The 143,017-nt window shown below is 48.2% G+C and overlaps 4 protein-coding genes across 11 annotated transcripts in view; 2 read left to right on the top strand and 2 right to left on the bottom strand.

Annotated features, from left to right (window-relative positions):
- Nucleotides 1-1,450, top strand: part of MYMK (myomaker, myoblast fusion factor) — a 12,550-nt gene extending 11,100 nt beyond the window's left edge. Inside the window, exon 5 of the mRNA XM_030535311.1 lies at nt 620-1,450. Within this exon, the coding sequence (XP_030391171.1) occupies nt 620-922 (303 nt within the window). The 3' untranslated portion in view covers nt 923-1,450. The remainder of the gene's footprint in view (nt 1-619) is intronic.
- Nucleotides 1,451-79,886: 78,436 nt separating this feature from the next.
- On the top strand, nt 79,887-90,803 carry SLC2A6 (solute carrier family 2 member 6). 2 transcript variants are annotated; one of them, XM_030535310.1, is made up of 10 exons: nt 79,887-80,249; nt 82,171-82,333; nt 82,975-83,181; nt 84,075-84,174; nt 85,020-85,231; nt 85,643-85,795; nt 87,477-87,585; nt 87,859-88,041; nt 88,496-88,641; nt 90,027-90,198. In XM_030535310.1, exons 1-10 carry the CDS (start codon nt 80,149-80,151, stop codon nt 90,111-90,113), a joined length of 1,461 nt encoding a protein of 486 aa, XP_030391170.1. In that variant the 5' UTR covers nt 79,887-80,148; the 3' UTR covers nt 90,114-90,198. The 2 variants fall into 2 exon arrangements, with proteins under 2 accessions (XP_030391170.1, XP_030391169.1); XM_030535309.1 differs by having other exon boundaries at nt 79,888-80,249; nt 90,097-90,803.
- On the bottom strand, nt 85,182-110,470 carry CACFD1 (calcium channel flower domain containing 1). 7 transcript variants are annotated; one of them, XR_003996735.1, is made up of 6 exons: nt 110,111-110,470; nt 103,468-103,540; nt 102,319-102,444; nt 99,980-100,087; nt 97,510-98,177; nt 85,182-85,265 (listed from the first exon to the last, which is right to left on the bottom strand). XR_003996735.1 is itself a non-coding variant. In XM_030535313.1 (5 exons), exons 1-5 carry the CDS (start codon nt 110,232-110,234, stop codon nt 98,084-98,086), a joined length of 525 nt encoding a protein of 174 aa, XP_030391173.1. In that variant the 5' UTR covers nt 110,235-110,470; the 3' UTR covers nt 95,482-98,083. The 7 variants fall into 7 exon arrangements, 1 of the variants encoding a protein (XP_030391173.1); XR_003996737.1 differs by having other exon boundaries at nt 97,863-98,177; XR_003996739.1 differs by lacking the exon at nt 85,182-85,265 and adding an exon at nt 90,119-90,198 and having other exon boundaries at nt 97,863-98,177.
- Nucleotides 110,471-111,888: 1,418 nt separating this feature from the next.
- ADAMTS13 (ADAM metallopeptidase with thrombospondin type 1 motif 13) lies at nt 111,889-139,109 on the bottom strand. The gene is made up of 32 exons (XM_030536019.1): nt 138,718-139,109; nt 138,374-138,440; nt 137,058-137,341; nt 135,544-135,685; nt 134,838-134,977; nt 133,848-133,931; nt 133,585-133,709; nt 132,562-132,708; nt 130,824-130,958; nt 130,372-130,522; nt 129,555-129,659; nt 128,778-128,929; nt 128,068-128,131; nt 127,063-127,189; nt 126,792-126,940; nt 126,054-126,174; nt 125,227-125,307; nt 124,766-124,947; nt 123,194-123,329; nt 122,217-122,346; nt 121,949-122,128; nt 121,203-121,392; nt 119,887-120,001; nt 119,383-119,512; nt 119,086-119,265; nt 118,497-118,676; nt 117,493-117,697; nt 116,560-116,908; nt 115,633-115,779; nt 113,568-113,744; nt 113,075-113,259; nt 111,889-112,837 (listed from the first exon to the last, which is right to left on the bottom strand). The coding sequence occupies exons 1-32, from the start codon at nt 138,790-138,792 to the stop codon at nt 112,679-112,681; spliced, it is 4,794 nt and encodes a 1,597-aa protein (XP_030391879.1). The 5' UTR covers nt 138,793-139,109; the 3' UTR covers nt 111,889-112,678.
- Nucleotides 139,110-143,017: the final 3,908 nt, after the last annotated feature.

The following is a 143,017-nucleotide window of genomic DNA, read 5'->3' as shown; positions in this document are numbered from 1 at the left end:
ACACGGCACATCTCCAGAGCTTCCCACACAGGAGGCTCAAGCAGCAATAGCCAGCCAGAGCTCAGCAAAAGTGACACAAACAGTCCACCTCCCTTTTGTTTTCCCTTTCTGTGAGCATCCATGTGACTGGTCTTTACTGCATGAGTGGCCCTCAGAGTGCAACCTTTCAGCATGCACATCCAACCATCAGCAGAGAGCTAAAGGAAGTTCAGTGGCAGAGAACTCGTTTTAAATCTGGTTTCTGCGGCAGGCATTCACACCAGAAATCTGCTGATGGGTCTCATCCAAAGTCCACTGAAGTCAATGGAAAAAACTGCTGTTGACTTCAATGGATCAGGCCCTATAAGATCATTGCTCACCCAGTCAGGGAACAGAAATAATAGCATGTGATTTATTTGACCAATCGCAACTAAGCAGCACAGCTTGAATGTTCAAATAGCAAGCACTAAGCGAAGGAAAAAAAGGCTGAATGGGGTCACAGGGCGGAGAACCATGGGATTAAATCTGTCCTGGGTGTATGTGAAATATAGTAAAATTTCAGAGATGTGAAATCTTGAACCCATAGAGGACCCAAATCCTCCAGCAATGGAAACTCTCACTGACGGTCTCTTGGTTGCAGGAGTGGGATTACACCTACGTGCATAGCTTCTACCATTGTGCTTTGGCCATGTCCTTTGTCCTGTTGCTGCCCAAGGTGAACAAGAAGGCAGGAAATGCAGGAAACCCAGCCAAACTGGATTGCTCCACTCTCTGCTGCTGCGTGTGGATAACATTTCCCCTGCCTGGAGACTGGAGATTCTGTATTCAACAGACACTGTTCACCACCTTGAAGGACCGTACAAAGTTATGCAGCCTCGCTCTTATTCCAGTCGGGATCATGACCAGAAACAAGCTGCCAGCTGTGAAGCTTTTTTTCCTATGATGGAAAGAATTCCACTGCCACCCCCCACACCAAAATGCAGGTTGTTACAAATTTTTAATTTGCTGATTGAACAAAACTGGTCCTATTCAACTGAAAGGCCTTGTCTCTTGGCATCCTTCATACCAGAAGCTTCCATATGTCCATGTAGGCAGCTGATAACTTTCTCTATAACTGTGTGTATATTCCCCAAAGAGAAACTTTTGTCCAGCTTAGAGAAGTCCTGACTGGCAAGTGATCCTGTCTATTGGCTACTGAGTAAATCCAGCAGGTCTTTGCCTCCCCCAGAGAGTTTGGTGGGCCACATATCCCTATGAGGCATCACATTTCGTTTGCCTTTGGAAATGAGCGTTAATGTTGCACTTTGCAGACTTGCAAGTGTGAGTTTGCTAAGCCTGAGTGGGTTTTTGCTTTTTGTAACACTGAAATAACAGAGTCTGTATTTTTGCTAGAAATTTACTATTTTATTTACAGCTTCTCTTAACATTATGTTTAACATGTTGATTTTTGTAAGTATGGCCCAACTGAACCTTTAACACTGTGATTTGGGTACAGATATCAGAGCCTTAATGTCATTATTAGACATTTAGAGAGAGCCTCGAACGTACAGGGCACCTTACACAGATTGAGGAGACAGGATCCCTGCCCTTGAGAGCTTACAGCCTAAATAAGGAAAGACAAACAAGGAGAAGACAACTGTGCAGAAGGGGTGAGGGGAAGGTTTGTGAGGAATTGACTGAAGAGGAATGTGAAGGAGGAGAGGACGGAGACTGTCCCAGGTGTATAGAGCAGCATGACTATTGGCCCAAATGCCATGGCCCTGAATGACCGAGGAGGCTGGCTGAAAGCTGAGGCTATACACACTTAGCTGAGGGAGGATCTGAATCCAGCCTGCTGCTCTGCAGATCCTGCAGGGGTACTGGCAGAGCTGGGTGGGGGACATGGGTAGCCTAGCTTGGAACTCTGGTGCACAGAGCCTCAGGTATTTGTTCTCCGTCTACTCTCTCAGCTGGTCTCTGGAGCTCTTGCAAATACTGAGCAAACCCCCTATGCTTTGGCTTCGCTCAGACTCACTCCTCACTCAGCCAAACTGCTCGGCAAAGTCAATGGCAGTTTTGCCCAAGCGAATGAGAAGCTGAAGGATTTGGCTCCCGGCTGCATCCTCTCCTCTGCCAAATCCACTCCACCTCAGAGTGAGCGGCAACACTGGGCACTTTGTGCTTGCGAAACTGTTTGGCTCACACAACCACCAGGTGCGCTTGCACGAAGCTCATTAGTATGTAACGACATGGAAAATTAGAGGCACAGAAAGAAGCTCCTGGAAGGGCGGGGAAAAGCTGTAACCCTATAACATCCCATCGAATAGACTAATTTACTCTAGCAGAAGTGTATGATTAATTTAGACTGTCTGGGAGAAAAGCCAAGACTATATGTCATGGACAATTAGAGTAGTATTGATATACAGTAATGTCCATTGAAGGCCTGCTGTAAGCCTGGGTGCCTTGGGAACAGAACTCCATGGGGGTCATTCATCAGAGCAACCTCCTGCTTGCAGGGCGACAACCAAAAATGAATGTGCTTCCAATAAAACACGTATAAATGAAAAAGCACAACAGGCCCAGCCGCCACTGAGAGACTGGTGCTGCCAGGATACCGCCAATGCTACTGTTGGCTCCAGGTACACACAGACATCCCATAGTCTTGTGCCTACAGCAAGGTCACATGCAGGGCTAGATTTCCCAGCTTATCACTCAATCAGACACCTATACAAGTGGTTTTTTCAAAGAGATGAGCATGGTGGGTCCCCTGGTTGCCTCATGCTGTTGCAGACATGCTCACCAAGCATTCACATTTTGTCCCTTGCCAGCATGGTTTTTGAAGTGATCCTTTCCCATCTAGAGGTTGCTCGGAGTGCCCATTAGATGGCTCAGATGTCTTTGTTAGAGCACATGGAGGTCTCAAGGTTATTCGGGGGAGAGGAGGGCTCTTACCCACAGCACGCTATAAGCATTCCTGCCTAGCATCCAAAGGAGCATTCCGCAAAGGAACACTGCCCAGCCCTTAGGAATCTGTGTCCAATGCAAACTTCAATAGCCAATGAACAAACAGAAGACTGCACCCAAACAGAATATATTTCCCATGCATGAGGGACCACAGCCTCCTGCTTAGGAAACGGACGATCTTGTGGCTACGCTGCTGGATTGGAAAGCAGGTGCTCTGCGGTCTGCCACCAGCAAGTCACTCGGTCTCTCTCTGACTCAGCAAATCATCTGTAGAAGTGGGACAATAAGACTTCCCACCCCCCGTTCAGAGCCAGATACTGTCTCTTTACTCACCTGCTGCACCTGGTCCTAAACACAGATTGTGAGCTCTCTGAAGCACAGATTGCCATTATTTTGGCACCTAGCACAAAGAGGCCCTGAACTCTGACTGGGAACCCTAGATGCTTCTGCAGTATGAACAATCAGCGTCACCATAAGCATGAGCTCTGGGCAGAGCATCAGCTGTAGTTTAATTTGCTGGATTTATGAGCAGGCTGCAGAAAAATAATTTCAAAGTAACCATTTGCATGCATTTACCTTGCCCATTCTGCAATTGTGTTTTTTAAGGGGTGTGGGGAGGAAAACCTTTTACGGAATGCTTTAAAAAATGTATTTGTAGCACAAGGAAGTAGACTAGTTCCTACATAATTAAAGTTTTCTACTAAACATGTATTATGGACCCATTTGGACCAAACAGCACGTGCCTTCTACAGATCTCCATTTTCAAAAGTCACTAGTGATTTTTGGGATTTTTGAGACAGTTTAAAGAAGTCTGATTTTCCGGGGGCAGGTGCTCAGTATTTTCTGTACATCAGGCCCCTTTACATGGTCTCAAGTTAGGCCCCCAAAATCACTAGTCCCTTTCAAAAAAATGTAGGTCACATTTTTTAGAGGAAAAAAAACATATTACTGAGTCTATCTACTGGAGCCAATGAAAGAGTTCCAAATACAGACATTTATCACTTAAATACAGACACAGTACTCTTCTGAAGGTAGGCCTGAGGGGCCACCCTCTGCTAGGCGCTCTATATACATACAGTAAGAAACGGCCAATTACTTGGACGGAATGTGTGCAAAGCACTCTAATGTCCTTGCTAAGAGTTATTACATAAATGCAATGTATTATGATTCCTAAGTGCGAGGAAACAAATGGATCCATAAAAGCAGAGGATTCAAACATGCTTTCAAAATATCTTCTGTATTTAAAACAAACAAACAAGCAGTTTGGCAAACTCAGGGCAAATAAGCGAAAGCACGGCAGAGCTGCATGAACCGACCGACCTACGGCTCACACCTGCCCTGTATTTAGGTGTGATATAGCAAAAAGTTAACTGGTCTATTGCATACTAATAAAATACCAGGCAAGGGACATTTTCCCCCTTGTGCTGATGCAGCAGGGATCTGCACTGACTGTGCAAACCTCCAAAAAAAAAAAAGGGGGAAAAAAGCACTTACCCTAGCAACTGCTGTAATATATGGCAAGGGGGGCTCTGGAATAGCAACTGCCTCCTTAAAAGGGACACAGAAGAGTAGAAGGTTATAAAAAACCTGCCCCTTTATTCAAAACGATTAGGAGATAAATATTTAAAGAGGGTAAAGGAGATCAGGGGAAGATTTTCAAAAGAAATAAAGGACAGATAAGGAGTCCAGCTGCCATTGAAAATCAGTGGGAGCTGGGAGCCTTGAGTGAGACTTTCAATGGCATCAAGGTGACTTAGGAGCACAGTGAAAGTCAAGGACACCAGTGCTCCTAAATCACTTTGTTGCATCTGGAAATCACACCCTCACCCCACCTCCCATTTGTGCCTTTGGAAAGCTTCATGCAAACAGGCAAGCTCAGGGGCTGGACTAACCCTACGCCAGTTTAAAACACAAAAGAGGCAGAAGAGAATATCAAGGGTGGCACTGTGGAGAGAGTCAGCCAGGAACAATGAGCAGAAAGGGAAATTTACATTGACCATCCAGGGACATTTCCCAGCAGGGAGCTCTCAAAGAGTGTGGGATAATTCATCCCAGGGAAGGAGCAGATGTCCCACTGCTCCGGACATCGCAAACCACTCTGCACAAACTACTCTTCAATTCCATCTCTATCTGTTCCAGCCACCCACCCACCCTCCATGCTGCTCTTGCTAAAGGGGAAATGCTGTGAGGGGGACAGTGTGGGACCTTCTTGGCCTTAAAAGCAGCCCTCTACGTTGGCAGGACGGCGTGGGGGAAGCTGGCTCTGCTACTGCCCAGGCTGTCCCTGTTTTGCCGATGCACAGAGGACTTTGACAAACAAAACAAAACAAAAAAACATGGCAAAACATCCAGATGTCAGGGGCCTGAAGTCTGGGGCCGCAGTGAGAAAACCCCGCTGCCCGTCTTCAGAACGCACAGCAGGAGCATCCTTGGGGATCTCAACTGCTACAGCAGGGCCTGGGGCCTCAGCCAGTTTAAGCACAAGCATGGACATTTTCAAAAGAGCCCACTAATTCTGCATGTCTCCATTTTTGGATGCCCAACTGGAGACATCCTGGGGCCCGATTTTAATGGGTGCCTAGTCTGGTTAAAGCCAGTGGGAGCTCAGCACCTCCAAAAATCGGTCTCAATGTTGGACAGCCAAAAACTGAGGCAGCCGGAAGCAGAGGCTGCTTTCAAAAATATGGCTGCTGAGCTTTAAAACTAGGGGAGAGATTTTCACAGGCACAGATGGCAGCGAGGTGGCCCTGTCTGTTTCCTGGGGTCAGCAAGGTGCTCACCAGCCATTTCAGCCGTGGAGGATCTCCCCCAATGTCTCTGGGAGCTTCCCCTCCCCCCGGCCCACACAAGCAGCTGCTTTCTGTGATCCTTACCCAGCCAAATTCTGGTCTTGGTTATGCCAGTGAAACTCTACTGACAGTAGTGGAATTGCCCCAAGGTAGCCAAGAGAGCAGAATACGACCCCACTGATGTCAAGGGAGATGTGCCCATGCCAGGGCAGAGCTGGGACTGTAGGACTCAGCCATAAGGGCTTGATCCCAATCTCACTGAAATCAAGGCAAAACTCCCACTCGTTTAAATAGCGCAGGATCAGGCCCCACATACGTTGCTGACATGCAGTACAATACCCATGGTGCCATCCCCCTAACACGGGTGCCAATATTTCCTATAAACAGATAACAGAACAAAGCAAACCCACTCTCCCCTTTACCAAGCAAAGCCCAGGCTTTCTTATGAGAGGCACAATAGCCGAATTCTGTATCTCAGAGGCAGGATATCCCATGCAATACAAATGCAGAGAAATATTATAAACATTTACAGCAACGTAGACAAAACAGTCTCTTGTAACCTTTTAGCGCGGTGGAGAGCTTTGCCTGTAACAGTTCTTGAGCCTCTGCCAAAAATTCTTGCTGTTTTCATAAGAGTAGGTGTTTTTGTCTAAGGTGCAGTCTGAGTGCTGTGACCTTTGTCATGTCTGCTACTGAAATTTCCTGCCTCTCTGTTATTCTCCTCTTCAGTAAGACGATATGAAACCCAAAACTTTTATTGCCCCTTTTAAAGCGTCTTTATAGCTCCCCGTCTACTTCATATAGTGTCTTATTCTCCAACACTGGGATATTACTTATGGGATCTGTGCTTGGCGCTGCAAAAGGCATTTGGGTTTCACAGCCCAAACTGCCTGGGCTTTTTAAGGGGGGGAGCGGCTAAGAAAAAAGAAATGAGATGGGAGAGATTCTGCATTTTAATTTAATAGGGCTTCTGCGTCTGTGTACGGGGCACAGGCACCATGTGTGGCTGATACAGGGCAAGATTCTGCAAGCTTTACTCGTGCAGCGTTAGCTTCTCATTCGTGCAGACATGTACTGCTCCATATGTGGATGAGGTGCAGAGCCCGTCCAGGGATAAATAAGGTGCGGGGAGCGGCACCACCCTGTCTTTTAAATTGTGTAAAACCCACAGCCTGGCTCAGCGGAGTGATGGTTTTCAAGGGTTTCTCTTTTCCTATTTGCCGTTATCAGATGTGCAGCATGCCACTATCACGCCTCTCGGCTACTGCTCAGGTGCATGGAGGCACTACAGCTGGTGCATAATGCCACAACTTCTCTGCTGAGAGGTGCTTCTGGCAGGGAGCGTCTTTCCCTGTTATCTGCACTGCAGTAGAGTCTAGGAGCCCTAGTCCCAGACCAGGAACCCGCCATGCGAGGCGCTGGACAAACACAGATTCACACACACACCTCTGACACACAGAACAAACTAAAAGAACAGGAGTACTTGTGGCACCTTAGAGACTAACAAATTTACTTGAGCATAAGCTTTCGTGGGCTACAGCCCATTTCACCAGATGCATGCAGTGGAAAATACAGTAGGAAGATATATATTTACACAGAGAACATGAAACAATGGGTGTTACCATCCATACTCCAATGAGAGTGATCAGTTAAGGTGAGCTATAACCAGCAGGAAAGAAAAAAACTTTTGTAATGGTAATCAAAATGGTTCATTTGCAGCAGTTGACAAGAAGTTGCGAGGAACAGTAGGGGAGAGGAATAAACATGAGGAAATAGTTTTACTTCATGTAATGACCCATCCACTCCCAGTCTTTATTCAAGCCTAATTTAATGGTGTCTAGTTTGCAAATTAATTCCAATTCAGCAGACCTCGTTGGAGTCTGCTTCTGAATTTTTGTTGTTGTAATATTGCGACTTTTAAGTCTATAATCGAGTGACCAGGGAGATTGAAGTGTTCTCCGACTGGGTTTTAATGCTATATATGTTCGAGTGTATATGGTAACACCCATTGTTTCATGTTCTCTGTGTATATATATATATCTTTCTATTGTATTTTCCACTGCATGCATCCGATGAAGTGGGCTGTAGCCCACGAAAGCTTATGCTCAAATAAATTTGTTAGTTTCTAAGGTGCCACAAGTACTCCTGTTCTTTTTGCGGATACAGACTAACACAGCTGCTACTCTGAGAACAAACAAAGATGGCCACCTGCCCCACAGAATTTACAATCCAGTCGAGGCTCCACGGTCTCCACTGGTTTCTGCTTCCTTCCCAGCCATTGGTATTCGACTTACAAAGCTCTAGGGGCTGGAGCATCTACACAACACACGTCCCCACACTGAGGGCAGATGGAGCTCTGGAACAGACTGAGCTTCAGGAATGTGTAGGCTTCATTGCTCAGGGGCTTCATTGCTTTGCTTCTGGCCACCTCTGCTGACAAGTGAGAAGAGGCTATGGCCCTGTTCCCCCATGTCCTCTGTGCCTCCCTTTTGGAGTGGTTTGGCAGCCTGTCAGCGGTAGGAAGAGCAATCTCTACACTCTCCTGAACACAGGTGTGCAAGGCGAAGAAACCACCTCCCCTGCCAGGCACTTGAGCAGGGACTGAGCACAATCCAACTCGGTACAGCTTGGGTCCTGGCTCCTCAGGCCACGCAGAGGAGTTAGAGACACTCACCCACAGAATTAAATGGGACAGGCTCATGACAGGGCACGTCTTTCTACAACTTGTCACCGCCACTGGCCCCCCAAGAGACTGGATTCATTGACCTTCTGGGGGCACCGCAAAGCATTTTCCCCAAGAAGCTATCGAAGAGGGATGCAAGTTCATTTCCTGTATGGGGAGGCAGAGTTGGAGTCTCCGATGCAGTTTTTAAAGGGCTTTGTATTCATTACTGAATGCAGTTTCAGTCACACACTTGGAGCAGGAAATGCCCAGAACTCAGTTCAGCTGGGACGGAGACAGAACCTGAGAGGTCCCTTAGAACCAATCCTCCCAGCTGAGAGCGTCAGCTCAGCTCATACTATTGCCAGAGAAAAAAAAGTGTTCGATGTTATGTTTATCGGGCACAGCAGGTAGACATGGTGCTTTACTGTACATAGTGCGGTCAATAATTCTTAGCATCCAGGGCACCCTCCATTCTCCCATGCCTCACGCCACCCTTGTGATGGGACTATGCATTAGCTCCATTTTACAGGGTAATGTGCCCAGCACAATGGGGCTCTGGCCCCTAGGCGATCAGGGGCGGCTCCAGGCCCCAGCATGCCAAGCGCATGCTTGGAGCAGCATGCCGCGGGGGGCACTCTGCTGGTCGCTGGGAGGGCGACAGGCAGGCAGCCTTCAGCAGCATGCCTGCGGAGGGTCCACTGGTCCCACGGCTTCAGTGGACCTCCTGCAGGCACGCCTATGGGAGGTCCACCAGAGCCGCGGGACCAGCGACCAGCAGAGCGCCCCCCGCGGCATGACGCCGTGCTTGGGGCGGCGATACAAATAATAACACGTTTCACTTGTGCAGCACTGGTTCGTGGTGGATCTCAAAGCCCTTCACAAACTTCTGTCCACGTCATTAGCCACATTCTAAGGAGAGGGAAACTGATGCATAGGGATGGGGAGGGACTGGCCCCAAGCTTCAGATGAAGTCAGTGTCCGAGTGTGGATTGGAAGCCAGGAGTTCCTGGCCCCCAGACCTTTATGCAGAGCATGAGACCCCACCCTTCCCGGGCGATCAAAAGAAGTCTCTATCCTGAAGAGTTTAACTCTAAGAGCCTGAGCCTGATAGATGCTGGCCATTCTCAATATCCCCTTCAAATCCGTGCTCAGCACCTGGCAGGATCCAGCCTAATGGCCCAGCGAGCTACAGCACAGCCAGGGAGTGGCCAGCAGCCATTGGGAACAAAAGGGCCTTCAAAATGCTCTGAAGCTGGAGAGGGAGAGCATTTGGCAGAGAGGGACGGGGAGCCTGCTCCAAGCCCAGGGCTAGGCACCAGGAAAGAGAGGATTCCAGTTGGGAGTGGGAGAAGGAGACCGAGAGGCACTCAGGGGTAGAGATGTGGACAGCAGTTGGGAAGTGGGAGGGAAGGAGGGCTCAGCAGTGGCTGTGGAGCTTCAGAGTCAGTGGGAAGGTCCTGAGGACACAGCAACCCCCCTGGCCAGAGCCCAGTTCCCGCCCTAGATCAATTATTAGCCCATCCTCCATTATGTAAAATGGGTTCTCACTGCACAGGTTAGTGCAGTGACTGCCAATGCTCTGCGGTCACTGAGGCCACAAACTCAGGGGTGAGAGGTTTCATTTGGAAGAGCAATGAGGACCTGATCCCGCTCCCAGCGGGCAATGGGAGAGAGATCGCCCCTCCCCCACACCAGTTATCTTCCAAAGGTCCCTGTGGGTGCGTGAAGCAGGACTAGCCAGGTGAAGACATATAATCTCAGTCTCTGCTGCCAGATATATTGGGCACTCCATAAAATGTCTTATCAGCATGTGGGCTTTGAAAGATTGGCTTGGTTTTTTCCACACGTCATTTCCCACCCCTCTCTCTGTGCAACAGACACCCAGCCAAATCCACTGCATTATTTCACAGACAGCAGGGTCTATTTTTTTTCTAACTTTTTTTTTTTGGTAACCTCTAAACCACGGTATCCTCCAAGGTCCATCACTCTGAGCAGTGACATACAAGCTTGTAATGAACAGTGACAGAACAACACAAGGTTATGCATGGAACAGGACACTTGAGGAAAGGTTGCTCTCTCCAGTGCAAGGCTAGAGAAATCCTGCTTTTAATTCCCTCAAAATTCAAGCATGAATATGAGTCCTCAAGGAACTGAGCGACTGAGAGAAGCAGAGACAGCCAGGACACCGTGAGAAGCACCACAGGAGGGGCTCGCTCAGACCTCTGTCAGTACTCTCCAACTCCTGACACGTGGCCCTCCCTTCCAGGCCCCAGCCTCTGAGCTGCAGAAATCCCTCACACAATCCGGCATAGTTCCAACATGGAAAGAATAAGGAATGAGAGGAGACCACCAACCAAAGCTCACTTTCATGGGTAACCTGAGGGATCTGAACCTGTGTCTACTGAGGTGAAAGGGTGTTATCTGTGTGACTAGCCTCCGGAGACCCCAAATGGGATCAGGACCCCTTTGCACTGGGCACTGGACAAATGCACTGTAAGAGACAGTCCCCACCTCTGAGAGCTTAGAGTCTAAAGAGACAAGACAGACCAAAGGGGGAAGAGGAAACAGAAGCACAGAGAAACCAAACGATTTGCCCAAGGTCACCTAGCAGATCAGCGGCAGAGCCAGGAAATGTCCCAGACCTGTGCACTATGCACTAAACCGCACCACCTGCCCCACAAATCACTGAGCAGAACTACACACCCCTCTACTGTTGGAAACCCCAGGTAGGTGAACTAGTTTTCTCGTGCATTTCAGCCACGCTGCCCATCACTACTGGAAATCATGTATAATGGTGCCTGATTGTGCATTCCTGGTTCACCCAAGAGTCTTAGTGGCTTCAGTGGGAGTTTTGGGTGCATACAGCATGCAAGACTGGATTCACTATATATGGTGCAGCGATGCAGAAATAATAAAAGCTTTCAAATAGATGGTTTTAAGTATAAGAATAAAAGGTCCCACTATCTGTAAAAATACATGGAGCAGCGTAGGGGATGGATTTAGAACAGATGTTACTACATGGTTCTGAAAAGTGATACCTATCCAGTATTGGTATGCTAGTCTCTAATGCTGCCAGATCTAGCTACAGTGACATCCAGATAGGATTGAGTCTGATTTTGACATCAGGGTTTTTTTAAAAAAACACATGCAACAAACAGTAAAATTAAGAGGAAGCACAAAATGGGATGCAGGAGGCACATACCCTCTAGCAGTCAACGCCCTGTCCAAATGTTTATTGCCCTCTTGATATTGATCTAGATGAGATTACCAATTTCCCACAATTTGAGAGCATATGTGTAGCGTTCTGGAGTTTGGATTGAGAATTAGATATTGTGGCATACAGGTAGGCTGGTAATCTAATATCCAAAACATTTTATACATTCTGCAAGATTGGATCATCTTTATCCATTGGTAGCAATTCCCAGTAGCCTTTTAAATTTAATGTTGCATGAGTTGGATTGACTACAGAATTGGAATTCCAATGGAAGCACATATGATAATTCACTTAACAAGTTTGCCGAGGCTTCTAATTTTGTTATTGAACTGTGTAAACTGCCCGTAAATCTCAGTGACTGAGCCATTTATATCTAGTACCGTTTTTGAGCCGATCCTCAAAAATGGTACTAGATGTACCATGGGCCCTGTCAGTCCCCCTGAGTGTAAAAATCATGAGTCAGAATCAGGAAAAAAAAATCTTAAGATTGAGCTAAAAATCAGGAGATTTGTTTTAAAAGAATAGACAATAATCTTTCGGTCTGTTTTCTATTGCTTTGTAACTCCCCGTGTCCATTCCCAATGTGTGCGCGACACAGGTTGAAAATTCAACCTTCAATGCATATGAAATGTACATGTACAAAAATGCAGGCCCCAGCTCCCAGGGCCCTCTCTGCTGCCCAGCTCCCCGCTGGCAGGCTCCCATACCTCCCCAATCCACTAGCCTCTGCTCAACTTTGGGCAGGCTTCTCCCGCAAGGTCCTACAGCCATCCAACTGCTCTCGCCCCCAGGCCCTTGGCAGGTTCCAGCAGCTGCTCTCTGTCTGCAGCCTGAAAGGGAGGGCTTTCCCCTAGGCTCTCCCCTCCACTACCCGCAGTTGTACTGGGGGGTGAGGCCAGCGTTGCAGAGCTAAGGGAGGGGTCAACTCCCCTGTCCTGCACCTGCTCAAAAGCTCTGCCCTGCTCAGAGGCAACTTGGGGTGGCAGGCTGTGGCTGCTGGTATAACTGCCTGTGGTATGAGCAGCACAGCTGCTGACATCTCTGCCCAAATTCCCGGGGAGCCGAGCTTTTTCTCACGAGGTACCCACAACAGAGGCCCCAAATCACAACACTCGTGATAATATCAACATGGGCACAGATTTGCTGCTGTGTTTTTTTATCCCCTGCTGTGGTCCTTTATCTCAGAAGCTGAGTACGTTCATTGAGTACCCGCACCACATTCCCATGCTACCACCTTGGACACAGACCATCTTCCCGCACGGGGCTCCAAAAACAATCCAAAGAATCCCCACCAGTCAGGCATCCTACTCCGAGGGAAACCGATCTTCATGCACAGTATTAAAAACCAAACGAAAGTCAAAATACTACAAGTTGTTCCTTTAACAGCTACATTTTCTTCAAATTTTTTCCAGGAAGGAGGATCGAATCCATTCATAAAGCTAGCTGTAGTGATTAGCCCAGATGACTGCAACAATGGAGACTTTTCGAGAAGGAGGATGGTTCAGGAGTAAAGGCACCAGCCTGGATTTAGGAAACCCAGGTTCAATTCCCTGCTCGGCCCCAGATTTCCTGTGTGACCGTGGGCAAGTCACTTATACTTGCTGTACCACAGAGGTGTTATGCAGCTAAACACGTTAAAGATGGTGAGGTGCACAATTACCACAGCACACAAGTAGCAGAGCTTACTCGTTAGATTTTGATTAGAGCTACGTCCAAGCTGCAAAATCAAATTTGGAATCCTCTGCATTCAGGGGTGTTTATTTGACCTCATTTCTCATTTGGCCCATTACAGAGAAGCTAGAGCAGCTGCAAAATTCTGACCCAAATCCAGGTTCCATTCATTAAACCGACCCCATCCCTCTGGCTCACTCAGCCACCCTTCCCAAAACCAAATACTAGAATATTCAGATCCAGTGTCTTGGTTTAGGCACATCTCACAGAGATTCACTCATCAAGGAGTGCTTCATGCACTTCACAAAGATTATAGATCCAGCTCTACTGAAAGTCAGTGGTAAACCCCTTACTGACTACTATGGGGGCTGGATCAGATCATATGTGATCTGACCGACATCACTGAGCTAGGTGATTTTTTCTTTTTTAATCCTAGAATATTTTGTGAAACTGAAGCTTCATTTGGAGGCTAACAAGGTAACATGTCTGTATATTATATGCCATTAGAAACAGCCCCAAACCTATAACTAATCATCTTTATCTGAGACACATGCTTTTAATGCTAGGGGACGAATTGTGACCTAAAATTGTGCACATAATCTGAATTTCTTAAAAAGAGCGAATGTGTCTGGAAGCACCATACTCTAAGGAGCATTAGAAAAATGGGGGGAAAGTAAGTAACACTAAGAAAACCACAGACATGCTGCTTCTGGCACTGTATTAACCATATACCTCCTGTCCTTTTGCTACCTGGGTTTTTCTAATAGAGCAAACATTATTAAGAGGTTGTGAGTTTGATCATTAAATAAGAACTCATTTTGAAGGTAGACAGAAATGTTTTTGGGGAAATGTTAAATGCATACATGTTTGCATATCTTTATTGGTATTTTTATTTTCACAATAGTTCAGCTAATCCAATCTGAGCAAGAGCGAGGGCCCAGGTTATAGCCAAAGTATCGGGTAGCACCTTCACATCTGGAAGGGATTTTTGACAGACGTTCTCCCAGACTGTTACAGACAGTTTAAAAGCAAAATCTGATAAACAGCAAATGTTTTAACAAGTCAATAGGAAGCTGTGTTTGCTAGAACATGTTGATATACCCATTCTGGTGTTCCCATATTGCTAAACCCTTTCAAATTACTTACACACACACCATGCAGTGGGGATTTGCCTGGGCACTCATGGCTGGGGTTTAGGTCTCAATTCAGAATGAAAGTAAACAAAGAAGGACTTGCCCAAAGTTACTTTTCAACATCTGGCCAGTGGGCTGGATCTCTCTCCCCTGCTTGGTTAGGATCTATAATCTTCACTGCCTAGACATGTCAGCAGTTCATGATCAGCTCTCTCGAGCTGTATCTACACTAGAGATTTTGGGGAGTATAAATTCCCAGCTCCACTGGGGGAGAGTCTAGTTTAAACATGGCTGAGAGGTCTTTAGCGCCATCTCTCCTAACCCTGCTCGGAGCAGCTCTAGACAGCACAGCCATTAAAATGCTGGAACCTAATCTGCACTAGTTTCTACTAGTGCTACCACCACTAGTGATGCACCTGTAGAGAATTACAGGTCTGAAAAATAGTGCAGACAAGGTCTTAGACATAAAGCAGCACCCTCTCTCACCACTACCAGAGCCAGATAACAGTTCTATATTTTTCAGCATAGCCTGCACTCCTAGTGTCCTTTCCTGAGCCTCAGCAGTCACCGTCCTGGAAATAGCACTCTACTTGCTTTAGCAAGCTGAGACTGCCCCCCTCCATGTCCTAGCTTTCAATTCTACAACATCCCTCTGAGCCTTTTGCTATGCTGGCCTCCTAAAATCCTCTCTGCTCCAGGACTGATCTAGTTCACTGAGGAGATCATTACTTCTGGATTGTGGCTACAGATCAGTGACGGGCCTCAGGGTGGCTGTGGTCCTTTGTTGAAAAACCACACGCTCCTTAACAATGATCTTTTTTTTTTTTTTTCTGCTGGAGCTCCCAGGTTCTTTGCTGGCTACTTAGACTATATGTGGGTGTGGTTCATGAGTCAAACATTCCCTGTAAGACCAGCCCCCATACTGGGCTAATGAGGAGAAGGGGCACAGAGTAGTTGTTAAAGCAGGGGACAGGCAATCCACACTGAGCGGCTCCTTAGAGGTTTTTAAGGTCAGGCCTGACAAAGCCCTGGCTGGGATGATTTAACTGGGGTTGGTCTTGCTTTGAGCAGGGGGTTGGACTAGATGACCTCCTGAGGTCCCTTCCAACCCTGATATTCTATGATCCTGAACAAATGTCTTCATTTTTCTACATGAGTTCACCCATCTGTGAAGTGAGGACAAAAATAGCATCCTACCAGGTGCCTTTTGAAGCATAATTCCTGAATGTTTGTAAGGTTATTTGAGATCCTCTTTGGAAAGACACTACTAAGGGCAAAGTATCATTATGAAACAGGGGTCCCAGGTGCAGCTGATCCACACATAGAAAGTTCATGGGGGTGGGGGAGGGTCATAGCTAGGCTTCTGGTTACCATTATTATTTGTTAAGTGCTGAGAACATACTCAGATCTAGCTGTGTAAGACACAGAGAAAGACAGTTTTTGCCCCAGAGCTTAGGGTACAATTTGCATAGACGCCTAAGTGACTAAGAAGGTTAAGTCTCGTCTTCCAAAGTGTCTTAGCCCAAGTTTTGACTTACAACAAAACTTGGGCTAAGACATTTTGGAAGATGGGACTTAACCTGCTTAGTAAGCTGTCAGCTAGCATTTGTTCCTTTGAAAATCTACCACAGTCTATGAAACAGCCATCAGCCACTGCTGATCTAGGCTGGACTTGAAAAAGTAACCTGAAGAGGAAAGACTCTACACCCCATTAACAATCCTCCGAGCCCCTCACACGCAAACACCTTGTTTTAAAAAAGAAATGTACTTTAGCAAGCAAAATATTACCACACAGCAAGTCATGCCTCTTTGTGCATGCCTGACTTTAGGCATTTTCACCTCCACAAACAATACAACAGACTAAAGCTTGAAAGAAACATAACATAGACAGAGGAATCGGGGAGGGGAATCAGAATTGACCAGAAAAACCACCATCACCACATGACTCCTGCCTGTATTTCAAGATAATGTATGCAGCAGACCTGCCAAGTCCCACTCATTTGGAGCTAGACTCATGTTTGGGATTAATTTTAAGGCAGCTCTTAATGCATCTCAGTCTCACAAAGAAGAATTTGGCTGCCTTTGCCAAGGAAACCTTTAAAAAAAAAATCTCACTTGCCATTTTTCAACCTCTCACTCATTTAAAATTGTCATCACCTGGGAGCTGTGGGGCAGTCTGTTTAGACAACTGTTTTTCTGGTGCAGCATCACAGTCTATTTCCCAGTCAGTGAGCAAAAGTACATTGGTGCTTGGCTTGGTAGTTTTTGGAGAGAGGGTTTTCATTTCTTCATAAATACAGTGCCCCAGGATGTTGTCATCCAACTAGGCACAGATAAGCACAAGAACAGACAGCAGTTTTACCAGGCAGCTCACACTCTTCTCACAGTGTACCTTAACAAGGCTGGTTGAAAATTTTCCATCAATACATTTTTTTTATGGAAGATTGGGGATTCAACTAAATGAAATTTTTCTCAAAAAGTGCCTGCTTTTTTGTCCAAAAACCCCCCAAACACCTGAAAACTGAAATCTTTCATTTTGGATAGCTCACTGTGGTGTCTCATGGGTGTTGTAGTTTAATTTCCTCAAGTCTCTGTTCTCCTCTTTGGGAAAGGCTTCTTCCACAGACTACATCTCCCATAGTGCATCATGGTTACAGGTGCTCATGATGCAACCATCTCCCATCGCTATGAGAGAAAATCAGAGTGCACCATGGGAAATGTAGTCCAACCAGGAAGCATCACCTATCGAGGAAAATGTGAGCATGAGGCACTTGAGCTACAAGTCTCATGAGGAACGGTGGCAGCATTTCCAAAGGAAAATATTTCCATTGTTAGTCAAAATATATATCTGTTTTTGATTATTCATCAAAAAGTCTAAATTTCCCATGAAAAAAAGGCCATGTTTTGAACAACTCTAGCCTCAACCCTTCCCTGGAGGGAGGCATCAGTATATATAACAAGACAACTTGGTCTCTGTGCTTACTCAGTGCTTGGCCTCATTATCCAGACCATACACAAGGATGCTTCTTATAAGGACTGGTTTTGTGATGAAGATTTCTGTCCTTCAGAGCCTGGACTGAGAACCTCAAACCCATTCCTTTCAGTCACTGAACAGCCATCAGATTTTAAATCACTGTTGTCCTCAACCAGATTAGGCGGGGGAGGAGGCTCCACAGCCAGGCCCCTGAACCATAGTCACAACAAGAGGGAAGGTAGAGTTCCCCAGGAGAGATCTGAAAATCAAATGATATGCTTCAGAACTTGACAGATTCAATCTAACGATCACTTGGAAGTTTGGGGCAAAATCCTGGCCCCACTGAAGTCAATGGCAAAACTCCAATTTTGATTGCAATGGGACCAGGACTTTGCTTTTGATCAGGCTGCCAACCCTTCGGGTGTCTCACCTACTTCCCCTTGGAATAAACATGCTTCAGTGATTTCTCTCATGTGGGTATAGTTGAGACCTTCAGGTTGTGTATTTCCTTTCAATAGTCAAACATTATTTACTCTCCCCCTCACTACTGTGAAGATGAACAACTCAGAGAGGTTATATTCTGTAGCATCCAGTGTAATATAAATAAACCTCCCTCTATCTTGTTTCTTAGGCATCTGTTGTATCTTAATCACCCTGGAATCCTTAGCAATTCCATACCACACAAGTCAGAGGATCTCACATTGTGAAACTGTCTGCAATGTGTTCAGCTGCTGACTCACTGCATGGCGCCAGCCAGGTCAGTTGCTTTGTGGGTGCTGCTGTTTCATCATCTACTAAATGGAGATAATTCCCCATGTTTAAGATCTTTAAACAAAAGACTCTATAAAGGCAAGGTGTTGACTAGTATTTAGTGCCTCTTATCAAAGATCTCAGAGCACTAGAGGTAATTAGTGTAGTTTACAGCAAGGGAGATTTGGGTTAGATATTACGAAAAACTTTCTAATACAAGGATATTTAAGCTCCAGAACTGGTTACCTCGGGAGGTTGTGGAATCCATGTAGCTGCAGGTTTCTAAAAACAGGTTAGACCGACCCCTGTAAGAGATGTTCTAGATATACTTAATCCTGCCCCGGTGCAGGGGGATGGACTAAGATGACTTCTGGAGGTGCCTTCCAGCCCTACATTTCTATGATTCTAAGATGAACAGAGCGATCTGCAAATTTCCTTCTTTCTTGAGTTGCTTATCTCAGAAGCTGTGCTGCATTTTAAATGACTATTTTGGACCAATGAGTCATGGAAGAACCATCTAACACAGGCTTGGAATGACTGTTGCTTCTCTTTTTCATCTTCTGCTTTGGACCAAATTCTACTCTAAGTTGCACTCATCAATGCAATGTGACTTCATGGAAGTCAGTGGAGTCACTCCAGTCTGACACCTAGCCAACTTGAAATCAGCGGAGTTCATTTGGATTGGCACTGCAGTAAATGGGAGCAGCACTGAGCCTGTCTCATACAAACCATTGTCAGAAAAATCTGCAAGGTGTGTCAGAGATTCAGCTGCTCAGACCTTTAGAAACCAAAAAATGATGGCCAGATCCTGCTTGTTTTCTCCATGCAAAACATCGTTTAATTTCTGTGGAAATTTGAAGCGAGAAAGGTGATCAGAATTTGGTCCTTCGACTAGAAAAATTACAAGAACAAACTGCCTTGTGAGATTTCCATTAGTTCACACTTCCAGCGATGCCAGAAACTCTGCAAGGAAATCCTTCCTTGCAATAGTTTTGGTACTTTAGCTTCCAGCTCTGGATAGAACCAGGAAATGCCAGAGGTAGCCATGAAAACTAGAAAGACATTTGGATTTTCAGTTACGCAAATTTTCTGAAAAAGTCCCATTTTGGGTTTGGCTGTATTTTGGAGGATGAAGGTTCTAGACAGTTGATTTATTTTATCCAAATCAATTTGCCTAGCCCCCGAATAACTCCATTCCACTAGTGGAAGGTGGAGATTAATGGTGCCTATTGTGCAGTAGATGCTAGTTTCTACCCAAGCAGATCAGAGACAATGTTTGCTCCATCTCTGTTCAGGCTAAAGGAAAGATCATACACAAGATTATTTCAGGATGCCAGGATCTCTGCTTGGAGCATTTGGTTTACATTAATTATATCTGGACGGACAGACAGACAGAAAGAAATTTACACATAATTCTGATAATTGCCCAGCTACAAAATGAAGATTATAGATGTATGTCTTGTATCTTAACACTACTGCTCTAACCCACTTATGAAACACAGAACGATGTCTCAGCTTAGCAGAAGCATCCTATCAATATAAGCCAGTCTGCAGAGCAATTCAGCAGGCGATAATAAAGATGCACACAGAGTCCGTAATGTTTTCAAGGACGCTAATGGGAATCTTTCTTCGGGGTTTTTCCCTCCTTCCCCTTTTCTTATCAACACAAAGGTCTCAAGAAGTCCTGGGAAAAGATAAAACAAATACTATTCCTGACAGGATGGCAAATACTGGGAGTTGAGGAATCTGAGTAAAAGTCAATTGTAAAGCGAAAAATAAAGGTTGCAGGGGGAGAAGGTATGTGAATTCATTAAAAAAAAAAACCTCATTTCTTTGCAGTGAATGGAGTCACTGGAATGGTTCTTTGGTGCCCTTTCACTGTATGCATTTCAGATGCAGGTGAAGCAGCGATAGAACAATGAAGAGTACCAAAAGGTGGGGATGTTGTATACGGAAGGAACTGGGAGAAAGAACTCCTGGATTCTACTGCCGCCACATCACTTAACCTCGGTGCCTCCATTTGCTAATGAACTGAGATACAATGGTGATGGGCCACCTTATTAATCTACTAGGCAGCTGTGGTGCAACAGGGGTTCAGTCTGCTTTCCTTCAACCCTGCCAGACCATTGAACAAGGGGTCAGGCCTGGGATCTGATAGCAGGGCTCTCCATGTGGCCGTGAAGACCCCTTGTTCCAGCTAGGGCAACGCTTAATTTTTACAGTCAGCAGGAGAAATAAAGACCATTTTCTTTGCTCTACTCCACAAGAGAGTGGACCTGCACAGGAGTTAATGTCTAACACAATATCCAATAGGCATTCACTCACACCTGCTGAAGGCAGGAACTCTGGGGCACCAGCAGGGCTCCTGGGGGGGGAAAGTGGGGCAATTTGCCCCAGGCCCTGGGCCCCACAGGGGCCCCATGAGCCCTGGCCTGGTGGCGGTCCGGGTCTTCGGCAGCATTTTGGTGTCAGGGGGCCCTTCAGTGCTGCTGAAGACACAAAGCAACTGATGGGCACCCTCCTGCCCCCACCAAAATGCCCCGCGAGCCCTGGCCCAGTGGTGATCTGGGTCTTCGGCAGCATTTCAGCAGTGGGGAGCCCTTCAGTGCTGCCGAAGATGCAGAGCAACTGAAGGGCCCCCTGCCACCGAAATGCCGCTGAAGACCCGGACCGCCGCCGGGTGAGTACAAGTGCCATAGCTCCCCCACTTTGTCCCAGGCCCCCTGAATCCTCTGGGCGGCCCTAGGCACCAGGACCTCTTGGTCCCTGAGTTCAGAGGAGACCTTCCGCATCTGGCAATATGTATACACTGGCTGGTGCTCAGCTCCCTCTGGGTGAGAGCCAGCACAACAGGATGTGGGGAATTATAGACCAGTCAGCCTAACTTCAATACCTGGAAAGATATTGGAACAATTATTAAACGATCAGTTTGTAAGCACCTGGAGGATAATAGGGTTATAAGGAATAGCCAGCACGTATTTGTAAAGAATAAATTATGCCAAACCCACCTAATTTCCTTCTCTTGACACGATCACTGGCCTAGTGGATAGAGGAGAAGCAGTATATGGGATGTATCTTGATCTTAGTAAGGCTTTAAGGAAATGTGGCCTAAATGGAATTACTATAAGATGGGGCATAACTGGTGAAAGACGGCACTCAAAGGAGTAAGTATCAGTGGTTTGCTGTCAAACTCGGAGAGTGTATCTAGTAACATCCCACAGAGGTCAGTCTTGAGTCTAGTCCTATTCAATATTTTCATGAATGACTTGGATAATGGAGCGGAGAGTGCGCTTATCCAATTTGCGTATGACACCAAGCTGGGAGTAGTTGCAAGCGCTTTGAAGGACAGGGTTAGAATTCAAAACAACCTTAACAAATTGGAGGAATAAAGACAAGTGCAAAGTACTTCACTTACGATGGAAAAAATCAAATGCACAGCCACAAAATGGGGAATAACTGGCTAGGTGGTGGTGCTGCTGAGAAGGAGTGTGGGTGGGTATAGTGGGTCACAAATTGAACATGAGTCAATGTGACTCAGCTGCAAAAAAGGTTAATATTCTGGGGTGTATTAACAAGATTATATGCAAGACATGGAAATTGTCCTACTTTATTCAGCACTGATGAGGCCTCAGCTGGAAAACTGTGTCCAGTTCTGGGTGTCACACTTTAGAAAAGATTTAACAAATTGGAAAGAGTCCAGAGGAGAACAACCAAAATGATAAAGGTTTAGGAAAACTGACCGATAAGAAACAGTTAAAAAAACTGGACGTGTTTATTCTGGAGAAAAGAAGACTGGAGGGGGGACTTGACAACAGCCTCCAAATACGTTAAGTGCTGTTATAAAGAGAAGGATTATGTCCACTGAAGATAAAACAGGACGTAATAGGCTTAATATGCAGCAAGGGAGATAGAGATTAGATATTAGGAATTGAGCCTGTTTCTCAGAAGCTAAGACACCTTAGCATACTACCCTCCTCTTCCAAAACCCCAGCTACGGGCCCACTCTCCGGCCCTCAAACCCACCTGCACATCCTAATGATATTATTATGATTTATTATTAGCACTCCAGTATAACCTAACAGCCCCAGTCCCGCAGGATTCCACTGGACTAGGCCGTGTACACACACAGAACAAAAAAACTCAGAAGAGCTTGGATTTGTCTACACGAGGAAACTGACCAGCACAGCTGTGGTGGAAGAGCTCCCTATGTCAACACTATTCTGGAATAAAAAACACTTTATTCAGGAATAATTATTGTGCTTCCAAAACAGAGTAATTATTCGGGCATAAAATCACCCATAGTGGTTTGCAAAATAGCTTGTTCCTCAATAGCTCCACAGGTCAATTTCCCTGTGTAGACAAGCCCGCCATCTAAGCAAACTAGAGCTGCAGATAACAATGACTCAGGCCAGAACACTCTCCCCCTATATGCGAGATTCGCCATCCAAGAGCTTGTGAAACAAAGCTCTCCACGAGCTACTGCTTCCAGTTTGTTATTTCACAACACACTTCCATGCCCAAGGTAAAGTTGCAACAACACTGTCTCCTCTGCATGGGTCAAGGGCCTGGATGGGTCACATGCCAGAGCCTCAGCTGACCCATGTTAGAGGTGATTAATTTATCAGGCTTCTGGCACCAGCCACTGCCTGGGAGAAAAATAATATCCCAAATTCCATGCCGTCCCCACCCACCAGCTGTGTCTTGGGGCGAGGTGGGGCTGGGGAAATGAACATTCCAAATCAGCTCACAGAAGCTGCTTGACATCAGATGCTGATGACTAGGACAGGGCCAGACTCGGGGTGTCCGGTTATAGAAGTGACACTAGACCACGGCCTGTCATCTTGAGGACCCTGCAGGGAGAGTTCCTAACAAGGATATTACACAGGCTCTCTATGCAGGACCAGAGAAGGCTCTAACAGAGATATCGCTGGTCTCATTCATGAGCAAGTATATGACGCTTGAGCTGTCCACCTGCTTGGATGCCACCCACTCCACTAGCTCTTGTGCCCATTCATTTTATTTGCTCACGTTTACATGCTATGACCTATTATTAAATTGCAATTTATACAGTCGCTCGGCTGGTGAATCCAGCAGGTGTCAGGGCAAAGGAGCTCAGGAACCACAGTCCTCTCCTGTGATGGGCTGCAAAAAGCTTAACTGACACAGGGATGAGCCATGCAGCGACTGAACCACAGAATTATCGGTCGCCTGGGAATCTGTCTTCATTTTAAAATAAATAAATAAAAAATAATTGGAGATATACCAATCTCCTAGAACTGGAAGAGACCTTGAAAGGTCATTGAGTCCAGCCCCCTGCCTTCACTAGCAGGACCAATTTTTGCCCCAGATCCCTAAGTGGCCCCCTCAAGGATTGAATTCACAACCCTGGGTTTAGCAGGCCAATGCTCAAACCACTGAGCTATCCCTCCCCCCTTAAGACCTAATTAAAGGCACATTAATCTGTATAATTGGTGGCATCCACCAGGCCTTTTAAGTGACACTTTAACCAAGTCGTTCTAAATCAGTGGCAGGGTCGATGGGTAGAGATCAGGGACATGGAGAAGCTCTGCTACAGATTATAAATCAACTCCAAGTCCCTTACTAAGCCTGTGGCATGTGGTAGTGAGTTTGGAATACATCTCTCTCCACCCCCAGCCCCATCAAAGAGCTAAGCTAGGAACAAAGAGCACAATGATATCATTCAGATGCTGAAAAGCACTTGTACCATGGACAGCCAAAAAAAAAGGAGATTTTTCTTCCCCCTCTTCCCCTGCTGCCTTTCCCCCTGAATTTCAGTGACAGGCTGATAGCTCTGGCTGGAACCAGACATAGTGAGACAAGCTTTCCCTTGACAATGCCTAGCCAAAGTACGCTAATCCTGACCTGCAACACCCTTTGTTACTCCCATTCTCAGACCTCACAGGACTCTGCCAATGCACCTCAACCATTCTGAGCCCCAAAACATACCTCCACTTCTCCAGCCCTGGGCCTCTCCAGAGCTCAGATTGCCAGGCTTGGAGCTGTGGATGCGTAAGGCACTGAGAATGAGGATTCAAACTTAGGCCACCAGAGGTGACCGGTCAGCATATTAAAGCCATTGCACTAACAAGACTCCCCCTCCACCCCCCCAAAGAGATTCAAACTTCCCCATGACGTCAGACCATTTTTATAAGAAAGAAGCGAGGTGGGAAAGACAGCCTATTATTTATCCGAAAAGGTCACAACTGAGCTGGAATATGCAGAAGTTGGATGTGCGTCGTCTGGATGAGGCCCATGTCTCTTCAAAAGAGATTTTGCGATTCCTCTCATTTGCTTGCTGTGGCATTTTCATCACAGTAGTTCTCCTTATGCAATTACATAAAAAATAGCTAATGAAATCTCTATGACACAAAACATGAACGTTTATATTGGCCTCCCCGTGCCGTGGAGTTGATCTTGGCCCGGATGCCCAGACAGACATTCTGCATTCTTCAGAGATTAAGCATTGAAATGTTCAGGAGGAACCCAGCTGACTTCTCCCCACTGTAATCACTGCACTAATTCCAAACACATGGTAGCTGTCCGGGGAGAGGGGAATACATATATCATACACACACACACATTACATATCTATATACACACACAGGGATGGATAGATATATAATGAGCATGTATAGATATGCATATGCAAGAGGCCAAGCCAACTGCTTGGCAAAAAAACATTTTTGGTAGAAATAAGGTACTTAAGCAAAATTGTTAAGAAAATAGCAGGAATGATGAATAATGGTCTCGTTTGGATGGGGATCCAGACCTCTAGTAATGCTTGGAGCACCCCCAAGCCTGACCCCGGAGCGTTTTGATGATATCATCTCTCTATGTCGACAGAGCGCCTCTCCGTCACTTTCAGTTTTTCAACCCATGAAATGTCAGGCCCCAGTCAAAATAAACACACTCAAGAGGTTTTGGGCAATGAAAATCTGTTCCGTGTGTGTGTGAGGGGGGTGCCTTTTAAATTTTGTCTGTCTCCTGTTTTAAAAAAACAAAAAGATCTTATATATATATTAAAAAAAATAGGTGCTAAAACTGCCTTTGTTTTTGTTTACCTAGATGGTGAAGTCCAAAAAACTGACATATTAAGATTTATGGGAGAAATTCAGCTCTTGGGGGGAGGTGAGGATAGTCCAGTGGTTAAGGACATAGCCTACATGTGGATGAGCTGCATTCAGGTCCCTGCTCTGCCACAGATGTCCTGTGTTAGCCTCTCTGTACCTCAGTTCCCCATCTGTAAAATAGGGGTGATAGCCCTGCCCTGCCTCATAGGGGTATTGGATGGATAAAAAGACTGTGAGGTGCTCAACTAGTTTCGGGAATGGGGACCATATAAATTGTGTCTTCATACAATGCAGTAAACCTGTGGAATTTGTTGTCAGGGGATGCTGTGAAAGGCAAAACCATAACTGTATTCAAATGACAGTTAGATACATTCATGGAGGGTAGGTCCATCAATGGTGATTAGCCAATATGGTCAGGGATGAAATCCCATGCTCAGGGTCTCCCTAAGCCTCTGACTGCCAGATTCTGGGACTGATGATGGGATGGATCACTTGATGATTGCCTATTCTGTTCATTCTCTCTGAAGCATCTGGCATTGGAAGACAAGATACTGGGCTAGATGGACCATTGGTCTGACCCAGTATGGTCGTTGTTATGTTCTGAAGATGATTAGAGATAGATAGATAGATAGAATTAGCTTCAAGGTGCAAAGTGTTGCATTGACAGGGCCTGGGTCCAAAGGTCTCTGTTTATCCATGGAACACATACAGCACAGGCAACAGCAGTGTCCAAATCTTCCCCTGTCTCCTTCCATAACATTTCTAAGACCCAGCCTTTTCTTTCTGTCCACCCAGCTAAAATTCTCCTCTGGGCCCTTGTTGCCCCCCACATTAATCACTGCCACCCCCTTATAGAATCATAGACTACCAGGGTTGGAAGGGACCTAAGGAGGTTATCTAGTCCAATCCACTGCTCAAAGCAGAACCAATCCCCAGACAGATTTTTACCCCAGTTCCCTAAGTGGCTCCCTCAAGGATTGAACTCACAACCCTAGGTTTAGCAGGCCAATGCTCAAACTACTGAACTATACCTCCCCACCTCACTGAGCTTCCTCCAGTCCATGCAAAACAGAGCTGCTGTGATCAACTCCCTGGCTTCTCACTCTGATGATGTCACTCTCCTCTTTCCTACCAGATCAGGTTCAAGCTTCTTGTCTTCTTAAATCTCTGCCTCACTTCCTAGATCTCCATCCTGGCCTCTGAACCCCTACATCCATCAATCCACCAGTGGTACCAGCATCACTCCCACACTGGTCTGCTTTTGTCACAGCTGGCTGCTTGGTCTTCCAAACAACAGAGAAAAATTGCAGTAATCAAGGCTGCACATGACAAAGCTCTAGTAGATGGATCTTTGGGAAGAGCAAATGATTACTGCAAAAGTGCAACACCTGGTCTGCTGTCATTGACAAGTGACCAGGCCCTTCAAATCCTTGCACTCTCCTTACTTGGTGTTTGCTCAGGCAAACTGCCCTGCAAAGTCATTTAAAGAATGCTGAGATCCTTGGAGGAGAAGATACAAAGTGTTAATAAGAGTTGAGTTCATTTAAAATGTTAGCAATGGGAAAAGAAAAGAAAACCAAACCTTAGGTTTATCTACTAAGTACAGTGGCCTGCAGATCCTGGTTGACAGAAGCTGAACCTTCCCGTTCACTCTCAAATGAGGAGCAACCGAAGATCATTTTTCAAAGGACAAGCACACTTCAAGGTTGTTTCCTTGTACTCCCTCATCTGTCTGTATCCATCTGTGGTCTCTTGCCTTATACTTATATTGTAAGCTCCTCAGGGCACGGACTGTCTTTTAGCTCTGTGTTTTGTCAGTGCCTAGCACAATGGGGCCCTAGTCCATGAAATAAGAAGAACATAAAAACGGCTATTCTGGGTCAGAGCAAAGGTCCTTCTAGCCCAGTATCCTGTCTGCCAACAGTGGCCAATGCCAGATGACCCAGAGGGAGTGAACATAACAGGTAATGATCAAGTGATCCATCTGTCCCCCGTTCCCAGCTTCTGGCAAACAGAGGCTAGGGACACCATCCCTGCCCATCCTGGCTAATAGCCATTGATGGACCGATCCTCCATGAACTTAGCTAGTTCTTTTTTGAACCCTGTTATAGTCTTGGCCTTCAAAACATCCTTTGGCAAAGAGTTCCAAGGGTTGACTGTGCATTATATGAAGAAATACTTCCTTTTGTTTTTTTAAACCTGCTGCCTATTAAGGATGAGATTTTTCAGAAGCACTCAGCATTGGCCTAAGACTGTTCCCACTGACTTCAATGGCAGTTTTACTATTAATTTCAAAAGGAACGGCATTACACCAAAAGTGAGCACTTCTGAAAAACCCACTTTATAGTGTTGAGAAAGAAAGAAAGAAAGAAAGAAAGAAAGAAAGAAAGAAAGAAAGAAAGAAAGAAAGAAAGAAAGAAAGAAAAAGTCTGTTCCCCCCAGTGAAAACAGGCTTGGTGGTCCCTTCCTATTCCCTTCCTTGCACACAACAAAACCATCTTTGCAGAACTGGGCCATCTCTGTTCAGGAGAGGGGGCAGCACGTCAGGGTGGAGGTGCATTGGCAGAGCTGTGGGAGAGCCCAGGACTGGAGTACCAGAGAGGGGTCAGGACTGGGGTGCACTGGAAGAGCTTCATGCAGAGGTATGAACAGCACTTGTCCTCATTATGCCAGGGTCTAGTCAGTGCTATAAGGCCTTCTCTTGCTGGAGCACTAAAGACTGCTGATGAAAAGAGCTGGCTTGTATCCAGCTGGAGCCCTAAGACACCAATTTGGTTTAGTTAATTTCTTAACTGTTCCATTAAAGACCACTTTGAAATGAAAATGGTAAATTCTGCCTAGTCCCTAACTAACGGAATGCCATATGCAGCCAAGAGTCTCTCAGGACTCAGACTGAGAGTGTTTCTCCTACCTGTTAACATGCAACAAATACGAGTCCAGCTGAAGCCTCTTGTCCTCCCCTTCAAGATGCTGCATAATTCTGCCCTCCCCTCCTTTTCCGCTCTCATCCCTTCCCGCATCATTCCCCACCCCTTCCATTCTGCCATGGACGCAAGCCTTGCTAAGCCTTTCATCGGCTTCTCCAACGATCATCTCCATGCTACCCTGTATGCCCCTCACCGGACTAGTGTTCAAGGCTACTATTCTCCCTACTGCTGCCAGGACACCTACAAGAATTTAGCCAACAGATAAATGGGGTTTTGTGTCTTTTGCTCATTACACAACACACATACAATACAGGAACCAAACAGGCTTGGTGGGGTCCAAGTAGCACTGTTTACTGAATATACACAACCTGCCTGGCCTAGCTACATACACACTGCTGCTCTGGTTGGATTCTGGCAGCTTCTGAAACATACAACAGAGTAAGTGCCACTAGAGAGCTCACAAAGTATTCAAAGGGATGTGACTCTATTCCATGACACCAGAGGTCCCCAAACTATGGGGCACGTCCTCCTGGGGGGCGTGGAGGAATGTTCTGGGCAGGGCACGGAAAGCGCGGCACAGCCCCTATAGGGGGTGGGAGGGAGTGCCACCCAGCCCCTCCCCATCCCCAGCTCTGCTCCAGCCCCTGTCCCAGCCTCAGCCTCAGCACAGCTCAGTACCCAGATGCAGGCCTAGCTGCCAGCTCTCACCATGGCTGGCTGCAGCTCCGTTCCTGGCCCCAGCCCCACTCCCAGCCTCAGCCTCGGCCGCCTTACCCCTGTCCACGTCCCCCCTACCCCCCCGGAGTCACAACCCCAAAAAGGATTTCAGAATGTCTGTTTAAAGGTCTCAGTAACAATCAATGGGGGATTTCTGGGGGATGCAGCCAAAAAGAATATAGGGAGTAGAAAGAGCCCGTGGAGCAGCGATAACCCTTTATATAGATCCATAGATCCCAAGGCCAGAAGGGACCTCTGGGACCATCTAGCCTGACCTCCTGTATAACATAGGCCATAGACCTTCCCCCACATAATTCCTGGGGCAGAAATTTTAGAAACAAACCCAATCTTGATTTTAAAATGGTCAGTGATGGAGAATCCACCACGGTCCTTAGTAAATTATTCCTGTGGTTAATTACTCTTGCCGTCAAAACTTTACACCTCATTTCCAGTCTAGCTTCAACTTCCAGCTATTGGGTTGGATTATACCTTTCTCTGCTACATTGAAGAGCCCACTATTAAATATTGATAAGGAGCTTATCAACTGCAATCATGTCGCCCCTTAACCTTCTCTTTATTAAGCTATTTGACATTGCACTCAATAACATATAGCCAACGTCCATTAGTCACTAATTATGATCATTGTAAGGATGTGTTAGAGGCCTCAGTCCCATCACCATGATATTAAGGTGCCATTACTAAATTAAAAGCGCACACACTGCATTGCCCATAAACTGGCAATAAATACCACACTGTGTATGGTAAGCCCCCGGTCCCTCTGTAAACTAGCAGGTACATTGCCCCCAGGATATGCTGGTGCTACATCCATTCCGCTCCCTCAAACGCTCACGAGATCTTGGGTGCAAAAAGGAGCACGGTGTGATGGCGAGACAGCTGGCCATGGAAGCTGACAGTCTTGCTAGGACAGAGATGAGCACTCACATTGCTTTGTTTACCAGCCATTTCACACAGAGTTAAGTGCTTTTCTTTCCCCATCTTCAAACAGAAAAATATCAGGGAAACCATTGCTTAATAATAACTGCATGGTCACCCTTAAACAGGTGCCAGTTGAGTGACTAAGGCTGGAACTTGCAAAAGGGCTTAAGGGGTCTGGGTGGTGAACTCCCTTAGCATGCTTTGAAAACCCTACCCTAAATGTTACCTAAACATCTGCAGTATGCCTAAGGCATGTCCTATAGTAAGTACAGGGCATATGGCAAAGATTGGGATAGCTGCATCTATTTACACAAGCAGATCTTATGTTCAATATTTATATAACACTGGCAAGTTTTTTAATGCCAACCATGACGCATGGTATTTTTATAGAGCTTTTCAAAGTCACTTACCAAGGTGGTTACATTTTATTAATTATTATTATTAGAGACCAGCCCAGGCTAAAATCCCAGATCCAGACCCTGGAGGAAAACATTTCCAAAAGTTCAGGGACGTGAGATTTGGTTCTGAATCTGGTTCCCATAAAATTATAGATTGGGCAGCTGTAGAAATAGGTGAAAGCTGGGAACTCGGATCCGGGTCTATTTCAAGTTATTACTCCCATTGCTTTAAAGAGAGAGGAAGAGAGATAGAGGAGGATGAAGTGACTTGCCCAGGGAGTCAGTGGCAGAGGGCTAACTCTAAGCATTAGACAAGACTGTCCTGCCCCAAAAATTCACATCTTACAGCAAAGCATAGGCTGCAGTGAGTATAGTAGATGGCAGGAACGCTAAAAAACCACAGGTCACTATAAAATCAGCCTGAAACATCCTGCGGTGCCTTTAAAGGAAGACATGATTCAAGTGCAAAACCCACCAATGGACCAATCAGCACTGGGGGATACCCACAAAGAGGCTGTCTCTCATTAGGCGATCGTTACCTGCTGCAGGCACGGAAAGGCAAATGCTCAAAGCCACAAGATAACATTCGACTGAACCCCAAGCCCTCTCTCCTATCCTGGAGTAATAGGTTTCCCCTTGCTCTTTCTTCCCCCCAATCCCACTCCTCTTCGGTGCCCTCTCTTTAACGGTGGAACATTTTTAACATACTACAAACCATCCGCAAAACAAGATGTCAGCCCTATAATTGCTTCTGGCTTTGATTCCGTCAGGGCGCAGGCGGGTTCCAAGAATAATAAGGGAGAATGTTAAACAAACAGCAACCCATTTCTCATGTTGCAGCCAGCGTTCCAGCACAAGGGAAGCGCCCCTCGGCCATTTACAGGCGCTCTTGTGGTCTGTATTTATGATATGTCTGAAAAAGGCCGAGTTTTATCACCACTAGCAGAAGAAGGAGAAAGGGAAAAGAAAGAAGGAGGGGGGAGGAACTAGCCCCTTTGTCCACTTTCATTAAGAAAACATCCAAAAAAAATTTAATGTCACATTTTAGCAAGAAAAACAGCTGCTGTGGTACTTTAAGGCACAGAAATATTTTGGCCTAGGCTGCATGTTGTGGATATTGGCTGAGTCAAGGTTAGCTGTTAAAAGGCAGAAATTCTAGACCCATACGAAGAAACACAGCGTTCCTTTATATTCAGATAATATTTACTCACAGCCTTTTCTGTTGTTCTGTTTTCCTTTTGGGAGGCTGCCCAGCACCCCTGTTTGTTTACACAGCCATTGGCCTCGATGGTATTTTGGGTTGACTCTGCAGAGAGATGGATTTGTTTGAAGGTGGAGTGAGTAGGAAGAAATAATAAGGACCCAAGCCTGGAAGCCTTACTCACATGAGCAATCCCCTAGGAGCTTATGAGACTGCTTGTGCAAGTAAGCATGACTTGCATGTGCAGTGGTTACAGGATCAAGCAGTCAGACACCACAGCAGAGCTCTTTTATGTGGTATGAATAGAATAAGACATCAGGATCCTCTCTAACACCTTCTGGTGCATCTTGGGATTTTACAGTCTAATTCTCCTGTGCGTTCCACCCTCTCTCCAGTGTTGTTCAAAGGGGTCGGGGCAAGAACCAAGCTGGAGTTTAAACAGGGAGCGTCTGGCTCCGCATCTCCATCACCCCACAGGGGACAATTCAGTCTCGGTGTCAGGATGGTTTTTGTTGTTTGCTCTGTTTTTCCAGTAAATAGTGTCTCATTAGGATGGATCTCGGGAAGTGGGCAGAAACACAGTCTGCCGCAGGGCTGTGCCTACCACAGCAGGCAACGCCGCCCGTACCTATTCTGAGACACTGTTTGTTTGTTTGCTGGAGCAGAGCTGGCTGGGAGGATTTCCAACCCCAGCAACCACTCTCCAAACCAGACGTGCAGCTTATACCAGCCGAAAGGTTGAACAACCTCTGTATGTGCAAGGGCATCCAAAAGCTCTCACGGGCCTTTGAACAACCTGGGCTATGCAGGGCCACAATTTTAGTCGCTATTAAATCCCCTGGGGAAGGGGAAGAGGAGGCAGAGATATGGCTCCGCCCTCCATATATCATTGGCCAGCCGGGCTGGCTGCAAAGAAGTGGGATGCTGCAATTACTAAAGTGGGGATAGCAGTGAGCATTCTCCCCTCCAAACGGCACTGTGTGTCCTTGGGGCATGAACCCACTCAATGCTTCCACTGGGACAATGAAGTTACTCCTGCAGCATTCTGCTTCCTGCTTGGCTCGGTTACTTAGATTATAAGTGTCGTCCATTTACCCATTAGTGTTAAATGTTCCCCTCCGGACAAGAGCATGAGAGTCTATTACAGCCCCTGCTACAGAAGCTCAAGCTGTAGAAATTCCTGCCATTTGAACTGGGGACCTCCAGTGCTATCACCAGTATGTCAGTGAAGATAGCAGTCTTCTCAAAAACTCTCCAGGGCAGGGACTCTTCCTGTGTTCACACAAAGTCTAGCCCAAGAGTGCCCTAATATTGGTTGGTGCCTACAGGTACTACTGGAATACAAATGCTCATTCATAATAATTAGGTTGCCAAAGATCACTTTTCTTTAGCAATCATGGTATTTGCCCAAAGACACAGGCAAGGGAACAGTCCTGAGATACAGACAGTGCACGTGTACATGGTCAGGTGATGAGGCAGTAACATCTGTAATGGATGGTGTCCCTGGAAACATCTGTACTTTGAGCTGGGGAGGTAAATCCCAGCTCAAGGAGATGTAAGCAAGCTGCCCTGAGTACATCCCTACCATCTGTCACCAGTGCATGCTCAGGGTGGGTAACCCTCCCCCGCTACACTCCATTTTTAGTGCACTAGTTGTATCAGAGCTAGTGCAGGTATGTCTACTCAAGCTTGGAATTACACTTCCTGCTCAAAGTGTAAACATACCCCTAGTTATTGCAGAATTTAAGATGTTTTGTGTCATTTTTTGCAGTTACAAAAAGTAATTGATCCCTGAGTTTTTAATTAATTCTGTATCCACCTGACAATCTCCTTCCCTACAAGAGCATTGTGGTGGTCTCAGTTTGAACAATGAAACCCAGATTTGCACCTTGTCATCTTTTCTGGGCACAGCTGATTAATCACACCTGAAAAACAGGACTTGCAAATTCTCCCCATACATCTGTTCTCTTCGTGCCCCACACAAACTTTGCACTGTTCCTAGTTAGAGGTGGCTGGGGAACAAAACCAGGAAAAAAATAATAAATTCACCCCCCAAAAAATAAAAATACAAGTTTCCAAGTTGTTTCTCTTTCACAGGGTTCAAAACGGACACGTTTTCATTTATTAAAAAAATGTTATAAACAACAGTCTCCTTAAAACCCTAGTCGACATTTTTAGTTCACCAAAAACTGGGTTTTTCAACAAACAAAAAAATTTGGTAACGATCCAAAAAAACCTGCAAAAATTAAGAGAAAATCTTTGTACAAGTCAACATTCTTTCCAAAATTACTGAGTTTGTAAAAAGGCCATTTTTCAATGCAAAATTCTTTGCATTCAAAAAGATCTCTTCTGTGGACTCATTTCAAGGAGGAGACTAGCGAGAGGGCAGATGACTGAAGGGACTTGAATAAAGAAAACCTGCTACGTAGAAGATTTGGCATTTCAGAGGAACCCCAACACAGAGAAGCAGCACAAAGCCTTATCATCACTTAAGTCCCACTTGAGACCTCATGGCTTAAATGGGACTAAGTGATTGCTCTGGTACTCTGCACAGATTTCACCTACCGGTAATCAAATAGGGTGATATTCCACGTGGAGCAGAGTAACAAGGAAGTCCTTAACTGTACCATGTATTACCCTGCACATCTATAGTTACTTCCCTTCCTGGAGCTCAACGCACTTTTCAGGCTATGATTTTCACAATGCTCCAGGGACAGGGTTACTACCCCGCTTTCGAGAAGAGTAAGCTGAGACACAGTAGTTGAGTAACTCATCCAGTGAGTTGGAGGAATAGAATCCCAAAATCCTGACTCCCATTCCCTCAGCCTCGCCCACTAAATGCTTTGAAATGTGCAAAAGGTGACATCAGATTTAAATGACTCAGCTTACAGTGACACCACTCTGATGGAAAATAGGACAAAGGTTCCACTATATTTGTTTCAAAATGTAGCAACTCCCCAATGCACCTCCTCCAGAATTTTCCAAAAACAAAAACAACCAAAACCCAGATTTTTCCCTCCACATCCAGTGGAGCCATTTCTAAATGTTGTGTAAATACCCTCTTGTATCATACCAGTGTCAGACCAGAAGTCACTCTTTCAGACGGGTTGGGGAACACACCGGGTATATTTGAAGATCCATACTTCACTCTCCAGTCAATTGGGAGTCTTCCCTTTCATTCACCCAACCCCAACTACGTTCCATGTGCCGCAAAATGTGATCCCCCAAACACAGCTCCACATATTTTGCTAACCTCAGATGGTTGGATGAAAAAAAAAGAAGTCCAAGGTGGAACCGCAATGTTTATAAAATGGGTCACTGAATTATACATAAAAATATTTTCCTTGTGGATGCAATTACTTCCTGGACTTGTTATTCCACAGATGCTTAAATTCGCCTCAAGCAACTCCAATAAATGCTTTACAGTCTGCTAGATCAACAGTAGCGATGTTGGAGCGAATTGAATAGCACTGTTTCAAATTTGTCAGAAAACCACACAGTGTTTTCATGCGCACGTTTCAGAAACCCAAACAAAATTATTCTCAACCATCATACTGCCTTTTCTTACCCTTTTAATGTGTTTCACATTAGCTTCTCTAGACAAGCCAGGACACTGGGGGTCCAGGCGATTTGAGCAAGTGCTCTCGAAAAGTCATATCCTTCAGTGAGGAGAGATTTTTCAATCCCACCCCTTCTTTATTATAAAATCTGGTCTTTCTGTCTCACCTGAATTTTTCTGCCACATTTTGCAATGTCTGACTTGTCTTTATATTATACATACACATATGTGTATAGAGTCCAGTATAGGCAGCAGGACGTGTAGGAGACTTCATAAGGGAAATGAATTTGTGGAAGTGGTAGCAGGATGCATGAAAAATTAAACCAGGAATTCTTCCTTACCTGCCCTGTCAGCTTACAGGCAGGTGAGGGAGAGTTCAGAGTTCTATACTGTGATGTGAACCAGAGGCCAGCTATCCCTTGGATACAAAATGGGAAGTGCCAGATTAGTTTTGAAGGTGTATTAAAATAAAAGAGAAGCAAATACATTCATTCAATCAAATCTTTTCTTCTCATATTATACACTACAGGACTGTGCTTTATAGTAATAGCCCCAAATGCTGCAGTATCACTATTCTGGAAATGATTCTGGGACTGAATTATTCTCTCTTGCAGAAAACTCACAGACGGGGACTCAGGGAGGAAATCTACTTCTCATTCCTCTTTTTCTTTGTTATGCAATTAAGAGAGTACTACACAAGGCGTTCTCAATGCAATGAGGCTACTGGAGGATGAGTGCTCTTCTCATTGCTACATTGGTTCCTGATGAAATGCTGTACTGAAATACTTCGATTAATGTCATGAAAAGGCTATAACCGATATGGTTTTACTACAGATGGGCCTGCATCAGAACCCAAAACGGGATCTCCACGGTAACAGCGGGACGCTACAATGTCTCTCTGAGGCCTAGACATTTAGGAGGCAGCGTCTGAAATCCAGGCACTACAGCCCATTTCCAGTTATTAACAATTTGAGTTCTTGGTATTTCCTTATTCTTCTAGATTCTTCCCTATTCTTCTCGATTTTCAGCCCCCGGGCTACATCTGTGTGAGGGCAAAATGGCAGGCATGCCTGCCTGCTCCTGCACTTTGCCAAAGAAAACACCTGTGTAGGTACACAAGTGTGAGAATTTGCACCTGCAAAGCCTATTTGTCCAAGGGGCATTCGCAGGGGTAAGTTCTAACCCTTGTGGGAGAGCAGGTGTTAATACCTTCTAAGTGTGCACACAGACGTTTCCACCTACACCCATGTGTGTGGGTGTGCAGAGAGGGTCAGCTGAAAACTCAGTCCATAATCCAAGGCCATTGATCGAAAAGACAGGGCACCGGACTAGGAGTCCTATCTCTGACTCTGCCACTGACTTGCTGTGTGACTTGGGGCAAGTCACTTAACCTCTCTGAGTCTCAGAGGAGTTCTTGGGGAAAGGTCTTTTAACGGACCAAGGGCTTGTGCCCAGCCCTATGTAAGAACATAAGAACAGCCGTACTGGGTCAGAGCAAAGGTCCATCCAGCCCAGTATCCTGTCTCTGACAGTGGCCAATGCCAGGCGCCCCAGGGGGGAATGAACAGAACAGGGAATCATCAGGTGATCCATCCCCTGTTGCCCATTCCAAGCTTCTGGACAACAGAGGGTAGGGACACCATCCCTGCCCATCCTGACTAATAGCCATTGATGGACCGATCCTCCATGAACTTATCTAGTTCTTTTGTGTACCTAGCCCGATGAATGAATGGGCTCTGACTCAGGGCCCTCGTCTACGGAACCAACTGCCTCCTGGCGTTACACAGTCAGCTCTGTGTCTATTTTATAACCGCAGTCGAAAAGGTTCCTATTTAGTACAGCTTGCCTTGAATTAAAAGGCGACCTGAGACTGTTTTAATGGAGGGCACTATATAAATATATGGCATGGCAATGTTATGTCAATAAAACTAATGAATCCCCGCTCAGGAAATATTCAGGACCTATTCAAAGAGTGCCACAAGATTATCCTGTTAACAGGTCTCTAGCGGAGCAGAAATGTACAGGCCTCAATTTTTTTTTCCAAGTTGTATCCATGAGTTCTTCTGTTGGAAAGATAAATGGGTTAAAAGAGCTCATGCCAAAATGGACTTGTTACAAGCTCCCCATCCTCCTGCTTTGAGGACATGACTCTACCTCCTGTTCTCCCCCTTATATGGAAATCCCAGTTCATCTTTGCCTTTTTATAGAACAACAACAATTCTCTCTCTCCCCCCAGCTCTGGCAGCAGCAGCAGGCCAAAGAAGCTGAGAATTCAGACACTCCTCTTGCCCAAAGCAATGTCCTGCCCACAGCCCTGGGCTTGATACAAGGGCTTGTCCTTGTCCCTTCCCCAGAGCAGCAGCTGACTTGAGGAGTCACCGCTCATTGTGGCGCAAACATATTAGTGGGATGCCACAGCTGAGCGAGGGGCTGAAGTCCAAAGAGTAAAACCAACGGCCTAAAGGTACCCCCAAAGCTCGCCCATTAGGGCCTGGTCCAAAGACATTGATTGTCTTTCCATTGATTTCAACTGGCTTTGGACTAGCCCCTCGGTCACATCCTCCACCACACTCTCCAGCTATATGGAGACTTTTGGCCCATCTGCCCAGAAGGCGGACGAGTTAGGGCTGGATTCTGGCCGCAGCCCATCCCAGAAGGAACACAAGCTCAGAACCATATGTTTGCAATGAAATCCTCTCCATTCCTCCCTGCCCTTTTCTGCACACCCCACCAGCTACGAAACAGGGAGAGATGGGCTGCTTAAAAGGAAGAAGCTGACTTGTGCAGCATGAAATGTAACCTCTCTCGAGGGAAGGATAGAGCCCAGCGAGTGGGAAACCTTGGTGGACCAGCATAAACTGGTGCCCAGATACTGCAATGAGGTATGTATTAAAATTCCTTACCACTGGCAGAAAGCGGCAAAGGAGTATAACAGGGGGGAATTAGTGCAGCACAAAGGCCAAAATGGCCATCTCCTAACCAAGGAGAGACACTGCTCTGTAGCTTCCAGAATGGAAGAGTGGAAATCAGCGATGGACAAGATATACTTAGGTCCCTTCTAGTGCATCCCTTGCCAGGTCAAGATTGTCCTCTACAGTATATTTTATGGTGCTTTATCCAGGGCAATCTTAATTGATTCAAGCTACTGGGTTTCTCTCACTTGCCTCCTCTGGCAGCGTACTCTGCAACAGAGCTCACCGTTAGCACATTTCACCTGTTATTTCCTACTAATTAATTGGCATTACAGCAGCAGCTAGAGGCCTTGACTAAAATCAGAGCCCCATTGTGCTAAGAGCTGTATGTACACAGTGCAAGAAAATCCCTGCCCAGAAGAAGCTACAGCCTAAATAGACCAGACAGACAAACTGGATGCAAAAGACCCATTTTACAGGTGGCGAACTGAGAGATGGAGAGATTTAGGGCCTCGGACCCTAGCTCTGTTATTGTCCAGGGGTCACATGCCTTGTGCCAAGCACCAGAAAGGATCTCATTCAAGTTTGGGTCCCTGGGCTCAGGTTGCAGGGCTGCCTGCTGGATTTGGAAACAGTGATGTCATGGTGAGAAATTGAGCACAGCTCTTGCTGGCTCTGGAAGAGGGAAGATCCCTCTTGGACCGCCCCTAAAGCTGCTGTCTTTGGACTGCCAACGTCCCAGTTCTTTCTCAGCGCTTACACAATGGGTTGTAGTTCAGACCTGATAGAAGCAGGTGTAACTCTATGGAATTCAATATTGCTGCACCCAATTACATCAGGTCTGAATCTGACCCTACAAATCCAGCCACCTAATGGGGACAACTCTGCTGACTGGCTAAGCCCAATGACAGCTGAATTGCACCGGTCAGTCTGGACACACAGAATGGATCAAAGCAGGAACACCCATTGCTCCGAACTCCCCTGACCCTATCAGGTCTGAGGAGCTCTGAGCAAAAGAACAAGTGGTAAGGGACCAAGTTTTGCAATATTTGGTGAAGTTCTTAAATCCCCAGCTCCTGGAGTCAGTTATTACATGCAAAAGCTTTCAGACTTTTTTTAAAGTAAGTTTCTAGCCTCCCTGAGTGCGGAGAAAATCTTGAAAATGTGACCCCCTACAAGGCTCAAAAGCTAGAAGACAGAGAACCCCAAATGTATGGGTTGATAAAATCTCATGCTTCTTAAAGGCAATCTTGTGATTTTGGGGGCCCAGCTGACGATCTGTCGAACGCTTGGGAGCACACAGTGGGGGGGGGGGGCGGGAATTGGGGATTTCACACTGAGACAAGAAGCCAGCCCAGCAATTAGGCACCTACCTTGTCCCAGGCCCAGGTGACCACCTATTCTGGTTTCCTCAGGTTGAACTCAGTTTTGATGGGGCACCCTGCACCCATAAGGTAGGGTCTAGAGTCATTAGCTTTGGGGAGCAGCACAATGCAATCACAGCTACCATTGTGCTTTGCTTTTTTATTTTTTTAAGAATTACATGAGACGTTTGTCCCACTGAACACGTTTAAAGGTAGCAACACTCAGCGTCGTCCCAAAGAGGGTCACAGCTAAACCCTGTGAAGTGTCTGTAAAACAGAAACGGGCCAACACCACCAGCACGTCCCCCAGCCAGGCCCCAGAATGTTGTGTTACCAGTTTCCAAGCCAAATCCAGGCTGCCGCATCTTTGCAAATTCCAAACCAAGCCTGGTTTTGTCCAGGTCCATGGGCTGAAGGGAACGTGTGCCCCACATACCACGTGCTTAGGAATGTTCCAGGATGCCAAGCTAGGCCACCCTAGAAACGTTGGGCAGCAAGGGACCTCAAGAAGTCATCAAGTCCGTCCTCCCCCACACACACTGTGGCAGGATCTTTGACTGCCCTGGTAATTCATTTAGCAGCAGTGCCCTCTCTCCCTCCCCCTTCAAAATAATCCCCATACATATATTTTATTGCCACATAGATGTCTGCAATTTACCCTCTCCAACCATTCTCCTTTTCCCCCTGAGTGGAGTGAGGGATGCAGGACTGGCGGATGGTCACAAATGAGGATCAGCTAGCACCACTCCAGACAGGCAGCAGCAGCCTTTCCCCACACCTGTCAGCACCACTCAGCCCCAGAAGCCATCCAGGGCAGCACCTCCAAGACAAGATAGATCCACTCCTCAAAACCCAGCCGATCTCCCCTGTGCCTTAGTGCTTGGACAGGGGTGGGCAGGGGAAACCTAGGTAGCATCAGTCAGCGCAGAACAGCAACGTGAACTAATTATCTCTGCTTCAACACCCTCCACTGAGCACCCTCCTTCCCAGCCTGCAGATTCAGAGGTGCTACCAAATCTCTTGGCAGGTCTCTGTGGATTATTCTGTGCTTGATGTGGGGGTCAGTTTCTGGCCAGTTGTGGGAATAATACTGCATCTAGGGACAGTGGCTGGAGCACTTGGGTTCTCTTCTCAGGGCTGGGTCACCCTGGGCAACTCACATCACCACTCTGTGCCTCAGCTTCCCCATCTGTACAATGGGAATAATGATACAAACCATCTTTGTAAAGCACTTTGAGATCTCCAGATGAAAAGCACTATAGCTATGAGAGCTAGGTACTGTTATTTTATTTTGCCTGGTCTCAGGGTGGGAGACACGCTCTTTTGAGCCTGGAACGAATACCCCTGCCCTCCCCTCCCCCACTCCCACCCAGAAAATAAAACTGAGCTCCATCTGCCAGCTCCTCAGAGCCGGCATTAAAGTCAGGTCAGAGCTGAGGCATGCAGCCCCTTCCACTGTGTGTGTGTATATAACACATGCATGGCTGTAATGTACACAGTCTGCCTAGGAAGTTAAATAAAGGGCCCCAGAGGGAAAGTATTGGCATTTTTATTTGGGATTAGGGCCCAGCACATCTTAATTTTCAATTCAACCACCGATGAAAAGAAACATAAAATAAAATAAGAGCCAATGGTGGAGAGGAGAGAGAAGGCCAGCGTTGGACTGGCCCAGGGCCCTCAGGAATTAGCCACAGAAAAATGTTAACATTCCTCGCCTGGGATCTTGCCAAGAGACAAAGCACTTTAGGAGCCTGTAATATAATAAACGATGAATCCACATATGGTCTATGGGTCCCAGGCCTGCTGCCTGAGCTGGAGAGGGGGAACGTGTGCTGTGCTGCTCCAAGGCTTTGCTGACAGAACTCGCATCGCTTCCACCTCAGCCTGCAGCCTGTGTGGAAAAACGCCTGCTGAGTTGTTGCAGACGGGGCTTATTGCCCCGCTCTGTTCCGAGGCCTGCTACAGAAATGGGAGGATTCGTACCTTGGGCTTGGCACTGGGCTTAATGCTTCATTCCCCCAATCCACTGCAGCATTAAATGATTCCGCACAAGGTCTTCAAAGTCGAATGTCATGTGTGTCCTGCCCAGCCCTGAAAAGCATGAGAGGCTGCAGGCCCGGTCATAGAATATCAGGGTTGGAAGGGACCTCTGCTGCTGGACAACAGCACATCAGTGGCACCTCAGTGCTTTACCCCACAATGCTTTACCAGGTCCCTGTACTGCAAAAACCTCCACCAGTTTCACCAGCGCTAACCGGGCCCCATCGAACTCCAACGGAGAAGCCAACACCAACAAGTACCTGGCATCGTCCCGTGGGAAAAGAAGTGCCACATCTTGATACATGTAACACAGTGGCGTCAAAGAAATATAAAATTGGATCAAATTCAATTACTCTCCAAGGTGTTTTGACAGTTTCCGTGGGTTCACCATGCCTGGGTGGTGGCAGGAGGCGGGGGGAAGGGAAGCATAAAAGAGGCAGTTAAAGAGTATCCCGTCAGCTGTTGTTTCATTGTTAGCATTTCCACTTGAAGAGAAGGACCATTCAATGTGAACTGGGAATCGGGAGACCTGGGGTCTGTTTTTGGTCTTGCCATACTCAGAGAAGTCACTTCCTCTGCGTTTGGATCCAGGACTGTCTCTCACTACATGTACGAACAGCGCCTAGCATAATGGAGCTCTGATCTCGGTTGGGGGCCTCTGGGCACTATAGTAACACAGATACAGAATGAACAACTCTGGGTTATAGGACTTGCCATACTGGCTCAGGCCAATGCTTCATATAGCCCAGGAGCCAGTCTCAATCAGTGGCAAGCACTGAGAATGTGTCAAACTTCCACACTGCGCAATTATGCCATAAACTGCCCATAATGGAAATTTCTTCCTAGCCCCAGGCAGTTGGGGACTCGTTCACATCCAAAAACATGGAAGCCGATCCCACTATATCATAGGCACTCGATTAGTGTGACACTCCAGGAGCAGCCGGGGCCATCTCAGATAAATGCAGCCGAAAGGTGCATATTCCTCATGCCACGTCACTTTCCCCAACCAGCAGGAAGATACTGGAGGGACAAAATATTTTCAGTGAAAACTTCGTTCTGCAGGGCAGGCAGACTTCTACTGTATAGTCCAGAGGTGGGCAAACTATGGCCCCTGCCTGGCCCCTGAGCTCTTGGCCAGGGAGGCTAGCACCCAGCCCCTCCTCTGCTGTCCCCCCTCCCCTGCAGCCGTGCAGGGAGCACTTTGGCCCACCGCTCCTGCTGGACATCGCGGCTTGCACATGTCCACCTCCCAGGCTTTCCAATAAGCCAATCATGCCACTCTGACCGGCATGGTAAGGGGGTGAGGAGTGCAGCAATTGGATAAGGGGTAGGGTCCCAGGGGGGCTGTTAGGGGGCAGAGGAGCAGGGGGTGGTTGGATAGGGGGTAGGGTCCCAGGGGGGCTGTTAGGGGGCAGGAGTGTGGATAGGGGTTGGGGCAGTCAGGGGAGAGGGAGCAGGGGGGCGTTGGATGGGGTGGAGTCCCGGGGGGGCAGTTAGGGGTGGGGGGGTCCCAGGACGGGGCAGTCAGGGGAAAAGGGGCAGGAGGGGTTGGATGGGTTGAGAGTTCTGAGGGGGGGGCAGTTGAGGGGCAGAAAGTGGGAGGGGGCAGATAGGGAGTGGGGGCCAGGCTGTTTGGGGAGACACAGCCTTCCCTATCCAGCCCTCCATACAGTTTCACAACCCCAACGTGGCCCTCGGGCCAAAAAGTTTGCCCACCCTTGGCTTAGTCTGTGCTCGTTCCATTGCCCTCACTGAGAGCTCTGCACAGAGCTCCATCCGCCTTTGCATTAGGAGAGGGGAATGTTTTCCTTCCTTTATACCCACCAAAGAACATATGTCACTCCAGGTCTTTACCAAACCCTGCTCTGCACAAAACAGGCACAAGTTCCCAGCACGCAGGGAAAGCTCCCAAGAAACATTTTAGATCACCCTGAAAAAAGAGGGAATGAGTTACAAACAATGATTCAAAAGAGAAACACGCCTCCAAGTTGATTTTTGCTTGTGATTTCTGATGGGGGCGGTTCAGCAGGGTCAGCCACTGCTCAGCTTCAGGAATTCAAGGTGGAAGCGGGTTAACTTTCAGAAGAAGTGCTCAGGCTAAGGGCATCTCTCCACTGCCAGTGAAGGTGTGAATGTAGCACTGGCAGGCAGGGTAATCTAGCAAGGGGAACAACAGGAGACACGGCAGCACGGACTAGCCACACGCGTACGACCTGCTGGGGAGCCTGGAGACAAACCCAGGTTGCTAACCTGGGCTGAAGCCCATGCCGCCACGTCTACACCATTATTGTTACCTGAGTTAGGCAGATGAAAGCTAGCACCAGTGTGGTGATCCGTGCTACAATCACACCTTTCCTTGTGAAAGCACGCATGTCCCCAAAGGGTTTTATTCTGCCTCGCACAGACACCGAATGTTGCAAGGTCAACAGGACAGCCTGCCCCTGCAGGAGTGAGAACAGTGCCGTATGGGCACCGGGTTACTCCTTTCCAGGAGCAGGACTGGGGGTTCAGAGGAAGAGGATGCAGCAAAGCGTCACATTAGCCCAGTGAAGATGGTGCCAAACCCCATGTCTCCACAGACACACCCGTTCTCTGCTCATGCCCTGCCCCGGCTTGCTGCACCCTCTGCCCTTTCTTTATCCTCAGAGAAAAGTGCAGGGCTTGCACCTCCTACTGGACACCTTCTAAAAACCTGTAGGGTCAAGGCCCAAACTCAGGAAGCCTGATAGCCTCAGTACCACACAAGCCACATACAGATGCCCGCCTGCCTGTTAGCCCTGGAAGCCAGACAGCACTGCTGCCTGGCTGTCAGCTATTATTTAATAACCCTGGCATGTGCCCTGGCATCCAAACAATCCATTCCGCGCCTGCCCAACCTTCTTAATTTTGCTATTTGCTCCGTTCGGTGCTCGAGGTACAATACCATGCGTTAAAACAGACAAGCGTTTCAATCTGTTCCTCATTAGGAAGGGCAGACAGCCCAGCGCAAGAGTCTGAGTGCTAATCTCCTTTCCAGTTGGTATCCATCAGCAGATGTACAACAAGTGGTTAGATATTTTAGAGGACATGTGTGACAGGGGCTTTAGCTTTTTCCACACACAGGGATAAGGTAACATTGCTAAGGGCTTGGGCTAATGGACATCTTTGGTTGAATACCTTATTGGTCACATTTTTAATGTCACGGAAGAGTTATAATGGTCTGTTCTATTGTCTGAGTTTCACTCTGGTATGCTGGGATGTTAGTTTATTTTACTAAGGTCTTTCTTGGAAGATATGATGATGAAGTTAACAGCCTGAGAGCCATAAGTGGCTGATATTAAATCAAGGAAATGATGTTTTGTGTGTATGTGTATGTGTTTAAATCATATTAATTGGAAAAAATACACCTAGTAAAGGGAGAACTAGACAGCAGAGTTCTCAGGAATTTGGGGCAAGATTTTTGTCCTAAAAAAAAGAAATCAAGCTCTCCCCGCAAAAAGAAAAATCAGCTTCATTTCAAAATAACTAAAACAGCTGACAAGCTGCATATGTTCAAAGGCAGGTGGCAAGGAATGAAAACAGATTATGGAGTCATAATAGACTGTTGCTTAAGGTCTCTTCAGAGCTGTTTATGTAGCTGAACTGAGCACGCTTTAGAAAAATACAAAAGTATTGTTTAAAATTAATCTTAATACCTCTAGAGCAGCTTGAGGGCTCAAACCCCAATTTGATGCCTTTATGTGGCCTCAGTGGCATATTAGGATTCTGCAGAATCCAAACTTTCATTTTATTTTTAAGTAAATTCTTTGTGGTTGCAAAGATAACTTTCCAAATGTGAGCTGAGTTTACATGGATGCAAAAGCCATCTTCCTCAGTCTGCAGACCGACTGAAACAAAGGCTCTGAGAGGGAAAAACTCCCCTGCTCTGCTAATCTTGGTGACCTGTTAACTCTGAAACTTAATGAGGATATCCCTGCTCTAGGTCTTAATAGGCAATGACAGTCACTAAAATGTTGCATGTCATTGTGAGTGAATGGTAAAAGACCAATGACTAAGGTTATGTCTACACCACAATCAAAGGTGTGTCTGCAGCACACGTAGAAATACCCAAGCTACCTGTAGTCTAGCTAGCCCAAACAATAATATCAGTGAAGCCAAAGCAGCACAAGCCTGCCTGGAAGCCTAGCCCCTGCAGTCGCCTGTGCTGCCACAGCTTCACTACTACTGTCATTCAAGCCAGTAAGATCAAATCAGTCCTTTGAATGCAGTGTAGAGCAGTGGTTCTCAACCTATTTACCATTGTGGGCCTCATCCAGTACCACTCGTATGGCCCTGAGGATGTCACATGGGCTGCAGCTGTGTGCTGATTGGGCCACAACTGGCAGGGATGAGTGACATGGAGTGTTGGCAGTGCTGACCTGGAGCAGTGTACAGGGGGCTAGCAGGTACAATTTCAGACATCACCCCGCACACCCTGTAGCAATGCAGCCATGCGACCTTGCATCCTAATGCAACAGTGACAGAGAGTGTCTTCCCAACAGCGAGACAGTGCGTCACTGGCAGCACTGCGATGTGGTGTGTCACTGTCCTGGGACTGGGTGTTCCAGGTCAAGCTCATCACAGCTCTGCGTAGGAAGGAAAGAAGGAAGAGAAAATTAGCAGAGGGGGAGGAGGCCCAGAGGAAAGGAAGAAAAAAAAATCTGAAGAAAGGAGAAATGAGTGGGGAGGAGATGAATTCCATGTATCACATAGGCCACTTCCCCCTATAACTCCTTCTAGTCTCTCCTGCAGACTCTTCTTGAAATGTCCACATGCCTGCCCCACTGCCAGCAATGGTGGCTATAACTGAACGCAGGAGCCTGCCTTGCAGTGAGCACTACAGGAGCTCAATCTGGGTAAACAAAAGAAGGCTAAGATGTAACTTGACCTTGGTCTAGAACAGGGGTGACCAGCCTGTGGCTCTTTAGACGTTAATATGAGGCTCCTTGTACAGGCACCAACTCCGGGACTGGAGCTACAGGCGCCAACTTTCCAAGGTGCAGGCAGGTGCTCACTGCTCAGCCCTTGGTTCTGCTCCCTCTCCACCCCTTCCCCAGAATCTGCTATGCCCTCGCTCCTCCTCCTTCCCCCTCCGAGCCTCCTGCACACCACAAAACAGCTGATAGGGAGGTGTGGGGAGGCACTGGGAGCAGGGGGGAGCTGATGGGGGCTGCTGACGTATTACTGTGGTTCTTTGGCCATGTACACTGGTAAATGCTGGCTCTTCTCAGGTTGGCCACTCCTGTCTAGAAGTACCTGCGTAGGGAGACGATTTCTGAGATCAGAGCACTCTTCAGTCTAGCAGACAAAGGCAAAGTGAGATCCCACTAGCCGGAAGCTGAAGCTAAACAAATTCAAACTAGAAATATGGATGAGGATAATTAACCATTGGAACGACTGACCAAGGGAGAAGGTGAATTCTCCATTACTTGGCATCTTTAAATCAAGACAGGATGCCTTGCTAAGAGAGATGCTCCAGCTCAACCACAAGTTACGAGCTTGATGTTTGGAAGCCCTGGATGAAATTCTCAGGCCTGTGTTATGCGGGAGGTCAGACCAGATCATCATAACAAAGCCCTTCCGACCACAAAACCATGCCTCTGTGTGACCCAAAATAGAAGCGTTGCCAACTTTTCCAGTCTCAGGAATCACATTCCACAAGGGTAGCGACTCCCGGGCAGGGCTGGCTTTAGGCCTATTCCACTACTTCCCCTAATTGGGCCCCGCGCCCAGTGAGAATCCCTTCCCTGGCTAGAGATGCCTTTTTAATTTTTACTCATCTGGCGGCACTCCGGATTTTCAGCAGCACTTCGGTGGCGGGTCCTTCAGTGCCACCGAAGACCTGGAGCAAGTGAAGGACCCGCCACCAAAGTGCTGCCGAAGACTCGGACTACTGCCCAGTGAGTAGAAGCCCCATGTGTTTTTTTACATGTGGTGGTTTGTTTTTTTTTCAGTCATCCCTGTCGGGGCCCTGTCAAAACTGTTCGAATTGGGCCCTGCACTTCCTAAAGGCGGCCCTGCTCCCAAGGCAAGACAGACCCTGGTGCTACCAGGGTGCTGAGCACGCTGCAGCTAGATTAGAATCCATAGCCCCGATTGTCCAGCACCCTACACCTTACACCGGTGCAAAATGGGGGCAGTGCTGATTTGGTAGCATTTCAGCCCCACTTTGGGTGGAAATTCACAGCAGTGCAAGGTGCAGATCCAAGGTGAATCAAGCCTTGTTTCTTGTCCTCCTAGGATCATCAGATTGGGATAGACTGGGAGATAAGATCCACAAGGACTTGTAGACACTCCTAGAGGCAACTGGGGGCTGCCTTGACATAGTCACATTTCAGGACAGGAGGAGGACAAGTTGACCACCTTGCCCCATCTACCTACATCTGACTTTTGTACCCTAGTAGATTCCTCTCCTTCCATCAACACCAGGCTAACTCTTCTCAGTTCTTCACAAGGCTACCTACCGCTCCTCTGCATTTCCAGTTCATCCAGCCTTTCTTGCCCCGCCACCCCTGCATGCACACCAGGGCCGGCTCTAGCCATTTCGCCGCCCCAAGCACAGCGGCACGCCGCGGGGGGGGCGCTCTGCCGCTCGCCGGTCCCGCAGCTCCTGTGGATCTCCCGCAGGCGTCCCTGCGGAGGGTCCACCGGTTCCGCGGCTCTGGTGGACCTCTCGCAGGTGTGCCTGCGGAAGCTCCACCGGAGCCTCGGAACCAGCGGACTCTCCACAGGGACGCCTGCGGGAGGTACACCGGAGCCGCCTGCCGCCCTTCCTGCAACCGGCAGAGCGCCCCCCGAGGCATGGCACCCCAAGCACGCACTTGGCGCGCTGGGGCCTGGAGCTGGCCCTGACGCGCACACACAGCTCATGTAAGAGCATCTCTCAGTTCCCGGAAGTTACTAGTTCAAGGTGTCCCGTCCACAAGGCTGGCCAACAAGAGTTGTTCTGATCCTCTCATGCTTCTCTCTTGTTTTTCATTGGCAAAGTTCGTTCTCACTCTATAGCCTGCAAGGGTGGAATTTCTATAAACGGCTCAGGGCTGGAACATGTTCCTCCAGCTTGCTCGTGTAGTTGAATTAAAAGTTTCCTGGTAAAAATCCATTGTTGCTTTTCTAATTTGCTGCTATTCTTCTTTCTCTGAACTTGCTCTTCACTTCTACTGCAGTCCAAACAGAAGTCCCTGCCCTCCCATGCACACATGAACTACTACCTCCCCCTACAGAGACCCTGAAGACACTGGAATATGTCACTTTCAGGCTTGGTGCTGCAGGAAACACAAAAGATGAGGGAGCAGTGCACCATATGGGAATGGAGGGGAGAAAACAAGAAGAGGACACTCTTGACTCTTTTTTTTTTTTTTTTTTGCCTGCTGCATGCAGCAGATACTGCAGTGAGAAACACTTCTCATTCCGCAGAACTAGGGCCACGGCCCCTCGCCCAGGCACTGGCAACGGTTTCTGCTTCACTGCCATCCCAGTTTCTCCCCCTACTATACAGAACATATTGTTAAAGACAATGACCATAAGTGACCCAGTCCCACCCTGCCTTGAGGGCACATGGCCGGGCTGGAGCAGGCCTGACTGGTTTCAAGGACCATCCAAGGTTTTCCCAGATTGCTCGCTAGTTTTCCATTGGCTCCAGTGTTCAGCTCCCAATCTCCAGACAGAGGCCGGCTGGCCAGGAGGAGAGGATAATCAAAACAATATGTGCTGCTCGTGCAATATGGAAAAGCAGCTACTCTTGGGGCCTTTGCAGCTCCCTACCCTGGATTTTTTTTTTCATGCTTTTAATCTTTTTTGGATGCAAAGCGTAGTCAGCGGGTGACACCTTTTACAGGAAAGCACCCAGTGCACCTCCCCCAGCTGCCCAGACGCAGGAGAGCTGGCCCCATTGTTGTTAACAGTACTCTGTGCTTCTGCAGGAGATTTGAGGATCATGCAGCAGCATGCAAACACTACTGGAGTGAGTTTCACAATATTCCTGCGCAGTGAGACAGCCTCACCTCCACGTGACACACGGGGAAACCGAGGCACAGAGCAGTGATACAACTTGTCCAAAGTTACACAGCAGAGGCTGTTTCTCCTATTTCCGAGCCCAGTGTTCTAGCTATTACACCATGCTGTTTCTCCCAATTGGGAGGGGTTTGCCCAGGGATAAAATGTGGGAGAAAAGACAGGTTTTGTCCCAAAGAGGGTGTTTGCATACACTGAGATGCCCCCACCCTTGCTTTAAGGAAAGGTTTAAAGAAAAAGAAAAGAAAAGAGGCCGTGCACAAGACATATGCAGTATGTAGCACTCCAAGTGATGGATGGGCTTATGCTCATTGCATTCCAGGTGACTGCTCTGGCTCCCCCATGTCATCCATCAGCATTACCAGGTGCCATTAGCTATCTGATCAGTCAGGGCTTTGCATGCTGCCTCTTTTCCCCTCCCCCGCCGATAGTGCCTCTCACCCTACATCGACCGCTTTGGCTCTGGATGGATTACACATCAAATGCACTGCTGGATAGTGTTAAAAGAGAAGTGCAAGGCATGCAGTGTTGAAACTGGCTCCTGGGCAGGGCTGTAACAAAGTGATACTTGGCACTTCAGACAGATACATTCCAGCAAGGATCTGGCAACTTCCTCCCGGAAGGTCAGTGCCCTTTTATTCAAATAAAGCAGAGAGAGGAGACCTGACTTATCCTAGATCACACAAAAATTCAGAGCTGAGATTAGAATGCAAGTCTCCTGCTTCCACTAGGCCACACTGCCTCTTTAGGTAAACACCAACTCCTTTACAGCTCTCCAGTCATGTACTGAAAGTCCTTCCCACCCCATGGAGCCCGTCCTGTGCGAGGCCCCCATCCAGCAACACACTGTCCAGGAGTTTGCAAAGTTGTTTGTTTTAGAATTGGCCCTGCTTTCTCGTGGTACCAGCAAAACCTGGAGCAGGTCGCAGGGATGTATATTTTGATGAACAGTTTCAAAGCAACATTTTTCTAAAACATTTTTTGGGGAAAAAAAATCACTTTGGTGGAGAAAAAGAAAATAACCCCTCTTCATTGGTTACTTCTGTTTTCTCCACCTAGGAAAAAGGGGGAGGGAGGAGTAGGGTGACCAGACAGCAAATGTGAAAAATCGGGACGGGGGGGGGGTAATAGGAGCCTATCTAAGAAAAAGACCTAAAAATCAGGACTGTCCCTATAAAATCAGGCCATCTGGTCACCCTAGGGAGGAGAGAAAGTTAAAATAAAATGATTTTTTTTCCAACCACCAAAAATATTTTTTAACTTGACATTTCTTTTTTTGTTGTCAAAAAACATTTTTTGACCATCCCGTCATTTTTGTGTGAAATTTTTCACTTTCCAGGCCAAAAACACCCAATCCAGCTCTAGTGAGGACTTTTCAGAGTGAAAACACGAATTCTCCTCACTGCTCTCCCATTTTCAACCAGCTCTGCTGCGTCTATTGATGATGACGGAAAAGGGCTGGGAGTAGGTATGGGGGGAGGGTGCACAGGGAATTCATTCCCCCAGATTCCATCCCAAAACCCCCCTTCCTGATCATCTGTGTCCACATAAACAGCATTATGATGCAGCTCAGCATTATTTCTATGGAATCCCCAAAGAACCTATTGCAATCACACAAGGAAAACCACTTTAAAAGCCCTAATCCATAGCTCTTATTTTAGGACCTGATCCAAAGCCCAGATCCAAACTCCCATTGACTGTACTGGGTTTGGGATCAGGCCTTTTACAATCTTTTCATGGTCAGTTCTGTGGGCGAAGGGATGTGGAAAGCTCTGTAGGCAAAAAAGCAGCTACGTTGACGGTACTTCTCGTGTGAATTTTTCAACTTCCCTTCTCCCTCTTGTCTCACCTGATTGTGGGTAAAGGCGAAGGACAATCACACACCCCAGGAGGGAAGACTAACGAGTATTAGGTCACTGCAAGAGATAAGCACAGTGGGGACCAGAAATTAGGACAAGCAGCTATGCTGCTGATTAGGGGAGAGTGAAGTGCACAGGCAATTGAATCAAAGTCTACTACATTTTATTCCCCAGCTGGTATGTGCACAGAAGGAGTAACAATCTGAAAACTACTCAGAGAGGAAAGCCACCACTGTTCCAGGTTGATTATCATTGCTAATTAGCATAAGACTGGACAGAAGGGAAGCAAATTAAAGCAAGCCAAACAAAATGATTGGGGCATGACATCAGCCTTTGAAGTCAGATGCACTGTCATCGTTCACGGCAGAGCCGGTCTCCTCATTTCATCACACTGGCCAGGGGACATGGTGAGGAGGAGACAGTTGGGTTGGGTTGTTTCTATGAAGGGGGGAAAAAAATAGATAAACACATTGTGTGAGTGAATTTAGTGCCTGTGAATGTGAGGGGCTGATAGGCCCGGCCAAAGCTAGGCCGACACACAGCCCTGCCACTGTCCAGACCTCCGGCACTGCCTGCTGTCCCAACCCTGCACCTCCACGCAGCACAGCTAATGCACCTGCAGTCCCCCTGCTCAGCCAGTCCTGCATTCCACAGACCAGCCAGGGCATGTTCTAAAGAGAAATGCCTGTCTTGGCCAGTTAGCTGGTGGTTTTCTGGCAGGAAGCAAGAGAACTGGGGACAAGGAACTAACTCAGAAACAGGCTTTGAATCCAGATCTTGCAGGCTCCCCGTTCTACTCACCCATCAAAAAGGGAGCATTGATGTATGTTCCCTACCTGGAAATAGTCAAAGAGCTCCAGAAAGCTGAGAGATTATGTATTGCTCAGGGTTTGTCTACTAAGTGGTCTCCAGGAAAGTGAATTCAAATTAATTGGAAGTGTGAATCTGAAGTGAATTAATTAAACCACATTCAACCCCTGTGAACACCCTCATTTAGAATTAAAGTGGGCTAAATTCAGTTTAGCTTAATTCAATTTCAGAGTGAATTAGGCTATACTGAACTAAGGCCACTTTAATTCTGAACAGCAGCATCTACAGTTTAACTACACCACTTCAAATTCACACCTTTAGTTAATTTGGATTAGTTTTCCTGGATGTCCCCCTGTGACAAGCCTTAAGGGTATGTGCAGTGTAATGAAGAGGCATTTGAGGAGAGTGCTCCTGTTTGGGATAATGAAGATTGTACTATACAGAGCATTTAAAAATATTTTCAAAGTGCTTTGCAAACCTTGGCTCATATCCCCTGTCTGCATTCAGCAGGCACTCCATAAACTCCATTACACTCCATTGACTTCAGCAAAGATGCACAGTTGCAAATGAGCGATTAATCTGGCCCAATAGCTAATTAGTCCTGACTTTACCCTGTGAATTATTATCAGTTCTGCTTTAGAGATTGGAAATCAGAGCCTGAGCACTGTAAAGAGGTGTAGGTTAGGGCAGTGGTTCTCAACCAGGGGTACGCGTACCCCTGCGGGTACACAGACATCTTCCAGGGGGTACATCAACTCATCCAAAGATTGGCCTCATTTTACAACAGGTTACATAAAAAGCACTAACGAAGTCAGTACAAACTAAAATGTCATCCAGACAATGACTTGTTATTACTGCTCTATATGTTGTACACTGAAATATTAGTGCAACATTTATATTCCAGTTGATCTATTTTATAATTTTATGGTAAAACTGCAAAAGCAAGCAATTTGTCAGGAACAGTGTACTGTGACACTTTTAAATGTTTGTGTCTGATTTTGTAAGTAAGCAGTTTTAATTGAGGTGAAACTTGGGGATACGCAAGACAAATCAGACTCCTGAAAGGGGTACAGTAGTCTGGAAAGGTTGAGAACTGCTGGGTTAGGGGACCTGCCTAAAAATCACAAGTCGATCGGAGAGCCGATTAGAATTCAAGAGATGCTGAATCATGTCCCACCCCCATTTAGCTGCCTTTCTTAAGCACACAGGTTTAAAGCGGGCTTCTGCCAGCTGGCTAGGTTCTGCCATTTGAACCCTTAGACCCTGTCTGCACACAAATCTTGCACTGGTTGAACTACAATTGGTTCTTAAATAGATTTCATTACACTGGTGCAATGTTGAGACCTCCAGTTTACACCTGCCTTAGATTGATAGCTTCGTTCCAGAACTGGCTTTAAAACCAACTGTAGTTAAGCTGGAGAAATCTCTGTGTGTAGACTGGCTCTTAGAATAAACAGCTGGGCCCGGCCCATGCCACAAAGCTCTGGATCTGAATTTTCTCCAGTGCTGCAGGCTGGGGTTTAATTGGATCCCATCTGTAGTGAACAACCACCTAGCCATTCCAAGCATGGGCAACTGAACTGCTGTATGCATCATCCTCTGTGTCTACAGCTCCATGCCCACCTCTCGGTAATGGTCTGGAGCCTAAACAGGCGGATGGCACAGTTAATTCAAACACATCGCCACTCCTTCCTTCCCCCAGTCTACCTCCCCAGTCTGATTCTCGTTCCATACCCCAGTGCCCTGTCCGCACGATGCTAATCGAGACAGGGAGAAGAGCTCTGTGACTTGGACTTAACTCAAGCCTTTGATTGGGCCACGCTTGCTTTTGCTCTTGACAGCAGTGGCCTGGGTTGGCCTCGCAGCTGGTTAAAGCCATTAGCTTCCAGCAGCAAAAAGGCAGAAGAGAAATAGATTCCGCACTGCTGTTGACTGGCACCACAGGAGTTTAATCACTTCCCCAGCACTCCACTCTGGAGCCTTGTATTTTCTTTCTGGAGGAGAGAGGAATGTCTGCTGAGTCCTCTAGCATTCGTTTGCCAGGTGGAGAATGCTCAGACGAGGGACCGGGTGCTTACCTAAGAAAGCAGGTGCTGTTACGGCCAATGGGTGAGCCCCTTGTGGGTTTTGAACCCAGGCTTCCAACTGGGCGCTAACCCACTGCCTATTGGTCATTTATATTGCAGTAGCACTTACAGGATTTGATCAGGACTGACACCACCTGGGGCCAGGTGCTGGAGAAACACAGAGTAAGACAGAGTCCACATCCTGAAGCTTTTACAGTCTAAAGGTAGGACTACATTACGGATCTTCCAGTGGCATGGCAGTACCGCTGCAGCTGTGCCACTGGGAGGTCTCCAGAATAGGAAGGGACTGTCAGCTTGGGATCCTTCGGTCCGCAACATTGACTTCCCTCACTGCTCCCATGCTGGAGACGGCCCATGATACTGTTGGCGGGGAAATGGGTGGGAGATAAATGACTCTACACCTATCCCCTGTGAGCCTGCCCACACGAAGGAAGCAATTTTTACAGCCGAAGAAAATAACCCCCTGTTATACCCAACACACAGAAAGCACAGATGGGCCAAGACTGCAGAGTGCAGATCCAGATATAAATCAGAACAGGCCCAGAGCTTGCTGAAGAGTTCTGTGTTCCAGTTCGGTCCCATCAGGTCTGAACTTCCCTGGATTCTGTCTCTGAAAGCGTCACTACCCAAGGTACCGATCTGGCCCCCCATTACTGTAATATCCGATCACTTCTCGACAACCCTATGAGGCAGGGCAGTGCTCTTAGCCCCACTTCATACTTGGGGAATATGAGGGATGAAGAGATTAAGTGACAGGCCCAAGGTCACAGAGGATGTCTGTGGTGGAGCAAGGAATTGAACTAGGGGCTCCCAAACCCTAAAATCACGGGCAGATAAGAGATTGCTATGCTTAGGGGTTTGACGCTCCACAGCCCGCAGGCTGGGCTCTGTCTGAAGGAGCTGCATCCACTCAGCCAGCTCACTCTTCGCTCTGGAGGAAATATTATCCATGTGCTCTTCTTGGACCAGAGCCATCAGACTCCTGTCCAAAGCGATACGTGTTAGACACTATAAATTAGCTGGTATGTGGCCCAGGATCCAGGCATGATCCCCCTAGGTTTGGATGAATCAGATGGGAAAACAGGCTAACATTCTTGTACTATCAGGGCCTGGTGGCTGGGGTCAGTCAGGAGGAGCATTTTGCAGACACTGACCGTGCTGAGCTCCAAGTTTGCGCACACTGAATGGCTTCTAGCTATGTTAGAAGGGGGAAGGAAGGAAAGTCTCCACACCTCCTTAAATAAAAGGATTTGCTTTAATTAGAAGAGGCTCGTGCTTTTAGGATCCAGTGGTCCTAGATTCAGTGCCCACAGATGACCCGATTAAGGCCTTGTTAAAAGCAGGCAGTCTGCCCGGTTAGTGAGAGTCACAGCGCATTAGTGTGGGTTACGCTTACACTGGGTGATCCACGCTGGGGGAAACATTCACAGACAGCCAAATTTTGTACATCTTGGGGATCAAACACAGAACCAAACCCAGCCTGATATCTGCTCACCACAATGACTGCACACAGAACAGCACCGTGTCCCGTGCAGTCCTCCTGGTCACCGCTTTTGTTGGTATAGGCCCAGCGTCTCTCAAGAACAGCTATACTGGGTCAAACCAAAGTCCATCTAGTCTAGTATCGTGTCTTCCAACAGTGACCAATGCCAGGTATCTGCCAAAGAAATCACTTCTCACTCCAGAACGGTCAAGAGTGCGGTCATTTGCTCCACTCCTTTGACGCGATATTATTCGTTACAAAGACAAAGCTCATTGTTGAAGGCAGCACAGCATTCTCAGGAAGCTGGTCAGAGCCAGTAGAGCTCAGTATTATGGGAACTGTTTCAAAGTATTGTCCAAAGGACAGGTTCATACCTCTGACCTGACCTTCACTAGGAAAAGTACATATAAAACAAAGAGAGAGAAAGAGAGATTCCTCCCACCCACCCCTTGGGAGAGGAATGGAGAAGGAACCACATGAGAAGCCAATGTCATTGCTTTACTTTTTGTCAGAAGACGCTCAGATACCACGGTGATGGGTGCAGTACAAGAACCTGGATAGAAAAGAACAGGATCTTTAATGGTCCCATGGAACCTGGGTTCTAAAGTTCTGCTAGGACTGTGCGGCATCCATGGGATGGGATAGCATGGGCAATTCCCTACCAATGCAATTATGGGTCCATTTCCCCCTGAGAAGTGTCCACAGCTCACAGGAAGGAAAACTTGGACACCTCCTTGGCTGCCGGTAGCACTGGATTAAATACACATAAAGCTGACTTCAGTGGAGCAGGATGGCAAGCATGCACAGGGTCCCAGTGCTGCCAGCCCCATGTCACACAGACCTACTAGATGACACTGTAGTTAGAATCCCTGTCCAGCCTGGGGCTCCCACCTGGGCAAGCACTAGTGTAGCTGAAATAGTGGTAATAACAGTGGGAGATTTTAACAAACTCTGAGCACCGACACAGCCAGCAATTTAAGGTGATCATCACTTCCAAAGGAGATGGGAAAGGATTTTCTCCCAGTCGTTCTGGAACACTGAGCAGGGAACATCTGTTAAAATAAATTGGGTGTATTCAATAGAATCCAGTTTCTGTCATCTCAAAGAATTCCCAAGACAGCTTTCACATAGGATTGCTATACAGAGTTTCATGCACAATGGAACCATATGTTCTGTCTGTATGATGTGAAGGAAACAAGAACAAATACAAATTAATCCTCCACGAGAGAGCACAGTGTGAATGTCTCCTATGCACCATTCTGCATCAACTCTGCCCAAGAAAATGACAGTCAGAATTTTTCATTTCAGAATTGTGGAAATTCACACATGATACCTTGCAACTATTACCCAACTAGCAAACTCTGGAAAACAGGAAGTGGGGGGGGGGATGGACCTACTTTTAATTAAACAGTAAAAGCTGTGAAAGTGAGTTTTCATCCATACTTTTTTAAAATATATCTATAGATAAATCTATCTCTCTATCTATTTATCTATATCTATATCTTCTCCCTCTTTTTCCAGAGGATTACAAGGACAAAAATGAACTGGGGCTGGGGAACATCAAAAATTCAACAAACCAACATTTTTCAGTTTAAAACACCAAAATGAAATATTTGAAGTCAAAACAAAACAAAAGTTTTAATTTTGTTTCAAAATTTCCTGCAGGAATTATACTTCTTTGACCAAACCGGTTTTTTTTAATATCAGGATGCGCCCTCCCTATGCCAAAAAAAATTCCACAGGGAAAAAAATCCCATTTTGCAACTCTCTAGTGTTAGTAGCTCTTAATATTGGCAGCAGAACTGACCTGAGGAAAGAAAGCAAGATAGTAGTCAGAATGATGTGATCTTTAAACTCCACTCACATCACCTGCTACAACGATAAACCTTCTAGCAGAGCAGTGCAAACACCTTCTAGACCAATAATCTTTTTCAGGCACTACAGTACTTTGATCGCATATATGGGGCTTGCTTATTCAGAATGGAGGTTTATTTTTTTTAAGCGTAGTTATACCATTTTTTCCAATACATTAAACAACCCTAACTCTCCAGCTGACCCCCATGCCAATTCATCATTCACCACTGCTGCTTTCCATCTATTTGTAAGCAGAATGGGTTTTGCCCTGCATACGTTCCTCAGTCTATTAGGCAGAGTGTTATTCTTTTGTTCTGTGTTTTGATACTCATAAAGCTATTACCATCTATTGCACACACATCCATCATCAGGGCTTCAAACTCCAGAAAGTCCCAAAAAATATTTTCCACTCACCATGCAGCCTGCCAGTCTCTGTTCTTTTACTCTGCGTTGCTTCATCCATCGAAATACATTTCAGCAAGTCCTGAGTTCAAAAAGTAAACAGATGACTGCCCCAAAGTGAAGCTTCTTTAAAACAGTGGGGGGAAGGAGGGGGACAGGGGACAGAAGAGATCTTTTTGCAAAACAAACCCAAGAAGAGTGCACTGATCACGCATTGGGCTGATTATGAAGAAGTTGGGTTGATGTCCGGTTTGGAGAAAGAGGAGCCAAACAACTTTAGGCAGGGCCACCAATGCCCCAAAAGACCAGGGCAAGCAGCAAATGGAATGCAGGTGCTTTACCAGGGTGCAATCCAGTTACACCTGGAACTCTTGCTTGGGCCTCACCCACTCCAGAAAGTTTGCCATGCTAATGGAAGCCATGTTGGCTCAGTATGGGTCTTTGTCCCCCTCTCCTGGCTGCTCCACATAAGAGGTTAATGAGTCAACTACAGCAACCAATAAGGGTGGGAGTTTCAGGAGGAGCCTAGGGGAGTTAGAAGCTCATGCTTTCAGTGTTGAAGGTCCCAGGTTCAAATCCTGCTGTTGCTCTAAGTGGGGTCAATTTCCCTGAGAGCACTGCACTTCCTCCCAACACGTTTGTAGACGTGCTCTAAATGCCGCGTAACGTTTGGATCAGATTGCTTTTAGCATGGGTAAACACTGGCTGTTTCAGTGTCTGACAGCGTGGGCCGCACTTGAACAGTTCAGAGAGTCATCCCATCCTGCACCAGTGGCCTTTCACGGTCTCCCAGAATCCAGTGCTTCTGAGCGTCATGGAAGAGATAGCTAGACTGTCTGGCCATGCTTAATTTGTGCCGGGGCTTGGCAAGGCTGCCCCGACAACCTCTAGGCTTGGCCGTTCATAGCCCCAGTACCTCTGGGCTTGGTGCATCAGTTACGAACATGGGAGAAGGAGACCTGGGACCCAATCCCAGCTGTCAGTGACATGCTAGGCAATCTTGGGGAATTATTGAACCTCTCTGGCTGTGTTTACACGCAGGACTTTCTTGGTGGAAGTGCTCACATAGATCTCGGCCCCTAGCACTACCAGGGGAGGTCGCTGGACTGGGAGGGAGGAGACCAACTGTATCCCGACTACTCAGTGACCTTGGGACCACCCTTCACCTCTCTATTCTATGCCTCTATTTCTCCTGCCATCTTTTGTCTGCCGTTTCCACTTACGGCATAAGCTCTTTGGGGTAGGGACCATCACTGACTACATGATTGTACAGCACTGAATGCAATGGGGCCCTGTCATCTCAGCTGAGGCCTACAGGTGCTACTGCAATAATAGCAATACTGCCTCATTGTTTAGCCCCGCTCAGAGCAGGTCTAGATGACATGGTGCTTAAAAGGCCACCATTGGCCCAACACTAAAATCCCCACCGGTTCTATAGAAGAATCTGAGAAAACTCTCAGGTCTTGACTCTGTTTCCTCCACCCTATAAAGTAGGGCTAAAAACCACCCCAGGCCTGTGATGAGAATGAGGCAGTTACTGTTCCTGAGGCACTTTGTTTGTGTAACGCTCCATACAGGCACTAAGTATTATTACATCTTGACCTGGTAATCACCAATTCAGACTTCTAGGAGAAGATTTATGAAAGGATGTGGCCAGATGAGAGAGAGAGACAGAGACAGAGACAAATCGCCTTGAGGATTGACCGATCTCTCCCTTCCCTTACAAAAGGAATAGAAATTAAATTTATGAATTTGGTCGTACAGTTGCCAAGTGGCTTTGATGCAGTTTATTTTGTTACGTATGTTCGTGATCTCCTGCACAGCTGCCAGAAGAGAACGATCCTATGGCGCTAACTGATGCTTCTCTCAAGCCAGCCTGAGCCATAAGCTGTCTGTGAAATTGTATTATCCTTTAAGCAGCCATGCATTTGGTTGCTGCCTTTTGGTAACACTTGCGGGCTTGATCCTTTCCATTGTGGGGAGAGGGGGTGATTGGTAACAGAAAGCCCATGCAAATAGCTTTCCTACCTAACACAAAAGTCCGGTTTCATTTTTCTTGCTGTATATTTCTTAACTGCTTGTAGTCTAATTAAAGATTTATTTCTCTCTCTCCGAATACCCCAGGTGCAATTAACACACAAGGTCTTCATTCGGTGGCTCAGCGAGATGCTGCCACTTCCAACAAGCCATGCTGCAGAGAATTTATTTTCCCAGCCAACGGGGGTTTGCTAGCTGTCCTTAATCTGCCCCCTCGTGTTCCCGACTGCCCGTTACACCCAGCAGAACATTAAAACTCCTCTGTTGCCCCCTTTAGGCCATTAGTAAGGCTCATCAGAGAGGGAAAGGGACGTTTCTACATAAGTCACTGGCCTGCGAGCACCAGCTCCATTCACACCAAATACTTGTGTGATTTAGGTCATCACAGGCATCGGGAATTTCTTCCAGACCTGAATTCAGTTCCCATCTAGCACAGAGAGATGCTGTAACCACAGTACTTGGCTCTGAATTTCAAGCCCCCCAAGTTTCAGGGACGTTCAGATCCAGAGGGTTGGTTTGGGCTCCTTCTCGAATATATTGGGGGTAACAAAGCACACGGAGTGGGTTTGTGAGGTGCCAAACTGCCTGACACTGGACCTTGCCATGGCTAGGCTGCTGTAGGTGTAACTAGAGAAAAAGGATACCAAGGCCTGTAGCGAGACAGAGGCGGGATATCAATCCTTTGGCAACCCTGACCCAGGTCAGATGGGTAGCCAGGTCCGTCTCCTCCCAGCTCTCCCGTGTCCCACGGTTCATGACAGCCAGGTCCAGAGCCACAAAGGGATTTCGGCATTGCCTTGTGTGGCATCACAACACCTAACTTTCAGGCACCTTGAAAAGCCAGTGGAACAACACTGAGACCCACAAAGCCTGAGACAGGCCTGTAGGCTCCCCGTCCCAGGCATGGGGAGAGGCAGGTGCCTAAGAATGCAATCCACACAGCCAGCATGCGAGACAGGGAGCTACCCCAGGGAGATCACAACGAGAAGGGTATGCATTAAACCCACACAAAAGGGATCCAGGAGACAGAGGTTCAATTCCTGCCTCTGCTGGAGGGGGAGAAAGGGTCTGAACAGGGGTCTTCCACCTCTCAGGAGCGTGTTCTCGTGGCTGACCTTTGGGATATTCTGATGGGGGAGGGCTCCTCAGCCTCTCCTGTGGGAGCTGTTCCATTGCGCTCACTGGGTCCAAGAGCGAGAAGGACTCCGTAGCCCAGTGATTTGGAAGTGGGAACCCCAGGGTCGAGACCCCCTGCACCAATGACTCTAGATACTTATCCACCACAGAACAGCTTCCACTGGAGAGGCTGAGCGAGCCCCACATCAGAATATCCCATGGCTCAGTGGTAAGAGCTCTTGCCTCAGAGGGAAGAGATCCCTCTCCAAATCTACCCTCTGCCAAAGTGGGGAGAGAGAGAAAAAGAACCTGGGTCTCCCAGCTGATGTCTCCACCCATTGGGCTAAAAAGCCATAAAGCTGGGTCCCACCACCTCCTCTTCTTCCCCCAGCCAGAGGCCGAATAGGATCTGATCCAGGTAGGCAGCCTCTGAGCTCACCTGCCAGTTAGGCGGGCAAGCGTTTATCTTCCCCTGGTTTGTGGATCACACTGGGACATAGGTGCCAAGATGCCAAGAGCGAGGAAGCAGTGCATATGCCCAAAGGCAGAAACTTAAGTGCCGAGGGAACTTATACCTACATGTTTAGGCAGCACCCAAGCGTGGGTTTTGTGGATCTCAGTGACACCTACAACTGGGAGTAGGTGCCTTCCCCCCAGATTTAGGTACCTAAATGTTATGGTCGACCTGGGCCCAGGTTTTTTTTTCCAAGACTCTTCACCTGGACGTAAACAGGACAAATATTTCCTGCTATATACACAGCACAGAGCACTGGAAGAGGTGATCCATGGGGACATTTGGAATGGCTTTAGTTTGATTGGCAGATAGGGGGGCAGGGGGAGGACAGTATTTACAGCTAGTGCTGGTCAAAAGTTGGATGAAATTATTTTCCAAATCAAGAACTCAATTTTCAACCAAAAAAGCCAACCAACACTTCCGAGGAATATTTTAGTTGAAATTTTTCAGCCAGCTCTACATCAAAAGTTTGTTAAGACAAAATTTTGATATTTTTTAAATTTAAAAACAAGATTCCAGCAAAAAATGTACTGGTTTTCCAGCAAGCTCTGCACACAGCCATTTCTAGTGCCAGTCAGCTGTTAGATCCCTGGCTTTGGAGCCCAACATATTACTCAAGGTTTTTAACGGAGCTACTGGAACAAGATGGTTCAAATACCCAGCAGTGCAGCGCTCCTTTCCTGGTTTTTATTTCTGGGGCCTTTTTCAAGCTATACTCTATCCAAGCTTCCATTCCATGTTGCGCTGTGACAAAGCAGGTGTGTTAAATAGTTTAAATAGTTAAATAGTCATGAGGTAGCTAGGGTGTGCTGGACTACTGAACTGCTGAAACGAGTCCCAGGCCTATCCTGCTCACAGCAATCCTGTGAAATCTGTGCTATTGGAAGAGAAGAGGTTTAATTCTCTTCCTGCTGCTGTGGTTTATTTCTAAGCATCACACCTCTTTGAAAGAAGAGCCCTGTATGGTCACAGAATTAATACAGTCCCTTTGCAGTGGGTCATCATTTGGAATAGACCCCAGGACCAATGGCTACAGTTTGCACAAAAAGTACCAGTGCCACTAATTGATAGCAGTAGCAGTTTCTCATTCTCTCTGTGGATCAGCACTCTATGCATTGGCCTATTAGAAATGGTCACAGGACACAGTGGCACATTCTGCTTCTTCAAAGCCATTCTACAGCTTGATTTGGTTATTCCACCACTCAGTTGCCCTCAAAACACACCATCCTTTCCAGGCTTAACAATCACATCCTTTTCAATAGTCCATCTGCATTCAGGCTGCCCATCTCCCGAACACTTAGAACAATGGGACTAAACACCTATCTATTTATGGTATTGCAAATGGTGTTTTTCTCATTTAATTACCTAGTCACCTGATGCTGCTGCAAGTCAGTGGAATTGCGCCAGGGATGAATTTGCTCCATTGTATGGGTACCTCTAATGCAAGTTAGCACATGGCACCAGGGAGAGTTCTCATGCTATCAGCAAATTATCTCATTCAGGGTAACAGATGCCAAAATGACTTAGCTGAATGATCAGAACTCTGATAGTCATCCACGTTCCCTTTCTAGATTCTCCCCCTCCCCCCCCTCCATGCCCCCACATCTGCTCCCACAACCCCATGCACAGGACAACAGTTTGGGGACTCGGTGGTTTTGATCAATTGAGACTAATTCTAGCTATTATCCATCCCCATCACAGCCCCAACATTCACACTGCATGAAATCCATGGCTCAAGGCGTGAGCTAAAAATGGAATCTGGGGGGGGGGGGGAGGCTCCTCTCATAAATCTAGTTTCAGATGCCTGTAGAACTAAGCCATACCTTACCTTAATGGCAGCCTTTCAGCTGTTGGATTACTTACAGCTCTTCTAGTTTAATAGTTTATGGTCCCAATTCGTTTCCAATGAAGCACGACAGATCAAAGATTAATCACCCAAGATGGACCACAGCCAGCCCTGTCTAACCAGGAGCCACGCTTTCCTTTTGTAGCAGGAGAAATTTAAAGGTGCTTAGAGAACACCATCAATCATTACCAAACGCTGGCAAGACTGGACAAAGCAAACGGCTCATTGGCAGCTAGTAGACCTTAGCATTAATTGCTTAAGAGTTTGCAGAACTGCTGCAGAGAGATGGACAGCAAGGATAGCATGACAGATTGATTGCTCCGACTTATCACCTTTGCAAAGAAAGCTGCACCCATAGCTTTGGCAGCGCGGCATCCTGAATACTCCCTGTGGAAAGATGCAGGGTGTGTGTGACAAGGGCTGGAGGAAGTAAGAACTCGCCCAAACCGCAAACCAAATCCTTAAGGTTTGGAAGAGTTTTGTTAGCCTCCTATGGCCCCTTTCACCCAATCAAATGGCATCAGCACAACCCTGGGAGATAGGGAAATATGAGCAGCCTCCATTTTGCAGATGAGAAACAAAGGCACAGAACTCAGCAGGCCTGCATCCCACCACTCCACCCATTTTCACTAGTCATCAGCATCCACTGGTTCCAGTCCACACACACTTACCATCAAGTCATCAGACATTCTCATGCTTAGCAAGACCTATCGTCCTGAGACTGTATAGAGTCCAAGGGAAGAAGAAAAACTTCCCAAGAGAAGGAACGGAGGCACTGTTTAAAAAAGAATTTTATTGTGTGTCCCCCTGTCACAGCCCTTCTCCTGCGACAAAGCAGCATTATCCACCAAGCAAGATACATTCTGCAGATTTCTGTCCTGCCTCCTTCCAGAGGTGGAAAGACCCTAGGAGTTCTGTACAGTCACTGGGCCAGCCCCTCAGCTGAGGTTAATGGATGTAGATCTGTGGACTTCAATGGCCTGTGACAGATTTACAGCAGCTACAAGTGATGCTGATCAACAATGTGGGATGACTTTTTCTCCTGGTGCGTTTCAAAGGCAGTGAAGCGGAGTCTTGTCAGACTGAGTAGTCAAAGGTCTGACTCCCACACACACTTCCCAGCCTCGTTGTGATCCTCTGGAAAACTGGAACAAAAGCAACAGCTTGCTAGCAGAGTCCTGAGCAAAGGCACCAGCTGTGCCAAGTCTGGAGAACGGGGCTTCTGGAGAGTGGGACCAAGAATGATGAAGACCACTAGTTGTCCAGGTTTGAATTCCAAGAGAGGAAGAGGTGACGGTTGTATTCATCTGCTCTGCCAAGTTTCACACAGCCTGTTAGGCCGTTTTAACCTGTGACATGCCATACCTTTCACAGGCAGGCCCATGGTAATATCATTATGTGGTAGCACCAAGCATGCTCAAAGAGCTAAACAGGGTCCCCTTTTAAAAAGGTATCATATCTTGGGCATGAGAGGTACAGCCAGACCCAATGACAGTGGCTCCTGAAGGCGTGCCCAGTAGATCACCCATCTTCAGCAAACAAAACCACCTTCCAAATACGGTTCAGGCCTTATGACGAGCACAGGTAGGCTCCTAGCTGTGGCCCACAACTTGTCCGGTACCCTGCCTGTGCGACAGATGCTGTTTAAAATATCAGACACAAGGCTGGATGTCAAGTTGTGCAGGGAATTTTCTCCAGCCTGGTCCGTGCTGTTCATCAGGAGGGCACGGTTAGTCTTGGTGGCAAAGGGGCTCCCATCAAATGAGCGCTGTATGGCCACAGTCATGCCATAAGGTGCAAACTTCTCCCTCTCATAAATAATGGAGAGGTATGTCCCAGTCTCTGGGTACCCTCCCCAAGGCAACGGAGCACTCTTGTAGTCTAATGTTTGGACTTTCACAGAATGAGGCAGACCTTGTCCTGTGGCCAGCAAGGAAAGGGTCCATTTTGAGAGACAAAAGAGCGTATTCCTCACATCCCCCAGCCCAACAGCCACCAAAGAGACCTTGAACCCCTCAGGATGGTCAGCCCAACGCAGGTCACTCACACTACGCTGGAGGGCACGCCATGTTGTTTCCGGCTGGCTTGGGAAAAGAAGACGAAATGGGCTGAGTTTATAGTCCAGTGAACAAACTCTGTTGGAACTGAGGGCCCTGCAGTGGTTAAAGGGCACTCGGCCAGTATTGCCATAAATCAGGAAGAGAGAGACAAGGATAAAAACAAGGCACAAGATGCCTGCAAGTCTGACAGACGGCAAGAAGTCAGAGTCTTCTGGCCTCAGAGAAACTGGCTCGGAGGATGCAGAGGGAACTTGCCTTTCTCTGGATTCCATCTCCACTTGGTTCCTGGGCTCACACAGGGATGCTGGCATGTTCAGACAGTGGCAACAGCTTTTCTCAGATGGCTCCTTCTCAGATGGCAGCTCTTGGTCTTGTCCTGCTGGAAGTGAAAAAAATAAGAATACCATCAGCCAGATGGGAGCTTGAGGGATGCAGGAGGCAGTGGGCCCAGTCCATCCTCCGTTAGCTGGCTTTACATTGAAGTCACTGGAGCTAGACGAGGATAAAACTGATGTAATGGATTGGAAAGCTGAGCCCTGCATGCCTGGTGACGGACAGGGAATCAGGGCATTTGAGTTCTATTCCAAGATACAAGTTATTCCCTATCTCCCAGGGTGATTCCTTCATGCCTGCAAAACTGTTTAAACTTGAGGAATGCCGTGGTTTGTGAGGGCATCCCTAAATCAAGGGGAATAACCCTAATCCATTCAAATACTCTATACTGAAGTTATTGGCAGCTAAACATGTCCATGACTGAGGGGGAATCTGGGGTGGGAAAGGAAGGGACAGGGAGGAGAGGCAGCAGCAAGAATCTAGTGACTTTGGAGGAGCGTTCCAGAGACAAGGCTGCTCATGGAGAAGGAAATCTACAGCCTTTGTGTGTGCATGCACACACACACACGCGCGCGAGCACTCACTTTCCATCCGCACCCAGGTTCACCCCACACTGAAAATACACCAGCCATACCTGATCTTGAATGAGGGACAGGCAAGATTGTTAGGAAACCCTGTAGAAATAGGTGGCTGATAGGACAACAGAAAACTCCTCAGGGCAGAGACTTGGCCCATTTTCGGCATGGTATAAATAATAGTGGTAGAAGAAACAATGACACATTGGTTACATCTGTTAGCTTTTTGCTTCCTAAGTAACATGAACTAACGACAGTTTTTCTCCAATATGAGCTACAACTTAAACAAACAAATTTGTTTATGTTACCAACATCAGGCTAAACGTCTCTCTGGGATGGGCAGCTGTTTGCAAGCTAGGTCTAAAGGCAAAGCCACTTACTTTCACCTTGGCGCACAGACATCTTTGAGGCTGGTCCCAACACAGCTGCAGGTTCTGCACAGAGATTCTGTGAGCCACTTGCATTCCTGACTTTCCCACAGCTGCCGCTTATCATTTGTGAAGGGACTGAAGAATCAGTCACATTGAGAGGCCTGGCTGCAGCAGAAGGATGGCACAGTGACCCAGACATGCCACTGCCAAGTGCTCAGGGTGGATAGTTTATGGCCAGTCCTTTGACAACCTTGCTCAACTTTTCTTATTCCTAATGCCCAGCTGCCAGATATGAAGCTGGGTGTAAAGACAGTACTATATTGTGTAAGAGTTGTGTGCTGGCTAGTCTGGATGTGTTATCATTCCAGACACCCTCTAAGAGGTGTGGCTTCTTCCAGAGTGGCTGAAAGGACCCAGCTATCTGGGAACGGAGGGTGGATGGGGTGTTTCCAGCCAATGGGAAAGGCAAAGTTGTTTTGAAGTCAGCAGGAGGAAGAGCTGCCTCCAGGCCTTCTAACAGATTTAAAAATTCTGTTAAAGCTAATGTTAAAAGAATTATGTAATACATAGGTTGAGAAAAGAGTGTCTTTACATCTGGGTATACTTCTTAGATTATCCACAAAGTCAGAAGACACATCTAGTGCATAATCAGCAATAACCCAAATATAGGTGAATGAATTTAAGAATACAGTTTAGATATTTAGCATCCAGGCATTTGTGTACATTACTCATGAAAGACGTTACACAGAGAGAGTTGGTGGCAGAAAGCAAAATATATCAATGAGTGAAGATACATGGTTATTAGCCAGGATGGGTAAGGAATGGTGTCCCTAACCTCTGTTTGTCAGAGGATGGAGATGGATGGCAGGAGAGAGATCACTTGATCATTGCCTGTTAGGTTCACTTCCTCTGGGGCACCTGGCATTGGCCACTGTCGGTAGATAGGATACTGGGCTAGATGGACCTTTGGTCTGACCTGGTACTGCCATTCTTATGTTCTTATGAAGATTGTCCCTCAGTAATTGAGAATTTAGGATTGATTGTCCATTTAGAGAAAAAACAGCCCATCAGGAAAGTATTCAAGTTACTTTCCCGACTGCGCCTCTCTAAGTACGTGTTCTGTTTACTGCTTTCAAATCAGTGTCAACATTCCAGGGACTTTTCCTGCATGTGCTACCCCACCAAGGAGACCATGAGGTTATGCAGCAGTAGAAATGCAAGAAGAAGAAACAAGATTAGAGCAGAAACTAGAGATGGGTCCCAAACCCAACCCTGAATCCAAACTCACAGAGCTTCCGGGATGTCAAAAATCCAACTCTACATCCAGCTTCCTTCTCTTGGAGCCTGAACAGAAGACATGTGTGCAGTGCACTCATTTTGTTACTCTGCCTCCAGCAGGCTGGAACATATATTCCCAGGTTTAGCCGGTGCCATGAGCTAGCAGCATTTAGAGATTGCTCAACAGCCGTCGTTAAATCCAGGCTGTCTGGGAGTCTCAGAGATTGTGTTGTGCAATGAACATGGAAGTTACCTGTATTGATTTAATGAATGTTATATAACGTGTGTGTTTGGCAGCTATGGTGTTGCTGGCTAATGAGTAACTTAAGAGTTATATCAGTCTTAGTTTTTGCAGATACCCAGAATCCCTGGCTATACACAGCCCCAATGGCCAGCACTCAGACAATAGAGGGGATGGCTCCTTTTGGGAGGTGAAGAGACCGGTTTGAAACTCCAGGGGTTCTTCAGGTGGGAACTCTGAAACAAAGGGCTTGCAAGCTGTTAAAAGCAGAGCCTTCAAGGAGACCGGGAGATACAGAAGGTCTGCAGAAGAGTCAGGAGAACAGAGGGCACAGGGGTGACATATCAGGAAGAAGTTTTGTTTCAACGTTTCTCATGAAACCAAAGTTTAGCAGCATTGACATTTTTCTGCCGGTGGGAGGGGCGGGGGAGAGGGAATTGGTTTAAATGAAACCCTGTTTGTCAGTGGGAAGAACTTCTCAGATGGAGAATTTCAGCCAGCTGTACTGTCCCTTCCAGCATTCTCAGGTGATGTTTGGGGATTCACCCTCCCTTCAGCTGGGGATTCTCAGCCTGATGCTATCGTAGGCCAAAACATTTCCAAAACAGAACATCCCGAATTGCATTGGGGTTCTGGAACACAGACTGCACACCTCTTTTTCTCCTTCCACTCAGCACGTGTGGAGCTCAGCTTGTGTGGTGTTCTGTTACTGTGCCGACGGGAGCTATATAAGTGCATAGATGGAAACAAGGGTAGAAGATGGGCATTTGGGCTTGTGGAGATCATTCACTCCTGCATTTTACTCAGACACCAGGGAAGGTGGTGTTAACTTGGCATCATAGAATCAGGTGGAACAAGGCTGTCCAGCTAAGACATTTCCCCTTCCACTGAATTTCTGCATGGCTGAGGCCCAACCAGGAAGTAGGGGAGATTCAGAATCCAGAGGGACATTGGTATCCAGCTGAAGCATGCAGGACTGGAATCAAATCAGTACATATGTCCTCCCCCTGCCCTGCCCACCGCCCCCAGGCAACACACTGAGATTAGAACAGATGACAGAGAGAGGGCCAGCAAGCATAGGTATTGCCTGAGGACCATGCCTCGACCACTGGGCAGCCACCAGTATCACATGCACAGAGCAAATGGGATGTTTTTACTCATCTCCCTTCTGAAAAGGCTGACACGAGGTCAATAGGAGGAAGGGGGGGGGGAAAATCACGTGATGGGAGGAGGGGGTAGAGTCACCTGAAGGAATCAGGCTCTGTTTGTACCGGGAAATGGAACAAGATGCTTCCAAGAACTGGGTTCCTTCAAAATTTGTCCCTACGTCCGGGGACTTCACACTCACCCCTGAAGGTGAATTTCCCTTTAGCACAACAAGTTCAAGGACTTGATTTGGGGCCTCTATAAAGTCACAGCCTGGCCCGAAGTTTGTTTACCCGGAGGAGCATGTGGAAACTACTTCTTTTTCCATGCTGTGCCCAGGAAACCATCACAGTTTCCCTGGGGGACATATGTGCAGCCCAGGGTTTTTCCTGTGGTGGGAGGTGGGGAGGAACAGTTTCACACTGCAACTTCATTTACAAAAAAAAGTGAGTTGGGGCAAATGTTGATGCCAGAATTATTCTTCACCCAACCAAGCCAAAATTCAGAATTGCAGAAGCTAGAGTGGGAGCAAAAATGGCTCCATTTTCCACTGACAAATGGGCCTAATCTGGAGCCAAACGCCATTTCATGGGGGTTTGTTGGTTTGTGTGTGCTCACACTACGTCTCTGACTCTCAGAGAATGTGTGTGCTGTGAACTCTGCCACACAGCCCCTAGTCAGTCAGCTTCTGGTAAACTGCAACAGCCTCCTGGGACACAGGCAGGAAAGTTGTCAGACCAGCTCTGCCTGCAACTTTGCAGGAGCTGGGTATGTTTGCAGTGACTGAATTAGACACACTCCAGGCTGAGTGGAGCAATCTATCCAGAGATACAGGGGCCAGGAGACACGGTTTAAAGTGAGTTCTTGGTTCCCAGTGGAAACAGTAGCCAGCCAGCTCCATTACAGTGATGCTCTTCCAGCTACATTCAGAACCACATCCACAGCTCAGACCCATCTTTTGATAACAGGCAAGAGAGCCCATGGAGATGGCTCACCCGAGCCTGTAAATCCATGGAACATCTCTCCCCCATCATATCCACTCTCCAGCTGGGACCCACACTTATTTTATAAAAATCTCAGTTATTTTAAAAGGAGTGGGGAATAAAGAAAGAATTGGCACAATACAACCTTGTATGAGGACATTAACCTAGTTTTCTCAAACCATCCTTCTAGTTAAATAGCTAGACATGGACTCAGGTTACCTGGGATCAATTCCCAGCTCTGACACTGCTTGCCTGCGTGACTTTTGGCAAATCACTTAGCCTATCTGTGCATCATAGATTCATAGAATATCAGGGTTGGAAGGGACCTCAGGGGGTCATCTAGTCCAACTCCCTACTCAGAGCAGGACCAATCCCCTGACAGATTTTTGTCCTAGATCCCTAAATTGCCCCCTCAAGGATTGAACTCACAATCCTGGGTTTAGTAGGCCAATGCTCTAACCACTCAGCTATCCCTCCCCACCCCCATCAGTTTCCTCCACCTGTAAAACAGGGGCCAACATTCAGCTAGCAGAGGTGCTAGAAGGATACATTCACTAGTGGCTGTATGGTGCTCAGGTACCATAGCACTAAGCCCATAAATAAGGCAAACAAAACCTCCTGTCAGACCCAGCCTACACTGCAAACTCCTCGGAAGGCTGCTGAGCCAAGACCCCTCTTCCTTACACCAGTTTTACACCTTTGATTTCAGAGTTACTCCTGAATGAGAGAAGCAGGTTATGTTTCCTTAACCTCCCTGTGACGCATCATGCATAGCCCTGGCACTGCGTTCAGGCATCAGTAAGTCAGAACTCATGTTCCCCAGCATTTAGAGCAGGCACTAAACCTAATGCCCTGGTTTTAAAGAGACCTTGAGGAGAGGTGGAGCCAGGGGCAACCAAGAGGAAAACTTCAGGCCCTTCAGCTATTCATTGGAGGCAGTGAGGGAAACACAGTCAATCCAGAACCAGAGGGTCCATTGGAGAAATAAGAGATGTAGATATTTACCTCATTCTCCTCCACCACAGGCTGACTCTCAGGACAACAACCCACACAGCTCCTCATCCTACAGACTTCCTCAACCATTCAATTAAGCTCAGACAGGTGAAGATTTTCTCAGGTTTGTCACCACCTGAAACCCTTCTCCTCCTGGAGGCAAGGTCTCCTCTTGGTCCTAACACCCACCTCATCTCTTATAGACTCATAGACTCTAGGACTGGAAGGGACCTCGAGAGGTCATCGAGTCCAGTCCCCTGCCCTCATGGCAGGACCAAATACTGTCTAGACCATCCCTAATAGACATTTATCTAACCTACTCTTAAATATCTCCAGAGATGGAGATTCCACAACTTCTCTAGGCAATCTATTCCAGTGTTTAACTACCCTGACAGTTAGGAACTTTTTCCTAATGTCCAACCTAAATCTCCCTTGCTGCAGTTTAAGCCCATTGCTTCTTGTTCTATCGTTGAAGGCTAAGGTGAACAAGTTTTCTCCCCCCTCCTGATGACACCCTTTTAGATACCTGAAAACTGCTATCATATCCCCTCTCAGTCTTCTCTTTTCCAAACTAAACAAACCCAATTCCTTCAGCCTTCCTTCATAGGTCATGTTCTCAAGACCTTTAATCATTCTTGTTGCTCTTCTCTGGACCCTCTCCAATTTCTCCACATCTTTCTTGAAATGCGGTGCCCAGAACTGGACACAATACTCCAGTTGAGGCCTAACCAGCGCAGAGTAAAGCGGAAGAATGACTTCTCGTGTCTTGTTTACAACACACCTGTTAATGCATCCCAGAATCACGTTTGCTTTTTTTGCAACAGTATCACACTGTTGACTCATATTAAGCTTGTGGTCCACTATGACCCCTAGATCTCTTTCTGCCATACTCCTTCCTAGACAGTCTCTTCCCATTCTGTATGTGTGAAACTGATTGTTCCTTCCTAAGTGGAGCACTTTGCATTTATCTTTATTGAACTTCATCCTGTTTACCTTAGACCATTTCTCCAATTTGTCCAGATCATTTTGAATTTTGACCCTGTCCTCCAAAGCAGTTGCAATCCCTCCCAGTTTGGTATCGTCTGCAAACTTAATAAGCGTACTTTCTATGCCAACATCTAAATCGTTGATGAAGATATTGAACAGAGCCGGTCCCAAAACAAACCCCTGCGGAACCCCACTTGTTATACCTTTCCAGCAGGATTGGGAACCATTAATAACTACTCTCTGAGTATGGTTATCCAGCCAGTTATGCACCCACCTTATAGTAGCCCCATCTAAACTGTACTTTCCTAGTTTATCTATAAGAATATCATGCGAGACCATATCAAATGCCTTAGTAAAGTCTAGGTATACCACATCCACCGCTTCTCCCTTATCCACAAGGCTCTTTATCCTATCAAAGAAAGCTATCAGATTGGTTTGACACGATTTGTTCTTTACAAATCCATGCTGGCTATTCCCTATCACCTTACCACCTTCCAAGTGTTTGCAGATGATTTCTTTAATTACTTGCTCCATTATCTTCCCTGGCACAGAAGTTAAACTAACTGGTCTGTAGTTTCCTGGGTTGTTTTTATTTCCCTTTTTATAGATGGGCACTATATTTGCCCCCTTCCAGTCTTCTGGAAACTTCCCCGTCTCCCATGATTTCCCAAAGATAATAGCTAGAGGCTCAGATACCTCGTCTATTAACTCCTTGAGTATTCTAGGATGCATTTCATCAGGCCCTCGTGACTTGCAGGCATCTAACTTTTCTAAGTGATTTTTTACTTGCTCTTTTTTTATTTTCTCTTCTAAACCTACCCTCTTCCCGTAAGCATTCACTATACTAGACATTCCTTCAAACTTCTCAGTGAAGACCGAAACAAAGAAGTCATTAAGCATCTCTGCCATTTCCAAGTCTTCCATTACTGTTTCCCCCTCCTCACTGAGCAGTGGGCCTACCCTGTCCTTGGTCTTCCTCTTGCTTCTAATGTATTGATAAAAAGTCTTCTTGTTCCCCTTTATTCCCATAGCTAGTTTGAGCTCATTTTGTGCCTTTGCCTTTCTAATCTTGCCTCTGCATTCCTGTGTTATTTGCCTATATTCGTCCTTTGTAATCTGACCTAGTTTCCATTTTTTATATGACGCCTTTTTATTTTGTAGGTCAAGCAAGATCTCGTGGTTAAGCCAAGGTGGTCTTTTGCCACATTTTCTATCTTTCCTAACCATCGGAATAGCTTGCTTTTGGGCCCTTAATAGTGTCCCTTTGAAAAACTGCCAACTCTCCTCAGTTGTTTTTCCCCTCAGTCTTGATTCCCATGGGACCTTACCTATCAGCTCTCTGAGCTTACCAAAATCCGCCTTCCTGAAATCCATTGTCTCTATTTTGCTGTACTCCCTTCTACGCTTCCTTAGAATTGCAAACTCTATGATTTCATGATCACTTTCACCCAAGCTTCCTTCTACTTTCAAATTCTCAACAAGTTCCTTCCTATTTGTTAAAATCAAGTCTAGAATAGCTTCCCCCCTAGTAGCTTTTTCAACTTTCTGAAATAAAAAGTTGTCTGCAATGCAGTCCAGGAACTTATTGGATAGTCTGTGCCCCGCAGTGTTATTTTCCCAACATATATCTCTCTCTTTGTTGTTTGGAGGCCAGCCCCTCTCTGGGGGACTGGTGGGTTCAAGGAGTGCCAGTCAAAGATATCTTCCTGCCAAAGTATTTTCTCGACATTGAGGGTCCTGTCTGACATTGACCCATGGATTTGCATAGAGAACCCCCAGCTATGGGCATTCTATCCTCAGAACATTTAAGGGTCTCATTCAATGGGAAAAATATACGAATATTTGCCTTTCATCTGAGGCTGACAAAGTGCTTTACCTGCAGTAATAAATGACACCTCCCAACCCAAGTGGGTGGACAAAGCAATTTGATTAGTCACATTTTACAGATAGGGAAACTGAGGCATGGAGCAGAGAGGCAATTTGCCTGAGGTCACCCACGGCACAGTTGGGAATACAACCAAGTCTTCAGTCCCCTGTTCCAATGCTTCAGTGAACTATCTCTGCAGTGTTGATATAAGAGTGTAATTTATTGACCTCTCCTATAACTGACAGTCAGTATGTGTACTCGGCCTCACATGTGCCAACAGGAACCCTGGTACCAGAGCGGGTAACAACATACAAAGTATTCGGAGGGTTCTCATTGAGACATACAAAGCTCCATTTTTTTAAAACACAGGCCTGCACCTCCTGCATTTGTGAGCTTACAGGGGCATGCGAAATGGGTGATTGTGCATACAGCCATCGGCATGCGTGGGTGCCAGATTCCAGCACACAGTTCAGTTATTCTGCATGCATGCCCTGAGCCTCCAGGTACAAACATTTGGCCTGTCATATCAAGATTATGGATTCCTGCAACATCCCCAGGATCTTTATAGGAGATGGCATGTCAGAGCACAGCGCTGGTCTCTGATTACAAGCAGGAAGCTGATGCTATCCAGCACTGGGCTCCCCAACACAGCCACAGAACAGCAATGTTCTCAGAGCATCTTTGTATAGCAGTGTCCATTTGGTCACTGTCACAAGCGATATAATAGCTGAGAGCCCCCTCTATCGACAGCTCAAAGCACGATACAGGCTGCACACTGATATATAAAGGATCATATGATTTCCCAAGTTATTGAGAGTGCCTTAAATCAAGGCACAGAGTCAAAAGTGAGGTTCAAGACTATGAGTTTGATTGATCCTCTCTGCTCTGCATCATGGGTATCCACACACCGACCTGTCTCAGTGTAATAAGCACCATTTTGGTCAGCACTGGGAAGTCAACCCAGGCCTTCCAGAGCTAAAACATGAGCTGCCACTGCATCAGCTAAAGGACACAGTCCCCAAGCTAGTGGCTGCAGGACACTCATATCCACTGTGGCTCAGACACAGCAGGGGACATGTAACCAGGAGTGGTCCTTGCCATTTTGCTGGCCAAGGTGGAGAACGTTTTTGGGTCCCTGCCCTTTAGTGGTGGAGCAAATAACAAAGAAAATGTCACTCAGCTGGCCAATCAGCCAGGGGGTGGGAGGTGCAGAAGCCAGCTAATTAGCAGAGCAAAAACGTCTGCCCAATCAAAGAGGAGGAAAAACAAAAAATCCCAAATGGCACAATACTACATCACCCCCTGGAAATTGACTCCCAAGGTGACCGCCCAGCTCGCCCGCCCCAGTCTGTAACACACACCGGAGAGTGGGCTACGCCAGCATGGAGTAGACTCAGCGCACAGGATGGGATGGCTTCTTCCCCTTGGTTGTTCCATAGTCCTGGTCAGAACATGGAGGGATGTTGCCTAAACAGTACAGATCACTCACATCTGGCATGAAATGCAGCCACCTCTGGGGCAGAACACAGGAATTCCATGACAGAGAGTCAAGACAACAGTCTTCAGAAAGAGGCTGGGGAGAATAACTTCTCCAACCGATGCTGTGAAGGGAGTTTAAGGAGGCAGGACGCACTGTAGAACTGGGCAAATTTAAAGCACTTTATTTTCACTACAGTCACAGTTTCCAAAACCTGTAAAAATCAACTGCTGGTGATCATTTCCTGGGTCCCCAGCCCACCCACGCAAGGCAGCACTCGTGCAAAGTGGCTGCTGCCTGCTTTGCCCTGGCTCAGCACAGAAATAAACAAGCACAAATATGTGGCTGGCCTAGACACGCAGAACGAAGTGGGTGTGACACTAACCTGTTACACAGTAATCATCCACCTTGGAACTTGGGCACTGCCGAGAGCCACACTGCCAGCTCGCACACAGCCAGCTCACCCCGAGCGGGAGTTGGTTCCACCATTCAAAGGTTTAAGTGACGAGATAAAGTAATGCTTCCCATGCCCATGCAACAAATACAATCTGATCTGGGAATGTACAACGACAGAAGGAGCCCCTGGCTAGGGGATTTTAGATGATCCAGCTCACCAAGGAGATTATTATCTGAAGTACAAGAGGGCCTAGAGACCCCAGTTGAGATCAGGGCCCCATTGTGCCAGGCAGACACACAGCGAGAGACAGTCCCTGTCCCAAAGGGTGTAGAGGCTAAATAGACAAGAGGTGGGAGGAGAGGCGAAGTGATTCCCCCAAGACCATCAGTGACACAGTTGAGAATGCAGCTCCAGTCTGCTAGCATCTAGTTCCATGGGTTTAGTTGTAACACTGACAGACTCCAGTCATTGGCAGGCACGATTGAAACTGGGACTTCTGAAGTGAAATGCATGAGTGTCTACTGCATGAGCTAAAAGCCACATGGCCCATAGCTAAAGCCGTAGCAGACTCATTCATCTCTAAGGGGTCTCAGTGAACTCCATGGAACAGAACACCACACCCAGGAGGTGTGTGGGTTAGTCACCTCCCAACTCAACCCTATCAGCTACAGCAATTTACTCACCCCATCACAGCACTTGTACAATGCCCTGGGAATGGATAGCTCTGTGGCCTGGAATAAAGATTTGGAGGTTTTGTTGCCAGCGCTTTGGAGGGAGGGGAGGGGCATCAGAAGCACAGCAGGTCTAGCGCTTGCTGAGTGCTAATGGGCCAGTGGGCTGAGGAAACCCCTATCTCCCAAGGATGACAAGCGGTGCTTTTGCTTGCTTCAGTGAAAATCATTTTCCACCCATGAACATCCCGGCTTCCCTCTGCTTATCACACTCTGCTTCTGTCTGTGCATATACAGGCCCTCACAGAGCTTTGTTTTGCAGCCAGCATGACATCTGCTCAGGCCCATACCTGAATGGCACAAACCAGACACATTCAGAGTTCAGAGTCAGTTATCCCATGTGCAGCTCACGGGCCACTGGGATGTTTGAAACAGGGGCTTTGCTTTCACCTCCTCTTGGCAACCTAAAAGCTCAAATCGCTGCTGATAGCTGCTAACCCCACTGCTACACTTGGACTTTGCTTCATCACATGCCCTTTGGCCAGTGCTAGTTCCTTTCTCCTGGGATGGATCCAGATCCAGTTGTAATGCAGTGCTAGCCCGTGCCAGCCTGGCAGACAGTACTAAGTATCAAGTGCAGTTACGCCTGCCGCCACCAGATGGCAGTGTAACTACACCTTTTGAAATGCTGCCTTTTCTCCCGGGGGTGGTCCAGAATTCAGGCAGACGGTTTCCCAAGTTCTGGTGAGTTCAGATGCAGCAGACAAAAAAGATATTCATCATCAAAGCAGGTTTTTAAATTTCACGTGGTGAATCTGGCCGCTGCTTGCCTCCTCTAGGAGTTTATTGCTTTTGCATTTGGTTAAATGGCCTGAGGAAAAGGCCCTTCAATTTTATAGCAGAGCCCGATAAACGACCAGTGGTCCTGCTTGCTGAGATTTGTTAATTGGCATCTACTCATCCGTGTCTGTCAAGGACGTGCTTCTGCTTTCAGTGTCAATCCAGGGTAATGCAGAGCAGAACTCAGCCTAAGAAGATTACATCAAAGCAGAGAGTCCCTAGTGGGGTTTCATAGAATCATAGACTTTAAGGTCAGAAGGGACCGTATGATCGTCTAGTCTGACCTCCTGCACAATGCAGGCCACAGAATCTCACCCACCCACTCCTGTAACAAACCCCTAACCTATGTCTGAGCTACTGAAGTCCTCAAATTGTGGTTTAAAGACTTCAAAGCCATGTGGTCAGAACTGCTGAGAATGTGACTTTGCTAGACTCTTCCTCCTAGCTGGACAAGTGCTGCTGCTGCTGGGGGATTCATGGTGACAGTCAGGCCCTGGGCAATTTTCAAATGAGCTGAACTGTGGCCTCGGGTTCCAAGCTCCCCTGGCGCTCTGAGCTCTCTTCCTTCAGGGAAATCTGAAACCTGAGCACCTGAGTCAAAGGTAATGGCCCAGCAGGACTCTGACTCCAAATAAAATCTGCTTACACAGCCCTGATGTGGTCAAGGCTCTGTGTGTGCACAAGAGAAACTGGCTCAGACAGTCTCCTAGGGAAGAGAGCCACCCCCTCAGTGACTCCTCAGGCTGCTGTGGGAATGGCATTGAGAGGGGTCCAAAGGGGGCCCTCCATCCCAGGCCTCACTCTACTATCCTTGGGCTTGGGAGGATTCGGGAAATGTCAATTTTACCCTACACACTCAAACCGACAGAAAGAAATATTTCCATGGACATTTGCAGCTAACCAAAAGGAGACAGATCTGCCTGAGACCTCGGCGTTTGATTTAAGGCCTTTCCTGTGTCTATTCGGACATGTGACGGTGACTATTGGTGATCTACCAGCTCTTAAACTTTCACTTTTGAATCTCAACCCCTACTGTCATTAAATAATTATTGTGTGACACCCCCAAGTGCCTGATGCTCCCCCCATAATTGCCCACAACTGTGAACATTTAAGTAGATAAATATTAAAAACACAGTTACAAGGAACCACAGATTTTAGCTGTCGAAATTATTCCAAAATAAACATGGAAATCTGCCAAGCCCAACTCTGCTCCCAGGGTTGCACCTGCCCAGGTAGCCTCTTGTCACAGCCTGAGTCCCTCAACGCCAAAGCATATCATTGGCCCTGGTATAAGCCAGAGCGTCCCTCCATGATTTCAGATCTGGTTCCCCACTCCTGCACGTTTCTGCAAGTTCACCTCACCATCACAGACCCATAATCCCAATCCCCAAAGCCTAGGGAGGTTGGGAGCCAAGGTGGAAACCGCTGCAACATCTGGATCCAGAGCCAAACTTCCCCAAGGTCTGGGATGTCTGGTTGTGAGGTTGTGGTTAGGGACCTTCGCTACTGATCCTGGCTGGGGAGCTGGCGGGTGACACCTGAGCAGCCAGGGCTAGTCGTGCCTGGGTCCTTGCCTCACTGCCATTCATAGGAACAAGCCTTCCAGAAGGCATTTGCTGGAGGGATTGGTTCCTGGGGATGAGGTTTGCCCTCAATCCTGCAGGCCCCTGACAATGCAGGATTGCTGTGCTCCAGTGCATGTGAGCAGAGGGCACAGTCAGGGAGATGTTAGAGACCCTCAGTGCTGTGTGCTAGCCGGTCTCAGCCCCGTGCTCCCTATCTGGCCAGGACACAGAGTAATGAGGCAGCAGGATGGGAAATCCTGATCACACTAAGCACACATTTAGCTACCCACTTCCCTCTCAGCCCTGACACTAGCCCCCAGGAGTACTCCCATTACTGTAGGAACAGGTCCCACCTGGCTCATCACTCCAGATCTCGGCCTTTCAGTTTGTGCTTGTGACCAGAGCTCCCTCTGAGCCGGCTGTACCCCGACAGAGGCACCATGTGTCCTGGTGGAGATGCTTTGCCCAAGCAGGGGGCATGCCAGGCTCTCCTTGCCACATCTAATATGGAACATGCCACCCTCCCCTTGCTATGCTCCATGAGACATGCCAGCTGTCCCTGGCCATGTCCCACCCAGGGGAGTTTCCCTCCCCTTCTCACTGACTCACACACACGCAGGAAGGGTGCGGGGATGAGACAGGGCCAGGTGATGAGGCATGCGAGCTCAGGAGTGAGCGAGGAGGAAGAGTGGGTGACTGAAGGGGGAAAGGGTGGAGGACAGGGTGGGATGGAGTGGCAGTGGGAGGGGGTGATTATTTCCCTATCACTCTTTCACATTTCCTGGCCCCAGCCAGCTTCCTCTTCTGGGGCACTCGGCCGCTCACCCACCAGCACAGATTGCACCGCTTAAGCAAGGCTTTGAGCTGCCTCCTCACATCTCTCTCTTGCTCGCGCTCTCTCTCTCTTTCACTTTTGTTCCTGCTTGTCCCTTGGAGACAATCCCAAGCTAGCAGCAGCCCAGAAAGCTGCAGAGGCATCAGACCCGCTGGGGACGGTGGCTCCTGCAGCCCGTGCTGCCCAGCCTGCCTTGCCACTGGAGAGACCAGGACAAACTGTTGCCTATGGACGCCAGCATACAGAAACCGCTCCTGGGAGCGCCTGACTCAGCCTATCAGACCTTCCCGCAGAGGAATGCCCACCAGCTGGACCGGGAATACATCAGGTAGGAGCTGGGCTAGCCCCACTGGGGAAGGGGTCTGACTGATGGGAGCCCAGGTGGGGCCATTGCTCTCAGAGAGGAACATGTACGAGCGACACACCTGTCCTGGGGCTGCTCCCCTCCCTGCCTGTGCCCATTTCAGTGGAATTGGGAGAAAGGCCTCATCTGCTCTTCACTGTCCAGGATCATTACTGAGTCATCAGTATTCGGGTGGCACCTGGAGCCCCAGGCAGGCCCTGGAGCCCCACTGTGCCAGGTGCTGTACACGTACACTGAGATCCAGGCCCTGCCACACAAAGCTCACCATTTAGTTTAAGTCCAGAAGCAATGAGTGAGTGTAACAGGTGCAGCTGCTGCAAACTGGCACTGCTCCCCTGGTAACGACAAGGCTATGCTGGGAATGCTGGGGGTGGGGGGCGAGATGAACCGCAGGGAGCTCACATGCTGGCCCGGGCTACCAACACGCACTGCTAGATGGCTCTGAATCGCCGGGACAGCCCTCTGTCTGGCCCCACTGCAATAGGCCCTGTGCCCAAGGGGAGGTCCAGTCAGCGCCCAGAGCTCTGTTCTGTGGCCGGCTCCTGCTCAGCTGAGCCAGACGCCAGGACTGCTGGCTTCGCCAAGCTGGTGGGGCTGGAGGGGTTAGGCGCTATATAGGGAGAGGAAGGATTGTCCAATGGTTAGGACTGTAGCCTAGGACCTGGGTTCAAGTCCCTGCTATGCCACAGTCATCCTGTGTGACTTCGGGCAGGTCACTTTGCCATTCTCTGCCTCAGCTGCCTGTCAGCACAGCAGGGATGAAAGCCATGCCCTACTTCCCAGGGCGGGGCAGGGGGAAGATGTCAACACTAAGGACTGTGAGGTGCTCACACACAACAGTAATGGGAGTCAGATAAGCCTCTCTGGGCATGTCTACACAGCACCAACAGACCCACAGCCACGAGGTTCAGCATCCAGGTCCATTGAGTCCAGCTCGCTGGGCTCACGCCACGGGGCTAAAAATAGCTGCACAGATATTCAGGCTCGGGCTGGAGCCTGGTCTCTAAGACCCCCGCGGGGAAGGGAGAGTCTCAGAGCCTGAATGATTACACTGCTACTTGTAGCTCCACAGCACCGGCCCTGGGCGCCGAGACTCGCTACCCTGGGGAGTGTTTGCTGGGTCGACGTCCCCTAAGCTGGAGAGATGTGTGCTTTGTCCTGGGGTGGGAGGTTGGTCTGGTTCCCACTCTGGGAGAGTGACAGCTTTGTGTTCTGTGACTGCCCGACCCCTGCCCGGTGCGCACCGGGGCACTAGAACAACAATTTACCACATTCAAAAGGAAAACTGCCCCCAGACAGCCCTCCCACCAGCTGACAAGGGCTAAAGGGAGCAGAGGAACTCCAGTGCACCACACAGAGGCAGCCCCACGGCCACTTCTGCATTCTTCAGCCTCGGGTACATGAGGGTTCCTGGAAGCTGTGAAGCAGGTTTAAAGACCTCACTGGCTTTGGAAAGGCTCATATTTCACAGCCCAACCTGCCTGACATCTCCAGACATTTTCACTGCCTGACATCTCCAGCCCCACCGGCTTCCCACCCCCTTATAACCCACAAGGTCCTGGTCTCCCACTCACAGTGGGACAGCTTACAAAAAGGCCCACTATTTACCAGGGACCATAGTTATGCATTAATAATGTCATGTATAAAGCGCCCCTGTCCCCAGGCGCCACTCAGGGCTCCACACAGCAGAAAGCCCATTCCACCAGCACGCTTCAGAATCTGTAACCAACATCATCAAGGAGGGCTGGAAAAGAGGGGCTGAAGGTAAAGCAGGGTTTGGTGGTGGCACAGCAGAAGTGCCTGGGAGCCTAGTGAGGAAAATCCTTTGGGATAAATAGGGCTTGATCTCTCCTGCTCCCTCTCTTGTCCTGTCTTTCTCCTACAGAACCCTTCAAAACAAGCGGCTCTTTCTAGCAGCTTTCGCTGCAGTCCTGGGGAACTTCAATTTCGGGTACGCACTGGTTTACACATCCCCTGTGATCCCTGCCTTGGAAACATCCAACATTCCCACCTTGAAAATCACCCGGGTGGAGGAATCCTGGTTTGGGGTAAGAAGGGGCGTTTTCCTCTGCCTCCGTGGCACGTCACCCCGCCGAGGGGAACAGCACACACGGCAGCTGAGCTGTGAGAAGTGATTCTTGCTGATCCAGTGCTGGGAAATCCTGGGTTAAAGAGCCCTGTGGTTCCACAAGGAAGTGACTAGTTGGTCTCAACCCGAGACCCTTTGAAGGGCCTGTTTTTCAGAGGGTGAGTGCTCAGCACTTTCTGGAAATCAGGCTCCCTGTTTAGGAATCTCAAGGTGGGCCCCCAAAAAAGTGAGACCCCCTGTCACCAGGTGCTTTTGAAACCGTAGGCCCCGGTAACGGTGAAAGGGTAAAATGTGCGTATGTCGCTCCAGGGCGCCACCATGTGGCTGGTGATGGTGGGGCTCTGAAGGGGGAAGGAATGGAAGGGCAGTTGGGGAGGGGGGAAAGGAAATTTCCACGGCTCTGGCAAGGTTACACAGGAAGGCCTGAAAGGATTGGTAGGAAACAGCAGCTAGATAGAGGTTTGCAAATCTGACAGTGACTCAGAGCCACGTTGCCGTGGGAGCTTGGCCATTCCAGGCACTCAGGCCAGGCTGTCCCCCCGAATTGCCATGGGAGGGCACAGAGCCGTCATGTACCTCCCATGCACCCTCCTTTTGCAGTCCGTGTTCACGCTGGGCGCTGCCGCAGGGGGTCTCAGCGCCATGCTCCTGAATGACCGCCTGGGTCGGAAGCTGAGCATCATGTTCTCAGCCATCCCTTCTGCTGTCGGATACGCCTTCATGGGCAGTGCCCAGGGAGTCTGGATGCTGCTGCTGGGGCGACTGCTGACGGGCTTCGCAGGCGGCGTGACGGCGGCATCCATACCGGTAACGAAGTTCAATGAGTTAATGGTGCAATGGCTCCTAGCCCCTCCCCCTCCACTCCTCCCTCCTTGAGGGGTTACCCGAGGTAGCGTGTTAGATCACGGCTGGAGACAGGGCTCCCACATTTAATCAGGGGTCACGGTTACCCTGGCCAGGCCTTGGGAGTTGGGCTGCAATAACCAGGTCCTGCTGCTGCTATAGTAACTCATGGCCTGGAACGTCACAGGGGGTCGGGTGCCTGCTAGGGGCTTGGTAATGGCACACAGGTGACCTTCCTTGCCAAGCACCAAACCCACAGTGCCCTGTTACTCAGTGGCAATTGGGAAGCCTGTGTGCAATGAGTTGGGTGCTTCTCCCAAGGGTGCCCTCCCTCCCCTCGGCAATCGCTGCACCAAGGTCAAGCATTCAATGGGCCTGACCACTGAGCTCCCATCTTACTTGCCCAGTTGGTTCCTCCAGGTCTGGGGGAGGCGCAGGGAGGGAGGGGGACAGTTTCTGTGCTCTGGATAAGAAGAGAACTAGGGCCCTGAGAGCTGTCAGTCGGCACCTTTCCGCGCTGCTAGACGTGCACGCCCACAGAGGAAATGAAGAGCTGGTCTTTGCCCTGTGTTGCCGTCCTCACCACAGTTACTTCCTCCTACATACAGGATGCATTGACGGTAAGATCAGCTCGAGGTGGCTTAAAATAGGGAAGGCAGGAATTGGGCAAGATTGAAAATAACCGGGCTGTGGTCTTGCCCCGTTTCTTGCCATGACGGCAAAGATGACTCATTTAAAATGGTGCTCCTGCTTTCATGTTGGCTTTTCCCAGGACACCCCTGGCAGGCACGCTGCAGAGTTCGGGAAGTGACACACACCCCTTCCTGCCCTGTAACCCTGGTGTTACTCTCTTCTAGGTCTATATCTCTGAGATCTCCCACCCTGGGGTCAGAGGAACTTTGGGCGCCTGCCCTCAGATCATGGCTGTCCTTGGCTCCCTCGTCCTCTATGCCCTGGGCAAGTACACACCATAGAAACTGGTTTCCATCAGTATTCTGGGGGGTGGGTCAAGCACTGGGCAAGTCATGACCATGTGAATGAAAAGAGGCAGAACCTGGTGAAAACTCCAGGAGAAGCCTGGGTGACCACCCAGCTAAGGTCACCATAAGGGATGAGCGTGCATTGCAGGAGCATCTTGGCAGGAGATTGTTGAATCTTGACCCTTCATTCTACAGAGGAGACATGGGAAAAACCCACGGTCAGATGGGTATAGATAATGACCACACGGCCAACGTGGGTGGATTTGTAGCAATTATGTTGTTATTACAATGACTCAGCACCTCAGTCCTGGCATCATCAAAAGTGAAGAAAGATTATTCCCACCACTGTGTGCAGCCCAGAACAGTTGGCCATGGAGGGACTTTTCTCCATTTCTATTGGGTGCTGCCAGCTGCTGGAGGCAGAACACCACATTCGATGGGCCCCTGGTCTGTTGGGCAGGCTGGGATGGGGTTCTGCAGGGAAAGGAAGGTCTAGCCAGCTGCCGTCTAGCTAGAGTGGGTTAAACTTTTCCACTGAAACACTTTTTTCTGATGGAAAATGGCTTTTCCAAACAGAATTTTTCATGAAAAATGGTCATTGTGTCCCAAATTTTGATGTTTTTGTTGAAAAACAAAAAAAAAATTCAATAACTGAAAATGTTGTGGGGTTTTGGGTTTTTTTTGACAAAAACACACAAAAATGATTTTTTTAATGAAACCAATTTTTTTATTTGAATCAAAACTTTTTTGCGGGGAGGTGAAGAGGGGAGAATCATTTCCCGGGCAGCCCTGCCTTTAACATCCTGCCGCTGCTTCCTGCAGGCCTGAAGCTCTCCTGGCGCTGGCTGGCCGTGGCTGGGGAAGTGCCTGTTCTCACTATGATCATCCTGCTCTGCTTCATGCCCAACTCACCCCGTTTCCTCATCTCGAAGGGGAAGGACGACGAGGCAGTCAGGGTGCTGCGCTGGCTCCGGGGACAGAACACGGATTTCCACCGGGAATTTGAGCAAATCAAAGAAAGCGTGAGGCAACAGGTGCGGTGGGATGAGGCCGCTGAGCTGGGGCATGCTGGGAATTCATACAAGAGAATATTAGAACCACCGCCTCCTTTCCCCCCCCCCGCCCAGCTCCCATAGACTGTTAGCACCACCCTGTACCTCTGCCTGATTGGGAGGAGCAGCGTGGCCCAAAGTATGGGGCCTCAGGACACCTGGGTTCTGTTTCCAGCCCTGCCACACCCTTGCTGTGTGACCTTGGGCACATCACTTGCCTCTCTCTATAACGGAGTAATGAGACGTCCCCACCATTGAGCAGAGCTTGGAGACCAAGGGATGAAAATGACCCAGGACTTCTCACCATTCATTTGCTCTGTTCTTTAGGTGCCAGCTCTGGCCCCATGAGTGCAAACGCGTGTTTACGTTTCCGCTCTTTGTCTGTGTATCTAGAGCAGACGGATTTCCTGCGCGGAGATCAAGGACCCGTTCATTTACAAACCAATCCTGATCGCGGTGCTAATGAGGTTCCTGCAGCAGCTCTCGGGCGTCACCCCCATCCTGGTGTATTTGCAGTCGATATTTCAGAGCACAGCTGTGATATTGGTAAGTCCCATGGAGGACCTGACTTTCCATTTCCAGTCAATCATGTAAGAACAGGGAGAGTGTTTTAACTTTCAGCTAAAACCTCAGGTACTGGCCCCACTTCAGGAGACTGAAGCCAACAACCCACCTCTTCAGAGATCATAGAATCATAGAATATCAGGGTTGGAAGGGACCTCAGAAGGTCATCCAGTGAAACCTCCTGCTCAAAGCAGGACCAATCCCCAACCAAATCCTATGTCTCTTTGCTCCGTGGGCTAAATATTCAAGTGACTAGTGATTTTGGGGGCCCAAGCTGAGACAGCTTAAAGGGGGCTGGTTGTACAGAAGGTGCTGAGCACCCAGTCCCGGAAAACCAGGCCCCTCTAAAGAGTCTCAGGTAGGGCACCAATAAAATGAGATGCTCAAAATCACTAGTCACCTTGCAAAATGTAGGCCCAGACCTACTCCCCTACTCATTCTGAGCCTGTAGAAGCTACACAGGTCACCCCCAATGGCACAGGCATGGAGGGGGGTGTGAGAGGCACATGGGTTCTAGTAAACACAAAGTATTTGTATTGGGGTATTGGCCAATGTTCCCCCATGCTGTGCCCTACCCTGGGGGCAGGACGGCTTCCCCATTCAGCTGCCTTAGTCTGCTGTGGAACAGTTTAATGGCATTAGTGCTGATGTCCCAGTTCCAGTCAGGTGCATTTAGCCCAGGAAAACATCCGTGGCAATTGCTGGGTGCCTGCATCAAACCCAACTCATGGGCAGGGTGAAGCTGAGATTCCCCCTTGCTGCTCTGTCCAATGCTGGGTTTGACAGGACGTGGCTCTCTGATCCACACTGCCCTGCCCAGCACGGAGGCCCTCTTCAACCCTCCTGCCAAGCCTTCTGCCTCTCTCCGCTTTGCAGGGCTGCCCAGAGGATTGAGGGGGCCTGGGGCAAAGCAATTTTGGGGGGCCCTTCCATGAAAAAAGTTGCAATTCTATAGAATACTATATTCTTGCAGGGGCCCCTGTGGGGCCCAGGGCCTGGGGCAAATTGCCCCTGTTGCCCCCTCCCTCCCCGCCCCAGGCAGCCCTGCCTCTTTGCTTCCAGCATGCACTGGGACGGGGAAGAGCAAACCTTTCTTGAGTTAAAGGCAAAGAACCTATTATCCCTGTATAGCAAATCAAATACCACGCGGAGCCTCCTCTCTGTCCACTGCAGCCAGGAAGACGCCAGGCTTCTCAGGGGGCATTGTCTCTGGCCATGTCTGGCCCCCTGCTGTCCCAAAGCCATGGCCATGGACAGTGGACTCCATGATAGCCAGTGGAAATTCACTCACAGAACATGGGGGACAAAACTTGGGACCTTCGGTGTCAAAGTCCCAGGCTTTTAGCATTGGAGCTAATGGCAAAATTCCTAGGAGGATGTGAGTGATAGCCCCATATTCCAGCAGATCTGATGTTCCAGCCATTGGGGGGCAGAGGTGGGATGCAAGCACACACACACACACACACCAGTCGAACGTTACTCCATGCAGCTGGCAGCCTGGTTTATTAGGTCTAACTAAGGAACCATTCTTCTGTGGCTTTCACAGAAATAACAGGAGCCAGGTTTCATGGCTACGACTGAAGGTGATGCAAGCAGGAACCTGTACTGCCTCAGATCTTGCTTCTCACTTTCCTAGTTTTTTGTTTGTTTGTTTTTACTGTAGAAGCCGGAGTACGATGCAGCTATCGTAGGGGGAGTTCGCTTGGTGTCTGTGCTCATCGCCGCTTTCTCTATGGACAAAGCTGGGAGGAAAATTCTTCTCTTCATATCGGGTATGTCTAGCCCCAAATGCCATAGTGTTCTCTCCCATGCAATGGTGTGGCCATGTGGTGCTCCAGTGGCTTATTTCCTTTGCACGCTAGAGCGGAGTGAGGGGGACAACACAGCTCACCAACGGGTCTGACTCCCGGTCTCAGGCCTGTGTAAACCAGGAGGAGTAACTCCATGGAACACACTGGAGCTTCACTGGGAGGGCTGAGAGGAAAATTGGGCCTAAGCTCTTCATTTCACCTTTTTGTTTCTCTATTCTTGTTCTCTGTTAACAGCTGGGATCATGCTTGCCTCAAACCTGATCCTGGGGCTCTACATCCACTACACGTCGCTGCCTTCTCACAACTCTACCACGACCATCGTTAACGGGACGCTAGTGAGCCCAGAAAGCCTTACTGCAAAACCCTCCGGCTACATCACCCTCATCCCCCTGGTGGCTACCATGCTCTTTATAATGGGTATGGATTGAAGCTACAATCCATATTCCAGCTGCAGAGGTGTCCCCCATCTGGGACTAACCATCCTGAGCCGGTGTGATATGAGCTGGGGAGATTCCACGCTGGGGCAGGGACTGGGGCAGGAAGGAAATATTTCTCTGGAAAAACAGTGTTCATGTAGAGACCCTCAGAGGTCTGGGGTGTTGGAACCAGTGGTATAGGCAGAGGAGAGGACCAGAGGCACAGGCTGAATGTTTTTGTCACATGAATATCACCACCGCTTAGGGGCAGTGATCAGCAAGGGCTGGGTGTGAAGATGGATCCCTCACTTTGAAGACCCGCTAGTCTTGGTAGAGTGGCCGGTTGAAACAGAACTAGGAGCAGTCATGGGTCAGGGATTGGCAAGGAACTTTTCAACTCCCTACCCCCTATGGTCCTCTGCTTTTCCCCTGATCTCTCCCTTTTCTCCCACCAGGTTATGCCATGGGCTGGGGCCCCATCACCTGGTTGCTGATGTCAGAGATCCTCCCTCTGAAGGCCCGTGGGGTGGCATCAGGCCTCTGTGTCCTCGTGAGCTGGCTCACGGCCTTTGCGCTGACCAGATTCTTCCTGCTGGTAGTGGTAGGTACAGCTAGTGGCGGCGAGTGGAGGTCGGCCTGAGGGAGGCCTTCGGGGCTTGGCCCTTAATTTATTTATCATCATTTTTCTAACTGGTGCTAGGCCCTCCAAGGCTGCCACTGCTTGGGAGAAATATGGCAGAGACAGCCAATCTGTCAGGGACGCAGATAAGGGACTCTGTTCTTGGGAGGCAGCACAGTGGGGAGAGCTGAGAGCTGCAGCACAAAGATGAGATCTATTTTATCCAGGCGTTGGCAGCTTTGGCAACTCACACCATTTTATCTCAACTCTTGCGATGTTTGGTGTTTTGCTTAAAGCCTCAGCTCCTGGAGTCAGGTGATGACCTGAGAATCTCAGCTTTCTCTTTTTTTTTTTAAAGTATATTTCTAGCCCTCATGATAGCAGTGCAAAGCTTGAAACCATGACCTGAGTGCAACTCTGAGGCCCAGAAACCAGAAGGAAAATAGAAATTTTTATTTTTTTAAATCTCATGATTTTTATGCCAATCTCTTGATTCAGGCCCCGAAATATCATACTTGGGGTTGGCATTACGAGCTTCCTCCAAAACTTCATGCAGACACACTTAGTTGGCCCACGTATGGCTTTCCACCAGGAGGTCTCCAAATGTCTTGCAAAGGAATGTCAGTGTCACTGTCTCCATTTTACAGATAGAGAAGCAGTGAGGGGGAGCTGAGGGTCACACTTCAGAGCTGGGACTACAACTCAGCTGTTTTGACTCCCTGACCGGTGATTTATCCACTGGACCACACTGCCCCCCATTAGCCCCTTCCATCCAAGACACGTTAATCACATTAATGAAATAATCCTCACTGTCTCCACGTTAGAGGGGGAAACTCAGATGCAGAGAGATTAGGTGACCTATGCAGGCCCATACACCAATTTAGTGGCCAAGTTGTGAACTGACTTCCTGTCTCCTGCCCTCATATCCCCATGCTCATGCCTTAACCCCAAGGCCATCCTTAGGTCTATAAGAATGGCCACACTGGAACAGACAAAATAGTCCATCTTGCCCTGTATCCTGTCTTCCAACAGTGGCCAGGGCCAAATGCTTCAGGGGAGTCAACAGAACAGGGCAATTTTGAGTGATCCATCCCCTGTCATCCAGTCCCAGCTTGTGGCAGGCAGAGGTTTAGAGACACCCGGAGCATGGGGTGCATTCCAGACCATCCTGGCTAATAGCCACTGATGGACCTATCCTCCATGAACTTCTCTCATTCGTTTTTTAACCCAATTATACTTTTGCCCTACACAACATCCCCCGGCAATGAGTTCCACAGGTTTGTTGTGCATTGTGTTCCTCTCTGTGTATGAAGTCTGAGAACACAGAGGGAAGGCGTCGACTTACCACTTCCCTTCATTTTCCCCAGTATTTTGCAATCCCCTCTTTCAATGGCTCTCGGGTCCCGAGTCACATGGGCACTTTGTCCTACTTTCCAGCAAGACTTCGGGCTTGAAGTCCCGTTCCTGTTCTTTGCGGTCATCTGCGCAGGGAACCTCCTCTTCACGGGTTGCTGCGTCCCAGAGACCAAAGGCCGATCCCTGGAGCAAATCGAATCCTACTTCAGGACTGGGCGGAGATCCCTTATGAGGAACCATATATGAGAATCTTTAGGAGCACCACCCTTCAGCTGAGCTTTCAAAACAAAATCTGACATGCAAGGGGACAAGAAAAATTTTGTGCTGCTAGAGGCAGAACCTGGCATTTTCTCTGTACCGACCAGGCCTACATACACCGTGCATGCAGGCTCGTTGGTGACTGTCTAGTTTTGGATGGAACCATTGTCCTTGAGAATCACACACTGGAATTTCACCTTCTTTTCATGAGTCACTCAACACTATTCTAAGGAACCACTGGTCTCTGGACAGAATGTTAACGACCTGGAATTTCTATCTGTGCGGCTAATTTTAACCTAGATAGCAATACCAGCTCCAGCACAGTACTGGAGGTAAAGAGGGCTCCTTAAAGTCAAACAAACAGTCTGTGGACCGGAGAAAACCAGCCGTTTCTTAACACAGCCTGTAAGAGCAAAGCAGCCCAGGGGAAGCAGGGGTTAAATCAAGAGCTTACATTGCTGGCCACTGCCCAGGGTGGGTTGGCAAAGGCGCTTTGTGCAGTTGCAACAATTAAGTGGTTTTGACTCCCATGATCATGGGGCAAGAGACATCACGTTGATTTTTAAGGAAAGGATCTGACGCTCCAGGGCAGTGCCCTGCACTGAGGGAAACTGTGCCTGTCCTAATGACCCCTCCCAATGCACAGTTCCCAGATACGCACCTGGGAAATGTCTGTTCTTTTGTGCAGCATCACTTGGAATCTTACATGAACAGTGATTTCAAAAAAGGCAGCAAGAGGGAGAGAGTTTTTCATATAAAAAGCTGCCACATTTTATTGCTAAAACTGCACATTACACCAGATGCCTAATAAACAGGAGTGAGACCACATTCAGTCCACACAGAAAGGATCCTTAGAACAGAACAAAGAAAGAACAGAAACAAACGCTCAGCGCTAGTGCACCTGCCCCACTATAGGGAGACACATTAGGTGCAGACAATACTTTTGCTGTAGCTACAGACAGGTCCTTCTCCCGCCAGGGATTGTTCTAACAAAGAGGGTTTGAGAGCTGGTTTTCTTCCCATGTTCAGCCACTGAAGGAGGCAGGGGAAGCCTCTCTTGGAGATGTGCTGACTCTCCCATCTTTGAGATTTCCACTACACATGGTTAGCAGCACCTTGTCACCACCATCCTCAGCAACATCACCACAGGGCTACCCTAGTCTCTTGCAGGCTGACAGTCTCACCATAGCACCAGCCAATGCCCACACTATCCCTGGGTCAAAACAACCATGCAAGTAGCTTGTACAGGTTTTGAACAGCAGCCCGTACCAAAGGAGCCTGGAGTTTCCGGAACAGCAAAGACCCTGGTTTTGGACTGACTGTCCAACCATTTATCCAGCCACACGAACACTGTACCAGCAGATGATTCACTAACTTGCCTGCTCCCTTCCATTACTAGTACACCTCAGTGCACTGGAACTGGGAGCGGTGGCATGAAATTAAGACAGGGTACATTTGGGCTGGATATCAGGAAAGGTTTCCTAATACTGAGACCTCCTGAATTGGACTGGAGAATAGTCCCTAAAGGCAATGATGGAATTCCCTTCAGAGGAGACATTTCAAATTGCATGGGACAGATGAGTAGAAGGTAGAGATGGGTCAAAACCAGAACTCCAGATCCAAACACCTCTGGACTTCAGGAAATTTCAGATCCAGACCCGAACTTTGCAGCTCAGGCCCATATCTACCATGCACTGGCTAGGGTTTGACTAAGTGTGACCCAGCACTGTAAAGGTTCCCTGCAGCTCTTACTTAAGTCGCGGATGCTCAGCACCTTTGGAAATCCTGCCCAAAACTTCTTCCATCTCAAATGCATTCGGACCAAATCCTGAAGTCTTTGAAACTCTCATGGAAGCCAGTGGGCAATTTGCCTGAGTAAAGAGTGAGTGAGGCCAGAGCAAGAACCTCAGGGTTTGGCCTAAGGGAGTTTTGCATGAGTATAAAACTGGGAAGGATGTTGGGTTGTTCTCTATGATGAGAACTTTATTCTTTGAGTGTAGCTTCTTTTCCTTCATACCCATGCTGGTCCGTATTCTGCTATTAAGTCCAAAGTCTCAGAAATCACAGTGGCTCTTTCCGGAGGTAGAATGGTCTTTTATTCACTGCATACACAAAGAATCAATTCATGAGTCTTACAAAACCAGCGCTCGCCGCCTTCTAAAGCAGCAAGGCTTAGGTACATAGTATAAATGAAGCTTCAAGTCTTCCCTTTAATGCCCAGTTTAAAATTGTCCCAGATGGAAATGGAGCTTGCAAATACAGCGCTGTCGCCTTTTATGAATAAAATAGACGAGGACAGATTAGTAACTTTGCTTATGTCGTGCAAATGTGCTTTGGGAACGAGAACTTACCAGACGGCACTGTGTCTGGTGGTGGTGTGCACCTTTGCACCCAGTACCTGCGTATGTTCGTTTGCAATGCCACGCTCTTTGCAGCCAATGAATTCCCATCTCTCTGTAATTTGCACATTATACAACCTCCTTCCCTCTGGTCAGTTCTCTCCTGAGAGGCCTTTCCAGCATGACCCAGTTCACATGGAACACAGAGATTCCTTGTCTGTAAAGACCCCTTGAAGTGCGGCCCTGCAGCCTACACATCACCAGTGTCTGAAGGGTTAGTGTCGGGGTTGGACTGAGACTGTAAACTCCCTGGGGCAGGTACTGGAACTTCATCTATGCTTGTACTGCTCGTGACGGTGCTCAGCAAGTACTATTAATAACCACCCAGCACTGTGAATGGATCTACTTACTACTGTTTTCATCATAGTAATCTTAAGGGTCTTATCTACACCCCCAAAAGTAATTGCTTATCCATGCTAGGATCAGGGCCAGGCTAACTACAACTCTATTTACTGCTGCTGCTCCTAAAAGTCCTTTATGTGGCATGTCTAATATAGAATTCAGCAGTAAGGAGGGTTGTCAGCCTGCTGAAGTCTACAGTCATGATAACAACTATCACAGAGTCATCTGCAGCATGAAGAGGGTCTTCGGCTTTAAAGCCCAAGTTGCCAAAAGGGCCCACTAATTTTGGGTGCCCCATGCTGGTCCTGAAGTCAATTGGATCTGTGGGTGCTTGGCACCTCTGGAAATCAGGTCCTGGGGGTCTCGAGACACCCAAATTTAGTGGCCACTTGAAAATTCTGGCCAAAGGCCTGTACTCCATCCTTGCAGAAACTTCCTTATGTCCCCAGTTCATGCTGGATGCTTAACTCGGAGCACGTTCTTAAGGCTCATTGAAGTCATGGGGCCTAAGCACATGGCTAAGTTCTTTGCTGAACTGGGGCCTGACCCCAGACACTGGGGCTCAGAGCACAGGATGATCTCATGAGACCTCCTACTGAGGTCTGGGGGAGTTGTGCCATTGACGCCAATGGAAGCAAGATCAGACCATGCAAGCTGGGCAATCTTCGTAAATACTTGAAAGGTCAAAAAGTGCTCAGATGTTATTGTAGCAGGGGCCTTGTGAGAACCCCATACTGACAGGAATCTAGGCACAGCATGGTGAATTAAGGACCTCGCCACTTCACTGGCTTACTTCCTCCGTGTTAGTCTATCACATCTGCTTTGCTTTTAATTTCCTTTTATTCAGGCTAGTGTATAACTACTCACAGAACAAAGCAATCACCACTAATTCATGCCAGCAACTATATGCTTTACTCTGCGATATCCTTCTACTGAATACTAGTCTAACTTCACTAAACCCCATTGAAATCAATGGTGCAATTGTCCCATTCACTCAGTGGGACATTACACTTTTCTGTTTTTATCTAGTAAAGGTATTGCACAGGGACACTGTCCAGACAGGGCTGCTGTCACATGACACGCTCCACCACCCGTCTTATCTGAGGTATCCTTTAAACACAGAATCACTGTATGTTATCCATGCCATGAAGGGCCCATTAGCATTAGTGGTGCAAGTTATCCAGGTGCCATGCTAGCTAGTAACTCAAATACCCTGGAAAGTCAATGCTCCATGTGCAGGAAGGTCCATGTACAGTAATGCGGCTCTAACACAGAGCTAGAGGCTCAAAAATGGGATCAGACCATTTATTAAACACAGTAGCATCTGGGTTGACAATTCACGTAAAGCGATGGAGGTGCTAAGATCCTAGGGAGAGGGGACTTTGAACAAAACAGCTGCTAAAGACTGAGCTGCAGGGACGTATGCATGTCTGTGAGTCTGTCTGTCTGTCCAATACACCCTGGGCTAGAGCAGGGGTTCTCAAACTGGGGGTCGGGACCCTCAGGGGGCTGGGAGGTTATTACATGGGGGGGTCACAAGCTGTCAGCCTCTGCCCCAAACCCAGCTTGCCTCCAGCATTTATAACAGTATTAAATATATTTAAAAGTGTTTTTCATTTCTAAGGGGGGGTCACACTCAGAGGCTTGTTATGTGAAAGGGGTCACCAGGACAAAAGTTTGAGAACCACTGGGCTAGAGTCTTGGCTGGTGTAAATCTGCAGAGCTCCTTTGACTTTAATGGAGTGACAGCAATTTGCACCAGATGAGGCTTGGGCCCCAATAACCTTAGAAGGCACCATCAGCTCGCTCTGCAATACACACACTAATGCCTTCCAGCAAAATGAAACCAGCAGCCTGATTTTTCTACAAGACAGGGCTCAACCCTGCTTCCACTGAGGTCAGTGAAGTTTTGCCATTGACGTCAGTGACTACAGGATCTGTGCTTGCCACAACCATATCTGAACTGGATTGTTGTTAACATGGTGTCAGCCAAACTGTGAACACAACTTAAAAAGATCATTTCACACACTGACTCTGCGGCTGGAAAGCGACAGGTCAGCTGGTTGGTAAATCCCTCTCCTGGGTGTGTAATAAACAGCACCATACCCTAAAGGCTGAAACAGTTCAGAGCATTTTCTTACAGTAGCTAGGGCTCCTCTCTTTGCCCAGAGAGACACCTGAAATTAAAAGACACATTCCCTTGAACTATGGCAAAACACTGTCCTCTGTTAAATAGTGTTTCCTTCTATGTCTAGTGAGAACAGTCCTAGCAGAAATACTTAAATACCCCAAAATAAATTATTCTTCCACTTCTCAACCAGAACAAAAAGCAACAGTGTAAAACAAAACCATAAATTCAGCGTAAACCTATGATCAGAAGACAGTGTAGGGGTCAGTGTGGAGAAAGGAGGGAACTGGACTTAGAGAATGATCCATACCTGGCAGAAAAGAATCAGACAGAGAATGCGATTAGGGCACTGTTTATGTAGAATGTTATATAGAGGAAGCGAGTTCTGTCGTCCATCCAGTACAAAACTGGTGAATGTGAATTTGATCCTACACCACAGTGTCAATGGGAGTTTCACCACTGAGCTGAACAGGAGCGGGATCAGAGCCTGTGTGCCCAAGTAGAAAGCGGGTATGATGCATATTAATTACTAAAGAGCCTTTTTCCCCCCTGCCAGGAAGATCCCAAAACTGCACCACCGAGAATCCTCAAGCCCTGCTTTAAAATGTAGCCACCTCTGGGATAGCACATGGCAGCAGTTTAACCGTGCACAGCAGCAGAGTAAAACAGGAAGTGATAACAAACAGTTGAATTCATTTGGTTACACCTGTAGGATGTGAAAGACTTCTCAAGTGTAGTGTACAGTTATAGCTTGTTAAAACCCACAAAGCTATTATGTCGCCTTTTTCTTCTGCGAGCGAAGAGCCACATTTTGCTCTCAGCTAAACCAGTGTAACTCCAGAGTCATCCGCTGAGCTCAGTGGAATTAATCTGGATTACTCAGAGCGCAGAATCTGGGCTCAAGTTCCAAGGCACCAGGTTAGAGTTAATGTTATTTTTATCTGCACTTTGTCTAGTGGCTCCAGGACAGGATGAGGCCTTTACTTTCACAGTTTAAAAGGAAATCAAATGGTCACAAAGCGTGCTATGGGAGGCAACAGCTGCAAACAGGAAGTAGTGTCTAGTTGGACGAGTCAGAGGGTCCATTCATGAGCACGGCCTCTTTAAAGTAGGAGCAACTTGGGACAGAAAAGTTAACTAGGGGAGAACAATATGAGCTGGAATGGGCTGGCAGTGTCCTTGCTGCTGGATGCAACAAATGCACCTGACTCTGTGCAAGTGCACTACAACCTGACAGACTATCCTCTCAGCGACACATGATGATAGGGCAGCGGCAGGGACACAAGAGCATTATTAGAGCAGGACACAAATTCCATGGTATAAAGTGAGTTGGTTCATCTTAGAGATTCCTAAGCAAATTTTACCGGGCGGATGCAGCGTAGAACGCTTCCCAGATCTGAGGCATCCCAACGCGGCAGGGAAAAGCTTGCCACCTGCCCACGCAGCAGCAATATGGGGGGTTGCAAGCCACCTGCTTTTTGGCATGCACCGAAATGCTAATGTCGGCGTGGGACAGAAAAAAAGGATATGTCCCACGTCCGTAGGTACTGACTCTGCATGGAGAGGCAGTAGGAGAAAGAGTACCTAAGGAGGTTTAAGATTCCAAATCAGATCTGGGCACCTGAGCAAGGGACCTTCCTTCATACCAGTTACTGTATGTCACAGTTTAAATGGACAGGACTAGCAAAATCCTGCTCAGCTCAAGGAATGTTACCCTCATTTCTGCTGAGGGAAAGAAATTCTTACTCCCCTTTTCCTCCAGTGAAAGGGTGAGTGGTAACAGGAAAATTAAAAAAAATCCCTACAGAGACAAACTGAGGAGCTGATCTGGTTCAAGGCCTCTGTGCAACGCAGGCGCTCCCTGCCCACGCAGAGGGATGTGGAGGTTGCGCTCTACACATGTTAGGACCTGATCCAAAATCCATCCAAGATTGTGGGAGTCTTTCCATTAACTTCTGTGGGCTTCCAATCAGGTCTCTGGAGGGTTTGTTATTGTCTTAAGTTACTTTTGTGCTGTCAAAGGTGTTTTGCTACATGGCAGTAATTCCTGACCTAACTGCCCCTAATCTAAAACCCTAAAATAAAGCAACACCAAGGATCAATTAGTTCCTAACACAATCCATCCAGCCATCAGCACTACTGTATATCATTAAACCTTAGATTAGCATAGTACACCCTTAAAAATCCATACCACAGAGCACCACTGAAGACTTGTAATGCACAAAAAGCCAGACTTTTTGCAAGGGCCAATGGGCAACCTCCCAATCACTTCAGTAGGACCAGCAACTGGCCCCATAGTGCACCTTGGAAATGGGGGAATGCATCTCAGCTGGGATGGTAAGAGCTTGCCCAGGGTTCCCAATTCACCTTCCAGAAGCCAGGTATCCAGAACGCAGGGCTCCTGGTACGTCTTCCATCTCTTCTCAGCCAATGCCCAGATTAGCCTGCAAGTGAAATTATGGCCAGCAAAAACCCCACTGTACATCTCGATCCCCCGTGGTGAACTAGGGACCTTGCTGAGGAATGCACACATCCTATCAGCTTTGCTAAGCAGCACTTGGAGAGTCAGCTGAGATTTAAGTCACACACACCTGGTGGCAAAAAGGGATTTTCAGATCTTTGGTTCTGGGTATAACCTGGGCTGGGCAGGGCAGCTAATCACACAAGAGGTTTCTTCCCAGTGAAACCTGCGTCTTCCAGCTGCAATGTGCAATACTCACAGACTGAGACGCCTCCATGTGAGGCTCTTTCGAGGTTATTTTGGAGAGCAAAGTGTCATCTCTTGCCCCTTAGAATTCTAGTTGCTGCAGTGTTTGGAAAGTTCACCGAGGAGCTGATAGAAGAGTGATCAGATTCGTGTCAGAATGGATTGCCACTGTGTTTTTAAAGTCTCAGTGCCGGCAGGACGTGGTTCCGCAGGAGCGTGACCCAGGAGAGAATTCTACAGTGCCTGCCCCTCCAGAGTCCCTGTTAGCTTCTCCTCATCCGCTTGCTTCTGCTGTTGCTGGATTCTTGCATAGGAAATGGCATCCCCTCTGCAGAGAGAAGGGACAGCATTAGAACTTAAGCTATTCAGGGGCAAGGCTGTCCTCTGTGTGTGTGTGCAGCACCGAGCACAAGGCAGCCCTGATCCAGAGTGGGGCCTCTTGGTGCTACTAGAATCCAAAGAGTAAATAATAACTACGGTGAAAAACTCAACAGTCAACAAGGTACGACAGGCAGGTGAGGAGGATTGGGAATGAAAGGAATCACCCGCTACTGACTTCTCAGGCACCTGAGCCTGCTCCCACTGGAATCAGTGGGTGTTTTACTATTGACCTGATCAGTTGCAGAATCTAACCCCATCTGAACAGACCTGGCTTTGGGGCTGGGATTTGCCGTCATCTCAGCTAGGGCGATTTAGCTCCACAACTGAAGTTTTGTAAACAACAAAAGGCAAAGGTTTACAGAGCCTGGGCCCCTGAGAACTGCTCTCGGCCATGATTTTCATTTAATGCCAGTGAAAAACGTGTTTTCTTGCTCTCCAGCAGCATTTGCAGCCCAAATGCCGGCTTAGCACACAAGCACTAGAAAATGAAACTAACCAGAAATGTTAAAGTGAAGCTGACGGGAATTTCCTTTGGGTTGCAGAAAGCAACTAATAGCATAAAAGAAAATCAGAGGGGCAAAATTCTACTTTAATCATATAAAGCATGGTGAGTATTACAGGCAAGGAGATTTCTAAACACACCCACAAGATTCCAAACCCGAAAGGGTCCCTTTAAAAACTTGCTGACATGTGCTGGGAAAATTCTTTATTGGTATGTTGCAAGCTTCCACAGTGTGAGTTTATGGCTGTAACGGGGATCTCCACCCCACAAGAGGCCTGAGCAGGTTAAAAAGGGCCCATTAACTTTATAGGCTGCACCTGGAGGAGAGCCAGGGCTGGATAAAGGCTAGCTGAAGATGAAGCCCAGCTGGGCTTGTACAAAGCCAGGAAGTTGAGCGCAAGAGGAGGCCGCAGGGAGCAGCTGTGCAGTCGCTCCCTACAGAGAAAGGGAGCTGTCTAGGGATGAGGCATCGTCATAGGGGGAAAGTAAGTCTTGGAATCCCACCCTGGACTCCAGAGACTGGCCAGGAGCCACAGGGAGCATAGGAAGCTCAAGCTGGCAAACCCAGAGGTGGGCCCAGAGACAGAGAAGTAGCGAGGGAGGAAGGAGCTCAGGGAAACAGAAACGGTCTGAAGCTTGAGTAGAACATGGTTGCAAGACACAGCATCCCTGGGCTGGAACTCAGAGTAGCAGGTGGTTCCCTACCAGGCACTGAGCCTGGGCTTGGACCGGAAGACTACCTGACATGGTACACAGACAGCTTGTCCAGTGGGAAAGGGAGGACTAGATCGTGATCTGGCCAGAGGGCTGAGTCACGAAGAGAGAGCAACCCAAGTCCCAGAGAGAGAGAGAGGCAACAGTGCAAGCAACCTATGGAAAATGGCACCAGATGCAGCGAGAGCTGATCCCCAGCCCCAAGGAGGCACCCCAGCAGTGAACGCACCTCGTTACAAGGATGCTCTGACCCTGGCTCTCCTAGTGTGCTCAGAAAGACATTAGCTTTCTTAAAATATGCTCTCCGTGAAGCACTCCTAGCCCCCAAGTCCTGCCACACAAACTGTTTGCATGAACCTCGACTGCTGCAGGTATAATTAAATACCACCCACGCAGGGCCCAGTCTCGCCACACTGACTGCCTGGCGTCCCGGCAGCCCCGTTGAAGCCAAATGACTCTGCTGTAGAGAGTCAGGGTTGCAGGGCCAGCCTCACCCCGGTACTGTATGTGAAATAAAGCGCTTGCTCCCTTACTTTTTGCCAAGCGCTGACAAGCCGTACAGCACTCCTGTTGCAAAAGCGATAGCATTTCCCAGTAACGTGGTCAGCGTCAGACTGAGTATGACTGGAAACACGGCCATCCTGGGGGAGAGAGACAGTGTCAGCCATGAAACAATCCCCACGGGGCTCCCCTCTCCGCCTGTGTTGGAAATTACTTCCCTAGTAGGTTTACTAAGAGTTCCCATGACTCAGTTTGCACACAAGCGTTTCTTTATTAGTTCAAAGGCCGCTTGGTGTTAATTTCACCCACAACGTCAGTGCACGCTTGTCTTCTATATCCCGACAGCAATACAGCTACTAGCACTGCCCAAAATACTTACATCAGACCCAGACCCGGGAGGCTCCTGCCCATCCTGGTATAACTCCAAAGGGGGAAGGAGAAAGGTCTGACAAGCAAACTTCGGAAAGCCTGTCTTTCTCTACGCTATAGCAAACAAGTGAAGTACTGCCGGTTGTTGGATCTTCGCCAAAGACAGGATGAGGGCTACACCCTGCACGTGATTTCCAATGAATCATGCTTTCTCTAGTTCCCAAGCCTTACATAAGATAGAGCTGGTATTTTCAGGTTCACGACACCTTTAACCCAGACAAGTCTTCTTTCTGATTTATTCTCTTATTCATGCTTTAAGCCTATGGCTCACACGAACATTCAAACTCAGACCCTTAATTAGGGGTCGACCAAATCCGCAGCCGTGAAAATCATGTCATGGACTGTGAAATCTGGTCTCCAGCTGCTCAGCTGTGAAGGCAGAGCAGCAAGCCACGGCTGCTGCCCGGCACCCAGCTCTGAAGGTAGTACTACCCGCAGGGAGCAGTGGAAAAATGAGGGTGGCATTACCACAACCCCCTCATAGGCTTGTGACCCCCATCTGGGCCCAGGCCCTAGTTTGAGAAACGCTGTGAAGAAATAACACTCTTTTTTGAGTAACATCTCCACGAAATTTGCTATTTATGCCATGAACAACCCATGAAAACTGTGATTTCTCTGCGATTTGAGTAGACCACTACCCAATGCAGGCTCCTGTTCCTACCAGCTGGAAGTGGCTGCACTCTTCCATTCCCCTGGAAGCAATGCACGTGCTCTCTGTGACACCCTGGGCTGACCTCTCTGCTAAGGGCCAGATTCTGCCTTGATTCCTGCTCTCACAGGTGTTGTGGAAAATTGACCACATGGCTGATTTTGGATCAGACAGCCTGAGGCTCCTTTATTGATCAATCAAACATGCATGGATGGAGGAGTCAGCCAAGGCAGCCGAACCCCCCCGACAGATAAAATGCGAGAGCCTATATAGAATAAAACCACAAAAATGATATATACTTCCTTACAGTTTTACATCCACATAAGGAATAAAGCAAAGCAAGCCCTTTCTGTTTTTCCTTACGTTTGCCCTTTGCGGTTTCTTGCTCTGTCACCTGGCAGTTATTAATCATAAGCTGTTACAAAAGATTAATTCTACTTCTATAATTTCTACAGTTACTTCTGCTTTTATAATTTCTGTCTACCCTTCTCCTTTAACCCCTTCCCCGCCACACACACACACCCCTTTCCTCCTTCCTCCAGGCCACACATACAGTTCACCTGACCATACATACAGTTCACCTGACCAAAGTTTAGGCCTTAGGCCATTTTCCTCCGCACAGGATTGGGCAGAACCTTGGCTTCTCCACCCACAGGCCAGCCAGTGCAGCTGGGCTGGCACAGGGTGGGCAGTGATCAGCTGCTGCTCAGACTATTTGCTCCTGGAAGCAAGGCAGAAATCGAGAGCACAGTCCCATCCCTGGGCTGGCACGGCTATGCAGTGCCCCTTCCTCAGGCACAGACCGAAAAGGTTCACAGACTGAAAAGCTTAAGGGCCTGATTATGACCTCCCTGAGACTGGTGTAATTTCAAATCCTCCAGGGCAGGGATAGTCTATTTCCTGGTTCTGTCCAGCACCCAGCACAATAGGGATAATGGCTCTGGCTAGCCACCCAAGTCCAAGCCTGCCTGACCCCCTGGGTCCGATCTCAGGTGGCTAGTCTGAGCCGAGGCAGGGTGGCAATCTCTACACTGCTCTTCTTAGCGCGTTAGTTCAAGTGAAGCTAGCATGAGTCTGTCTGTCTGGGCTGGGAGGGTGCTTCCAGGTGCAGTGTGGATGTAACCCCTGGCATTCAAGGCCGAAAGGGACCACCAGATCCTCTCGTCCGTATATCACAGGCCACCAAACCCACAAATCAGGGTCAAAGCCCACTACACCACCCATCCAACCCCTCTGCCAGCCTCCCCCTGCCCCCTCTCAGGCCCACAACTGGAGCCAGCCATCAGTCCTCACCCACAGTAGAAGGCAGCTTTTTGCCAGGGCCGCAGCTTATCCGCCCGCGCAGACACGGCGTTTGCAAATTCGATAAACTGGCAGCAGAATGGAGCCTCGCACAGGAACAGGATAAAGGCATTTAACCTTCAAAACAAAGCAAAAGAGAGTTAACGGATCAGCAGGCTCCGGAGAGGGAACTCGATTCTCACGGTCGGGGTCCCAGTCACACCTCTGCCGATGATCCAAACAGCTCCGATTCTTAACAGTCAGAGAGATTTTATTACATGGGGCCAGATTCTGCCTCCTCCCCCCCTCCAGTGGCCAACAGTCCATTTGAACTGGACATGTGGGACTCCCCCTTTCAGACAGGGACCCCCAGGGTGGCATGGAGCCAGTGTAGTGCGCTCCAGCAATCCTGAGACAGGGGAATGACCCTGATGAACCAAGCCAGGCAGGGCAAGTGAGAGATGCTGCCTCCTCTCAGTTACATGGAGCCTGAGCCTAGCACAACCGAGGATCCTGCCCTGAAAGCCTACCTCAGCAGCGACATAAATGGGGGCATAAGTTACACGTAGAGTGTAGGTTGGTCCAAACTGGGTGAAAATGCCCAGTCCACACACACTTGACCTTACACTCTCCTGTTAATCTCCTGCTGCACATCCCCTACACTGCTTTACTGCCTGCTCCCCACGTATCACTTGGGCAGTTTAGGTCACCACGGCAGCTACTTCAAGCCATATCTGGCCCAAAGCTTTGCTGGGTAAATCCTTAGTGATCCCCAGGATTTGTGCACGAGCTTTGTGGCAGCAGACGTAGACTCCTATATGACATCCGCAGCCAGTGGGGCTTCATGAAGGGACCCCCGCGCATTTGCATGCAGAATGCCCCGTTTTATTCTGGATCAGAGTCTCCTGATAATTGCAGATGGCAAGATTGGGGAAGATCAGTACAGTAGGCTAAACCAGCTGCCTTGCACAGCGGGGGCGAGACCCTCACAACACAGGAGACAGACAGTGATCTCTTGCAGCGGTAGGTGGCCATTACAAAATGCAAGCGCCAAGTTATTTGCCCACAAAGCGCAGCTCTATCGCCTGCCGCTGCTAAATGGTGATTCCAAAGTCGAGACCAGCAGTGCAGGGGCAAAGAGGGAAGAACATGCATACTTACATCATCCACACCCCAGCCGCTATGTTCAGGGGGTTGATGGTCACGCAGTTCCAAAGGCCGGCAAGTGCACAGGCTTAAAAGCAAAGAGATTGATTTTAATTCATGTGAAAAATAAACCACAACACACATAGGGGTGGCAGCGTGATCTAGTGGACAGGGCACTGGCTTGGCAGGTAGGAGATCTGGGTTTGAATCCTGGCTCTGCCACTGACAAGCTGTGTGACCTTCAGCAAGTCTCTGCTCCTGTGCTTTCCCTCTTCAGCCTGTATTAAACTCTTCAGGTCAGGGATTAGCTCTCATTACTTGTATGTACAGCACCTAGCATAATAGGGCCCTGATTTCAGTTGTCACCTGCAGTCACTACTATGATATGTATAACAACTACATAGCCCAATCTACACTGAAGGGGAGAGATAATGGACAGAATGATTAGGATTTAGGAGATAGGTTCTACTCCCAATTTGGCTAAAAGAAGAGCATGGGATGCCTTGGCTCAGGAGGCTTGTGTTTCTACAGGCATTCAGGGTTATACAGAACCCCAGTGTGTTTGCTTTCAAATTAAATCATTTTAAGGGAGCCTCTGTTTTTATTTGCTGAAGAATTTCAAGTCACGTGTAACTGGCCCTGAGGTACACAACGAGCTACCTGCCGGCAGCACGGCCTTCCAACGGCAGCATCTTTTGCACTAGTAAACAGTGAAACTAAAAAATAGCTGCAATCTGCAGCAAACCGAAGGCAGAAACAAGAACTGACAAATGGGCCAAATTCTTCTCTCATCTACAGCACTGTAAATTCAGAATGACTCCTCTGGAGTCGTAGGGACTTATCCAAAGATACTCTGGGCAGACATAGGTGGAACCCAGAGCAGAAACTGGCCTTCTTTCTGCAGATATGGAAGCAGTGGTTTGACAAAGCAAGCCCTAAAATAACCCACGAGGCCCTGAGTATGTAATGCAAGAAAGGGAACCAGCCAGCAGTTTGTGAGCCTGGAGTGCATGCATTTACCTACCAGCTCATTAAACTTGCAAAATGTCACCTGAATTCGATACAGCCAGTCTCCTCAATTAACAATAAGAGGCTACCTTTATGCCCAGGGTAACCAGAGCTCAGGTGTGGAGGAGGGGCTGCATGGCCTGCGTGTATGACGGAGCCAGCGGCTGGCTCAATAAGAAATAACAACACTAAACAAAACTCCAGCTAAAATAGGGTCTCTAAAGGTTAGTATAGAGGCTGCTGGGTTTTTTAACCCATGCAATGCAAATGGCTGGTGTCTCTGCGACCTACTCAGGGTTAAGGATTTCCATAGATGAGAGTCTACATGGGTCATTGCCCTGACTATGGTGTGTCTTGTGTGATTGTACCTCATCTTAGAAAACAGAAAGCAACGTGGGGGAGTTTTTAAAGCAATCATTAATGAACCCTCAAAACCCAGTATAATTAGCACCTTCCACATATGGGGAAACTGAGGCACAGGGTGGTAAAGTGACTTGCCCAAACTCATCCAGTGAGTCAGTATCACAGTGAGAACTCAGAACTTCCTGTGCTCGGCCACTGGAGTCCACCTTTTGGGAAACACTAAACAGTACAATTTTCTAAAAAGGTTCACCAGAGGTATTTCAAGGAGACTAACGCATTCCAAAGATAATGAAGACTCAGTGCAAGAGGTCAGCCGGAAAGAAGAAAAGACAAAGGAGAAATAATAATAACTCTTAGCTAGGGCTGCTTTACAACAGAGGTATCATTAGCCCCATTTCACAGATGGGGAAACTGAGGCACAAAGTGGCAGAGTGACTTCCCCAAGGTCACCCAACAAACCAGTGGCAGAGCCAGGTCCAGCACCCAGGTCTTCTGAGGCTCAGTCCAGTGCCCTACCCCCTAAGGATACATGCACTAACAGGAAATGGAACCAGCCTGCAGGGTTCAGGAGATTCCTTATTCAATTCTTCCTACACTATCCGCTGGTGAGGCCTGCGTGCGCTCCCACTGGAACCAGAGCTCCAGGCAGGGCTAGTAGGACCAGCTGCTGGCACAAAGACAGGGCTTAGAAAGCTCTACTGCTTGTCCTTGATATATCTTAGCAGATAAAAGCATCAGCTTGTTAGCAGGGGAGGTGAGCAAACAGTTAAACCCAGGGCTTTGGGCACTCACGCTGCCCATAAGAAAGCGCATGATTATCATGAGTAGGAACCACTTAAGAGTCACACAGCAGCTGTCATCCGAAAGCACTTTCAGACCGACAGACCAGTTATATACAGGGATCACTTCACCCACCACAGAAACACAACCTCCTCTGGGGTGGAACACAGCAGCTGATATTCACCACTCACAACAACACTACACAATAGTGTAGAAAATTTAGAAAGATCACACATTCAGCTGAAACCATAGAGAGAACTTCGAGGGCAGAATGCTATAATCCAAGCACAAATTTGGCCTACACACCAGGGTTAATAACTTCTTGGAATACATTTAAAAAAAACAATTATGATTTGAGAGTTCTTGTTATGAGGACCCACACACAAAACAAACCTGAGTGCAGAATGCCTCTGTACGACTCTCAGCTAAGCAAGAGATTGTTTTGACCCTCAGTGTACCAACAGTAGTGACCAAACCATTCTCTCACTCTTATCGACGCCTTCCTTAGTAGCCAAAAGGGAACAAACAACTGTCAGTCGAGATTTCTTTTCCAGTTCAAGGCCATGGGAGCTTTTCAATTATGAAAACATCTGCTGGGATTTGTGGTGTGGAAGAAGGACAGGTCTGGTGCTTAGTCAATTAAGTAATTTGCTGAATTACAAAGGAGAACACAGCAAACATGGAGCTAAAATGAACTCTCAGCAAAAGAATTCACTCCTCTATAATTCATAGAATCATAGGACTGGAAGGGGCTTGCACTCATGGCAGGACTAAGCATTATCTAGACCATCCCTGGCAGGTGTTTGTCTAACTTACTCTTAAAAATCTCCAATGATGGAGATTCCCCAACCTCCCTAGGCAATTTATTCTAGTGCGTAACCACCCTGACAGTTAAGAAGTTTTTCCTAATGTCCGAACTAAACCTCCCTTGCTGCAATGTAAGCCTGTTGCTTCTTGTCCTATCCTCAGAAGTTAAGGAGAACAATTTTTCCCCTCCTCCTTGTAACAACTGTTTCTGTACTTGAAAACTGTTATCATGTCCCCTCTCAGTCTTCTCTTCTCCAGACTAAACAAACCCATTTTTTTCAATTTTCCCTCCTAGGTCATGTTTTCTAGACCTTTAATCATTTTTGTTGCTCTTCTCTGGACTTTCTCCAATTTGTCCACATCTTTCTTGAGCCCCAGTCACCTGCTCCAACCACTATATAGTTCTGTCTCTAATACATTTTGGGCCAAGTTCAGGTATCAGCAGTCACAGCTCCACTGGGGCTGCATCACCATATGCTAGCATTTGAAACCATTACAAGACAAACTCCTTTTGTATTTGAATGAATCTGGCATTTTATGAATAAACTCTCTCTCTCTTTAGCAGTCTGGATACAATCAGCTAAAATATGAATAAATTGGTTCCATTTCTTAGTGACCCACAAAGGCTAGAGATACATTCCAGAGTCCTGTAGCAAATTGTGTTGTCTCCTTGCACTCTGGGAATCTGCCTCCTGTTATTTTGCTTCCCTGATATGAAGTTCTTTGAAAAGACATCGTTGTTAGTATGTGGGATTCAGAGAATTGTCCCTTCTGTTACCTGCCATTAACTTTTGCCTCCACTTGCCCAAGAGTTGCTCAGCATCTTTTTTCCCTGCTTGGCTGTAGCGGGGCAGTTACCCTGCTCCTGGAAACCAAGGGTTAATGTACGCTGAATGGGGAAGTGGCCATAGCTGAGGCCACACCTAATCAGGCCATAGGCCCTGATAAGAAGGGCTAAGGGAGGCGCTGGGTCAGAGTCTCACTCCAGCCCTGCAGTGAGAAGCATAGGCACCAACGCTGTGGGTGCTCAATTGGTGGGTGCTCTGCATCCACCAGCAGCTCCCTGCCCTGCCCCCCAGCTCACCTCCGCCTCCTCCTCTGAGTGCGCCGCTGAGTCCTGCTTCTCCCCCCTCCCTCCCAGCACTTGTGCTGCGAAACAACTGTTTCACTGGCAAGCAGTGGAAGGGAGGAGGAGGAGGAGGAAGGCGGCGCGCTCGGGGAAGAGGAGGGGCGGGGATTTGGGGAGGGGTCCAATGGGGGCAGGGCTGGGGGCGAGCACCCACCGGTGCCAAGGAAAGTTGGCGCCTCTGGTGAGAAGAGCCTAGCTGCCTGGGATCAGAGGGTACCTCAAGCAGAGCAGTGCTGGGGAAGGACAAGGGGAGCTGGGGAGCACTAGCCTGGCAACTCCCCAGGCTGAGACCTTGTCTACGGTCTCAAGAGGTACCGGGCTGAAGAGGTGCAGCACGGGGACAGGCAGAGGCAGCTGGTCCTACCCCCTTGCCAGTGATGAGTGGCTATTACAGACTGCAGTTTGCCCCAGAAAAAGGGGGCTGGATGATGACTGGCAGTAGCCACTGAGGCAAGGTGGGTATAGAGGGTTGAGGATTCCCCTGGGAGGGGAGACCCGGGGCGGGGGGTACTGCTGTGGGCAGAATCCCAAGGTAAAGAGCACTGGGGTCCAGGAGCATGGGGGCCTGAGGCAGGTGAGATACTGGCCAGCAGGGGGCGCTCTGAGAGCTAAAGTGAGCTAATTCCCAGACGGACCAGCAGGAGGTGCTACACTGGTGAGTCAGCGCTGTTACACCGGCAAAATCACAAGGAGAAGAAACTATCAGGTGTATACATTGATTTTCCGGCCTTCCTGGTTTGTTTGCAATACTGTAACTGATCACAAGAGGCTGACCGCAACTCTTGCCAAATCTGATGTTTGTCGGACAGCCCCAGCACCTGGAATCATGTGAATAGGTGAGACTCTCGGCTTTCATGTTTTTAAACCGAGTACATTTTGAGCGCTCCTGGTTGCAGAGAAAAGTTGGAAACATGACCTGAGTGTGCCCTAAATGCTCAGAAGCCAAAGAAAAAGAACCCAAATGTCTTATTTTCCCCAATCTCATGACTTTTAAAGCACACTGGTGATTTTTTAAGGCTTGGAGTTGGCAATGCTGTCCGTGGCATATAACAGCTGTCCCCTTCAGCTCTGCACCCTCAGCCCAGAGCATTTCTGGGGCCCCCAACCATCCTTTGCTAAAACCCCAGCTCGCCAAGGACTGTATGCTGCACTGAAATGACTGAGGCTGGAGTGGAAGCCTCCAGGTAGCGCTGGTAGCACTCACCACCTGTGAAGTAGATTCCTCCCTCCCAGCCCTGGGGAGACTCTTCAGCAAATTTCCTGACTGTATGCAAGGTACAGAGGGCCTTGCAAGAAGCACTGTGCATTGAGGTGAATTTCACCCAGGAGGAGCAACTCTGTTACATCCTTTCGCCACACCAGAAATGCAGCTGCCAACAGCTGTGCAGCGTGTTCTGAAGCCCCAGCCCGGCACACCCTCAGGTTAACAAACACATTCTACCCAGGCAAACAAAAGGAACTGTAGCAAACTTGCCGCCCACTCCAACTCCGGAACAAGAGCCAACCGAGGAGGTGGAGACAGAGGAAGGGAATGGTGCAACGTTACAGCACACACTGAACAAATCAAAAGTGAACGTCTTTCTAAGAGACATGCCCTCAGGTCCCCAGAAGTGATGGGCTTGGTGCAGGAACAGGCACCCGGTGGCATTCTCCGGCCTGTGCTATGCAGGAGGCCAGACGCGGTGATTGTAAACAGTCCCTTCTGGCTTTAAGATCTATTCCTCTTGTCAAACCATGGAGCAGCACAACCCAGTATGACCCAATGGTCCCTGGTGGAACTGCCTTGACTCTTTCCAAGGGAGATTGTTAATTTCAGGCGCAAGTAATTAACAAGCCAGCACAGCTCTCTTGCTTTGTGCCATCTCCCTTTTGTTTGTTTCAAAGATAAAATCCCTTATTTATTTATTTATTTTTAAAAGGCTCAATATTATCCTTTTGGGGTTTCTATTCAGGGGTTAGTAATAACAGAAGCAAACACATACACACAAAATCACTGTGCAACCAGGAGATCAGCAAGGAAAAGAAAAAGTGGAAACACAGAAGCATCAAATGGTCAGTAACAACAATGAACCAACCCCCAAGCCTGCAAACAGCACGCGGATTGCTTTGCCCGTGCTGAGCCCCATTAAAGTCCAAGTGCCATCCCTCTGCCTGCTACACATTGCAGGATCGGGACCTCACACCCGGCCTGCTTCCGTTGCCTCCCAGGAGCATTCCACCTACAGAGGAAACGTCACAATTTGGCAAAAGAGTAATAATTTATATGTAGAATGACGTTCCTGCCCCAAGAACCAAAGTGCTTCCCAATGAGGCCCAGTCGGGTTAAACAATCAAAGCACACACAACGCAGGCTCCAGTTAAAATCACTCTGATTCCCGCACCTAGACAATGTGCTTCTGGATCTTTGTCTGGCTGTGATTAGACAGACAGATAATTGCTGCTAGGACCTAAGCACTCTTTCATCGCCAGTCACTGGCAGGCGGGCACAGAGCAGCATCGCTGACCCAGGACGGCCCATCCCTGGAGGTTATTCCAGGGGCATCCGGCAAGCAGGACCTTAGGGCTACTTACACACGCCCCCGATGACACCGGCGATCCTGCACAGCCACTTGTACCACCAAGTCATGCCATCGTCCGCCGAAGAGGCAGCTGGGGCAGGGGCTGCTTGTTGGAACTGATCCTCTTGGGAGCTCATTGTGTGCCCCTTCCGCAGGGGCTGGGGCAGCCCTCTCTTTGCACCTGAGCCACAACAGAAGGGGACACCCCCCCACACACACACACCCCCAGAAGAGTCAGTGACAGCTCCTCACACCCGTTCTGCGGTGGGGCCCCTCACCACCGCCCCAGGGACCTGGCCTGGCCCCTGACAGCTGCTCTGCTCTTGCTGACAATGGAGAGCCTCTGTCCCCAGCAGCAGCACAGCTTCCACGTCTCCCTGCCTGCTGCATGATGGGTCCCCTCCCTTCCGAGAGGGAGGGCTCTGATGTCACCCTCTCATTAAATAGCAAAGTGGGCAGGGCCCTGCCTGGCCACAGTGAAGAGCAGCAGCTGGCTGAGGAGTGAGGGAGCCTGTGGCCATAGGTTGTGTGTGAGTGTGACCTCTGCGGGTGCACGGGCCTAGGCATGCTTGTGAGGCTGCCTGAGTTTGCAAATGCAAGTGCCTGGGTGTAGACGTGCTGCTATCTTGCCTTTATAAAGCATCTTTCGACTTGCCCTGAAACACAGAGGAAGCGTTTGTTAAGAGCCAGTCTGGGAACACAGGCGTTCCTTGATGTCCTGCGTTCAGACCCCCAACCCCATACCTCTCCCACGAGCTGCTACATTCGTGTGGGTTCAACAGCTCTGGTGAACTATGTCTTCTCCGCTCGCGTTCTTCATTCTTGTGCGTGTCTCTGCACTTTGGCTTCACCAGAGAGGTGAACGGACTTGCCAAGGTGACACGGATTACATCAGTGGTAAAGCCAGGAGCAGAACCAGGAATCCTGACTCCTAGTGCCCTGCACTAACTACTAGGACATGCTGCCAAGGTGGCCGGTGAGCGAGGGCAGGATCCAGTTCTGTCAGACCGAGTGGCTAGGTAGGAAACATGACGGAGGTGCATCTCTATATGCAAACCAAAAAATGTACTGAGCTGAGTCTGATCAGAAGGAATTAGTTTGGGAGGGACTCAGGGAAACTCCCACTCCACCCTTCACCCCACCTCTCTTCTCTCTAGCAGTTAGCGTTCAGTGATTCCAGAGCTGCCAAATCTCAGTCGTTTGGAAAGCGAGTCCCTCGGTGAGGATTTAATTTTATGGAGCAGTTCTTAAAGCGTTTCCCCCTCTTGCGAAGAGGGATTTTGCAGGGTGTTTCAACGAGGCTTTCCAAACGTCTTGTCTTCCTGGAAATCTTCCCATACCCATTAGAGACGGGAGGAAAGCACCTTTTAAATGTGGCGTTACAACTCCCACGATTTTATCATGCGTCTTGCAATATTTGGAGTTTTTCTTAAGGCCCCTGCTCCTGGAATCATGGGAGTGCATTAGAATTTCAGCTTTGGTTTTTTACAAAAGTTTCTGGCTCTCATGGTTGCAGAGAAAAGTTTGAAAACATAAACCAAGTGCGACCTAAAGGTTCAGACACCAGAAAACAATTAATAAAAACCCATCTTTTTTTTTTTTTGAAGCTCATGATTTTTAAGCCAATACCTTGACATTTGAGGCCTGACTCTCCATATGTGGAGAGGTTAATAAGCCTGGGACTTTTCAGTTTGGAAAAGACATGACTAAGGGGGGATATGATAGAGGTCTATAAAACCATGGCTGGTGTGGAGAAAGTAAATAAGGGAGTGTTGTTTACTCCTTCTCATAACACAAGAACTAGGGGTCACAAAACAAAATGAACAGGCAGCAGGTTTAAAGCAAACAAAAGGAAGTATTTCTGCACACAACGCACAGTCGACTAGAGTATATTGTGGCACCGAGTTCGTTATTAGCAGGACGAGTTCTCTACCTAAATATTGGGAAATACTATTATTGCTGGTGGACATGTAGTGCCCAATTCTTATTTATGCATAAGGCCCCTTTTCCACCATCCTGACAGTAAAGTGGGTATAAATGTTACGGTCCTTGTACACTGCCAGAGTGTAAAGGAGCATCAGGTCCATCAATTCTGAATGGTTTATCCATCCGCGACACACATTCGTATCATTGGCCAAAAGGAAAAATGCTACAGGGTTAAGCTGCTGACTTTCACTAACTGTTCTAATCTACATCTTCATCGGTGGAGGCCTAGGCACTGTGAGCAGACGAGACCCTGCTAACAAGGTGACATTAGATCACAGTCATCACTTGCACCTCAGTCTCTCAGTCATTCCTTTCAGACCGGCAAGTCGTCTCAGTACTAGTTGGGAGAGACAGGAAAAAATTTTTAAGAGAATCGTAATATTTGACGTCTATATAATGCCTTTCACTTGAGCATCTCCACGTGCTTTACAAATATTAACTGAACAGCCCTGTGAAGTAGACAGGGCTGTTCCAGAACTGAGGCGGAGAGGTTAAATGACTTGCCCAAGGTCAAACGATGAATCAGTGGCAGAGCTGGGAGTCCTGACTCTAATTGATCCACTGCTTCCCTGGCTGAGGAGTCCCTTGTTTCCATTTATCTGGGCTTTCTGACCCAGTACTCTGCTCGGAAACTGACACGATCCTCTGTAATGCCTTCATTAAATTCAATTTCAACCTGGCTCCCCGTCGATTCCCAGAAGAACAGCTGTTTCCCACGAAACACTGTTGTCTTCATGGCATTCACATCACGTATCTGAACAAAGAAAGGAATGAATCACAATCACATAGCAGACTGCCTCTTTCAAGCAAGAGCATTGTTTGTGCTATGCCTCAGAGAAGTGCATCACATTACACTGGTATAACTGAGATCAGAATTGACTCTATATGATTTCCAATGTGCTTTGAAGCTCGAATGTAGAAGCAAATTTCTCAGGGCCTGCGAGGGGAAAAGCGTGAGCTAGAGGTGCCCCACCCCAGGCTGATGTCTCACCGAGATGTAATTGGAGTGTGTTTGGTTGTTTTGAGTCCCCAGGTCCATGTAGAGGGCATGGATGGCTATGCGATACCGTGGAGCCACGTTGATAAAGGTCCGACATGCCACTTGTCGTTTTGGGTCCGGCAACTGTCCGGGATTCACTATTTCACCCCAGGGACCAAACAGCTGCACATCACAGTCTGAGATGGGGAAGCAGGTAGGAGAGAAAGCAATTTGGAACACTGTGTTTAGTACGTCCATACAAAATAAAGCATGCCCAGAAAGTTCCCTGATGCACTCCAGAAGGGGATCTCAAAGCATGTGCAAGCATCTTTCAGGGACTCAGCTTCAATATAGAAGGACAGCCAATGGAGACGACTGTACCCAACATTCAATATTCTGGGCCCTTTGGTCTCCATGGGCAGCCATGAACTACACAGTGAAACTCAGTGGGCCTTGCTTTCCCTGCCCCTGCCCGAAAGCCACAGTGACGAGTTCAACAAAGTACCTTGGTAATATTTTTTTGCGGCTGTTTTGCTGTTGTACTGAAGAACAACACCATTCCCTGGCAGCAGGAGGCGCTGCCTCACCATCAATGTGTTGGTCCTGGAGTTTATGGATGACACTGTCAGCTTCTTACAGCCTGTCCGCCACATCATCCGTTCAGAAAACAGCACGATCTCCCCTGAAATAAAATTCAATAGTGATAAAGGACCCTTTTACCGCAAAGTACTTTACAGAGAAAGTCTCAAAGATTAACATCTGTGAAAGAGCAAAAACGACCAGCGTCAAGGCAAGGATTGCACGAAGGGTGGTCAATGAAAACGCTTCCCTTAAGCAGAGTCTCACTCTCTGTGGCATAAATGGTGATAACTTTGAAGACACAGCCAAGGACAGACGTGAATGGATAGCAAAGGTGGAAACCCTTTGAGGAAGACAGATGCAAAAAACTGACTGGAAAAAGGACCAAGCATCATGCCAAGTCCTCAGCAGGAGCCTGCACCTTCCCATGTGACATCTGTTTGAAATCTTGCGCCTCCTGGATTATTAAACTATACACCTACGTCAGAACACACACGCTGTCGTGACGGCACAGTCGGATACGACAGGCGTATACTTTACAGATCTAAGAAATTGCTTGAGAGACTAACGCAATGATCACTTCACCCATCAGTGAAATGCAGCACCTCTGGCATGGAACACAGCAGCTGTTTAACAGCACACAACAGCGCCATGTAACAGTTCAAGAAAAGAAGTGAAGAAGAGTCAGGTATCTAAATGAAACCACAAGGATATTTTAAGAAGCAAGCTTATAATTGTGCACACTGGAATCTGGCAAGGAGGCTGTCGCTAATACCTTGCTAAAAAGGGGCTCTGAACTCTTTAATGACCACCAGTGGCCAGGACCTTGATTTCATGTCTCATCTCAAAGCTGGAGTCACTGTCACCAAGGCCTGTGCTCCATCGTGGCCCTGCAGTCATTTCTACATTAACACTAATACACAACGCACTTTATTAAGATAGTTAAAAACATTTAAGTAGCACCACAAGTTATCCAGGGCTTTACAAATATAAATATGACGTGGTCTCTGCTCTGAACATTTTCTAATCTGTGTAAGGCAAGATAAACAAGAACGAAGAGATCAATTCAGGAGAGATTTAGGGATGGGAGGATTCTTGATCAGGAGAAGAAATCTTAAAATCAGAAGCAGCGGTTTAGTCAGTAAATGACTCATTGCCAACCCTAATAATTCACTGTCTAAGGCACTGCTTGTAAAGTATGTAAGACTGTTCTACATAAGAGCTATTGGGTTGGACTTAAACATTTCTATATATCTGTGTGCTTTATTTTGAAAAACTGTTTTATAGTATTTCCCAGTAGGTAGTCATCTGTAATGACAGAATATTTGATGCGTTCTGGTTCCAGGCAGTAAATGAACTGCGCTGGGGAGCATAAGACCTGTGATTCAATGAGAAGCCCCTGGGGGAACTTACACTTATATCATGAGAATCTCAGAACGCGCGTACGTCCTTGGTTTTTAGGCCGAAAGGGGCTGTTACGATCATCTGGTCTGACTTCCTGTGTCAGACGGACCACGGAATTCCAACCCATATTTCTTACATCTAGCCCTTAGCTCGTCCATATCAGCCATGAAAGTGATTTGATTTACTTTATTAGCCTGCACAGACCCCATCGTTGCAGCATCTGGGCCCATCGCACATGAAAAGCATCACTTTATAACAGACCAAAATGGGCAGTAATTTTCACTCCCACCCTGCCCCACCATGCACGTACCTATCACCAGTCAAGGAAGAAATCAGAAAAAAATCGGGAAAGAAAAGGCGATGCCTTAGTTTAGTCCCACCTGGCAAAGATAAACCTTGCGTAGCATTTCAGGGGCGAACGCGCTTGGGCTGGTCCACAGCTGGAGACCCTCTATTGAGAACACCCTGGTGCCTGTTCCCAACAATGGACGAGCAGGACTCCCAGCAAACGTGTAACAAGGAAGAGGCAGGCGCAGGGTTCTGCGAGTCCCCTGCCAGGGATGAGCTCTGCTGGCTCTGGAACGTACCTGCACTGCAGTTTAGCGAGCTCTCCAGCACCTGGACCGTTACCACTTCCCCCAAGGGGCGTCCGATGGAAACCGTGCAGTCACTGACCTGCAGGCCGGTCATGTTGATGACCCCGGTGGAGTTGAGGAAGAGCCTCCCACAGACACCTGCGCAATAAAACCAAAAGCACAGACGCCGCGGATGAGTCAGTGCAGCAGGAGGAACGTACCCCACTGACACCACTCCCTATACATCGTGGCACGTGCACCGTACTGTCTGCAAGCTCCTTGGAGCAGAGACTGCGATCACTGTGCCTAAACACGTGCCAACAGTGCGCTTGACCTCTGTACAAGACACACAGTAAGACAGTTTGTTGCCCTGAGGTGCTTGCAGTTCAAAGAATGCAGGAGGCCCTGGGAAGAGAGCTGGTGCTCGTAACTCCCTTCTGATGGGTAGCCCATGGCGCCTGGAAGGCGTGACCCACAGCAAGACTTTCAGTGAATCCGCTCCGATTTTTCAGTCTGCAGCAAACCTGAATCAAGGTGCGTACCGGGGGCTTCTGGCTTGTGCTATGACTGTTCCACGCAGCTCCTAGCGAGATGCTCTTCAGAGCAAAGCAGAACAGGTGAACTCTGAGCAGAACTTGCCCGTCACCAGAACCACTAGCCACACCAATATGCTGTTCCCACTTGGGGCTTTCACCCTCCTGAGCTGGGAGGGAGCTGCCCTGGATCTGAGCTTGCTGTGGGCCAGAATTAAGCTCGGCAATGAATTTCATTTGATTTTCAATGATCATGTGCCTGGAATCTGAAGTCTTGACCCAGACAAATTTCCCGCTGGAGTGCTCCCCTGCTCCCTGCCAGAGCACTGCCTGAGTGCGGGAGGACACTCAGACCCCTGGCTGGAGTACTGGCTAAGGACATCACCCTAGGGAATCACCACCTAACTGTACGCTTCATCAGTGTCCTCCTCCCCCGCTGAAAGCTCCTCAGGGCGTTTGGGTGCAGGAGCCAGCACCCTGGTTGGAAGACGATCCAGGGCTTTGTATTCTGGCCTCTCAGGATAAATGGTGGCTGCTGTCGTTGTCGTGTTCATAGCTGAGGTTGGTATCTGGTGTTCTGATCCTGAGGACCCATCCACCGCAGGCTGTTCAGGACAGGGGTCAGCAGAGCAGCCACGCACCGTGATGGGCTTGGGGGAGCGCATGCAGAAGACGGGGTTCACGTGCTCGTGGGTTTTCGGATTGAGGCAGAAATCCTGCCGCATCTGAATGCCGTTCCCACACGACGCTGAGCACTGCAGCGGAAGAAATCCAGAGGCCTTTATAAAACCAGAGTCAGGTTTCTATGCAGGGGGAAGGAGGTTCAATGGCTAAAGTACACATCAGGGAGCAGGGAGACCTGGGTTATAGTCTGTCCCACTGATATTGGCCAACACATTTAACCTCTACGTCCTTGAGTTTCCCCAGTTGTGAAATGGAGATTATAGTGCTGAGCCACCTTACCGAAGGACCCTGAGACCCACAGATGTATCGATACTCGTGCACAATAGTGATTAGGTGGGTGTCTGACAGGGGAAGGGTTTGACCAATGTTCAGAAAAGACTTGCATGGAGCACATTGCCCCAAAACATGCAAGGGCCATTTTTAAACAGCAGCAAAGACCAGAAGGCGAGCAACCTGGGGGCTGCACAGATACCCTGCTCGGTGAGGGAGAGAGGAAGGAAAGATGGATGACATCCCTAGGAACAGTTTGGTATTTTGATGGATGCTAACACCATGCAGTGTGTGAAAGAGGATTTATTTCTCCTGGCATTTGCTATGAAGCCAGAGGGCTGCACGGCTCCTGCACCTAGGGCTGCGTTAGAAGGGTAGCAGATACCTCTGTCCATTCGCTGAAACCCCATTCGTAGGAGCACATTCTGATGATACAGGGGATGCTGGAGAGAGGTTTCTCTGCCTCCGGACACAAACTCTCTTCCAGCTTGGTCTCTAGGCCTTGGTGGAGCTGGACACAGGTGATCAATTGCGGGGCTACGCCGAGCCCACAAGAAGAGGAACACGAACCAGTCGCTGTTACTTTCCATCTGATCCAAGGGGAAGGAGAAAATTCAGTGAGGACTGATGCCCCTCCTCCCACCAGCCCCTGCTAACATGCTCACCCTGAGACTTCCTCATCTTCCCACTTTCCCAGTCATCCATCGACTCCCTTCCTGAGCCACATGCACACTGCAGCCTGGGGTCATCCCAGCTTACCGTGGCGCCAATCCATACCTGGAACAGTCAGTCCCTGTGGCCAGGTTAGAATATCTGGGGCTAGGGTGGAAGTGGGTCCCCTGAAAGCTGCAGAGCAGCATCTTCGGGTTTTGCCGAAACCCCATGAGCTCAATATTTGCATGGGTGTTCACAGTATGTGCATCACAAGCCCTTTCCCCTGCCCCGCAGGGAGACATGTATGGGCTGAAATGAGTCAAGATCTGGTCATCTCGTGATATTTCCACCCCCCTGGAACTGACATATCCTGAACAGACCAACTCTTGTGTTATTTCAGCCCAGTAAACAGCCTCCTGCAACATCAAAAACAAAGACAGATACTAGAAGCCACACACCCTCCTAGCCAGCCTGTGCTGAACATGCTTCTGCTACCACCCTGCCATGCATCTCTGTCCTGAAGTTACGGGGTCAGAAGTGACTGGGGAGTGAGCACCCTTCACCCTTTCTCTAGAACACAAAAGCACTTTGTCTCCAGCTTCTGGAGAGTGACAATCCAGAGGTCCCCTCTGTAACCTGGCTCCCCGACCACACTAGGTTGAGTCCATGGCACTTTTAAAGACACAGCCTCTCCCCCCAGGCACACGCGGTCTTGGTGAGTGCGATTATAATGACCTTGGAGGGCACGGCTCCAGATTACACAGCTCCTGCTCGTCTGGGCGAGGCAAACCATGACACTGTGCATCCGCTACAATCTCTTCTACCTTGTCCCCAGCCTCCCTCGCACAGTACAGCACCCTGCGCAGCACACCTCCTCCACAGCTTACGCTGCACGAGTCCATTTTGTAATGCCACCTGGGAACAACGCAGCCATCAATGAGTGACTCCACCCCTCAGCCAGCCAGGCCCCGGCCATCAGTGAACTAAGGTGGATTTTGGGTCCAACCTCCAAAGAACTAGATCCAAAGCTTTTCTTAATGGGCTTATTTGGGAGATTTGCCTGCAGAGGCTATCAGCCCTATAAGACTACAGCTGATTGTCCTTTAGTTCACATAGTAGATGCCTGGGGTACTGGAATGTCTAAGCACAATTTAGGTGGTAACTGTGGCGTCCACTTTTACAACCCCAGATTTGTTACAGCGGGAGTCCTCCCCGCTCCCAGGTAGTGAGGTATCAGGGGTACTGGGCTAAGATTTCCCATGGCAGATAAGCACGCAAGGGCTTCATTCAGTTATACCCAGGCCCTAAAGCAGCTAGCAGTTACCTTGCTGGGCACGGATCAGTGCCGCACTCCTTGGTGCTGTCTGGCCGGGGCATCCTACCACATTTGGAATGAGGAAGAGGACGGGTTGTATTTCCTTCTTGTCGTACACAGCGAAGAGACAGTGGTATTCTCCCTCCTCCACAGCTCACTGGGCATGCAGCCAGCTCCTTCACCTCCCAACTAGGGGGGACAAGAATGAAGAGAACATCTGTACCAGGACCCACACAACACTTCCCCTGTGGGAAACAGCTGACCCCATCACTGGGGGCTGACAGTGAAAAGAGACCTGTCTCGTAACTTGGAGGGCACAGCCTGGGATTGCAGCTTTCCAGCCTGCTCGCTGGCTTTGGCACTTGGTTGCAATGTTTCTCTTGGGTTTCTTCCTTGGTCTCGAAAGCCACACACACATAACGAAGCTGGGCCACACCTAGAGGGGAAGGGGAGACAGTCTGATAGCATGGCATGGATGCGGCTGTTGAAACAAGATCATTTATGAGAGCAGCAGCCTCGCGCTGGAGTTCAGTGCTGTTTATAGATCAAGCAAGCTCTGCCTACACTCCCGGAACCTTCTATTAGTGCCAGCCTACTCTGGATTCAAACCAGGAACGTTACCGGGGAAGGCTCTGCATCCGTGCTCCAAGCCCCGAGCCCCTAACTCTTCCAGACTCTGTGTACTTGTGACCACAGCCACATGTGCACCCCACTCCTCAGTGGTGAAAGGTTAATTGCACGAATGCACGAGGCTGTCAAGCTCATCCCCAGAACAAAGAATATTTCTGTGCAGTGTCACAAGCATCTCACCTCCGCCACAGGTCACAGTGCATTCGCCAACGAGAGGGCTCCAGACATGCACCGAGCGATTTCCCTTCTGGATACTCCCAAATGGCACCAGCTCTTCCCGAGAGGGCGAACTGTCCTGCTTCCAACAGAGCAGCAAAAGACAAGGGACTGGCAGCTGCTGCTCGCCCAGGGCCTGAGCCAAGCTCAGGGGAATCAAGGGAGTCTTTTCATTCGTGTCAGAGGGCTCTCGACCATGCCCACAGCACCTGTGATCTCTCTCACAGACAGTTCCCCACACTTCCACTGGAGCAGGGGCAGATTCCAAAGTGGTGTGCAGGGCCGGACCCCCAGGACTCCCCCTCAGTGACGAAAGCTGGACCCCCAGGACTCCCCTTCAGTGATGCAAGCTGTGCGTCTAAGACCCCACAAGAATCTCCCTCTGAGACTGAAGAGAGACAGATTTGAGCATTTTCCTTTTAACTATTTTAGTGGGACACTGGCCTGTAGATTTTAGTGCTGGCGAAAGGCGCCCGACAGCCCTGGAGGCCAAACCCTGTATTTATCCCACATAGTGGTAGCAGCACGGGACATTTCCCTCACAGGCTCAAGGGACATTTCCCTCACAGGGTCCCACCAATAAGGCTGAGCCGTGTGGGGAGAGCCCCTCCAGACTTCATAGCCAGTAAGTCTCTGGTCCCTTGGCTGAGACTGCCTACATGGGCACCTCTTGGTTCCCACTGTGGGGGTGGGTCTCTGACGTGGACACACATTGTCTCTGATCGCTGACCTACCTTAGATAGTCATAACTTTTAGTCATGCCTCACCCAGGCTGGCTTAGAACCAGTGACCTGCAGGGGACAGTCTCTGCACCCCATTAACAATCCCCAGAGTCAATCAACTCCCCCTCCAGCTTCTAGTTTCCTTCTGCAGCCCGTTTGCGAATGCCAGGCTCCCTCTGACAGATGGCACCGCGGGTTTCTTTACTGGAGGTGATTTCATGAGGGGACACTCTCTGTGACATACACTAAAGCATTTCCGCCTCTGCTTTGCTGGGAGCAATATGGCTGCGTGGGAAGGGTAGCGGGTGGGATGATGTCCAACGGGGGTTAGCCGGCCCCTCCCAGAATTAAATCCCCCCTCACAAAGCCTGATGAACCCGGCAGCATTATCTAAGGTGAGCAAGGCTTCCTAAAGTGACTACATGGGACTCTGGACTAACAAGCTGTTCTGTGTGCATAACACCCTCTCAACCTCCAGCAGTAAAATGGTCCTTCCCAGCCTGGATCCCCCACGGGCCAGTGCATGAGGTTCCCCATTAGCCAGGCCAGGGTACTCACTGTGTTCCAGCCCAGAGGACATATGTTAACCACACATGGCACAAAAGCGAGAGGTTTCTCTTCCGCCGGGCACAGGCTGTCGTCTACTGTGGTCTCCAGTCCATCAAGAATCTGGACACAGGTCACGTTCTGCTGGGTGACTCCAACCCCACAGATGGCAGAGCATTTGCCCGGCTCAGATTCCTTCCATCTACATAGGAAATAATAGCACCACTCAAGGATCTCCAAGCACTTTAATTAGCACTATGAATCAGCTGACCCTCACACCACCTTCAGGAGGTAGAGATTACTACTCCCATTTCACATGGGGGAAACTGAGTCACAGAGGGGTGAGGCGATATGTTCAAGAAGTAGCACAGCAAGTAGTGGCTGAGCTGATTCAAGAACACAGGTGTTCTGGCTCCCAGTCCCCTACTCCTGCCTAGACAACACTTAGACCTTCTCCCAATTAAGAGCCGTGCTGCTGGGGAGAACACTTGGTCTCTGTGATTGGAAAGGAAGGGCAAACATCCCCTCATGGCTGAGTCCCCACACTCTCAGCTTGAGGAGCGTTGCCCCCGCAGGACGCACTGTGACAGGCATAGTAACAGAAATGGTTACGTGGCCCAGGCAGGAACAAAGTGCTCTCAGGAATGATGAATATGCAATAACCCACCCTGACCACGGGACTGTCACACAAAACAAGGGGAGAAAGAGTCAATGATTTATTCCCCCCACACACACACATTCAAGGGCCTCTGAATTACCTTATGGGACATGGCTCAGTGCTGCATGCCTTGGTGGAGGCAGGTTTGGGAGAATCCGTGCATTTGGAATCAGGAAGAGTCAGGATCAAGCCCCCTTCTTTCTTCACACAGCGAACCAGACGCTCCATCACTCCACCCCCACATGTGGCACTGCAGGGGCCGAAGTCCCCCACCACCCAGCTGTGAAAGGACAAGAGCCAGCTATGCCCATCTCTAGTGATAAGAGACTTTAGCTTAGTGGTGGAAAAGGCTGTTCAGGAATACTCACCCTTGTGGGCATGGTGCCATGGCACAGGGCTCCTGCCTGGAAGGGGGCTGTGGAGTCTCCAAGCACAGCTGATCATCTGTTATTTCATTCCTGGTCTGGTCAAAGCAGGAGTGATCGACCTGTAGCACCCCTGGGAACAAAAGTTCAGTAAAATATTAGAACCGCTATTGCTGAGTCCCCCAGCTGAAAAAAGGAAAGGAAATTCTAGGCTGATTTATGGGCTGGTCTTTGCTCTTAAAGAAAGAAACTATGAGTTCCCTTTGTCCAATAAGACAGAAGTGAATCCCCAAATGTGTCAGAGAAAGAACAAATATGGGAATTCAGCCCTTATATACACTTTAGAAACTCTATTTCTTACATGAGTTTCATCTTGAAAGATTTTAAAGTAACTTTTTCACGATCAAGAGGAAGGTTCTAAAAGAGAAGCTGTTCAACTGTTAGCCCGGTTCCAAAACAGAAAGAAAAAAAGTTTTGTGCAAAAAAATTCATCCAGCTTTAGATCAGACATTAAGGAATAATTTGGTTTCAGTATTAAGACACTTCACTAGCTCTAAATCATAGACTTGATGGACTTTGACCAAATTCTTTAGCTGGGGTTTATAACCAAATGCACAGCCACCTTCTTAGAATCCTCTTTGGAGTTTATAAGGGTTGGTTATATTGAGTATTAATTTGAGGATTTAATTCCAATTCATTGTTGAGTCTAGCTGGTTGATTCGATCATGATTTGATAGCTGTACTGCTACATTCTTAGTTTAAGTTAATATTAGTAATAACATCTTAGATCTGGCCACTTTTTAAAATTTTAGTTTGTTTAATAAGTTTTAATGAAATGTATGAAAGCGATAACCAGCGTATTTCTTTCAATATGCAAAATGAGTCCAGAAGGTTTGAAGACTTAGGTGGATAGCAGCCTGTCAACCGACAAGCCTGAGCAGCTTCCCCCAGTTAACCATTGGTTCTCACATCAGCCTCACCTTCCCCACAGCTCACCGAGCAGGTCCCGAACTGAGGAATCCACACATGTGTCTGTTTCTCCTTTGGTATAAAGTAGCTGAAAGTGATGTCTGGGTTGGTGACATCTCCATATTCTTTCCTATACTTCCTATAAACCTGGGAAGGAGAAGAGCGTAGAAATCTAGAGCTTAACCCAGGTCAGCATGGTGGTGTGTACGCAGATCAAGTCAGAGGAATGTGTCTGAGTACATGGAGAGCAAAGATGGAACCTGGGTGCAAGATCTGGATGTGGATTCCAAACACTCCAATAGCCGGGGCCTCTTTTCATACTCACCTCTAACAAACACCTGGTTGTACCCATGCCAATGGAATTTCTGTCAGCCAGTCCGCATGCTGGAGAGTTTATTAGTATTCCCTAATAAAAGTTTCTGAACTCAGCATTCTAAAAATGGTTCAGAGTTAGGACATAAGGCCTTAAAAGAACTTCTCAACCAATCAGCTACCACTAATAGAAAGAATCATGGCAGTGCTGGTTTCTGATTAGCCACAAGTACAGTCTCTGGTCCAATTGCGACACTTCCTTTTTATATGGTACAGGCAATCAACTCTTGCTGCCCTACTCAGAAGTCCCTTACAGACAAAATAGCATCATCTGTATTAAATTCTTTCCCACATCTTTGACTGTTCCCTGTTTAATTCCACAATTTATAAATTAACTGAAACCAATAGTGTCTGCAGCCTCTTCATTATCCTTGATTATCACTTCTCATTCTACTGTAGTGCTCGTGAAAGGTGCTGGGTCAAAAGCCCTGGAGTGTGACCACCTCTGTGTGTTACAGCACAGGCAGGGACAATCTTTTCTCCCGCTGCTGCTCCCCACCAGCACCCGCCCCCAACTCAGAGGGTCTGCCTCTGATGGCAGTAGAGTTCCTGTGGCCAGTTCAGCCCTCTTGCCTCTGCTGGGACAGCCAAGTAGAGCAAGCTGTAGTGGGAGGACTTACGCTGTGAACACCCATCCACTGGGCACTGAATAGACACTATGAAGCCAATGCTCTTTGTAAACATTTCAAGTTAACACTGGGTCTATTTATCACTTCCAATCATTCAAACTCAGATTAAGTCTGCCATAAAAACCAAAACCCAAATCTGAATTCACGTTCTGATAGGGACATCCCTCTTCTGAGTGGCTTTGCCTCGGCACATGTGTGTCTGCCACTGGAGCACGAACCTCAGTAACGAATGATGGGAATTGCTTAATTAGAGAAACAGCCTTGTAATTCCACCAGGTTTGTTCCTGGAAAGGGAACCGACCTCTTGCATCACAAGGGAGATTTGCTGCCAGGATTCCGCTGTTTTCTCCTTTCTTCCCCCATCCAGCCTTCTCCTACGTCTACAGAAAACCCACAAGGAACATGTGCTCAACCATTTCCAAGGACAAGGAGACCATCACCAGCATGGAGCTCAATTTCTGCTGCTGTGGGGGAATCAGCAAAGCCTCAACCACCGCCAGACTCTGCCTTGCAGGTCTTAGCCCTGAGCCATGCAGCCCAAAGCCAGTTCTGGCTATCCCCTTTCCAGCCCTATCGAGCTACCTGTATCTCAATGTCCTCTTGGGTTGGCCCATCGACATGGACTTCCTCCAGGCTTGGCAGGTTGTCCTCAGTGAGAAACACCCTGTATTTGATCTGGTTGTCCTCTATTACCGACGGATAGGTGGTGTTCAAGGAGATTCTCTCCTTCCCGGCCACCACATACCGACCTTGGACCTTCACAGCTAGAGAAGCAACAGTGGTAGTCAGGGCAGAGAGGTATTATGTTTCACAGAATCAACTAGAGACAATGGCTTCCTTCTGTGCATCCACTAGTGACCTCTCCAGTCTATTTTAAACATCCCAAGCAATGGAGCTTCCCCCACTCTTCTACAGAGAGTACCCCACAAGTGATGAGATTGCACCACCAGGACCCTTCACCTCGGCTGCCTTTTCTCAAGACCATCTGCATGTTTGGGGGCACAGGAACCAAACCGGCCCGGTAGCCTTCCCATTATACTCACCCAAATGTGTGAAGAGCGGTTTGCGATTAGTAACGTAGACGAGGGTGGTATTGCGAGGCAGGGCTAGAAACGTAACATACTCTGGGAAACGAACACAGAGAAGACGCAGTCACATTCAGTTCTGCACCTTCTGTAAAGAGTGGGGGGATTTGTAATTACAGTCCTTGCCCTCACAGTGCACCTTCCGAGGATTTCAAAGCACTTTACAGACAGTAATTAACCCTCTAAACTCCCCTGCATGGTAGGTATTATATCGCTATGCTGCAGAAGGACAGGCGGAGGCACAGAGAACTAAATTCCCCCCGGTATCACTCCACTGACTTCAGAGTCACCCCTGGGAAGAATAGAGCCAAGAGAGCTTAACTGAATCAGTGGCAGACCTGGGAACATGGCCTCAGCGTCCTCCACTCTGGCTACCAAAGCCCTCCGCTCACTTTCAATTTTTAAAAATACCCTCCAGAGAAGTCTATGTGAGGGTGATGGCAGAGGCGAGCTCAGACAGATCAACATTTTACTGCTCAGGCAGCCCCCCTGTTTTACAGAACTTAGCTAAGCCGAGCTCTCCCCCCAAGGCCAGAGTTCAGGATCCCTGCTTGTGGCAACAAGGGAAGCCACATTGCAAACGGCTCAGCAGGGAATCACGAGCATTAATCTCATCAGTCTCCATCTCTGACAGCCTCCACCAGTATATTCCACACAAAACCGAAACAAGCAAAACCACATCCAAGAAGCTGCATAGGGACAGCACAGAGCTTGGCATCTGCTTTGGGGGCATCCGGCAACCGAGCTAGACCCTGATGTGGAGAGCGGAGCTGAGGCTTGCAGACCTTTGGCTTTTCCTTCTGTGTAAGAGCCGCTCACTCTGGTGCATGTGGCGTTGTCTCCCCCGCACACCTTGCAGGAGTCCATCACCATCCCAGAGTCCATCCTGCCGTCACAGCCGAACACCTGAGCAAAGGGTAGAGCCACAAGACCGGCTTATTCTGGGAAGAAGGGGAAGTGATCAAAGTGGCATTTCCTGGGTTACATTCTTTAAGCTACCCCAGTGAGCACAGACACACATGGGCAGAAGAAGCAAGCGCAGATGGTGGTTACAGCATGGCTTTTAGAGTCAGGATTCTTAAATTCTATTCCTCATTTTGCCACTAACCCCACTGTATGACTCCAAGCAAACCTCTCCTGGAGGAGAGTTAGGTCTGTCTAGGTCTGCCCACTTACCTTAACAACATATATAGCTATGCGAGGTGAATTGATAACAAGGGTATTTCAGTCTCGTGCATCAGGGTATAAGCTGATTGCTGCACTGGTCAGGAAGGAATTACACACACATGTACTATACTGTATAATCAGGGTTGGTATTGAAAGCACAAGCGGGATACTCAGTTAGTTAATCCAAAAGTCCAAACAACCCTAACAAATCCTGGTCTTATAGAAGAGCTAGCCTCAAAAGTTTGGGTCGCAGTTTGCTTGTTCCTCAAGGAGGTGGCTCCTTTGAGACCATTTAGAGCCTATGCCTGAAGCTTGGCCTGGATCCACCATCCGCTTGCGGGGAGGAAAATCCTTACCCTGCAGCTGCCCATCACGCACAGATTGAAAGCCGCTTCAGCTCTGTAGTTGCTCTGCTCACACCTGGTTCCATCTGTGAAACTGACTCCACGGCTCACCATGAAATTCTTCTCCTCTGCCTTGCACATGTGTTTGCACAGGGTATCCCCTGGGGTGACAGACACGGTGAGAAAGGCAGAGTTACTCAAGCAAAAAGGCACAAGAGAGTCAATGGCACACTGGGGGTTCTCTTTCCCAAAGGAACTGCGCTTTCTCTCTCTCTCTCTTTACCTTTGGCATAACCAGCAGCCAACGTCCACTTATAAAAAGACGGGACTTTTGGAATGAGATACAGCGGCTTTACATTTGTCGCTGCGCACTGTTCAGCCATGAACGCCAACTGGGAAGTCAAACAGGCCTATGGAAGAGGGAGAGTATTATGCAAGGAAAGTGAAATGGAATAAGAGCAGAATCCCAGGAACCACTTCACCCACTACCTAAGTGCAGCCACCTCTGGGGTGAAAAGCAGCAGCCGACAAATAGAAAAACAGCAAATGAAGAAGACTAGCCCATTGAAGTGAAGTTGCAGGAGAAGTTGGGGAGGAGGAGATGGGCTAGGAATGGGAGACAGATGGTTTGCAGATGATGTTATCTTTCCTACTTATCCAAAATAAATGTCTGGGGCAAATGTGAACAATACAAGCATGGCCCCTGTTGAGCACAGCCCTGCACTGACAGGACTCGGGGTATGTACACTGCAGCTAGAGGGGTAAATCTTCAGCTCGACTGAGCTTCAGTTTGATTGAGCTATCATGCTAAAAGCTGCCGTGTTGCCATGATGACACAGGCAATGGGACAGGCCGACTGCCCAAGTACAATCCCGTCCAAGACCCTAGGTCAGTACTCAGTGACCCTAGGTCAGTGGCTAACACTTGCTGTCGCTCACACTTTCATGGCCACTTCCATGCTAGAGCTGGGAATTACCCCTCCCTCCGAGTGCCTGGCCAGCTCTGTCAGGGGTCCCAGATAAGATCTTTTATTCCACATTGATGGGGCTAGTCAGTTGTTAGTCAGTAATTGGCCTCAGTGACAGTGGAACAAATACCTGTCTTGTCACACAGATGGAGACTCCATGACCAATGCTTGGTTTCCTTCTCAGGGAAATCAATTGTTTCAGCTCTGAAAGCTGTGGCCCTGGATGGTACAGTTCTTAGAGGGTTAAAAATGGCGTATAAACTGACAGTGCGTTGCTTGGCCATGTGTGTGACGCCTGCGGAGCGAGAGAAGGCAGCCTACCTGCGTATTGCACATCTCAGCCTGAACGCCTGCTCCCCTGCACTCCTGACCCCCGAAAGCCGGCCTGAAAACAACAGACATGTGGGTCCGCAGGCAGCCAGGCGAGAGGCTGGAAGAGCTGCCCCACAGTGAGGTGACAGAGGATCCTATTCATCCAAATACACAGGATCCGGGAGTGCCTAGCTGCAGCACCAAGATCTGGCTCGTGGACAGCCACACTGAGCCAGCTAATGAAACGACAAGTACATGGGTCAGTGATGCAGCCAATCAGTGGAGCGACGGGGGGCGTGGATCAGCGTTCACGTCGCACTCCCAAGCCGGGGAAGCTAATGACCCAACCAACAGACCAAATTCAGTGATGAATCCTGGTCATGTGCCACCTGGGGCACGCTGCGCATGTGCTAAGAAGAAGAATGGAGCAACACAGGGATCGAGGCACTGAAAAGACTCATCTGGACAATGACACACCTGGGCAGTGGAAAGGCAACAAGACCTGAGAATGATACACATGGTCAATAGAGAGACAAGGAACTTGTTACACTGGCAAAACATGCAGCACGTCCTAAGCTGGGTACAGCGCAGGATGCCAGCCCACGTTTAAATGGACTCGAACATGTTAAGTGGAAGCGTGGACACTTTGGGCCTGCAAACAGCTGGAGGACCCTGCGAGCACCTCCAACGGCGCTTCCGGGAAAGAGGAAAGTCTTTACCTGGGGTTATTACAGAGTCGTCTTCTCGTTACAACTCCTCCTCCACAGCTGCGGGAACAAGCAGTGAGGGGGCTCCAGCTGGACCACTGCCCATGCACCACTGCCCCAGGGTTCAGCTCTTCCAGGGAGCTGCAGCGTCCCTTGGAGCACCACTGCAACCCAGAACACCACAGGGATCAGCAACAGCGTGCCCCAGCTAATACTGCAGGGAGCTGGGGGGGCTCTGCCCCTTCGGCTGGGAGAAATGCAACTGGAAGGGTACTGTATCTCGTGCCTCAGTCGCTCCCCTGTCTGGCACAGGAGGGGAGGGGAAGGAAATTGGACCCCAAATCGCGAGGGGAGGAGCTGAGCGAGGCATCTTCTCCTCCAGCTCTACCTCCCGTGGGGGACAAACAGTGAAAACATCCTAGGCCGATAGTTTATTTGATAACGGGTTCCTCAGTCCAGCAGACAAAGGGATAACCCGGTCCAACGTCTGGAAAGTGACACCAGAGAAATTCAGATGGGAAATAAGGTGCAAACTTTTAACAATGAGGTTAATTAACCCTTGGAGCAATTTACCAAGGGTGGTGGTGGATTCTCCATCACTCTTCAGACTTAGCTCTCTACATAGGAAAGCTCATTCATCCCATTGTACCAGCCATCCACTATGCCCTGTAGCCACCCACTCTGCCATCCAAACATCCAGTGTGCCCTACAGTCACCCACTGCCCCATCATGTGCCTGGCAGCCACCCACTCCCACCTCCAATCTTCGCAGCACCTGAAGACTCTTTACCTTATTGATCCCACACTCCGTCCCATCCAGAAGGGGAACAAGAAGGCGGGTGCAGCTGGTCTGGTCAGCCCGATGGGTGTGGCAAGAGAGAACTCTGCACATGTCCTGGGAGGGCAGGGAAGCCAGGCTGCTCAGTGTGTGCCCGAGGCTGCTGTGCCAGTCACTCAACCTGAGCTGCCGCCCCTATCTCACCAACATAGGACCCCCACGCCTCCCAGCCAGAAGACTGCAGACCATGGTAGATGGCCTCCATAGGCCGGGCCATGGCTCTGTGTGTGCTCAGCGCTCACAGGATACCAGGGAGCAGCAGCAAGACAAGCATGTCTTACCCACACCCACCCACCCGCTTCCTTCTAGCAGGAAGCCAGCACCTGCTCTCTCCCTTCAAATCCCAAGGGCTTAGGCAATTTCCTGAGCGTCTCCATTTCGAGTGGAAAGAGATGAGGCCCATGCTGCACGTGGCAGGCATTGTAGGTGCTTCCGTGACTGGCACTGCCAATCGTTATGGCACAGGACGCGGGTCGGTCATGGCAGCTGAGGTTTGCAGCCGGATTAGTGTTTCCTTGTTAAAGAGACGCATTAACAATGCTGCGATTGGCCTGCGAACAGCAGGGAGCCACACAGTCTTGTACAAGGGAGGGGCCAAAGGGGATCCGGAGAGCAAAGAGATGGAGTAGAACAAGAGAGGGAAGAGGGAGAGCTCCTCTCATTGCCAGCCCACCCCGCCGCTGTGCCACCACGCCCATCCCAGCTGCAGGACTTCAGGGGTGGCCGTTACCAGCCAGAAGCACGAGCCGGTGGAAAATGTTGTACCTACAATGTCATTCCTGGCAAAGGTGCAGGCCATGGCTGCGCTCCCAAAGGCTATTTTACACTGCTCGTCTGCGCCATAATATAAGCCAGGCTTCCACCCGGGGATGCTGCCTTCCAGGTCTGGCAGATCATTCAAGCAGCTTGCTTGGCCTGTCCTGGGAAAACCACAAGAGACATTGCTTTCCTGCACACAGACAGCAAGGACATGCACATACGCTAACACAGGCGCAAGGCCTTCAGTCTGGGAGTTCATTACCGGTGTCCCAGGAAACATGAGCATTGTCCTAGGCTCAGAGAGGTCTGCTCTCTTCACCACTCGTTCACTCCAAAAATCAACAACCCCCCGAGGCGTTACAGCGCCTCACTCTCCACGAGTCCCCCACCTTGTTCCTTGCCTTTCTCCTCCCCCCAGCGCAGACATGCAGATGAGCACGGAGAACAGCTGGTTCCTTCTACCTGAGAAAGGCAAGGAACTGCTCTCTGCTGCACTCCGACCAGACCAGGTCCACGCTGTTGCGGCTGCCTTCGGGGCCCATGACGTTGCCCCTCCCATTGCACCGGTTTCCTTCGCCATCGTGTTGGAGTCCAAAACTGCCGCAAGAGATCGGAGGGGGGGGGGAATTACTGATATTATCCAGCTGATCTCCTGGTGTTAAACTGTAGGAACCTAGCACAGTTTCAACCCCGGCTGGGAGTCACCACTCCTGAGTTCTATTCCGGGAGCACGTGAGTGATCTTGGCTAAGTCACTCCCGTTCTCTGTGCCATAGTTTCTCCATTTGTAAAAGGGGGTCAATAGTATTTCCCTGCTACGTGGCAGCGGTACGAGGCGTAATTCATCATTTATAAAGTGCTCTCAGGCCAATGTGAAGAGATGCAACGGGAGGGAAGTGCAAAGCATTAATTAATATTGAAGTTTCCACTGCGTTTTGTTCTCATTCCATCTCCCTCCCTTTCCCCACAGAACACCGCGCTTTCTCTTGAAGAACACTAATGCTTACTGGATACTATTGACATTACATTAGTGCCTCTAGGCCCAGTCAGGATCAGGACCCCCTTGTGCCTGGCACTGTCCATACACCTAGGAAAAGATGGTCTCTGTGCTGAAGAGTTTACACAGGCTAAGAGGCTCAGAGGGACGAAGGACTGGGGAAAGGGTGATGAAGAGGCTCCATTATACCTGAGGCTGATGGAAACGTTTGAATGTGAATGACGTGGCTCAGGCAAAACAACGGGCCAAATTCACCACTGGCATAAATGAGCACAGGCCTGCTGATGTCACCAGAGCTGCACAAATTTACACCAGCCAAGAATTTGGAGCAGGGATTATAAATCTCAGCTTCTGTTTTGTGTTTTTCTACACCACCGGTCTTCCCTTCGTTATTCCTCACCCCACCCACAGGTAACTCACTGCACAATGTTCTCGTCACTACGTACCGCCATGACACCGGGAGTCACCACCATTCTCTGGACCGAGACCCCACCACATCGATTAGCAAAGGTGACCTGTGGCCTCTAAGGGGCTGGAATCCAGCTAGTGACACACACTGAGCCGAGGACAGAGGACCCTGTGCAGAGTGTTGAGTATCTCCTGAGGTGATGAGTGCCCTCAGCTCCCAGTGAAGACGATGGGAGTTAAGGGAGCTCAGAACCTTGCAGAATTGGGCCCCTCGTTCCCATTCCTTCTCTCCGGAGTTGGGTTTCAAGCAACCTGAGCAGGGCTGTCCGTAGGCATACGCAGCATATCTGGCTGCGTAGGGCACACGAAAATTTTGCACCGATGCGGCGCATTCTGCATGAGGGAGAGGGCATGGGGCTCTCTGCAGGGAACTGTGACTCTCCGTCGCCATGAGGCAGGCTGGGGGGCTCGGTATCCTTTGCTGCCTAGTCCTCCCACCCTGGGCTGTGAGCCTGGGCTGACGCAGTGTCTGCTACGTACAAAGCTTGGTGTGTGTCAGCAATGGGGGGTGTCTTCTGGGGGTCCACAGCTGGTGGTGCTGGCTGTGCCCCAAGTCGGGCATAGGGGCACCAGTTTAATAAAACCATATAGGGCCTCATAAATCCTAAGGATGGTCCTGAACCAGCACCGCCCGAGGTGACTTGCTCGCTCTCTGAACTCAGCTTGCAAACAGGGGCCGATTTTCTCTGAGTGAAAGGGCTGACACTTCGCGACTCTCTGGGTCTTGCCCTCTGACCTGTGCCCGATCTCATGGGCTATGGTGACTCCCAAGTCGAAGCCAGTGTCCTCGGTGATAATGCAGCTCCAGGAGGAGGAGCAGGCTCCCCCCAGCTGGGTGACTCCGCGCAGCTGCTTGTTTCCATCGGGTAACTCCAGGTCAAACCTCAAGGAAGGGTGAGACAGGTGGGGGGAAAACGGGAGAGCAGATTGATTAGGATTAAAAACCCAAGCTGTGAACACTGTCCATTGAAAATGTCTTTAGCCTCTCCCAGCTCAACCTCACACCAGGTATTTACCACCCCCTTTCACTTTGATACGTGCATCTCCCCGGGGCTGAGATGCTCAATGAAGGCTTCTCTGAGTACCTAGAACCTGCTCAGGTACCACCCTCCCCGGCACGTGTTGATTGGATATAACCCTGTCTGCAGGAGACAGAGATACAAGAATCCCCTCGCTGCAGAGAAGAAGAACTAAACAACGACATTACATTCAATGGGAGATTGTCGGGTGTCATTAGCTACAGTCAGTTGAGAATAATGTGAGCCTGGGAGCCAAGCGAATGTGTGAGTCAAACGAAATCTCTGTAGCTGGGGAATTTCTCTATAACAACCACTGGGTTTCTGCCTCTTCTCGACTTTTCTGCCCTCCCATGAGCCTCCCATGATCATGCAAACATTGCTGGGGACGCAGGTCTCCGCTGGAATTGTGCTGAATCCAACACAGCTGGGCTGGGATATTCCTGTTAACACTGGGCTGAGGAAGTGGAACTGTTGAGCTTTCAGCCCCATCTGTGCTCGGGGAGCTGGTGGGTGCGGACATGCAGAATACCTCCCTCCTCCAGACCAGGGGAACAACTGGCATGAGGGCATTATACACCACAGCAAGCCACCCGGAAGGAGAATTGTAGGGCCCCTCTCCAAAGGCTGCACATTTTCCTCCCATCCCATCTGAGCACGTCCAGCAGTTGCTGCGGTTTGCCTGATCCTGCCAGCCTGACCTCACGTCTCTAATTTCCCCTCAGTCAGGGGAGTTCTGTTACCTGGTCACATACAGGACAAGGTCAGCGTGCAGGGGATCTGAGTCATTCTGAGGGTTGACCTTCTTGCTCCACTCGCAGATACTGACCAGCGAGGAGGTGATGTTTGTGGTGATGTTCATACCCACCTAAAGAGAAGGCACATTTTCATATGCCTTCCCTTTAGTGGCCCTGTCACAGGCTGGCTAGCCCTCTGGGGGGAGCTGCACTCAGCCTCACCTGTGACAGACCCTTCTAAGGACTTTGAACAAACCCCCATTTTCTACCTCTGGTTCTGTCAGGACCATCATTCTCATCAGGTGAACCCTGAGCTGAGCTCCCAGCGAGGCATCTCTCAGCAGCTCGGCACCCTGTAAAAGGAAAAACAGGATCCAGAAGGAGTTTCATAATGAAGATGCCGGTGTGACTCCTGTCTGTGCCCTGCACGGACGCTGAGGCCTCCCTACACATACTGAGGATCTTCCACCATCCCAGCTGGATGCACTGCCAAGGTGACACACCAGGTAATTATAAAATCTGCAAATCACCAGGGAAAGAAACAGGCAGATGCATGAAATCTGCCCATTCCAAACAGAACCAGGATTCATCTGAGAACTAAACTCAGTGGAAGCCACAAAGTCTGTCCACTAATGTGTACTAGATTTAACTAATAGGATTAAAAGCCTCCTGGAGAGAGAGAACAAGGGATTTCACAGGATGTGAAAATGAATGTCAAGACCCCTCCAAGTCCCCTAGCCCCTGCCATCCATATGAAAACACAGTGGTACGTTCCTGACCGGAGCAAGGTGGGCAGTGCTGAAGAAATTAATAATGGAATGTTAAAACCCACACAGTGAAATGATAGATCAACTCAAATACAGCCCAATCCAACACCCACTGAAATCAATGGGCACTGAAGGATAAACTCCTAATGCTGGAGCCAGCACCCAAACAGCTACTAAGGAAATTAAGGGACACATTTTCCAATTGAGGCTTTAAAGCTGCACTCCCCGCATTTGCGAATGCCTCCTTTCTGCTTGCAGCTTCCTGCATGAGGGTACAATGGCCCAGGCAAAACAGGTGAAGTAGTTGCTTTGCACCTTCGTCCAGTATTCTCTACGTACCCAGGGGAGAGGCATTCCCACTCACTTCTGTGGAGGTCCTTCCAGAACATTTGGCTAGGGGCTTAGCCAGATGTCCCACCAGAGGTCCCTTCCAACACAAGCCACCATAGGCTCAGGAAATGTGGCACTGAAATCAAATTGAAAGTCACTCACGATGTTCAGGTTGGTAAGGATGTACCTCTCGGTGTCCTCTTTGTGGAACTGATAAACATCAGGGCCCACTACCACCAGCAGCTCCAGGTGCATGATGCTCCCCTCTGCTCTTTTCCAGAGACGAGGAGAAGACTTTCTTTCTACAACAACGTGAGGGAATACAAGGGAGGTTAGGATGGAAGAAGGCATGAAAGCCCCATGGGTCCATCCCAGCCTATTGAACACTGATGAGCAATACATTGCTTCCCCCAGACACTTAGCTAATTCTTGTCTGCCCTGATTTCTAGTAGCTGCTGCTGCCACTCTTGGTAATTTATCATGCACAAGATATTTCACCTACATACCCTGAGTCCTGAGCCATCCTCAGCTAAGTTCGTATCTCTTTGCTCTTGTGTTGGCAGTAACTGGTGAGTGACAAGGCCATGCCTATCTGACCAAGATAACTCCTGAGTCCTTACTGAGGCTATATGTTGTTTTAGCAATGGTGAAAGCAGACAGGAGAGTGGTAGAATGCAGCTCGGCCTCTTCTCCAAGGCACAAGCAGTGCTCCTGGACTACACAGGTCTCAATGAGAGCATCATTTACACGTTGTGACGGCAATAAGTCCTGCCCTCACCGTCACTCATGCAACCCCACTGACTGCAGGCAAAAAGAGAGGGCAGAATTGGGCCAGTGGTTCCTCTCGTGACCCCGAGACATCCAATACCTCCTATCATCCTTGTCCCTCTCCCTGCCGCTCTGAAGATGATGTGGGGTCTGGGGAGGCTGGGGTCTTCCAACACATTCAGGTGTTTGCTTCTCACAGGCCTGATGTGAATCTTTTCCTCGTTCACGATGATGGCCCCTTGCTAAAGAAAGCAAAATCCCACCCCTACGTTATTCCAGAGGCATTCACCACCAAGAGAAAGTCACAGGCCACCTTTCCTCCCGCTCTCCCCTTTACCACCAAGATTTCCCAAATAGGTGCTGCACCCAGGCAAAATTGAACATGTTTGGCACATCAGGATGCAAAACCAAAGGCTTCCTGTTTGTTTGTGATCAGTAGAATCCTACTAGGATCTAGGAGGGAGTGTAATCTAATGGTTAGAGCAGGGGACTGGGTGTTAGATTTCTTATAGTCTGTTTCTGACTCCACCACCAACTTGCTGTGTAATTCTGGGTGATCCATTATCCTCTCAGCTTTCTCATCTATAAAACGGGGTTTCAATTACCTTCCTCAGGGCAGTGTGACACTTGGTTCATTAATGTTATAAAGCACTTTCAGATCCTCATTGGAAAGGATACTAAATCAATGCTAATTATTATTATTGCCATGGAGTACCTCACACATCATCGGGATCCCCCGTTATCAGAAGGTTTTGGATGAACACCAAACTGCCAGGTTACCAAAAGCTCTGAAAAATGAAGCTACTGGAGGCTCCGTGAGGCAGCATTGGGATGACCAAAAATAAGTGTTTTGAGACCTTCCTCCCTTTGAGCAGGTTTAAGGGGAGCGGCTTATTTCTTTCTTTGCCTGTTTCTAAATTTTCTCGTGGCAGAATTTTGATCCCATACAATGTACTGAATTGCAAACCCTTCAGAGCAATGACAATGACTTTTCTGGACTCTCTGAAATGCCTTCCCAGTGCTCTCTAGCAAGGAGAGATGGTCCCAAGCCACAGCACTGGATCAGAAACCCTTCAAACTCTGGGGGAAATTGGGATTTGAACTTCTCAGCTCAACCTCACTTCTGTAAAACTGATCTGAACCCCCTGAGACCTTGAAGGAAGTTTGGACCCAGCTCCAAATTTTTGGGCTTTGGACTCAGCACCATCAATTCATCATCAATAAATAAAAAGTAGATCCCCTTATGTTTTCGAGAGGGCAGGGCATTTTCTTCCATTCCAAGCTCAGGGAGAAACTCATCCCTAGACAGAAAGGCCAGCACCAGCCAATGCACCACATAAGTTCCACTTCCACCCCAAGCATTCTTCACAATGCCATCAAGGTCAAAGTGGAACTTTTATGTAGCGCATAGTCCTCGCACTGGTCCTCTGCACAGGAATGAATTTCGCTCTAACCTCTTATTTCTGATCTGACACTTTGCTTTCTAGGCACTTGGGTCTTCACTCTGAGACAACTAACCAAGTGCACATGGCAAAAGGTCCTCGGTCATTAGTGGTTGTAAATGTTGTAAATGCAGCGGACGTTTTGATTTCAAAGTCTATGCTGCATACTCACCAGCTGCCCTTCGCAGTATGTGACTCTACATTCAGCCCCTGGAGGGCACATTACTTGTCCACTGGCAAAGCAGGCGCCTGGGAATTGCTTTAGCAAACTAACGGAGGAGTTCAGCTTTCGATCGCTCACGAAGGAAGAGGAAAGAAAGACGTGGTCCTCTAGGAATTCAAAGGCGTAGAGTTCTCCCCAGGCCCTGAGAGAGCAGCGTTGAACTTTACAAGATTTTGGTTCAACTTGGTCCTCTTCACAGGGACAAGCTGGCTGAACAATAACAAATTCCGGTACTGGAAGAAATACCAGAAATTACTTGGATTATAGACATGCTTAACAGTAACAATAATGATGCGTGGGAAAATAAATATAACTATCTGTCTGTCCAAAGAGCCTTTTCTCTTTAATTATGTCACTGACCCCAGTCCTCTGTGTTTTTATCAACCTCAAAACTAGGGTGACCAGATAGCAAGTGTGAAAAATCGGGACGAGGGTGGGGGGTAATAGGAGCCCATATTTTAAAAAGCCCCAAATATCAGGGCTGTCCCTATAAAATCGGGACATCTGGTCACCCTACCCGAAACTGACGATACATCATCTTGCAGCTACAGCATAGAACTGGTGATCAGGAGGTCCAGGTTCTCCTATTAGCACTGAAACTGACTTGCTGTGTGAACTTGGTCAAGACTTGTAACCTCTCTGTGCCCCCATTTCCCTATCTGCATATGGAGACAACAATTTACTTGACAAAGAGGTAAGGTATTTTGAGTTCATCAGATGTAAAGCATTATAGAAGTGAAAATTATTATTGCTAGGCACTGGACAAACATATAAGTACACAATGTCCCAGCCCTGAGAATCTTGCCTAAATCTAAACAGTACCTTAATCCTGAATTGTGATCAATCTAAAAGTATTTATATTTTCTTGAAATGTTTATTAAAAAACACTTACATAAAATCATCATTATAGTCTACACTCTCGTGCCCAGTTGATCTGGATTTGTTCCAGGGTTATCTAGAATCTTTTGTTCTATGAATTGTGCACTAAAATAATAACAATGTGCAGAAGGAGAAGTGGAACAGAAAAGAGCTAAAAGAATTACTGGATTGGATTTCCAAATAACAGACCCAATTCTGCAAACACTTACACACTTGAACCAAACTACTCGCGTGAGTAAAGTCAATCACAAGCATAAGTGTTTGCAGGTCAGATCAGGGCTAATATCAATAAAAGTGTGTGCTTACTGATATCAAATATACAGTATCAGAAACAAATTTACAAACATGACACATTACAAAATTCAGAAGGAAGAAGGCTTGCATACCATCAAGGACTGCACTGGTGCCAAAATAAGAGAAAATGTCTTCTGGATCCAACGCCTCGAGAAATTTCTGCAAAAAGAAAAATAGCAGCTTTACATTTTCAAAGCAAAAACAAATGGAAATAAAACTTTATTCATCACCACCCACCCTGCGCACATCAGCAATTTAACTATTATTCGTTTAATGTTGATGTCTTTAGTACAGAATGATCACCCAGAGGAGATGGTTGTACTTTCTTTGATTAGTGGGGCTTAATACATTTTGGTTTGAATGCACATTGTCCTATTTCCATAGAGAGGGGAAAATAACATTCTTGCAATCTGTTCTCTCTGGAGGTCAGACTTACCTCTTGGAAAGCTGCTGGCCAGCAGAATCCCAGAGGGATCACTGCAAAAGCTAGGAAAATTGAATTGATGCTCATGTTGAAGGAACTGCTACTGACACTGGACAGCAAAGGCTGGCCTGGGGTGATTAAGATGTTTAGCCCAAGACATCACATGGAGCGGAAGTGAAGAATACATAGTTTAAACAAATAAGAGTTGATCCACTGCAGAGAGGGGCAGCTGAGGGGGAAATCAGTTGCTGCAGGAGTTTTTACAAGAACAGCTGTAGAGAGAACACTTTTGCGCAATATTTGCAATTTTGTTACAGCCAAAGAGCACTGCAAGAATAGAAACTTTGAGCCAGTTTTAACAGCCAAGTAAACAACAAGTAAAGAAGCAACGGGGGTGGGGGGGACACGAATCTAGACTGTCAAAGAAACAAGATGATTTTCTGCTCCTGGGGGAACAATCTGGCAGTGCCTATCCAGGCAAAACTCCACTTGCTCCAGTTCTAGGGGGAGAATGAGACATAACTCTACACAAGTTACATTGGCATACAGCCACCTTAATTTGTGTCTAGCTGGGGCAAGTGTATACTTGGCTGCTTGCATTGATGCAAAGTGTGGTGCACCACAGGTAGGTATCCCAGGGTGCCATGCACCATCATCCAATAGAATGCCTTCAGAGACATTTTTGCAATGTTTTGTGATTTAGGAATGAATTGACCAGGTCTCTTTGGGAGCTTGGGGTCCAGTTCCCAGCATGCAACTTTCTCCATCCAATATTACCATCCATAGCCCATAATTTTCATACTGTTTTTTAAAAAACCCACAAACCCATATGGTGCTTTGCAGTCTCTGCCAGAAGCATGGAGTCTGCAAAGCTCTGCACTATTGTCATGAATGTTGCAAAGACAGGATGCACGGTTCTCCTGTATTTGCAGACTCACTGGAAGTACTGTAACTGAGCAGGAGGATATCTTCAAGGACAGTTTGCTGATGGACATAGTGAAAAACAATGTAAGGGTTGTTGGTGGCATTCACCAAGCAGCTGCAGAGGGTGGAGCGCCACTTCTGGGCCTGAAAAACAAGCACTGAGAACTGGGATTGCACTGTAATGCAAGTTTAGGACAACAAGCAGTGGCTGCAGAACTTTCATATGCAAAAGGCCACTCACATTCCTGCACGTGTGCCCGGCTCTCCCCAGCCCTCCTACACAGGAACACCAGAATGAGAACTGCACTGATAGCGAAGGGAGCAGCAATCACTGGAAACTTGCAATGCTGAATTGCAACCGGTCAGTGGAAAATCCACAGTGGGGGGTACTTGTCTGACAAGTATGCAGGGCCATTAATCGTACCCTACTATGCAGCACAAGGACTCCCAGCAATGTGCAGGACATGGTGGATGGATTGGAGCAATGGGGTTCCCAAATCCAGTGGGGCAATAAACAGCATTCATATCCTTATTTCGGCACCAGCTCACCTTGCCATGGAGTACATCAACAGAAAGGACTACTTTTCTATGGTTATGCAAGCGTCAGTGGATCATCGGGGATGCTTCGCCAACCTCAGTGTGGGCGGGTCAGGGAAGATGCATGATACTCGATCTTTAAGAACACTGGACTTTCTAAAAAGCTGCAACCAAGGATGTTGTTTCCAGACAGGTAGACTACCATTGGCAATACTGAAATGCTAATAGGGATCCTGAGGGAGGCAGCCCCCACCCTTGCTCGCAAAGCCATACGCACCCCCGTCAACAGCATCAAGGAAACATTCTGCCACCAGCTCAGCAGGTGCAGAATAATTTGAATGTGCTTTTAGTAAATTAAAGCAACGCTAGCGGTGTTTACCCACTAGAACGGATTTCAGTGAGAAAAATACCTCAACGGCTATAACTGCCTTTTGTGTTCTGCACATCATCTGTGAGGCAAAGGGGAAAAAGCTGCTGCCAAGGGAGGGTGGAGGTAGAGGAGGTCTCAGCTGACTTTGAACAGCCAGACATCAGGGCTCTTCCAAGAGCCCAGCACAGAGCTATGTGGTGGGAGAGGCTTGGAAAGAGCACTTTAAGTCGGTTACAGTAGTGTTCTAGGCTACTTTAAGGAACTTGTGTCTGTCTTGTGTAATCTACATTACATATTGGTGGGTCTTTGCCTACTGGTATCTATTCTGTTGAGCCTGGAGCTTTGGGTGCTGCTAAGAATTGTGTTTGTTTGCTGCACATTTATAAATATGGCTGGGTGTTTTCCTGAAGCTATGAATTCAGTGGTGCTTGATGTGCATTTACAAGTACTATGTGCTTTAAGTACCGCTATGCATTCTGCAATATATGTTGGGATCTAATAAAAATCATTTGATTCTCCAAAACTAGAACTTTGAGTGAAAAAAAAGAGCAGAAAATCTATGTATTAAAAAAAACCAAAACCTGTACAATACTATACAAAATGTTAACAAAACTTAACGGGGTGAAAATTTAAATTAAAAAGGAGGTAAACATTTATATCTATTTCAGTAAACAAATGTAGCCCGTTGTGGTTACATGTACACCAGTTGTGGTTCTCATGGGTCAGTATATGTGAAGCTGTGGTGTTCCTTGTTGTGCCCCAGCGTGGTGTGCTAGGGGTCCAACTGCATCCCATGATGCCACATGGAATATTGAGCGTATAAGAGGTAGTGACCATGGAATTCTCCAAGAACTGCAAAGGGTGGGAAATCCAGGATTTTTGGACCAGTCGGTCAACCAGGATCTGCAGCATTTGGGTTTGGTGCCTAAAAAGACCCATTATGTCCAGGTGCATTTCCTGCTCCTTGACCTAGTGGGACTCCAGGACCTTTTTCCTGTCTTCACTGTCTTTCTCCAGACTGTCGGTCACACTGACTCTCCAAGCCCTTTGTTCATGGTCCGATGCAGCACTGACTTGCAGGATTTTGCAAAAACACGTCCTCCTCAGTCCCCCTCCTCATCAGTGCCAGGCATTCTGTGAGCGTAGAGGGGGCATCCTTCAAGGCTACACTGCCAGAAGCTGCTGATAAAAATAGACATATGCACCACTGGATTTACCATCACAATTAAAAAGGAAAGAAACATTTCAAAACTCCCTTCCCATATTCCCATAAATGCTTTTAATGATTTATGCTTATTGACACTTCAGTTTTGGAGTATCTCTGCACAGCACTGCTCTCCAGTCCCATCCATGCTGAGCATGGCATGCCAGAGATGGCGGGAGCGGGGGTTCTATTGAATTAAGCTATAAAATTACAGCCCTAATCCATGAGCAATAGCAATGGATACTGGCACCAGTTTTCACAAGATGTGGTGATTTTGGCTGATATCTCACTTTGCAGAGTCACAAAGGCACAGAGAACACAGCTTGCTACAGGCATCCTCATTATCCTAAACATGAAAGACATTATATATATAAAAAAAAAATTCCTGGGCCCTCACACTGGCTTTTCCTCTCGTTGAGGTGTATGTTCATGGGCAATGCCAGAAACTAAATGCCAAAGATTATGTTCATCCAATGTTCACCATCAATCGGACCACATCCCCTCCCATTCATGCTCACATAACAGCCTTATGGCAACTACAGCAATTGCCTATGTAGAAAAATAACATTAGGAATTGGTTTATTGCATTTTCAGTGATCTTTAATACAATGTCGCAATTAGAAACAGACAAGAGAATCAGCACTGTGTGAGCAGCAAGCTCTCTGCCAACCCCCCGGAAGTGTTCCATGGACCACAGTTTGGGAATCTCTGAGTGAAATAATATAGTCATGAATTCCAAGGCCACAAGAGACCATTGTGACCTAGTCTGAACTCTTGCATAACACTGGCCATAGGACTTCCCCTGAAATAATACCTAGAGCAGATCTTTTAGAAAAACATTCAATCTTGATTTTAAAATTGTCAGTGCTGGAGAATCCCTGGGTAAATTGTTCCAACGGTTAATTATTATTATTATGTTAAAAATTCTTTATTGCCTGTCTGAACTGTCTAGTTTCAACTTTCAGGCATTAGATTGTGTTCTATCTTTGTCTGCTAGATTGAAGAGTCTATTATTAAATATTTGATCCCCATGTAGGTACTCGTAGACTATAATCAAGTCACCCTTGCCATTCTCTTTGTTAAACTTAGATTGAGCTCCTGGAGTCTATCACTATAAGGCAGGTTTTCTAATCCTTTAATCATTCTCATGGCACTTCTTTGAAACCCCTCCAATTCATCAATATGTTTCTTGAACTGTGGACACTGGAACTGGATATGGTATATCAGCAATGGTTGCACCAGTGCCAAATGCAGAGGTAAAATAACCTCTCTGTTCC

Source organism: Gopherus evgoodei, chromosome 16 (genome assembly GCF_007399415.2).
Source record: "Gopherus evgoodei ecotype Sinaloan lineage chromosome 16, rGopEvg1_v1.p, whole genome shotgun sequence".
Lineage (NCBI taxonomy): Eukaryota > Metazoa > Chordata > Testudines > Testudinidae > Gopherus > Gopherus evgoodei.
This window is presented reverse-complemented; position numbering and strand designations above follow the sequence as displayed.

What these genes read in the sequence shown, in the direction of transcription:
- SLC2A6 (XM_030535309.1), top strand. Translation starts at nt 80,149, where the DNA reads ATGGACGCCAGCATACAGAAACCGCTCCTGGGAGCGCCTGACTCAGCC. An exon ending in AAGAAAGCGTGAGGCAACAG is followed by an intron (nt 85,232 to 85,642) that starts GTGCGGTGGGAT and finishes CTGTGTATCTAG; the next exon opens with AGCAGACGGATTTCCTGCGC. An exon ending in AATTCTTCTCTTCATATCGG is followed by an intron (nt 87,586 to 87,858) that starts GTATGTCTAGCC and finishes CTCTGTTAACAG; the next exon opens with CTGGGATCATGCTTGCCTCA.
- CACFD1 (XM_030535313.1), bottom strand. Translation starts at nt 110,234, where the DNA reads ATGAGCTCCCAAGAGGATCAGTTCCAACAAGCAGCCCCTGCCCCAGCT. An exon ending in GCGGCTGGGGTGTGGATGAT is followed by an intron (nt 102,445 to 103,467) that starts GTAAGTATGCAT and finishes TTTGTTTTGAAG; the next exon opens with GTTAAATGCCTTTATCCTGT. An exon ending in AAAGCTGCCTTCTACTGTGG is followed by an intron (nt 100,088 to 102,318) that starts GTGAGGACTGAT and finishes TCTCTCCCCCAG; the next exon opens with GATGGCCGTGTTTCCAGTCA.
- ADAMTS13 (XM_030536019.1), bottom strand. Translation starts at nt 138,792, where the DNA reads ATGAGCATCAATTCAATTTTCCTAGCTTTTGCAGTGATCCCTCTGGGA. An exon ending in CACAGAAGGAAAAGCCAAAG is followed by an intron (nt 125,308 to 126,053) that starts GTCTGCAAGCCT and finishes TTCGTTTCCCAG; the next exon opens with AGTATGTTACGTTTCTAGCC. An exon ending in GTTTCAGCGAATGGACAGAG is followed by an intron (nt 116,909 to 117,492) that starts GTATCTGCTACC and finishes CTTCCGCTGCAG; the next exon opens with TGCTCAGCGTCGTGTGGGAA.